The 144,179-nt window shown below is 34.0% G+C and overlaps 7 protein-coding genes and 2 non-coding genes across 10 annotated transcripts; 6 read left to right on the plus strand and 3 right to left on the minus strand.

The window, feature by feature from the left end:
- The first annotated feature begins 15,338 nt into the window (after positions 1 to 15,338).
- On the plus strand, positions 15,339 to 18,467 carry LOC101901772 (protein takeout). The gene is made up of 5 exons (XM_059126718.1): positions 15,339 to 15,563; positions 15,621 to 15,713; positions 17,664 to 17,817; positions 17,886 to 18,019; positions 18,087 to 18,467. Exons 1-5 carry the CDS (start codon positions 15,482 to 15,484, stop codon positions 18,392 to 18,394), a joined length of 771 nt encoding a protein of 256 aa, XP_058982701.1. The 5' UTR covers positions 15,339 to 15,481; the 3' UTR covers positions 18,395 to 18,467.
- Positions 18,468 to 22,963: 4,496 nt separating this feature from the next.
- On the plus strand, positions 22,964 to 26,093 carry LOC131804212 (protein takeout-like). Its single transcript, XM_059126725.1, has 5 exons — positions 22,964 to 23,188; positions 23,246 to 23,338; positions 25,290 to 25,443; positions 25,512 to 25,645; positions 25,713 to 26,093. The coding sequence occupies exons 1-5, from the start codon at positions 23,107 to 23,109 to the stop codon at positions 26,018 to 26,020; spliced, it is 771 nt and encodes a 256-aa protein (XP_058982708.1). The 5' UTR covers positions 22,964 to 23,106; the 3' UTR covers positions 26,021 to 26,093.
- Positions 26,094 to 31,413: 5,320 nt separating this feature from the next.
- LOC101891789 (protein takeout) lies at positions 31,414 to 34,697 on the plus strand. Its single transcript, XM_005176408.3, has 5 exons — positions 31,414 to 31,582; positions 31,641 to 31,733; positions 31,855 to 32,008; positions 34,114 to 34,247; positions 34,316 to 34,697. Exons 1-5 carry the CDS (start codon positions 31,501 to 31,503, stop codon positions 34,621 to 34,623), a joined length of 771 nt encoding a protein of 256 aa, XP_005176465.3. The 5' UTR covers positions 31,414 to 31,500; the 3' UTR covers positions 34,624 to 34,697.
- Positions 34,698 to 40,101: 5,404 nt separating this feature from the next.
- On the plus strand, positions 40,102 to 43,944 carry LOC101890575 (uncharacterized). Its single transcript, XM_005176401.4, has 5 exons — positions 40,102 to 40,259; positions 40,324 to 40,416; positions 40,535 to 40,688; positions 40,752 to 40,885; positions 43,434 to 43,944. Exons 1-5 carry the CDS (start codon positions 40,181 to 40,183, stop codon positions 43,739 to 43,741), a joined length of 768 nt encoding a protein of 255 aa, XP_005176458.2. The 5' UTR covers positions 40,102 to 40,180; the 3' UTR covers positions 43,742 to 43,944.
- A 13,782-nt stretch (positions 43,945 to 57,726) lies between these two features.
- LOC101890405 (protein takeout) lies at positions 57,727 to 82,228 on the plus strand. Its single transcript, XM_005176400.4, has 4 exons — positions 57,727 to 58,084; positions 81,299 to 81,551; positions 81,626 to 81,759; positions 81,819 to 82,228. Exons 1-4 carry the CDS (start codon positions 57,970 to 57,972, stop codon positions 82,154 to 82,156), a joined length of 840 nt encoding a protein of 279 aa, XP_005176457.1. The 5' UTR covers positions 57,727 to 57,969; the 3' UTR covers positions 82,157 to 82,228.
- Positions 82,229 to 93,761: 11,533 nt separating this feature from the next.
- On the minus strand, positions 93,762 to 118,416 carry LOC101890232 (carbonic anhydrase 2). Its single transcript, XM_005176399.4, has 7 exons — positions 118,091 to 118,416; positions 105,972 to 106,084; positions 105,787 to 105,877; positions 102,630 to 102,901; positions 102,118 to 102,268; positions 94,251 to 94,330; positions 93,762 to 94,181 (listed from the first exon to the last, which is right to left on the minus strand). The coding sequence occupies exons 1-7, from the start codon at positions 118,140 to 118,142 to the stop codon at positions 94,005 to 94,007; spliced, it is 936 nt and encodes a 311-aa protein (XP_005176456.1). The 5' UTR covers positions 118,143 to 118,416; the 3' UTR covers positions 93,762 to 94,004.
- TRNAC-GCA (transfer RNA cysteine (anticodon GCA)) lies at positions 107,047 to 107,118 on the plus strand. The gene has a single exon. It is a non-coding gene; the product is annotated as a tRNA-Cys (tRNA).
- Positions 109,410 to 109,481, minus strand: TRNAC-GCA (transfer RNA cysteine (anticodon GCA)). The gene has a single exon. It is a non-coding gene; the product is annotated as a tRNA-Cys (tRNA).
- Positions 118,417 to 134,704: 16,288 nt separating the features above from the next.
- LOC101890074 (Y+L amino acid transporter 2) lies at positions 134,705 to 140,231 on the minus strand. 2 transcript variants are annotated; one of them, XM_011297835.3, is made up of 8 exons: positions 140,142 to 140,231; positions 139,069 to 139,973; positions 136,921 to 137,165; positions 136,589 to 136,857; positions 136,322 to 136,522; positions 136,065 to 136,214; positions 135,821 to 135,998; positions 134,705 to 135,509 (listed from the first exon to the last, which is right to left on the minus strand). In XM_011297835.3, exons 2-8 carry the CDS (start codon positions 139,515 to 139,517, stop codon positions 135,448 to 135,450), a joined length of 1,554 nt encoding a protein of 517 aa, XP_011296137.1. In that variant the 5' UTR covers positions 139,518 to 139,973; positions 140,142 to 140,231; the 3' UTR covers positions 134,705 to 135,447. The 2 variants fall into 2 exon arrangements, with proteins under 2 accessions (XP_011296137.1, XP_019895410.1); XM_020039851.2 differs by having other exon boundaries at positions 139,069 to 139,617; positions 139,804 to 140,214.
- Positions 140,232 to 144,179: the final 3,948 nt, after the last annotated feature.

Below are 144,179 nucleotides of genomic sequence, written 5' to 3' on the forward strand. Positions count from 1 at the left end.
ATACCAGATTGGAAAAATTCCGTTGAATTTAAAGAAATTTATCCAATTTGGGCTGATATTACATATATGGTGAACAATAACTGTTAAATCGGATGTAGATGTATATCGAAGTTATATAAAAATCTGAAGAGATCTCGATAAAATTCGGCATAGCTATTTTCGAGCTGTATCTGTAGCACCAAATCGGATGAAACAAATGTATGGAAGCTATAGCAATATCTGAACTGATTTTCCAAATCTGGTGCACGTTCTTCTAGACCGAATGCGGCCGGATGTGCCAAAGTTCAGGTCATTTGGACTGATGTTGGCCATTTGGTGCAGAATTAAAACGAAATCGGTTGAAGTATATGGTAGCTATATCTATATTTGAACCGATTCTCACCAATTTCAATAGGATTTCTCTTTGGGCCAAACAAATATTGTTTGAAAAATTTCTTCTCAATTGGATAATAAATGCGACCTGCATTTTGTTCACAAAAATGACTATGTGGTGTAGGATATAAAAACAAGAATATATCAAGTAAAAAAGTGTTAAGTTCGGAGGTAGAAACAACATTCAAAAATAAAATTGTTGGGATTGAGTATTTTATATTTTTACCAGTAAAATCGATTGGTAAAAAATCTTTAAAAAACAGTAAACTGGATTGATCCGATTTCTAGCTACAGAGTTGTGGTATCTATTGTGAGTTTAATTGATAAAATATGGAAAAATTATGTTGAAAAATGTGGCTAAAATGCTGAATATTCGGAGGTACCGCTATGAGTCATATAAGAAATCGTCGCTTTCTTACAGCCTTCTGTTGCCACACATTACAAACTCCGGTAAAAATGTGGCTAAAATTATCAGAATACCGAATATCGGGAGGAACCGTTATATTAGGAAAATAAAAAAACGTATATTCACAGAAAAATTAGTAGTCGTATGGGCTTTCTATGTGACCTGTTTATAGGACATGATTGATACACCTATGGTACAATAAAAGGAGGTAGAATAAAGCTGCCTCTAGAATAAAGGATGATTACATTTTACATTACATTTTTGGCAACTCTGTTGTAACCAGCTCACGCACGTTTCGTGTTTTTATACCCTCCACCTTGGAAAGGAGGGTATATTAACTTTGTCATTCCGTTTGTAACATCCCTAAATATTCGTCTTAGACCCCATAAAGTATATATATTCATAATCAGCATAAAATTCTAAGTCGATTTAACGGTGTCCGTCTGTCTGTCCGTCTGTCTGTCTGTCTGTCTGTTGAAATCACGATACAGCCCACATTATTTGACGTAGGGCTCCAAAATTTAGCAGAGCTATTTGCATTGTGTCTAGGATGGTTGGTATTGAAAATGAGATATATCGGTCCACGTTTTGGTATAGTCCCCATATAACGGTACCTCCCGATATTCGGTATTTTGATGATTTATGCCACGTTTTTTCACGGATTTGTCTTAAAATTGGTATTTGTAGGTCATAGCAGGTCCCTGAGCGTGTGGCAAAACATTGCATGTATGGGTCCAAAATTTGGTATAGCCCCCATATAACGGTACCTCCAGATATTCGGTAATTTGATGATTTTTGCAACATTTTTTCACGGATTTGTCTGAAAATCGGTATTTGTTGGTCATAATGGGTTCCAGCTCCGGTGGCGAAACATTGCATGTATGGGTCCATGATTTGGTATAGCCCTCATATAACGGTACCTCCCGATATTCGGTATTTTGATGGTTTTTGCCACGTTTTTTCACTGATTTGCCTAAAAATTGGTATTTGTGGGTCATAATGGGTCCTAGTTCGTGTGGCGAAACATTGTAATTATAGATCCACGTTTTGGTATAGCCCCCATATAACGGGACCTCCCGATATTCGGTAATTTGATGATTTTTGCAACATTTTTTCACGGATTTGTCTGAAAATCGGTATTTGTTGGTCATAATGGGTTCCAGCTTCGGTGGCGAAACATTGCATGCATGGGTCCATTATTTGATATAGCCCCCATATAAAGGTACCTCCCGATATTCGGTATTTTGATGGTTTTTGCCACATTTTTTCACTGATTTGTCTAAAAATTGGTATTTGTGGGCCATAATGGGTCCTAGTTCGTGTGGCGAAACATTGTAATTATAGGTTCACGTTTTGGTGTAGCCCCCATATTACGGTACCTCCCCATAATCGGCATTTTAATGGTTTTTGCCACATTTCTTCTAATGTTTATTTTACCCTAAGGTGGAGGGTATTAAAAGTTTGGCCCGCCCGAACTTAATGTTTTTTTACTTGTTTTAACTGTCGTACATCTTTTGTTTAGCTTATCTTACAAACGAACAACGCTTGCAAGTCAATGAATTGAAAGTTCATCACGCATTTCTTCCATTTGAGGTCAGTTTAATCAACCCACTGAAGCTGCTATTCGGTCTATTGTGACTAAATTTCGCACCAAATTTTTGGACATTAAACCACCAACACGCTTACATGGAGTGCAAACTGAAGAACATAACGCAGTTGCATCGGCCAGTGTTAATGATGACCATCAATTAACGATTCACCGCTGTTTGTAGCTATTGGATCTTTGTTACTCAGCAAAGTGGTAAATCTTGCAGAAGGACTCAGGTTTTAGGCTGGTGTTGGTGCGAAAACTGAATCCGAACGACATACCACAACAAGAATCTTCGGTAAATGGCCGAGGATTCACTTTTTGTGCTCAGCGATGAAATCTCACTATAGTTCCATGATTTGCTACAGCAAACATTCTCTAATGGAATTTTTTGAAGTTTGATAGTTCATTTCCAAACAGAATTGTTTACAATTCGTTATGGGTTATACCTTCTGTGACAGTACATTGCCTATATAAGTTCACGTTTTGTTATAGCCCCAATGTTTCGGTACTTCCCGATACTCGGTATTCTGATGATTTTAGAAAACTGCTGGAATTGGCTTATTGTTATTGAATGTTTAGTATGTAGTATTTTACCCACTTTTTTTGATTTTTTTTATTAATTTGGAATTTGAAACTCACAAAAGTTAATAACCATTTACAAAGAAACAGTTATCATCGACTTTACTGCGTTTTTAAAATTTTTCATAAACCGATTTCAAGGGCAACATGTAAACTAGTATCGGTAGGTTTTGCCGACAGATAAATATCCCATCCATGCATTATGATTATTCAAACTGTTGATTCTTTATGGAGAAAGTCCATTTCGTATCTGACCTAAGTCTAATATAAATACTACAAATATACAGATTTGGCCTCGAATACATTCTACACATTTTATGAGACATGTGATCTCATGCAAATTAATGATAGTCAAAATATTCAACTTTTGTGGGGAAGGTACCACAATGATTGGGCCCATAGTTTCCTTATTCATGTGTGAATTCTTATTTAACATTTTATAAGAGAGACGATTATTCAACATGTTGTGGGTACTTATTGGAGTGGGCCCATATATATTCCATTTTCACACCTGACCTAACATCGATAAAAATATTGCGATCTGTACCCATCTCCGAAGTGGTTCTAAGTTTGATAATAATATTTTGACATACCAGTTTGGATCAAATCGGATACTCCCTTCGAGAGTTATCGTGGGCACCAGCCAGCCAGACGGACATCCTTAGACTACTTCAAATATCCTGAAACGGATTTGGCCCAAAGAGACGTAGGGTAAAAAAACCGTTTTTTCGATGAGGCACGTTTTGGCCGAATATGGCTGAGGGTATGAAAATTGAAGTGGACCCAATATTAAATCCCGATTCTTTTATTTGGGTGTTCTGTACCTCATGTTGGTGTTAATGTATAAAAATTTAACATTAATAGCGAAATAAGAATTGCAGTTTTACTAGGTTAAATAAGAATTTGGAAGTCGGTTAACAATTGGGGAATAAGGTGGAAGGAGTTTAAGTTGAACTCTTTATACCTTATGCCATACTGTTTGCGTATAATTCAGAGATCTGGCGCAATTTTTCATTAGAAATAATGACTCGACTGAATATAAATATTTGTTCACGTATCGGTCGATATTGGGCGAGCTTGAGCCATAGGAGCATTACTCCATTCCATAGGACCTTTATGATTTACTTCCATATGATTAGAAATGCTTTAGGAACTTTAAATACCAATACGTCGTCATTACTCTTATATTGATGTCATTCCACAACTATAATTCATATTGAATATTTTTTACTAAAGAGTTACGAGATATATTAAAATATATTAATTTAACTTCAGACAAGTTTTTAAAATGAGGACTATACAAAATGTGTAAGCTCTTTGTCTCAGTTCAACCGATAGATCGCTACAAACATCCCTAAATCTACATATACTTTGACGTCGAATAATTACAAAGTCATAGAATTCGTACAATCGGTCGGCAGAATCTTTATGGAAAGAGGCGATTAATCGGCGTTCGAGCTGTATAATTTTACTGTGGAATGAACATATTGGGAGCTATCCCCCTTTAACTGCATTTTCTGTTAAAAATGTGTCTAGGGCTGTCAAAACACCTATTATGAAGTGTTCTACGAGTGCTATACGAAAAGAAAAATAATGCATTTTTGAATTTTATTCAAATCAATAATATAAATATTTTTTGGAGTCATAAATATTTACAATAGCCGATAACAAACGGAATACAAAAGGAATAAACCCTCTGTAAACTTGTGAAATGTACTAAAAACTAAACTAAAGTTAAAGTCAATTACGTTTATTTTACTGTATCTCATACTATTAATTGATTAAATTAAATTCTAAAATTGTTATTAGGCAAGCGGAAGACTATTAATTACATGTTGCTGGTGTTGTAGTAAAACTATAATTTGTCAATTTTAAAGGCAATTATTAAGTTTGTATTTTTTTAGCTTGGCAATAGCTACCTTTTCTTGAATTTTCTAAAACTAAATTTAAAATGTTATTTTTATGAGCTTATAAAATTAAAATTTTTGTATGACTGATTCTTAAATATTAGTCCCAGTGACGATAGGCTTTTATGTACAATCGAACATGGATATTTTCGACAGTTTCGAGCAGTAATTTTTAATAGAAACGATCCCAATTACAGGTGCAATTGAAATTACTTTATCTTAATCGATTGATATACAGGTAGTGCACGAAATGTACTAAATGGTACTAGATTTGCACAATTTCGATTTGGGTGAACCGATAGAGCTGGCATTTAGAAAAAATATTATTTAGATTAGATTGCATTGTAGGATTAAGGTATGTAGAAAGTTTTGGAAATTCATACTTATGTGTACTAAATTTAATTCAGTTTAAATTTTCAGAGAACCGCTGGAGTTGGAATTGTGATTACTGTGGAACCATATTATTATTATTTGAATTAGGGTGAGCCGATAGAGCTGTAATCCCGAAATTAAAATTACTGTTGGAGTATAGGATAAGGTTATGTAGGAACTTATGAAATCAGTACTTATGTGTACTAAATTTCATACAAATTGGATTTGGGGGAACCTAGAGCTATTTGGAAATAAGTATTGCAAGAGTACTAAAGGTAATAAATGGTACAAAATATAGTATTAATAGTACGGGTAGAGTTAGATTTGGGACTTGTGTGAGTTGTTTGGTTTTGGTCAAAATTGGTGTGTGGTGGAGGTGGTTTCGGAGGAGGTGGTCTCGTAAATACATACCGTTGATGTACGAAAAGTATTAAATGGTTCTAAAATTTTAATTACGTTCGATATTGGTGTGAAGGGTTGAGACATGAAGTGATTTTGGAAATTAATACTTATGAAAAATACCAAGTGGTAAGAAATTTGGTATTGGGAATAGGAAAAATAAAATTACAAGAAAAAAATTTTCTTTTTTTCTATGGAGACAATTTAATTTGTTTGTTTTAATTTAATTTCACAAAGGAAGTAGCGGACATGTGTAACTGACTGGTTCATCAACGCCCAGGTGAAACGCCTGAAGCTGGAATATTGAAATTTTGCATATAGGTAAATTTTTTTGGGTAGAGGTAATATAAGGTTTTTTTTTTATTCGGACCAGAAGTGTTCCAAACGTACTAAAAGGCACTCAATTTCTAAACTTCGTACAATTTGGTATTTTGTAAACGAATGTCGATAAAATATTGAAATTTGGTAAAGAATTAAGTTTGGGAAGTATATATAAGTAGGTATTTTTGGAAATGTGTGCTAAGCGTAACAACTCTACTAAATGGTATAAAATTTAGTATAACTTGGTTTTGATTGAACGGATTGCTCTGGAAATTTAAAATGTTGGTATTGGTGTCTCTGCTTGTGGGTAGGGTTAAGATAAAGAGTTGAGTTTGAATATATTTTAATCAAACTTGCGAAAAGGACTAAACGGTACTAAATTTGGTATTGCACAAAGCGATACTACTTGAAAACTGAAATTTTTCTTTAGGGATATGAAGAATTAAGATTTGGATATGGTGCTGGAAATACGTACCTAATGATACTAAAATTGGTATATTGAATAAGGGATTGAGTTGGAAGTCCAAAATTTCACATTAAGATCACCTTTTGTGCAGTTTGGTTGTTAGATGGCGGGGGATTGAAAATACGTACTGAAAAGTTCGAAAATTACTAAATAGCAATAACTTTGGTATCTGAGGAAAGAATAGAGCTGGAAATCTGATGTTTGGAGTGCGAGTCTTTTTATACCCTACACCACAAGGTGGTCAGGGTATTATGTCTTTGTGCATTTGTTTGTAACAGGCAAAAGGAAACGAGATAGACACATAGTTCCTTTTGATGATCTGCATAGAATCACATTCTGAGTCGATTTATGCATGTCCGTCGGTCCGTCTGTCCATGTATGCAGATGAAATTTTGCACAAATCATTTGTTTGGCCCAAGGACGAACCCTATTGAAATTGGAGATAATCGGTCAAAATTTAGATGTAGCTCCCATATATATCTTCGTCCGATTTGCCTTTTATTGTGCACCAAACGTGTAATATCAGTCCGAATAGTATGGCACGTACAATCAGTTTGGACCTAAAAATAAGTATGCCAAATTTGATAGAAATCGGTTCAGATATGGCTATAGCTCCCATATATATTGTTCAACCGATTTGTTATTTTTGTCTTCCGCAGCCGTAATATGCACTCTGTAACAACAATATTTGGGGAAATATATCAAATGCAGCTCAGAAATATATTTGCTAAATATTAAAGAGATCGGTGCAGATTTGGATATAGCTCCCATATATATTTTTATCCGATTTCAAATTAATTGTGCATCAAATGGCAATACAAGTCTGAATTTAAAAGATACAAATGCTTCGGCATATTTAGTCCTTTGAACTTTAAATTATAATTATAATCATAGCGTGTATGATTGAATTCTCCCATAAAAACTTTTAATTGTTATGCGCAGCTCTACCAAATTAGCAAAGTGGTGTAGGATATCATAAAGTCGGCCCCGCCCGACTTTAAGACTTTCTTTACTGGTTTATTGTATAGCATAGACACACTAAAGGCTTTTTTAAAATTCTAACAATACGTGTACCAAAAGTGCATTAAATTTTATATAATTTGGAATATTACGAAATTATAAGGGTAAAAGCTTGAAATTTAATGAAAATCAAGTCAGAGAATTAGGGTTGATATAGGAGGTGGTGGAAATGTGTAATACACTTATATAAAACTAGCTGAACCCGGTGCGCTGCGCTACCCCTTTTCATTTTATATGCACTCAAAATTTTATAAACAAATATATGTTGGCCTAAAAAATAAACAAAAGCAAACAAACAAACAATACTTCAATGCGTAAATGAACAAATAGCTCGGTCTACCAACGGGTGAACATGACAGGAACAGCTGACAATGAGAAAAGCAGGAACATGCCAAATGTTGTCCGCATATACGAAGGGTTTGTCCATCGGATTTATTAATTTCATAGCAAATTCCAAGCGCACAGGAAACGGAGTGCCATTTCTGTTGCAATTAGAGAATTAGAGGTAACAACATACTTTCCCGTAATAATAGTATCCTCAATTAAATTGTTCTGTAGTTTTTTACTGTTAGCCTAAAACCATCGCAAAAGGCGTTGTGGGTCAATGCTTCTTAATAAAATCAAATCCCAATCTCAACCGATTTCAATATAATTTGACAAAATTTACTTTTACACCAAATTCCGACACACTTTCCATATTTCATTGGAATTGGTGCGTCAAATTTAGTCACTCATGCCGAATGCCATTAAATTGGACATACGGATCGTGTTTGGTGCATCAAATCTATAAATATATCCAAATCTGAACCGATTTCAATATAATTTGGCAAACTTTCCAAATTTCATTGAAATGTGGCATACACAGTGTGTTTAATGCATCAAATAAACAAAATCGGCTGAAAATATATGTGGGAGCTATATCCAAATCTGAACCGATGTTAATATAATTTTACAAATTTATTTTTGCACCAAATTTAGTTACTCACTCCGAATTTCATTGGAATCGGACATACGTATCGTGTTTGGTGCATCAAATAAACGAAATCGGCCGAAAATACATGTGGGAGCTATATCCAAATCTGAACCGATTTCAATATAATTTGACTAATTTATTTTCTGACCAAAATCCCGTCACACATTCCAAATTTCATTGGAATCGAACATACACATCGTGTTTGGTGCATCAAATAAACGAAATCGGTCGAAAATATATATTGGAGTTATATCCAAATCTGAACCGATTTCAATATAATTTAGCTAACTAATTTTATAGACAAATTCCATCACGCTTTCCAAATTTGATTGAAATGTGGCATATACAGCGTATTTAATGCAACAAATAAACGAAATCGGATAAAAATATATGTGGGAGCTATATCCAAATCTGAGCCGATTTCAATATAATTTGGCAATTTTATTTTTATTTCAAATTCCGTTACGCATTCCAAATTTGGACACTGTATCACTGCATATAAAATCTAAATTTGTGGGAGGTACCTTCGATTCTGATGCTATATCTCCAGTTCCAAGTGGAATTTCAAAAACTTTTATAGCTTATGTTACTTTCAGGCGATGTTGTAGTATACTTGGAAATTTTCAAATTTTCAAAAGCAAAGCAAAAATCTGTTCAGCGGTTTTCGAGTCCATAAATTACAAACAAACAAATATACAAACATTTTCCTCTTTTATGGATAAAGAAGTACTAAATTTCGTATAAGTCGGATAGTCCTTGAAATCTGAACTTTTGTGACATATACTCTTTTATAATTTGATATTAATGTGGTCTTTTATTAAATTCACACTATTTAGGGTACAAAATTATCTCAATATAAATTCCGGATACGAAGAGCGGACATTTGCTATTTACTTATAAGCAACATTTAAAATACATTATTTAAACATCGACAGATCACAGGAAATGTGTACTTATCAAACTACCAAGATCCAATAACATAGATTAAAAATTAGTCGGTCTGTTTTAACACATAAAAATTGAATATGTGTTCAAATTCACCACACTTATTTGTTGGTTTTGTTCATTTGTTTTAATGTTGGTGAACTCGCGATCTTCTGATTATTAATTGAACGCACCATATACTTAGCCACTGTGATGGACATAAATTGTTTTAACGACTTATATGTGATTCGTGGCACTGAGGCTTAAACCAGCGAACTTAGGTATTGTAGTTCGCTCAACCTGTGCCGCCTTAACGCATAATTTGGTATGATAAAAATTAGGTATTTTTCCTTGTACTTATTAAAAAAAGTCATTGTATAGTTTACTGGTAGCAAAGAAAGTATGTAGTTGTCTTTATTTTTGGCCTATTGGTAATGCATGACGTATGTAGTTGCTATTGTCAGTAATGCCTAAAATCATGCATATCACTATAAAAATTTTGAGTGTTCGTGTCCGAATACAAAACAAAAAGTTGCGATGAGTGGTTGTAAATTTCTTTGAAGAATCCCAATTATTTCATGAAATCTAATCTGCAGTCGATCCGAGAATTTCTTAAGTACTCCGTAGACGGTCCAAATGCATGACATGCAGAAATCAAAAGCAAATTGAATGCATGAACCATGTGCTCTGAAAGCTCATGCACATGAACACGATTTTGATGTCATACATTTTGACCGTCTACTATCTGAAAGCATAAATATTTTGTACTTTTTTCCTCAAATTTCCTCCCTTGACGATATGACTTCGATTGCCGTTAAAGTCTAGGGGAAAAGGTGTGGTCTCTTCGGTGGTCTTCATTTGATTGTCCCCATAATCCACCAATATTGCGGTTGACGTGTAGATCAAGCTATACATCGGAATTGTTTCAAATTTCGTATTTGAAGATCGGAATCGGTACTTCAGCCTATGACAAAAAGAATTACTTATGCTGGTCCACGTCTTCATATAGCCACCATAGAACGGGTCTCACTTAAGCGACAGAATTGTTTTGAAAATTTTCAATTTCCTTCCAAATGGTGGAGGGTATTAAAAAGCCCGGCCGAATTTAGCTACTTTTTTACTTGTTGTAATTATTTTTAGTTCATTTACAAGGTTTACATAAGGTCTGCCAAGAAGACAACTTTTGACAACAATTTGACAATAAACTTGTTATTGTGATTTGACTCCCTTTGAATTTCAAATTACAGTATGTCTTTTGACGGCAAACTTGGCTTACTGCCTGACCTTATATATGCCATTGTTTATTTATTGTAGGCAAAATTATCTTTACCATTAACCAGTAAGGTACACGAACTTTTAAAGAATTATTTATAACTTAAATATTATTTAATCCTATTGTTACTGTCCCAATTGTTTCTGTCAAAGGTAGTAAAACTAGGTGCACACATTTATAAAATTACTAGCTGGCCCGGTCCGCGTTGCCGGCCCGTAGTTTTTGTCTATTATGCATATTTTCCCAAGCATAATTATTCACAGATATGACTGATATAAGTGTTCACGCACATGTCGATTTAAAGTGTTTTAAAATACCTGTACCCATTTTTAACCAGTGGGCTTCAATATTTAAACCGTGGGCTTCAACTGTGTGGATGTGCTATACAAATCTATTAAAAAGTATATATCAATCTTATCGCCATATAAGGGATCAAATTAATTTTTAATATGGTAAAAATCGTAGCAAAATCTTCCAGTCAAATGAGCAGTAATTTGGAATTTGCTGTATTTTGTATACTACATAATTGAGGGATGAATGATATAAGAATAGCCAAAGTTAATTACTTTTTTAAACCCATTAGCAACTTAGATTGTGCATTAGAGTCCTCATAAGTCCCCCTAACCATGTCAGTCTGTTTGTCCGCCAAAAGGTGGACTTGAGAGGGTATTATAACATGGATAAAAATTCTAAAATTTGTAGATATGTTGAAATTTTAGTGTAAGATTTTCACCCCCCTAATACGCATTATTAGCCAAATTCTTTGAAATGTTGTTAAATTAGGAGGTACCTTCTTTATATAGGCACTACTCCGAAACATCGACCTACATTGAAAACTTTCTTCTACCCCTTATAATCCAAGATGACAAATAGAGGTCAAATCAAAAATATAGCAGAACAATATAGCATGTCATAGCATTTCGCGTGATTTAAATAAGTAAAAATAGTTTTATCCACCTCATAATTGAGGGCAGAATGATAAGATGGGAATTAATTTTATTTGCCATTAAAATTGTAAGTTGGAGACCCCATAAAGTCCATATTTTTCATCATAGTATAATTCAATGACGATTCAACAAATATTCGGTCCCGTGCTACTTTCTTATAGTTGTAATTTGTTCATGTTTCCACAATTTATTTCATATGGATGCACATCCCAAATCTACGTTCCCAACCAATATTCTCTTGGGGGTTAAAAATTCAATAGAATACAAAATTTTCTTTTCTGACCACACATTAGATGTGAAAGTGGACTTGGGGATACTCCAATGTGGGGACTTTGCTTAAATAAATTGCTATGTGGCAATTATCTGTATGATGGTTCCCTACCCCAGGGTGGCATAAATAAAATTTTTTAGCCAAATCAATTGATGAATGTGATCAATACCAATATGGGCCCTACTCTGAAAATTTCAAATTTTATGCGAAGAGGTTATCTACCCCCTTAGAAACAAAAATGTCAAATAAGGGCCATAAAATGAAAAAAGTGGCCGGCCAAGACCCCAAAAATAACTTAAATCATAGATGGTTATATAAATATGAAATCGGGTTGTTCCCTTATCCGTGAGTTATGATCGATATAAAGACCTGCAAAAGTGATTTTAGGTATTTTGAATGTTTGGGAAGAATTTCTGGAAGGATATAAAACCTTTTCTTACTAAAAGTCCCATTCGCTCTACTATTTTGCACCTTTTATTTCAATATTGGTATATTACTTATTATTCTCCCAAAGAATTTTGCATTTTGAGCTCTCATTGGACGGATCATTGCCACGCTTTGAAATGAGTCCCATTAAGCTTTTTCGGTCATTTTTGTTTGTTTAAATGTGTTCGCATCTTCCAGCTAACCCACGATGTAGGCCCTGGAGTTGAAAGGTAGATGTCAGTTAACATCCTATTTCGCACTTATTTAATTTTTTTAGTGAAAAATTATTCTTTATTTTGTTCACAAAAAATCCACTGAATTCAATATGATAATACAAATTGAAAAAAAAATTGACAAAAAAAAGAATAACAAATTGAAAAAGTCTTCAACTTTTTCGCTGATTTTTTACAGCAAATGTTTTAAGATCCTTCCTTACAAAGTTTGTCAATAGAATGTACTATTACTTTAAAATTCGATTCCATTGAAAATGTTTTTTTGATTTTTGCAATGAGATTTCTTTTTCATGATTTTTCAGCGATTTAGAAAAAGTAATTATCTTTTAACTTTGGTGTGACCGCGTTAAATTATTTCGATATCATCTATTCCGTTTCGCCACCACATAATTCGCTACTACACTTCCATGTAACCCGCCATCAATTTCAGTTCTCAAGAAATCAAGTCAATTAAATAAATTGGTATAAATATTCGAATTCAAAAATAAAATATAAAAAAACACTACAAATGTACATTAGAAAAAAGTAAGTGAAAATGGAAAAAAAATCATGCAAAATAAAACATTACTATTGTACATTTGAAAAGTCAAAATGAAAATGTTAATATATCACATTTGTACGCGATTTTTTTTGGATATTATCCTTTTCGGAGAGTAGACAACTCCGAATTTGTGTGAATCGTTAAAATTAATCCAGCGGTTCTTAAGTTATAAGCGTAGTAACTAACACAACTTACATTTATATATATAGATTTTGTTTTCAGTTTTATACCTATTACTAGGTGAAACCCGTGCGCTTCGCCACCCCTTTTGGTTTTATATGCATTCAAAATGTTATATTTTGTGGTGTAGAAATTCAAAAAACGTAATTATTATAATACTTAAATGCGTAAACAAACAAATAGCTCGGTCTACCAACGCGTGAACATGCCAGGAATAGCTGACCATGAAAAAGCAAAACTGGTATGTTTTTCATACCAAAATCTTTTTAAGTTGAGTGAAATTTCTGTTGTTATTAGTGAATTCGAGCTAGCAACATATTTCCCCGCAATAATCGTAGGGTATGTGTGCCTAAGTTCGGCATGTCCCAGTAGTCGGCACTTTTTATATTTAACCCAGAAAATGAAACTATTATAACTAAATGTATTTTCTTTACTTCAAATATATTGTCAGCTATTTTTGTGCACAATTTTGCTAAGAAAAGATGATTTATTCTAATAAAAATTAAATTTTTGTCTGTGAAGGTCCTCAACAATTCATATTCATAAGAAAAGTACAATAAAGACGTCGAATCAGTTCAACTAAACAAAAATATGATATTTTAATGAATTAATTTATTATTATTAATTATTCTTGCAAAAAAATTGGTATGCCGACTGTTGGAACATGACATACCGACAATTGGGAAGTGGTGCCGACTACTGGTAAAAAAGCATTGTTTTAATAAAACTACAAATTTATGAAATTTAATAAAAAGTTATTAAAACTTTATTTATTATTGCAAAAACTGTACAAAATTTTGAATCTGAATAAATTAACCTTGTAATAATTGAAATGTTCCACTCAGAATGGTGAGCGATTAAAAACGCGAAAATCCTAAAAGTGCCGACTACTGGTACACTTACCCTATCGTCAATTAAATTGTTGTGTAGTTTTTTACTGTTAGCCTAAAACCATTGCAAAAGGCGTTGTGGGTCAACGCTTAATAAAATCATATCCCAATTTGAAACGATTTCAATATAATTTGACAAAATTTACATTTACAGCAAATTCTTGTATTTCTCATATTTCATTGAAATATGGGAGCTATATCCAAATCTTAATTGATTTCTAATTAATTCGTGAAATTATTATTGTAACCAGCGTATTTAATGCATGAAATACGTTAAATAGGCCGAAAATATATCTGGAAGCTGTATCCAAATCTGAACCGATTTCAATATAATTTGGCTAATTTAGTTTTTTCCAAATTCCATTACGCTTCCCAAATTTGGACTCTGTATCGGAATCGATCAATAGATATGTGCATATAAAATGTATATTTTAGGGAGGTACCTCCGATTTGGATGCTTTATCTCCAAATTCAAGCGGAATTTAAACATTTTCCTCTTCTATAGATATAGATTATTGACATATCTTGAAGATTTAAAATCGAAGCCGCCAACTTTATATAATCCGCCAAATAATCGTTTGGCGAAAAGCCCGGTAGAAACATATTAATTTTTTTAAAAACACTGTTAACCCTATCAATCTGTTCTCCAAATCACATGGTTTCTTAATTTGCAGCCCACCATCTCTTTTATCCGCTAAATATAATCGGAAGCCATTAACACATTAACTCGTGGATTTAATAGTAGATCGAATGCAAAATCATGAAATTTAGTTTTGTGTCAATTCTATCTCCCAATTATTTTGCGAACTTCTCGGAAAATAGTGGACTTCTATTTATTCAAATGTCGTGAAGATCGGACAATAATTGTGACCTGCAGAGTGACTTTATATTAACACGGACTGACGAAGGGCACACAAAGTAAGATCGACTCCGCTCAACGAGATTGGAAGATCGATGACATGATAGATCTAGGACCAATATATCGAGGTGTTACAAACTCATTCGCCCAATCAAACTTGTAATACACGCAACACATAGTATTATGGAGCATATAAAGCTTTTTCAGATTTTTCCTTATACATTTTATCAATGTTTTACTGTATCTTTTTATTATTCCAGCATTTTGAACTTTGAACGATCAATTGAAATAAAACAGATAAATATTTTAATCAATGTGATTTCTTTACAGCTATTCGAATTATTAAAAAACAAGTAAATAAAAGCTGGTGAAATCATTTCAAAAATGGTTTTAGAAAACTGACCAGTTTTAAATAACGTTCAATATTAACAAGTACATAAATTGGAAATTTTCTCAGTTCTATTGTAACAGAGTACAAAGTAGTGCGATACAATTTACTTTTGCCGTCGATCATTTGAGCGGTGTAAAAATATGATACGAGTTATATATGTTTGTGTTTTGTTTGTCGCTCTGACAAAATCATTAGTTGCTGAAAAATATCTCACGAAAAAGCGTATGTAAAGTTGAGATTTTACGAAACGTACATTGTTTTCATTTCTTTGTTTTACAGCGGATTTTATCAATCCTTGCAAACAAACGGATCCAAGTTTTAGTCAATGTTTTGCAAAGAGTTTCCAAGCTATTTATTCGGAATATAAAGATGGTAAGTCGTAGAAGAATGTGGGAAAAATATACTCCCAATCAGATGCCTTACTTTGTTTTCCAGCCAAACTAATTCAAATAATTGTCATCCATAGTGGCTAATGTAAAGGGACAGAAACGTCTTATTAATATTATTATTTTTATTTTACAGTCCACTTTGAAAGGGAGGGTATATTTGTCATTCCGTTTGTTACATCCCTAAATATCCGTCGTAGACCGCATAAAGTGTATATATTCATCGATATATCACGATACAGCCCACATTATTTGACGTAGAGCTTCAAAATTTGGCCCAACAATTTGTATTGTGACTAGGATGGTTGGTATTGAAAATGAGATATATCGGTCCACGTTTTGGTATAGCCGCCATGTAACGGTACCTCCCGATATTCAGATTGTTGGCGATTATCGTCACATTGTTTCACGGATTTGTCTAACATTTTGTAGATTATAATTGAATCTAGCTTCGGTGTCGAAACATTGTATGTATAGTTCACGTTTTTTGTATAACCGCCGTTGTTTAACGGATTTGTCTAAAAGTTTGTATTGGTAAATCATAATGGGTTCTAGCTCCGGTGGCTGAACATTGAATATTTAAGTCCAAGTTTTCCTATAGCGCACACATAACGGTACCTCCCAATATTCGGTATTTTGATGATTTTTGCACACTTTTTTCCACGGATTAGTCTAAAAATTTGTATTTGTAAGTCATAATGGGTTCTAGCTCCGGTGGCAGAACATTGAATATTTTTGTCCACGTTTTCCAATAGCGCACACATAACGGCACCTTCCAATATTCGGTATTTTCATAATTTTTGCACACTTTTTCCACGGATTTGTCTAAAAATTGCTATTTTGGTAATCCTAGTCACGTTTACCACGAAATTGTTTCAAATTTTATATTTAAGAAGATTTGGTAGATGACAATCCTTGAATTGTCTATGGACCTTCCCGTTGGCCCCCTATAAAGGCCTCACCCACTTTGCGGTTTTCTGAAATATTAACATCATTAACCATTTAAAGTGGAACACGTTTGAACTTAGATACTTTTATATAAAAATGTTTTCTTTAGCCAGTGGTGGTGGGTATTAAAAGTTCGGCCCGGCCGAATTTAATGATAATCTGCATAGAATCGCATTCTGAGTCGATTTATGCATGTCCGTCTGTCCGTCCTGTCCATGTATTTTTGTAAACAAAGTACAGTTCGCATTTATTGCCCGATCCAGATTAAATTTTGCACAAATCATTTGTTTGGCCCAACAACGAACCATATTGAAATTGGAGACAATCGGTCAAAATTTAGATATAGCTCCCATATATATTGTTCATCTGATTTGTTATGTTTGTCCTCCGCAGCCGTAATATGCTGTAACAACAATATTTGGGAAAATATGTCAAATACAGTCAGAAAAATATATTTGCTAAATTTTAACGATATCGGGTCAGATTTGGATATAGCTCCCATATATAACTTCATCAAATTTGCTTTTATTGTGAACCAACGTGTAGCCCAAATAGGATGGAATTTGGTACTTACGACAGAATTGAGTCTAGAATCTAGTATGTCAAATTTGGTGAAGATCGGTTCAGATATAGCTATAGCTCCCATATATATTGTTCATCCGATTTGTTGTATTTGTTACCCACAGCCGTATTATGCACTCCGTAACAACGATATTCAGGGAAATATATCAAATACAGCTCAGAAATATCTTTGTCAAATTTTATCAAGATCGGTTCAGATTCAAGTTAATTGTGCACAAAATCATAGCTTGTATGATTTAATTCTCACAAAAAAACTATTAATTGTTATGTGAAGCTCTACTAAATATGCAAAGTGGTGTAGGGTATCATAAAGTCGGTCCGCCCGACTTTAAGACTTTCTTTACAGGTTTTTACTTGTTATTCTGTAATTTCTGTAAAAGTTATGTTATTATTCTCCATTGCATAGGTATACCAGGCTTAAAAAATTTTGGATCTATTGATCCCCTAAGTGTGAAGCGTGTCAAAATAGCGGAAGACGGCAATGGTCCAGTGGCAATTAACATTGAATTTAACAATATGGACGTAATTGGATTTAGTAAGACCACCATCAAAGATGCACGGTGGGTAATGGGCTTATTATATCACATTATGACATTAACTTATATCCTCCTACCTTTCCTTCTTTCAGTTTTGACCAATCAAAATTAACAATCAAAATAAAAATTTATGTGCCGAAAATTATTATCAAATCAGATTACAGTATGAACGGGCGTATATTGACCTTGCCATTGAACGGTAATGGAAAATCTCATCTGGAAATGGGTATGCACGACATTTAGAATACCCACCTCGGCCCAGAGTGTAGTTAATGCCTTTGTAACCATTTCAGAGAACATGGAATTGGATACCATATGCAAGCTGAAACGTCGTGAGGAGGATGGTGTGAAATTTGCCGACGTCGATAAAGTACTTATGAATATCAAAGTGAGTGGATTTCATGTTCAATTGGATAATCTTTTCAATGGCCAGGAGGTTTTGGAACAAACAGCCAATAATCTGTTCAACGACAATTGGAGTGAACTTTTCGAAGCATTGCGACCTTCAATAACAGAAACGATAAGATCTGTAACGGAAGATCGTTTCAAAAAAGTTTTCGCCTTTTTGCCGGTTAAGTATTTCATTGAAGACTATGAATAATTATTATCTTTGATTGGCATATTTTTGTTTAAACTATTAAAAAAATTGCAATAAAAAGTATTTCATTCATGAAGGATCACAAACAAAGAGGTCGGAGACCTAAATAGGTATATATTGGTGGATCTAGGACACTATACTCTACAGTATATATACAGTCTGACACTGTAAAGTGTATATACAGTCTGACACGCTTCTGAAAACAAAAACCCAAATTGATCATACCACCATCATACCATACAGTATGTAGAGTATATTAAGTCTGTCATTCGGTTTGTAACACCTGTAACAATTTCAACGCAAATTTGCTGTAAATTGGCAGCATATGCTCCCATTATGTAAGAAATATCCATGCATAGAACTGTCACGTAGGTCAGACATTCCGGAAATGTTTCAATTTTGCAATTTGAAGTCCCTAATGAATACTTTGATGATGATAGAAAATTGCACATACACGGTGAGATAAAAAACACTGCAACAAAGTCAAACGCCATACTTTTTAAATGTTTTTTTTAATTTTATTGAATGAAAGCAAAAAATGTCGGAAATAGTATCAAATTTTAGAATAAGTTTAGATTTGTTCGAATTGGCCACCTTTGGCACGAATTATGGCCTTCAAACGGCCAATGAAACCGTCACACGCTGCCCGAATGTTGCTCTGCGATATTTTGGCCCATTCCATGCGAAGCGCGTCTACGGTCTGCGGCCAAAATGTTTGCCCAAGGCTTTAGAATATTTTCGCAATAATATTCGGTATTTATTCTGATGCCACGGTGGATTAATACGAGAGGAGAGCGGTCATCGGCTGTTATGGCGGCCAACACCATCATCATGGCCGGCGCTTGAGTTCTGGTGGCCAACCGAAGGCTCACATTTTCAGATGTCCTCTTTGGAAAGTAAACACGATCATTGATCATCATTTGTTTACAAACTGCTGTTTTCTCATCGAAGAAAACCAAATTCGGCAGTTCACCACTTTCGGCCAAGCGAAGCAACTCTTTAGCTCTTTTGAGTCTATTTCTTTCTGTTGCGGTGTAAGTTCTGCACTTTTTGGAATTTCAATTTTTCATTTTTCAATATTTTGTCAAATGGAATATTGCGATATCCACTTCCTTGACGTCAGGCTACGCTACCAGTATCACGGTAACGAGCGATGGTACGAGACACAAAAATTTATTCACATTTAAATACTGGAGTGGAGGACGATAGCCACTTGTGGTTTTCCAGACAAATTTAAAGAAATCACACTATCACGCTTGAATTCCATCACGAATAATTTTTTTCCTGGAAAATTCTAACCAAAATGCTGTTGAACGCTTATAAGCAATATAACGAGCTATCACTAGAATAATTGTACCAGCTGTCGGACGAATGGCTTAGAAATGAAGGCATTCTGAAGTTGGTTGCAGTTTTTTCATCTCACCCTGTAAATGTCCACGTCTTCGTATAGCCCCCATATAACGGTAATTCCCTATATTCGGTATTTTGATGATTTCAGCGACTTTATTCACCAGAATTATTTCACATTTCGTAACGGGTGCCACAGCCTGCGACTGGCCCATGTCTTCGTATAGCCCCCATACAACTGTTTTCCCTGATATTGAGTATATTCATGATTTTAGTTACATCATTCAACGGAATTGTATTAAATTCCGTATTTGAAGGAATTTGAATATCGTAATGATCTATGATGAAAATTACATTTTACAGGTCCTCGTCTTCGTATAGGCCCAATATAACGGTAACTCCATATATTCAATATTTTTATGATTTTAGCAGTATTTTTTAAAGGTGTGTAGGGTAGAGATTTAAATCTGGTTTTTCAAATATGTGCAAAAATGTAAGAAAAGTATTAAACGGAAATTTGGTTTATATGGGGGGGACAGAGTTGTATTGGGATAACTGTTCCAAACCAAATACATAAAATTTTATTTTATTTCGAACTACGAAAACTTTATTCAGTTTGGGAAGTTCATATAAAGAGGTGTCCTGGAAATATGTGCTAAGTGTAAGACTTGTACAAAATTGTACTGAATTTAGTACAATTTTAGTTTGGTGAATGGATAAAGATGGAAATTTAAAATATTGAATTGGGGCTTCTGCTGGTTGATGGGCTACTTTTTTACTTGTTGTAATTATTTTTAGTTCATTTACAAGGTTTACATAAGGTCTGCCAAGAAGACAACTTTTGACAACAATTTGACAATAAACTTGTTATTGTGATTTGACTCCCTTTGAATTTCAAATTACAGTATGTCTTTTGACGGCAAACTTGGCTTACTGCCTGACCTTATATATGCCATTGTTTATTTATTGTAGGCAAAATTATCTTTACCATTAACCAGTAAGGTACACGAACTTTTAAAGAATTATTTATAACTTAAATATTATTTAATCCTATTGTTACTGTCCCAATTGTTTCTGTCAAAGGTAGTAAAACTAGGTGCACACATTTATAAAATTATTTTGTTTTCAGTTTTATACCTATTACTAGGTGAAACCCGTGCGCTTCGCCACCCCTTTTGGTTTTATATGCATTCAAAATGTTATATTTTGTGGTGTAGAAATTCAAAAAACGTAATTATTATAATACTTAAATGCGTAAACAAACAAATAGCTCGGTCTACCAACGCGTGAACATGCCAGGAATAGCTGACCATGAAAAAGCAAAACTGGTATGTTTTTCATACCAAAATCTTTTTAAGTTGAGTGAAATTTCTGTTGTTATTAGTGAATTCGAGCTAGCAACATATTTCCCCGCAATAATCGTAGGGTATGTGTGCCTAAGTTCGGCATGTCCCAGTAGTCGGCACTTTTTATATTTAACCCAGAAAATGAAACTATTATAACTAAATGTATTTTCTTTACTTCAAATATATTGTCAGCTATTTTTGTGCACAATTTTGCTAAGAAAAGATGATTTATTCTAATAAAAATTAAATTTTTGTCTGTGAAGGTCCTCAACAATTCATATTCATAAGAAAAGTACAATAAAGACGTCGAATCAGTTCAACTAAACAAAAATATGATATTTTAATGAATTAATTTATTATTATTAATTATTCTTGCAAAAAAAATTGGTATGCCGACTGTTGGAACATGACATACCGACAATTGGGAAGTGGTGCCGACTACTGGTAAAAAAGCATTGTTTTAATAAAACTACAAATTTATGAAATTTAATAAAAAGTTATTAAAACTTTATTTATTATTGCAAAAACTGTACAAAATTTTGAATCTGAATAAATTAACCTTGTAATAATTGAAATGTTCCACTCAGAATGGTGAGCGATTAAAAACGCGAAAATCCTAAAAGTGCCGACTACTGGTACACTTACCCTATCGTCAATTAAATTGTTGTGTAGTTTTTTACTGTTAGCCTAAAACCATTGCAAAAGGCGTTGTGGGTCAACGCTTAATAAAATCATATCCCAATTTGAAACGATTTCAATATAATTTGACAAAATTTACATTTACAGCAAATTCTTGTATTTCTCATATTTCATTGAAATATGGGAGCTATATCCAAATCTTAATTGATTTCTAATTAATTCGTGAAATTTATTATTGTAACCAGCGTATTTAATGCATGAAATACGTTAAATAGGCCGAAAATATATCTGGGAGCTGTATCCAAATCTGAACCGATTTCAATATAATTTGGCTAATTTAGTTTTTTCCAAATTCCATTACGCTTCCCAAATTTGGACTCTGTATCGGAATCGATCAATAGATATGTGCATATAAAATGTATATTTTAGGGAGGTACCTCCGATTTGGATGCTTTATCTCCAAATTCAAGCGGAATTTAAACATTTTCCTCTTCTATAGATAGATTATTGACATATCTTGAAGATTTAAAATCGAAGCCGCCAACTTTTATATAATCCGCCAAATAATCGTTTGGCGAAAAGCCCGGTAGAAACATATTAATTTTTTTAAAAACACTGTTAACCCTATCAATCTGTTCTCCAAATCACATGGTTTCTTAATTTGCAGCCCACCATCTCTTTTATCCGCTAAATATAATCGGAAGCCATTAACACATTAACTCGTGGATTTAATAGTAGATCGAATGCAAAATCATGAAATTTAGTTTTGTGTCAATTCTATCTCCCAATTATTTTGCGAACTTCTCGGAAAATAGTGGACTTCTATTTATTCAAATGTCGTGAAGATCGGACAATAATTGTGACCTGCAGAGTGACTTTATATTAACACGGACTGACGAAGGGCACACAAAGTAAGATCGACTCCGCTCAACGAGATTGGAAGATCGATGACATGATAGATCTAGGACCAATATATCGAGGTGTTACAAACTCATTCGCCCAATCAAACTTGTAATACACGCAACACATAGTATTATGGAGCATATAAAGCTTTTTCAGATTTTTCCTTATACATTTTATCAATGTTTTACTGTATCTTTTTATTATTCCAGCATTTTGAACTTTGAACGATCAATTGAAATAAAACAGATAAATATTTTAATCAATGTGATTTCTTTACAGCTATTCGAATTATTAAAAAACAAGTAAATAAAAGCTGGTGAAATCATTTCAAAAATGGTTTTAGAAAACTGACCAGTTTTAAATAACGTTCAATATTAACAAGTACATAAATTGGAAATTTTCTCAGTTCTATTGTAACAGAGTACAAAGTAGTGCGATACAATTTACTTTTGCCGTCGATCATTTGAGCGGTGTAAAAATATGATACGAGTTATATATGTTTGTGTTTTGTTTGTCGCTCTGACAAAATCATTAGTTGCTGAAAAATATCTCACGAAAAAGCGTATGTAAAGTTGAGATTTTACGAAACGTACATTGTTTTCATTTCTTTGTTTTACAGCGGATTTTATCAATCCTTGCAAACAAACGGATCCAAGTTTTAGTCAATGTTTTGCAAAGAGTTTCCAAGCTATTTATTCGGAATATAAAGATGGTAAGTCGTAGAAGAATGTGGGAAAAATATACTCCCAATCAGATGCCTTACTTTGTTTTCCAGCCAAACTAATTCAAATAATTGTCATCCATAGTGGCTAATGTAAAGGGACAGAAACGTCTTATTAATATTATTATTTTTATTTTACAGTCCACTTTGAAAGGGAGGGTATATTTGTCATTCCGTTTGTTACATCCCTAAATATCCGTCGTAGACCGCATAAAGTGTATATATTCATCGATATATCACGATACAGCCCACATTATTTGACGTAGAGCTTCAAAATTTGGCCCAACAATTTGTATTGTGACTAGGATGGTTGGTATTGAAAATGAGATATATCGGTCCACGTTTTTGGTATAGCCGCCATGTAACGGTACCTCCCGATATTCAGATTGTTGGCGATTATCGTCACATTGTTTCACGGATTTGTCTAACATTTTGTAGATTATAATTGAATCTAGCTTCGGTGTCGAAACATTGTATGTATAGTTCACGTTTTTTGTATAACCGCCGTTGTTTAACGGATTTGTCTAAAAGTTTGTATTGGTAAATCATAATGGGTTCTAGCTCCGGTGGCTGAACATTGAATATTTAAGTCCAAGTTTTCCTATAGCGCACACATAACGGTACCTCCCAATATTCGGTATTTTGATGATTTTTGCACACTTTTTTCCACGGATTAGTCTAAAAATTTGTATTTGTAAGTCATAATGGGTTCTAGCTCCGGTGGCAGAATATTGAATATTTTTGTCCACGTTTTCCAATAGCGCACACATAACGGCACCTTCCAATATTCGGTATTTTCATAATTTTTGCACACTTTTTCCACGGATTTGTCTAAAAATTGCTATTTTGGTAATCCTAGTCACGTTTACCACGAAATTGTTTCAAATTTTATATTTAAGAAGATTTGGTAGATGACAATCCTTGAATTGTCTATGGACCTTCCCGTTGGCCCCCTATAAAGGCCTCACCCACTTTGCGGTTTTCTGAAATATTAACATCATTAACCATTTAAAGTGGAACACGTTTGAACTTAGATACTTTTATATAAAAATGTTTTCTTTAGCCAGTGGTGGTGGGTATTAAAAGTTCGGCCCGGCCGAATTTAATGATAATCTGCATAGAATCACATTCTGAGTCGATTTATGCATGTCCGTCTGTCCGTCCTGTCCATGTATTTTTGTAAACAAAGTACAGTTCGCATTTATTGCCCGATCCAGATTAAATTTTGCACAAATCATTTGTTTGGCCCAACAACGAACCATATTGAAATTGGAGACAATCGGTCAAAATTTAGATATAGCTCCCATATATATTGTTCATCTGATTTGTTATGTTTGTCCTCCGCAGCCGTAATATGCTGTAACAACAATATTTGGGAAAATATGTCAAATACAGTCAGAAAAATATATTTGCTAAATTTTAACGATATCGGGTCAGATTTGGATATAGCTCCCATATATAACTTCATCAAATTTGCTTTTATTGTGAACCAACGTGTAGCCCAAATAGGATGGAATTTGGTACTTACGACAGAATTGAGTCTAGAATCTAGTATGTCAAATTTGGTGAAGATCGGTTCAGATATAGCTATAGCTCCCATATATATTGTTCATCCGATTTGTTGTATTTGTTACCCACAGCCGTATTATGCACTCCGTAACAACGATATTCAGGGAAATATATCAAATACAGCTCAGAAATATCTTTGTCAAATTTTATCAAGATCGGTTCAGATTCAAGTTAATTGTGCACAAAATCATAGCTTGTATGATTTAATTCTCACAAAAAAACTATTAATTGTTATGTGAAGCTCTACTAAATATGCAAAGTGGTGTAGGGTATCATAAAGTCGGTCCGCCCGACTTTAAGACTTTCTTTACAGGTTTTTACTTGTTATTCTGTAATTTCTGTAAAAGTTATGTTATTATTCTCCATTGCATAGGTATACCAGGCTTAAAAAATTTTGGATCTATTGATCCCCTAAGTGTGAAGCGTGTCAAAATAGCGGAAGACGGCAATGGTCCAGTGGCAATTAACATTGAATTTAACAATATGGACGTAATTGGATTTAGTAAGACCACCATCAAAGATGCACGGTGGGTAATGGGCTTATTATATCACATTATGACATTAACTTATATCCTCCTACCTTTCCTTCTTTCAGTTTTGACCAATCAAAATTAACAATCAAAATAAAAATTTATGTGCCGAAAATTATTATCAAATCAGATTACAGTATGAACGGGCGTATATTGACCTTGCCATTGAACGGTAATGGAAAATCTCATCTGGAAATGGGTATGCACGACATTTAGAATACCCACCTCGGCCCAGAGTGTAGTTAATGCCTTTGTAACCATTTCAGAGAACATGGAATTGGATACCATATGCAAGCTGAAACGTCGTGAGGAGGATGGTGTGAAATTTGCCGACGTCGATAAAGTACTTATGAATATCAAAGTGAGTGGATTTCATGTTCAATTGGATAATCTTTTCAATGGCCAGGAGGTTTTGGAACAAACAGCCAATAATCTGTTCAACGACAATTGGAGTGAACTTTTCGAAGCATTGCGACCTTCAATAACAGAAACGATAAGATCTGTAACGGAAGATCGTTTCAAAAAAGTTTTCGCCTTTTTGCCGGTTAAGTATTTCATTGAAGACTATGAATAATTATTATCTTTGATTGGCATATTTTTGTTTAAACTATTAAAAAAATTGCAATAAAAAGTATTTCATTCATGAAGGATCACAAACAAAGAGGTCGGAGACCTAAATAGGTATATATTGGTGGATCTAGGACACTATACTCTACAGTATATATACAGTCTGACACTGTAAAGTGTATATACAGTCTGACACGCTTCTGAAAACAAAAACCCAAATTGATCATACCACCATCATACCATACAGTATGTAGAGTATATTAAGTCTGTCATTCGGTTTGTAACACCTGTAACAATTTCAACGCAAATTTGCTGTAAATTGGCAGCATATGCTCCCATTATGTAAGAAATATCCATGCATAGAACTGTCACGTAGGTCAGACATTCCGGAAATGTTTCAATTTTGCAATTTGAAGTCCCTAATGAATACTTTGATGATGATAGAAAATTGCACATACACGGTGAGATAAAAAACACTGCAACAAAGTCAAACGCCATACTTTTTAAATGTTTTTTTTAATTTTATTGAATGAAAGCAAAAAATGTCGGAAATAGTATCAAATTTTAGAATAAGTTTAGATTTGTTCGAATTGGCCACCTTTGGCACGAATTATGGCCTTCAAACGGCCAATGAAACCGTCACACGCTGCCCGAATGTTGCTCTGCGATATTTTGGCCCATTCCATGCGAAGCGCGTCTACGGTCTGCGGCCAAAATGTTTGCCCAAGGCTTTAGAATATTTTCGCAATAATATTCGGTATTTATTCTGATGCCACGGTGGATTAATACGAGAGGAGAGCGGTCATCGGCTGTTATGGCGGCCAACACCATCATCATGGCCGGCGCTTGAGTTCTGGTGGCCAACCGAAGGCTCACATTTTCAGCTGTCCTCTTTGGAAAGTAAACACGATCATTGATCATCATTTGTTTACAAACTGCTGTTTTCTCATCGAAGAAAACCAAATTCGGCAGTTCACCACTTTCGGCCAAGCGAAGCAACTCTTTAGCTCTTTTGAGTCTATTTCTTTCTGTTGCGGTGTAAGTTCTGCACTTTTTGGAATTTCAATTTTTCATTTTTCAATATTTTGTCAAATGGAATATTGCGATATCCACTTCCTTGACGTCAGGCTACGCTACCAGTATCACGGTAACGAGCGATGGTACGAGACACAAAAATTTATTCACATTTAAATACTGGAGTGGAGGACGATAGCCACTTGTGGTTTTCCAGACAAATTTAAAGAAATCACACTATCACGCTTGAATTCCATCACGAATAATTTTTTTCCTGGAAAATTCTAACCAAAATGCTGTTGAACGCTTATAAGCAATATAACGAGCTATCACTAGAATAATTGTACCAGCTGTCGGACGAATGGCTTAGAAATGAAGGCATTCTGAAGTTGGTTGCAGTTTTTTCATCTCACCCTGTAAATGTCCACGTCTTCGTATAGCCCCCATATAACGGTAATTCCCTATATTCGGTATTTTGATGATTTCAGCGACTTTATTCACCAGAATTATTTCACATTTCGTAACGGGTGCCACAGCCTGCGACTGGCCCATGTCTTCGTATAGCCCCCATACAACTGTTTTCCCTGATATTGAGTATATTCATGATTTTAGTTACATCATTCAACGGAATTGTATTAAATTCCGTATTTGAAGGAATTTGAATATCGTAATGATCTATGATGAAAATTACATTTTACAGGTCCTCGTCTTCGTATAGGCCCAATATAACGGTAACTCCATATATTCAATATTTTTATGATTTTAGCAGTATTTTTTAAAGGTGTGTAGGGTAGAGATTTAAATCTGGTTTTTCAAATATGTGCAAAAATGTAAGAAAAGTATTAAACGGAAATTTGGTTTATATGGGGGGACAGAGTTGTATTGGGATAACTGTTCCAAACCAAAATACATAAAATTTTATTTTATTTCGAACTACGAAAACTTTATTCAGTTTGGGAAGTTCATATAAAGAGGTGTCCTGGAAATATGTGCTAAGTGTAAGACTTGTACAAAATTGTACTGAATTTAGTACAATTTTAGTTTGGTGAATGGATAAAGATGGAAATTTAAAATATTGAATTGGGGCTTCTGCTGGTTGATGGGGTTAAAATAAATAGTTGGTTTCGAAAATGCGTTCAACAATTAAACAATATGTAGTAAATGAAGGCAATTAGGGAGTTACCTATATAGTGAGACCTATACGAAGACGTGGACCAGTATATGCAATTTTCGGTCGCAGGCTATAGCAGCCATTACGAACTAACAATAAGCAACATGCAGGGATGCAGTACCCAGTAGGAAATTCAAATTCAAAATTTTAAAGATTTCACACTATTAATTTACAATAAATTTGTGTTAAAATTTTGACTCAAATACCCAAAACAGCTTAAATCTTCCGGTTCAGTTATATGGGGGCTATATCATAACGTGAATCTAATTGGCCGATTTTCAATACCAAATATTCTACGGACCTAAACCTCATCTTATTAAAATTTTATCAGCCTACGTCATTACGTTCGAAAGCTAGAGTGATTTTCACATGCATGGCTCAAACGATATATAATTTTATTCTAGTCAAGAATATATATGTATTTTGTAGCGTCTATAATGCTTATTTCGAGAAGTTAAAAACGGGATGACAAACTAAATACACCCTCCATACTATGTATAAGAGAAGCTGACCATTTAATAAACTACAACACTGCAATTACTGCAAATCTGAATATCTTTTGACCATCTATATATTATCCAATGACCATCAAAAATGCTAGGCTTCTGCTCTGACCTGAGCTCTAACCTCATAAAAATTCCATTTCTATTGGTCCTTAGTTGAGGGCTGTATGGTGACTACAATATCTAGTAAATTTTTAGGCTTTTCGCCCATTTTAAACTCCAAATCCATCGGATTGTATTCTGATCCTAACCCTAGTCATGTTAAATGTCGTGCAGATTGGACGATAATTGTGATCTAAATACAATACCTCTAACTGAAAGTTTTGCAAGATAAAACAAGTTAAAAAGCTGTAAGTTCGGCTGGCCCGAACTTTGAATACCCTCCACTGTTTGGATCGAATTCGACAATTTTCAAAAAAAATAAAATCCGTTAAAAATTCTGTTAAAATTTTAAAAATACTATTATGTAAACCTGCACAGACAATTTTCTGCCTTAAGCTGCAGTATCAATTACGAACTTCAAATACCAAATTTGAAACAATTCCGGTGAATAATGTCGCTAAAATCCTCAAAATACCAAATATCGGGAGGTACCGTTATATGGGGGCTATACGAGACGTGAACGTGGAGAGGCAATCTCCAGTCATATGCTGTAGTATCCATTTCGAACTTAAAATACCAAATTTGAAACAATTCCGGTGAAAAACATCGCTAAAATCATCAAAAAATACTTCAAGTATTGCCATCTACCAAATCTTCTTGAATACCACATTTTGTGGGTAAATGTGACTAGGATTATCAAAATACCGAATATCGGTGGGTATCGTAATATGTACGCTATAGGAAAATGTGGATCTAAATATTCAATTTTCTGCTACCGGAGCTAGAACCCGTTATGAAATACAAATACCAATTTTTAAATAATCAAAATACCAATAATCATCAAAATACCCAATATCGGGAGGTACAGTTATGTGGGGGCTATACGAAGACGTGACCCATTTTCAATACAAAAAGTCCTGCAGACATAATATACATTTGAGTAAAATTTTATTAATCTACCTCATTTCGTTCGGAAGCTAAAGTGATTTCCCCAGACTGACGGACATCACTAAATCGACATAGAATTTTTGCTGTTCAAGAATATACATACTTTATGGGGTCTAAAATGTATATTTCGAGGTATTACAAACGGAATGACAAACTTAATATACCCTCCATACTATGGTGGAGGGTATACAAATTATATGTAACAATTTCTTCTGAATATTTACAAAGGTCCATTCAAGTAACATGCCTATATTTTTTGTAATATTTCAAACCTGCTAGATGTCGTTGTTGAGACTTTGAATTTTGAGAATTTGGTAATTAAAAATGCGCAATCCTAATTAAGAAAGGAATGTCGTCTACAAAATTTTGGCGACACGTGTTTGCAACGATATTTTTTGAACTACCGGTATTATCTATTGACGTTCATTGCTCATTCTATTTGTCACAATAACAAATATAGCTTGGGACTCCGTAATTTATACATCGAATAAAGCTTACAAAATTAAAGCCTATGTCGGTTCGCAGATAAACAATAGTTTTACAAAATTGTCTCTCAAGAAAAACTCTAAAAATGAAAAATGGAATAATTCGAATTACAAATGACACATTACGAATTAAAACTAAAATGATTAGAACTACAACTAAAACCAATATAGTTTGAATATTATTTTCATAAAATATTTCTAAAATTTAACATGTGTTTTCAAATATTTCAGTCTCAAATATAATTAAGCTATTTGTTATTACAAATGAACTTGTACCAAATTACAAATGAAATTATCGAATTGTCATGAAAGTATTTTTAATTACATCTGAAAATTGTGTAGTGACAATAAACCTGCCTTTGAATTCCGATTGCCTGATGTGTAGTATGCCTAACTGTCTCATTACTTGAACCCAGACAGGCATGTGCAATGAGTTACAAAACCCCCCAAAAATATTCCATTGCTAAATCTTATAAGAAAACAAATAAGCGAAGGCTATAGTCGTGCGGGACCGACCATGTGATACCCTACAACACTACAATATGTTACAAGCTCCCTTATGTCTATATATTAAGGAAGATTTGGCTTTTGAAATTATACTGTAGAGCATTGCCCAGGTATTACCCTTAGATTTCTGACCAGGGACAGTTGCCCAATTTTTACGCACTCCGTCGTGTTGTTAGTTGTTGTGGTCTATTTTACATCTAAGTGTAAGCTAATGGTTATTGAAAATGCTAGACTTCTTCGCTTTTCTTAACTTTCTTCTCAGGTACAATAACGTGTCGATTGTCCGCTATTTTCCTGTTTTGGTTCATTTGAACCCCTAAATATTTTCTGATCATCTAAAAATGCAATAGGCTTCTATTCTGACCGTTACCCCACCTCCAATTTCAATTTCGTGAGGATCGGCCCACAACTGCGACCCGTAGCGTGATTCCAATTAACATGGACAGACGGACATACATATCTAGATCGAATTAGCCCGACGATATAGGAATATCCATATATTATTTTTGGCCCAATCAAACTTATATTATCCCCAACACATAGTGTTGTAGGGTATACAGATCAATACCTTCCAATATTTTTTGTTTCTTTTGTAAAAAGCTATAATACTTGTTCGGATTCTATCAAACTCAATTGCTAATGAGTTAATTTAGAAATTTGATCTGTTTGTAAATATGAGCCAGTATTGCTTTATTTAAGTAACTGCACGCCTCGCTCTTTAATATTAGCTCAGGAGTCTTTTAAATATCATCACAAAATGCTCCACAAAACAACTAAAGGACTCGCGATTCTTGCCTTAACTCTTGTGGTTGCAGGCGACAAGTATCTTGCTCAGAAACGTAAGAGAAACAATCGAACCTTATCGCCTTAAAATAATTGAATTGTTTGTTATTGTAGCTGATTTTCTGAAACCTTGTAAATTAACTGAATCTGGATTTGATCAATGCCTGGCCAAAGGTTATCAGATTATATTTTCGGAATACAAAAATGGTAAAAAATATTTGCTCGACATATGATTATTTAAATGTCATTTGGAGTTTTTCTGTGTTTGTTGATTGAACAATCCTTCACATTTATTTCCAAAAACTCGATTTCTATTTATTTTCTAAAGGTATACCAGGTCTCAAAGGTCTCGGCTCTATTGATCCCCTTCACGTAAAACGTATCACCATAAATGAAAAAGGCAACAATGCGATATCATTGAATATTGTCCTTTCAAACGTCCTTTTGGAAGGTTTGCGAAATACCCAAGTTAACGAGGCAAAGTAAGTAATTATTATCATTTAAATACGAATACTCGATTTGGTAATAGATCAAGTTCGGAGGTGAACAAAATCGTGCCAATCCTTCTAATTCCGCTTCTTCAAAGTTAAATGTTTTAAGAAAAGAAGTAAAAAAAGCTGTAAACATTTTGTTAGAATTCTACAAAATACCGAATTCAGCCGTTATATTAGCATCTATACGACGACATGGACCTGCAAAGGCAACTTTTGTCATAAGCCATTTCAATATTCAAATGCGAAACTTGAAAAAAAAATCGGTGAATAATGTAGCTTAAATCAAAAAAATACCAAATATAGGAAGCCACCGTTATATGCATACCGTTATAATGGGGCTATACGAAGACCTACGAATTCAAAATACGAAACTTCAAACAATTCCGGTGAATAATATCGCTAAAATCATCAAAATACCGAATATTGACAGGTACCGTTATATGGGAGCTATGCGAAGACGTGGACCTGCACAGACAATTTTCTGTCATAGGCTGTAGTATCTATTACGAACTTCAAATACCAAATTTAAATGAATTCCGGTGAATAATATCGCTAAAATTATCAAAATACCGAATATCGACAGGTACCGTTATAGTCCTCGAAGACGTGGACTTGCACAGACAATTTTCTGTCATAGGCTGTAGTATCCATTAAGAACTTCAAATACAAAATTTGAAACAATTCCAGTGAATAATATCGCTAAAATCATCAAAATGCCGTATTTCGGGAGGTACCGTTATATTGGGGCTATACCAAAACGTCCTACGGACCTACATGACCCATTTTCATTACTTAAAGTCCTGCATATATAATATACGTTTACAGACGGACAGAAAGAGAGACATCGCTAAATCGACGTAGAATTTTATGCTGATCAAGAATATATATACCTTTTGGGGTCTAAAATGTATATTTCGGGTATAAAAATACAAGCCTTATATAGAGCGGAGGGAGTACCCGATATAGTTCAAATTTGATAATCCTAATATTTAGATAAGGCTTAGGTCAGGCGCGAAAACGAACAACATTTGCCAACTCATTTTTGCACTTCCCTTTGTAAACGTTATTTTTTTAGAGGCTTCACACTATGGTGTTTGAAATTTCGTTTATATCTCCCCGAAATAAATCTTCAGGACATCACAAAGTATATATACTTCTATGTCGATTTAGTCGTGTCCATTTGTCCGTCTTTGGAAATCACTCTAGCTTCCGAACGAAAAGAAGTTAGTGGACAAAATTTCACTCAAATTCAATTTACCGTGCCAAACAGGGAACAATCAATCAGCACTAACTGACTCTGTCCAATGTGTAAGAGCGTCATATTTATCTCCTTCTAATAGAGGGCTAATGTTTGACCCACCCAAAATATTACTATTTATTGGTGGAATATACGCTTTGAGCTACCCTATACGTCAAAAGAGTCCAGACCAGAGCGTCGAGATAGCATTCCGCATTCGAAGGTTTCGCCTCCATTTTTTCACCAAAATTGGTTAAAAATAGTTTTGAAATGGATTCATACAATTTTTGAGCGTTTTTGTCTCTTAATCGGTAGTATTTAAAGTTGATAATAGAATACTGCAGCTCATTTGTTTGTAACATGCCAAAGGAGATGGCATGTCTCATGTCCAGGACGCCCACCTGCTCATGCATTATTGAAAGCAAATTATATATCGCATTTATTGCCTAATTTATATGAAATTTCGTATTTTTTTTACCAAGAATGAACCCTATTTAAATTCCTTAATATATCATCATTCCTTAATATATCGTCATTCCATCGTTTCAGATGTAAAAATAAAAATTGTTCTAAAATTCCTTATTTGGTGTAATGAACAATTTGTTCAGAAATAAAAATCAGTTGACGGGTAGCGGTAATTAAATAATTTACTTGCACCAAGTTCAATTACATAGCACGTTTATATATAAAATATTTAACCGGGTTAAACAAGATAATTTACTAATCACAATAACAATTTAACGTATGACTTCCATAGTCAAATTTATTGTGATTGGCCTATTATTGACGTTAACGCGAAAAACAAACTTACAAATGCATTTATATGTCTACCTAACAAAAAGCTCTTCCATTAAAGTTTTGATAAATCGAAATATATGACCAAGGCGAAGTACTCACTTCCGGATACAACATTGAAATTTGATTACGAAGTGGAAGGACGCATTCTATCATTACCAATGAATGGAAAAGGCAAAGGAGAAATGAAAATTCGTGTGTCACTTCAACTCAATAGGAAATGTATAGTATAAGTATAAGTTTTTCTTTCACTCAACCTTCAGAAAATCTCAAAATTGATGTTGACCTTAAATTCAAACTTCGAGAGGAAGATGGTTTTAAATTTACTGATGTGGAAAACGCTCGTGTCCTTATTAACGATGTTGGTGGTTTTCACTTTAACTTGGAAAATCTTTTCAATGGACAAAAAGATTTGGAGAACTCAGCCAATGAATTACTAAAAACAAGTTGGATGGAAATATTTCAGACGTTGCGTCCCTCGATCAGAACAACAATTCAGACTATCTTAGAAGATCGTTTCAAGAAAGTATTTGGTCATATACCAGGAACGTATTTCATCGAAGATTTATGAGGAGGTATTTTTTGTAAACAACATTTGATATCATGAAATAAAAACAAATATTTATGTAAAAATGTTTACCCTGATTGCGGGTTTTAATTATTTTCTTCCCAATGAGAAAAACATTATTTTTAAACATAATTCACACCTATTTAAAAAAAGGGCAGTATGAAGATAATTCTCATCCTTATTGAAAAAAATAAACTTTCTTCAGTTCAAGGAAAATCGCTATTGAAATCGGTTCAGATTTGCAAATAGCTCCCATCAACATCTTCACCCGACTACAATTTTTTTGTGCACGAAATACATAATATCTCATCGAATCTATATATGTATAAAAGAAATTTATGCTATATACTACGCTTATCATCCAAGAACGACTAGACTGATTGGAAAATTCGTATTAATTTGGATTGGTCCCTTGGAAGAAAAACATAAAATTAAAAAATCGAATAAAAATACGCCAATAAAAATGTGAATAATTTTGTTACATTTTTGTGATATATTTATACCCTATACAATCCGGTTATTAGGTTTTTGTGCATTTGTTTGTAATATGGAGAAAACCAGTAAAGAAAGTCTTTAAATTGAGCGGGGCCGACTAGGTTAATAAAAGTTCTAATGGGGAATTTGTGAGATAATTAAAAGTCCAAAGGAACTAATATATGGCAGGAATATCCTCCTCTGAATCGATTTCTACTAAATTTTTCGAGGCATTTGTGTCTTTTCAATTCGGGCTTGTATTATACATTCAGTGCACAATTAACTTAAAATCGGATAGATATAATAGATTAGCTATATCTAAATCTGAACCGATCCCGATAAAATTTGGCAAAGGTATTTCTGAGCTGTATTTATACCAGGGTATTATGTCTTTGCGCATTTGTTTGTTACAGGCAAAAGGAAACTAGATAGACCCATAGTTTCCTTTGATGATCTGCAAAGAATCACATTCTGAGTCGATTTATGCATGTCCGTCCGCCTGTCTGTCTGTCTGTCTGTCCGTCTGTCCATGTATTTTTGTAAACAAATTACAGATCGCATTTATTGCCCGATTCAGATTGCACAAATAATTTGTTTGACCCATGGACGAACGCTATTGAAATTGGAGATAATCGGTCAAAATTTGGGTATAGCTTCCATATATATTTTGGTCCAATTTGCTTTATATTGTGCACCAAACTTGTAATATCAACCCAAATAGTATGGAATTTTGCACGTTCGACCAGATTAGACCTGAAAATAAGTATGCCAAATTTGATCGAAATCGGTTCAGATATAGATGTAGCTCCCAAATGTATTATTCATCGGATTTATTATTTTTGACCTCCGCAGCCGTAATATGCACTCTGTAACAACGATATTTGAGGAAATATATCAAATATAACTCAGAAATACCCTTGCTAAATTTTATCGAGATCGGTCAATATTTGGATATAGCTCCCATATATATCTTCGTCCGATTTGCCTTTTATAGTGCTTCAAACGTGTAATATTAGCCCAGACGGACGGATGGACGGACAAACGGACGGACATGCATAAATCGACTCAGAGTGTGATTCTATGCAGATCAATATGGACCTATGCACAAAGATTGCAGATATGGGAGAATTAAATAATACAAGCTATGATTATAATTCTAATTTAAAGTTCAAAGGACTAAATATGCCGAAGCATTTGTATTTTTCAATACGGGCTTGTATTGCCCATTTGTTGCACAATTATCTTAAAATCGGATAAAGATATGTATGGGAGCTATACCCAAATCTGAACCGATCTCAATAAAATTGGCAAAGATATTTCTGAGCTGTATTTTATATATTTCTCTGAATATCTCTGTTACGGTGTGCATATTGCTGCTGTTGGGAAAAAATATAACAAATCGAATGAACAATATATATGGGAGCTATAGCTATATCTGAACCGATTTTCACCAAATTTAACATACTAGCTTCTAGACTCAGTTCGGTCGTATGTGCCAAAATGTGAAAAATGTGAAAAATTCCATACTATTTGGGCTGATGTTACACGTTTGCTGCACGAAAAAGGCAAATCAGACGAAGATATGTGTGGGAGCTATGTCTAAACTTTAATCGATTATCTCCAATTTCAATAGGGTTCGTCCTTGGGACAAACAAATGATTTGTGCAAAATTTCATCTCGATCGGGCAATAAATGTGACCTGTACTTTGTTTACAAAAATACATGGACAGACGGACGGATGGACAGACAGACGGATGGACAGAGAGACGGACGGATGGACATACATAAATCAACTCAGAATATGATTCTATGCAGATCATCAAAAGAAACTATGGGTCTGTCTCGTTTCCTTGTTACAAACAAATGCACAAAGACCAGGGCTGCCATTTTTGCGGATTTATCGGCATTTTGACGATATTTCACTCTAAAATTGAGAAATGCCGATTCTCAGATTTTTGCCTCAAAAATTACGATTTTTTAACAATTGTGTCAAATTGCCTTACATTTTAATTTAAAACGTCATTAAAAGTCGTCAAATTTATTTTAATACATCTAAACGAAACAAAAACATATACCTTTTTGGCGCATATTCTCAATGATATTAATAACACCTACAAATTATTTGAAAAATAATCTACCGGAATTCGTAATTTACTTAACCCAATGGAGTTACTTTTTGGAAGCGTTTTGAGTAATTTCATCAAACAGGTCGTTATAAGAGATAATATTCATTCATTCACTTTATGGACACCAATTTTTATACCCTCAGTCATATGTCTACAGAGGGTATATATCATTTGATACGACTAAAATGTGCCTCATCGAATAACTATGAAAATCATAATATTTGCATCAGTGAGACCCAGGAAATGGAGAATATCAGTATTTTGAATAATTATAACTCTTATGAAATGTGATGTAAGAGTCTGTGTGCCTTCTAATTACACATATCACTATATTTTATTAACCCAAGGTCTGGTGTGAAGATGGAATATAACTGTCCACTCCTTCTGGTACCTCCTGAAGCTCACAAAACGCGAAACTAACATCGGATTCCATTCAGACTTGGTACATCATAATATTTTATCAACACAAATTATATTACAAAGATAATAGCCATCTTCTTCCGGTACCTCCCACACAAAGGGTCAAGATTATTGATCCAGTTCTCTACAAATTTCACACATGCCATTATTTTTACTAACGCAAGATCTGCTGTGAAAATGGGCTATATTGGGGAGCTCTTTCTGGTACCTTCCACAGGCTTCAAGACTTTGAAAAACAAAACGCTCAAAAAAGCGAAATAAGCACCCAACTCTCTTCAAATTTCACATATGCAAACATTTTTGGCAAAGCAAGATCTGTTATGAATGATATATATCTGCGAACCCCTTCTGGTACCGCACCCACAAAGTGTCATAATTTGCAATACTTTTATCTGTCATAGCATGCGAAACAAATTAGTGATTCTTTACAGCTTTAAATATTTCCCAGAGATGAATATGGAATTGATGATTTCGCTTAAAATTGGATACAACATTTCAATTTTCTTATAATTTTGCCCATACCAATATTTCTATCTTATTTGATGAAGTATAAAAGTGTAATACTTCGGTCGACTATATCTTTTACCTCAAGCACATTTGATCTTTTTTCTAAAAATTACCACACATCTCATATAAAATGAGGAAAGAAGTCCAAACCTGGCAGCTCGCAATACTTATATGATATTTATTTAGGCCCAAAACGAAATGGTCAATATTGACCCGTTCCTTTGGAACTTACACCAAAGAGGGCTAACAATTCAAATAATCATAGCTGGAGTCAAAATATATTTAGATAATCGAACATTGGCTGAGGGTATACATCTGTCAGCAAAATCGACTGATACTTTTTAACTTGTTTTCTTATACAAAACTAAATTTATTAATCTATTTTTATTGATATGCATACCTGTGCATATTCATTTTCGGTTTTTTAGATGTAAAAAAAAATATGCTTTAATTTAATAGTCTATACTTTGCCGTATTTCACGAATACAAAAGCCGATTATTCTGATTGTTTTCTGAAAAATTGACGATTTCTCTAGAAATTTTGTTGGCAGCCCTGACAAAGACGTAATACCCTGACCACGTTGTGGTGTTGAGTTTAAAAATTTGGTAGTTTTATAGGGCAGCAACGCGGCCGGGATCAGCTAGTAATAGATATTGGCACAAGTTTGTGCAACTAGTTTCTGATTTGACATTTATGCCGCTCAAAGCTGTAAAATGTAATTATAGTATTCAGTATGAGAAATCAAATACAGTGTAGAAATGCCTTTGGAATTTATTGTCGACATCGGTCAGGTTTAAATATGGCTTCCATATTTAATTTGATGTAAATAATATTGAAATATGTTTAGGAAATCGTCATTCCGTTTGTAACTCCTCGAAATATTCATGTAAGACCCTACAAAGTATATATATTCTGGATCAGCGTAAAAATCTAAGATGATTTAGCGATGTTAGTCTATCTGTGTGTCTGTCTATCTGTTTGTCTGCTGTAATCACATCTTTCGAACGAATTGAGATAGAAGGTTAAAATTTTGCACACATATATTTTTTGCCAGTAGGCAGGTTAGGTTCGTAAATGGATCATGTAGGTCCGCGTTTTCGTATAGACCTTTATTTATCGGTATCTTCCGATATTCAATATTTTGTTGATTTTAGCGACATCATTCACCTGATTTTTTTCAAATTTAGTATTCGAAGTTTGTACAACATATTATGCTTACAAATTTCGTATGCAGGTCCATGTCTTCATATATCCCCCAAATAATGGTACCTCCCTTTATTCAGTATTTTGATGATTTTAGCTACATTATTTCGCATTTAAAGATTTAAATGTCTTATTTGAAGACTTTAATGGGTGCTACAGCCTAATACAAAAAAAACCTTATGCAGGTCCACGTTTTCGTGTAGCCGTCGTATAAAGGTCATCAGCCCCCGTATAAAGGGTATTTAAAGTCCGTGCGGGCCGAACTTAGCTGATTTTTTACTTGTTGTAATACGCTGTAGTACCACAACAATAATGACTCACGGCACATTTCTTCAACGTACAAACATTATTAGTTCTACAAAAAAGTTTCGCTCGGTATGTTTTTATATGTTAATAATTTGAAGTAATATTATGTATGTATGTTTCTCGATGTGGTGCAATGGAACTAATCTATATATATGTATATATATATAATATATATATATATATATATATATATATATATATATATATATATATATATATATATATATATATATATATATATATATATATATATATATATATATATATATATATATATATATATATATGTAAGTACATATAAGCATTCATAGCTCCGAAATTATCATTTGCTTTAAAAAGCAGGAATCTAATTAGAAATTAACAGACCTTGAGAAACAAGTTTAATAAACAACGGTTCAAAGCTTCAATTTATCGTCCATAAAATTGCATTTTATTCGTAATTATTTTCTCACAGTTATTCAGACGGAATCAGAACAGAATCACGTTACAAAGCGCTTAATTCATTAAAAATAGTCTTTAAAAGATGTACAAAATTAAACTAAGCAGCATTCTTGTATTCACATTGATTTGTTTGGTGTCCGCCAAATTTCTTGCTGAAAAACGTAATTGTCGAATCGCCGCCAATTATTGTATTGATTTTTCACAATTGTTTATCTCTAATTCCAGCTGATTTTATAACACCTTGCAAGCAAGCCGATCCCAATTACAAACAATGTGTAGTTACAAATTTCCAGGCATTTTTCGGGGAATTTAAAGATGGTAGTATAAATGTTAGCAATTTTCCCTTTTTTGGAAACTCACTTCAAAATTTGTTAGATACCATTTGCTGTTTCGTGAGGTTTCAAACCACAAATTATTTTTTCCACTTCTGAAATAGGTGTTCCTGGCCTAAAATCTGTCGGTCCAATTGATCCTTTTCGCATTAAGCGTATTTCACTAGCGGAAGATGCCAGTCGTATAGTTTCCATAAATATTGACTTCACCAATGTGGAACTGCACGGTCTTCGAAATACAATTATCAACGATGCTGAGTGAGTATTTTGAAATTATTTTTAAATAGAAAACGGAAATCTAAATTTATAATAACGTTCTAGTTTTGAACTCACAAAGTTGGTGAACAAAATGACCATGACGGTACCCGAATTAATAATGACCTCCGATTATGTAATGAAAGGACGAATTTTGGCCTTGAGTTTGAATGGAAATGGTAAAGCTCAAACTAAATTAGGTGAGCATTATCTACATTTCACTAAGAGTATTTTGTTCCACAGTTTTAATGAAATAGAGAGATAAGGCTTGAATTTGAGGACGAAGAAGAAATGTTAACAGTTGAATCTTCCGCTCCGTGGTAAGCATCCAAGTGAAAAGAAAACAAGAGAAAGTAGAACAAATGATATGCATTATGGTAGTATACAGATATATATCATTCTTTGCGGTTTTTCTCAATTTTTGCCGATTTCAGAATAACACATTTTTATAAGGTTCCTAATGCATTTTTTATGTCATCGGTGGAGGTTATAAAAAGTTTGTTACATATATATATTTCTGATCAGCATACATGACAGTCCGTCTGTCTGTCTGTGGAAATCACTTTAGCTTCCGAACAAAATGAATTTGATTAAAAAACTTTTACTCAAATATATATTATGCCTGCAGGACTTTTGAAATAGCCCCATATAACTGTGCCGCATATTTAAGATGTTTTGGTTGTTTTGGTTTCACAATTTCAACCCTAATTCGAGATAAATTGTCAGTTTGTGTAACTAGCATGTAAGAAACATTCTTGCATAGAACTGTCTGTATATGTCCAAGTTTTGGTAAAGTCCGAATATAACAGTACATCCAAATATTCGGTAGTTTAAGGTTTCAAGCTACATTTTTCAACAGAATTATCTCAAACTTGGTATTTGGAGTTGGAAGAAGTCGCTGCTTTCTCTGGCAGATAATTGGCTGTAGAGGTTTTCACGTTTTTGTATAGCCCCATATAACTGTAACAACTGATATTCAAATTATAGCAAAATTACTAATATATATTCTTTAAATTTCTCAAGTTCCTACCAAATGGTAAAAGAGATTTCTCTGTGTTGTAAATTATGGCTTAACTAATTTCTATAAAACATATTAATCTCCAAGAACTATAATGGAATTATAATCTGCATGTGTCGAGTTTCCTCCGCTGGGAACATTCAAGATTGCCTACTACAATAGTTTTGCACAATAGCGTAAAGAGGTCCAGATCTGTGGAAAAAAAATTAATTAAATCTTTTTGATAATTATGATATCGTAGTAACGTATATATCTCGTTTCTTTCCGGCTATATCGTGACAAGATTGAAAGAATGTGTTCTAACTGTTTAAAATTGTTATACCCTCCACCATAGTATGGAGGGTATATTATATTAAGTTTGTCATTCCGTTTGTAGCACCTCGAAATATTTGAAGTTCGTAATGGATACTACAGCATATGACAGAAACTTGTCTTTGCAGGTTCACGCCTTCGTATAGGCCTCATATAACGGTACCTCCTGATATTCGGTTTTAGCGACATTATTCACCGGAATTGTTTCAAGTTTGGTATTTGAAGTTCGTAATGAATACTTCAGCCTAAGACAGAAAATTGTCTGTGCATGTCCACGTCTTCATATAGCCCCCATAAATTGGTACCTCCCTATATTCGACATTTGGATGATTTTAGCTACATTTTTCACCGATTTTTTTGAATATTGTAATGGCTTATGACAAAAATTGCCTATGCAGGTCTACGCCGTCGTATATACCCTAATATAACGGCTACATTCGGTACTTTTAAGATTTTAACAGAATTTTTAACGGATTTTATTTTTTTGAAAATTGCCAAGTTCGTTCCGAATGGTGGAGTGTATTCAAAGATCGTCCCGGCCGAACTTACAGCTTTTTACTTTTTAAATATAAATTTTATTTTTAAAATACAAGGTGTTGTTATAAAATATCTGCAATATCTTCAAACCTTTTAAAAAATACCGGTACACTTTCTATTTAGAAACTACATCCACTCCTGCTACTGTACCAGAATCAGAAAATATTTCCTATTATTAGCAGAATATCAATTAAAAAATTGACGATAATAAGATATGATGTCGACGAGGAGTAGATGCTCAAAAGGTTTTTTTAGCAAAACTTCCAATGGCCAAAAAATACTTTGGTACCACGACATATTTTTAGCGAAGAGCGCTTAAACGTGGAAATTTTGTTTGGAAATTAAAGTTCGAGAGTATACCTGATAGGTACTTAAGTGTAGCAATATATATTTTCAGCCGATTTAATAAATGTGATGCACCAAACACGCTATATACCTTCAATTTGGAATGTGTAAGGGAATTTTGTTCAAAAATCAATTTGAAAAGGTTTTTTAAATTATTTAATTTGTTTTTAAATTTTTTTTTTTAACAATAAAATATTCGTTTATAAAAGGTTAGCCAAGCGCACTGGTTTCAGCTAGTATATATATGGGAGATATATCTTAGTCTGGACCGATTATCACCAATTTCAAACAAATTATCTGCGCAAAACGTTATCACAAACGAGCAATAAATACAAACAGTATTTTGTTCACAAAAATACATGGACAGCGTAGTGTCGGGTATCAAAATCGAAAAATTAGACATTAAACGAACAATTCAATTTAATTTATAGACCACTTCTCTTTATTTAGAATATACATCAAACGTGACCGGATGAGCTACAGTAGTATTAGTATTGTATTGGTTAACTAATTGAATTTTTCTCTTCTTTTTACAGAAAATCTCAAGTTAAATGTCATATACAAAATGAAACTGCGTGAAGAAAATAGGCATAAATTCACCGACCTAGATAAACTGCGTGTGGAAGTCGTCGATCTTGGTCGGCTGCAAAGTAATTGGGAAAATCTCTTTAACGGACAACGAGATTTAGAAGAGTCCGCAAATGCTCTGTTCAACGATAACTGGAAGGAACTTTTTGAAGCACTTAAACCATCGTTTACATTGACCGTACAAAAAGTCCTGGAGGATCGTTTTCGAAAATTATTCGCCTACATACCAGCAGACTATTACTTTGAAGATTTGTAAACAAGCTTCTGCATATAAAAATCGATTTTTATTTTCCTTGCCAAATCGTTTTTAATGATAAAATACAAAACAAAATTAATATTTGTATTATTATTACTAAGCTCTTCAAGTTGTCACGTTTGTAAAAAAAAAAACATATTATTTTTCTATTAACAATTTTATTAAATAATTCGCTGCAATAAAAATGTTGTTTAACATCTGAAGGGCGTATTGATTGGTCTTGAAAAGAAGTGTTAGTTTGCTGAATCAGGTTCGCTAAACTTTTCAATGATAGCTGCAACCACAGAAAGGTCACCAGCAATAGAAATAAAGCTTTTTTGTTGAACAAACAAAAAAAAGCGTGACTTCTACTGAGGCAGCAGCAAAGCCCATCATTACAATGACCGTGAAAATTCTGCAGCTTAGACTCGAGCTTCAAGTAACTGAATTTACAACATAACTCAATATCAATTTAACGAGTTTTCTTCAGTTGCCAAGCGAACTGTATGCAACGCATGTTCAGCATACAAAATGATTATTTTCAAATTCAATGTTATTTGAAATTTAAAGTCATAATTTACTTAAGTGAATTGAAGAAATAATATCATGCAGTAGTGTGTCATCATAGTGAAGGTTTATTATACTTTCCAAGCAAAGTTCCAATTTAGGATTTCGAAAGATTCTTTAGTTTATAAAATAAGTATATTTGATTAAATTTATTTTTATTACGATGCATTTGTATTTCCAATTGTTATTAAATATGTTTTTTAGAACTCATTTCAATCTAGATAATAAGATAATTTAAGATAATCAAAATAGTTGTTAGATTTAAAACTTTAATTTAAACCGATACGAACTTACTTATCTCCTCGTAAAAATTCACTAGTATTCTAACTTTTGACTACTTGTGGTGGTTGTAACACAAATTAGTTGTTATCTGAAGTTTCAAAACGTCTATACATATAACAAGTAAGTGTAGGCTACAGTCGGGTGGGGCCGACCATGTTATACCCGAAAAACTATAATTTATGGTAAAGTTTCTGCAGAAATAATACCCTTGGAATAGAATGAACTAGCTCCTCAAGTTTTTGAATACAAAACTGGCTTACTTAAATCGTTCGTTATATCGAAATATAACGATTTGGTATAGCCCCATATATCGGTACCTCCCGGTATTCGGTATTTTGATGATTTTAGCGACATTAATCAGCGGGATTGTTTCAAATTTGGTATTAGAAGTTTGTAATGGATACTACAGCCCAAAACCGAAAATTGTCTGTGCAGGTCCACGTCTTCGTATAGTCCCCATATAATGGTACATCCCGATATTCGGTACTTTGTTGATTTTAACGACATTATTCACCGGAATTGTTTCAAATTTGGTATTTGAATTTCATAATAGATACTACAGCCTATGACAAGAGATTGTCTGTGTAGGTCCACGTCTTCGTATAGCCCCCATATAATGGTACCTCCCGATATTCGGTATTTTTATGATTTTAGCGACATTGTTCACCGGAATTGTTTCAAATTTGGTATTTGAAGTTCGTAATGAATTGTACAGCCTATGAAAGAAAAAATATACCGAATGTAGCCGTTATATTAGGGTCTATACTTTTGTCATAATCCATTAAAATATTCAAATACGAAACTTGAAACAAAAAATCCGGTGAATAATGTATCTAAAATCATCAAAATATACAGTTTTCTGTTACTGTCTGTAGTACCTATTAGGAACTTCAAATACGAAATTTCAAACAATTTCGGTTGATATTGAACCTAAAATAATCAAAATATCGAATATCGGGAGGTACTGTTATATGGGGACTATACGAAGACGTGGATCTGCACAGACATTTTTCTGCCATAGGCTGTAGTATCCATTACTAACTTCAAATACCAAATTTAAAACAATTCCGAAAAATAATGTCTCTAAATCATCAAAATACCGAATATCGGGAGGTACCGTTATATGAGGGCTATACGAAGACGTGAATCTGCACAGACAGTTTTCTGTCTTAGGCTGTAGTATCCATTACGAACTTAAAATACCAATTCCTGTGAATAATGTCGCTTAAATCACCAAAATACCGAAAATAGGGAGGTACCATTATATGGAAGCTATACCAAAACGTGGACCCATATGACCCATTTTCAATACCAAAAGTCCTAAAGACATGTACATCAGTAAAGTTTTATTAACCGACTAAATTTCCTTCGGAAGTTAGAGTGATTTCCACAGACGAACGGACATCGCTAAATCAACATAAAATTTTATGCTGATCAAGATTATATACCTTTTGGGGTCTAAAATGTATATTTCGAGGTATTGAAGACGAAATGACAAACTTAATATACCCTCCATACTATGGTGGATGGTATAATAATGTCGCATAGTAATGCAGAAGAGTTATCTAAGTTTTTGACCGGAGAAAAGAGACCATCCAGCCATGTGTAAAATCGTCGTGAAATAACTGACTAGCTGACTGATCGAGAAACAACGCCCAGACGATACAGCTGAATCTTGAAATTTTGGAAAACTCGCACGAAAAGGGTAAGAAAAGTACAAACGGAAATTCGATATGAAAGTCACTGACACTGACAGGATAGGTGAACTAAAGGAAATTCGAACAATTGGGTACCATTTAGAATTATGTGAACGGAGCTTGAAATTTAATATGAGAATCAAGGTTGAAATATAAATTTGATATATGAATGAGGTTTTAGAAATGTGTGCTAAATGTGCAAACTGTACTAAATTTGGAACATTTTGCTTTAGGGTGAACGAATGAAGCTAGAATTTTAAAATTTTGGGATCCCAGTCGCTAATAAGTTTCTGTTAAAGGAGTGGTTTTTGAAAAGTGTGCAATGTGCATAAAAAGTTCTAAATAGTACTATATTAGGTATTAGAATTGCTGTTCATGTGTAGCCTGGTCATATGGAGGTAGTTCCCAAAAAATCTACTATAATTGAACAAGAAGTGAAACGACCTAGTTGTTTATGTGCACACTGGCATTATTGTACGAGATTTGTACGAAAAGTACTAATTTTTGGATTTGGTATTGGTTGAAGAAATAGAGATAAAATTTGAAAATTTGATATTTATATTATAGATGGTAGCTGTGTTTGAGATTTAGCGGTGGTTTGAAAATTTGTCCTATATTTGTTCGAAAAGTACTAAATGGTACTAAATTTAGTATTGGGTGAAGGGATAGGGCTGGTTCATTATTTATATTTCGGGTAGCTCCCGTATAATGTTACTTCCCAATAGTCGCTATCTTGATGATTTAAGACATATTTCCCGAAGGAATTGTTTACAATTTAATATTTGGAGTTCGTAAATAACACTTCTTCCTCTAAAAAACGGTTTTATATAGTTCCATGTTTTGCTATAGCCCCATGTAACGGTAACTTCTGATATCCGGTATTGTGTTATTTTTAACCATTCCAATGAAATTGTTTTAAATTTGGTAAAAAAAATTCTTGGTGGGCACTAAATATGTTTTTTTATTGGTCAATGGTTTCGTATAGTACTCATACAACGGTACCTACCGATATTCGGTATTTTGTAGAACTAATTCACATTTTACCAGAATTGTTTAAAATTCTTTATTTATTTTTGGTAATGACAGAATAAGAGATTAGACAATGATCACGTTTTTCATATGCCCCCATATTACAGTACCTCCCAAAATTCGGTATTTTTTCGATTTTAGACACATTTTGCAACGAGAATTACCAGAGAATTGTCAATACATGCATTCCACTTTTCTGCATCCTACGTATAAAACCCACCCACGTATAAACCCACCTACGTATAAAACCCACTTTCCTGACCTATCATACATACGCCAAAAAAGTCTCAAACCTTTGCAAAAATATGATAGAATATTGTCAGGCATATAATAATTGTCAGTGATCGCATGTCCATCATCTGAAAAATCGGTCCACACATTTCAAAAAGAGCAGTATACTGACCCTGAAACGATTAAGCCAGAGTAGTTTGTCTTTTCTTGGATTTATCCTTTTCTGGATCTTACTTATCTCTGTCTTCAATATAACTAGAAACCACTTTTTTATAATTCAATTTATTTAAATTTATTAACACTTTTATTAATATTTGTGCTTAAACATCTACCTCAATTTAGTTGAGGGCTACTAATTGCTAATCAAACGTCCATTGTGAACAAAATCAGGCATTACATGTTGATAATAACAATACAAGGAGGCGAGAATTTAAAAAACGATTACTTTAATCATCTCACTTTTTAATTTAAGCTATTACCTAGACCCTTCGATTAAACAACAATACTTGTCAACAAAAACTATTACGCCATGGGCAATTTAACCGCTACTCGGTGCCATAATTGAACTGGAACTAAATATGTAAATGTGCTATTAATTAAGTTTTAATCTATAGAAATAAATTACAAAGATGACAGCTTGACGCTCAATGGCTATTTTGCATTCTTCATGACAATGCGAAAACAAGGATTCTCTCCAAAAACTTAGAAAAATACACTGTGCAACAATTTTCGGGTCGGTTATCTCCACCTTATATTTCTCCACCCCCAGGCAATATTGGTTGGGAACGTGGATATGGGAGGTACCGTTATATGGGAACTATACCAAAGTATATACCTATGAGGAAATTTTTCTGTAGGATGGTTATCTACCTCCAAAGTAGCGTAAATACAGATCGATTGGAACATGTTGTCAAGTACCTCGAAATAGGTATAATCAGGATGTACATATATATGGGCGCTACTCCGCAACATTGAGCTACATTAGCCAAGATTAACCGCATACTATCACCTCCACTTAGAACCTCACTTATTTTACCAGGGGGTAAGGCAGGGATTACCTAGGTTTCGGAAAGAGCCACCAATCCTCATCAGTTCCCTTGTTTTTTATCTGGGATATTCTCCACAGACGTTATTTTAAAAATAACTTGTATGACAAAAAACATTTTTTACCCAAGTGACGAGATCATAAGCTCAATAGAAGAGTAACCAAAGAATTAAATAAAACTAAAATTCTTTCGGAAAATTTTCTAAATCTTACAACCGCACTTATAAACATTTACATCTTTCTCCACTTGTTATGCTTTCGTTCTACCTGAACGAAGTAGCATAACCATGAAAGTTGGTTTTGTCTATTACAACAAAAACCCCTTCGTCGACCGAGCCTTGTCTATTAATAGAACATTGTTGGCTTGTTTGTTCGGGTATACTATGGTAATTTTGTTGTTGCAAAATGGTCAGGCTTAATCCCTTCATTGTTGTTTTTATAAAAATAACGTTTGTTTATTAGTGGAGAACGATGGTAATGTTTACCAGTTCCCTTGTTATACCCTCCACCATAGTATGGAGGGTATATTAAGTTTGTCATTCCGTTTGTAACACCTCGAAATATACATTTTAGACCCCACAAAGTATATATATTCTTGATCAGCATAAAATTCTATGTCGATTTATCAATGTCCGTCCGTCTGCCGTCTATCCGTCTGTGGAAATCACTCTAGCTTCCGAACGAAATGAAGTAGGTTGATAAAATTTTACTCAAATGTGTACTATGTCTGCAGGACTTTTGGTATTGAAAATGTGCCATATAGGTCCACGTCTTCGGATAGCCCCATATAACTGTACCTCCCGATATTCGGTATTTTGATGATTTTAGCTACATTATTTACCGGAATTGTTTCAAATTTGGTACTTAAAGTTTTTAATAGATACTACAGCATAAAACAGAAAATGGGCAATGTAGGTCCACGTCTTCGTATAGCCCCCATGTAACGGTACCCCCCGATATTCGGTATTTTGATCATTTTAGCCACATTATTTACCGGAATTGCTTCAATTTTGGTATTTGAAGTTCGTAATGGATACTACATCCTAAGACAGAAAATAAGCCATGTAGGTCTACGTCTTCGTATAGCCCCCATATAACGGTACCCCCCAATATTCTGTATTTTGATGATTTTAGCGACATTATTTTCCGTAACTATTTCAAATTTAGTATTTGAAATTCGTAATGGATGCTACAGCCTATGACATAAAATTGTCTGTGCAGGTCCACGTCTTCGTATAGCCCCCATATAACGGTACCTCCCGACATTCGGTATTTTGATGATTTTAGCGACATTAATTACCAGAAATGTTTCACATTTTGTATTTGAAGTTCGTAATGGATGCTACAGCCTATCACAGAAAATTGTCTGTGCAGGACCACGCCTTCTTTTAAATATTTAAATCATCAGAAGTAAGTGTTAAAAATTACTAATTTAATATACCCTCCTTTGCATGGTGGAGTGTATAACTAGAAGTAACACAATGTACGTCTTTGTATTAGAGCTGTTCAAGAACAAAAGATCTTTCTCCAGTCTGATTGTTATACCCTACAACACTATGTGTTGGGGGTATTATAAGTTTGATTGGGCCAAAAATTATGTAACACCTCGAAATATTGATTTCCCATATAGGAAAGTATATATGGATCTTCCTAGCTCGCCGAGCTGAGTCGATCTAGCTATGTATGTCCGTCCGTCCGTCTTTCCATGTTAATTTGTAATCACTCTACAGGTCGCAATTATGGCCCGATCTTCACGAAATTTAGAATGTAGGTGGGGCTTGGACCAGAATAGAACCCTATTGCTTTTGGAGATGATCACCAAATGTTTAGGGGTTGAAATGGACCAATTACTGAAAAAATGTCGGATTTTGCAGTAGCTATACAGGTCGCAATTATGGACCAATCGACGCGAAATTTCGCATGTAGCTAGAGTTTAGGGCGGGGAAGAAGCCTACTAATTTGGGTGGTTATCGGATAATATTTAGCGGGTAAAATAGGCCATATCTTTTGTGTTGAAAAAAATCTAAATTTTTCATTAAACCGTGAATATTTTAAATCCCGGCGAAATCACAAAGCCATCACAAGGTTACTTCTGACTTTACATTGATGTTATTATCCAACAAATCGGATATATAGCAAAGTATGTGCGATATATATGTCTATCAAAGAAGATATGCTTGAAACATCTCTTATATGTCGAGAACGGCTGAACTGATTTCGACAGTTCTCATTAATTCAGAATGGCCTCTTGGCAGGAAAGAAAAAACGTCTAAAAAAATCGCATAAAAATATCTCTCTAAAGATGAAAATATTGATTTTGTAACATTTTCTCATATTTTTTCAATTTTGTCATATTTTTGGCATATTTTCATTTTGAATTAAACATTTGGTAATATTTCTACAGCTAACAAAGCTAAGTAGTTAGGTTACCAGGATATCATATACAGATCTCATTTATGGCCCGATCCTTACGAAATTTTGCATGGGGATAAGATGAGGGTCAGAATAGAAGCCTACTTTTTTTGGAGATGATCGCCAAGCAATTTCGGATGGCCATCGAAAAATATTCAATGTGTGAAGGAGTTTGCCAACTTTTATAGACAAAATACGAAAATGTCCATTCCAGTGACTTTTTGGAGAATTCACAAATACAGGAAAGACACACTTCTGACTATTTCGTTAACGCTGATTTGTTGAAGAATATAGTCAAATGTCTGTATCTCATATAGATGCGTTTCAGTCAAAAACCAATAATAAATGTTAATTTTTTGCCACTTCTGAGAGATTATAGGTCTTTGGGAAATATTGGTTCCAGATCTATTAAGACCATTTACGTGCAACATCTACCATTAAATTGGAAATGAGCAAATTAGTTTAAGTTGCTATTATTCGAAAATTAGAGAACGAAACCTGATGGTTTTCTTTTATTATTTGTCACAATATTTTGTGAAATTCTGTCGAGTATTTCGCCTATATAAACTGTATGGTTTATTATAGTGTTGTAGGGTATTCAACGGTCGGCCCCGCTCGACTGTAGCCTTTGCTTACTTGTTTTTAGTTATTTTAAATCAACTGAAGTAAGTGAAGAACATTATTTGAAGTCAAGTGTATATTATGTCTGCAGGACTTTTGGTATTGAAAATGGACCATGTAGGGCCACGTTTTGGTATAGCCTCCATATAACGGTACCTTTCGATATTCGGTATTTTGATGATTTTAGCGATTTTATTCACCGGAGTTGTTTCAAATTTGGTATTTGAAGTTCGAAATGAATACTACGGCCTAAGACAGAAAATCCACGTCTTCGTATAGCACCCATATAACGGTATCTCCTGATATTGGGTATTTTGATGGTTTTACCGACATTATTCACCGGAATTGTTTCAAATTTGGTATTTGCAGTTCGTAATGGATACTACAGCCTATAACAGAAAATTGTCTGTGCAGGTCCACGGTATCCACGGTACCTTCCAATATTCGGCGTTTTGATGATTTTAGCTACATTTTCACCAAATTTTTCGCATTGATGGCTTATAACAAAAGTTTTTAACCGATTTTAATTTTGGAAAATTGCCAAATTCGTTGATGCAACACCGAAGGGAAAAATCCGTGGTTCGAGTCCAGTGAGTAGCCAAAAGCCACTGGATATTGGAACTTGCAGTTCATATGCCGCAGTGGTTTGTGAAGGGTCTCCCCATCGTTCCTCCTGAGAACTACGTCAATGCCTGGGTTAATCCCAAATAAACAACAACCACATTTCCTTATTTTAGTCGCTGACAGAAATACATTTCTATAAGTCGCTACAATACCAATCATCGTACACTTAATACGAAATTTACTAATTTACATAAAATTATATCTTGATTTCAACTGACAAATTTAAATTTTATTCAAATGGCTGTCTCGGCTGGCCAGGCAGTAGCCTACTCCATTGATCCAATTTTTAAGCTCGTTAAGTATGCAGCTGTGTACCAATGGCTTCAGGAATATTGTTCTTTAAAGTGTCAAATGTATCTATTTTGTCGGCTTAACACTTATCTTAACCGGCACACCACAAATATTAATCCAACGGTTGATAGGACGATCTTCAAAAACAGGGCGAAAACATTGAGTGTAGCTTCGGTTGTGTGGCACGTAGCGCCATCCTGTTGAAACCCAATGATGCCAATATCCTCCTCTTTAATTTTTGTTAACCACTATTCGTTCAACATGGCCACTTTTTGCTGATTTTAAAGAAAAATGATCTAATAATCTCTCTGGACCAAAATCCACAACAAACAAAATCTGAACGCATTTTTCGTACACATTCTGCCGTATTACCATGAGTTTCAAAGTAATGTCCCAATATTTCCCAGCGTATACAAAAAAATATTCGTTCTACAAAACTATTTATATTTCAAAAGAGACATGAGCTAAGTGTTTCCATTTGCGAAATGAGCACTAGTTAAACAAGAAAATGTTAAATGGCGGACCCTGTATTAGGATTTAATATTCGAACGAATTCCATTTTAAACTAAAGAATTTATTGAAATTGGTTGGAGAAAGTAGTAGACGGCACCATTATGTGGGGCCTACAGACAATTCCATTGAAAAATGTAGCTAAAATCATCAAAATACCAAATATCTTAATCTTATCGTTAAATGGGGGATATACGGACCTATATAGACAATTCTCCTTCAGAGGATAAAGTACTTACAAAGAACTCCTTGTGTAGAATTTCAGACAATACCAATCTGGCTAAAATCATCAAAATATCGAATATTGGGGTGTACCATTATATGGGGGCCATAAGCACTGATATAGCCCATCTTCTAACTCGACCTGCCTGCAGACAAAAGACTGATTTGTGCAAAATTTATACTTCCTATTTTAATTCGTTTTGACTCTAACGTGGTTACAACAGACGGACGGGGAAAATCGTCTTAGAATTTTTACTGATCAAGAATACATATACTTTGTTAGGTCTAAAATTATTTTTCGATGGGTTACAAATGAAATGACAAACTTAATATACCTTTCAAATTATGTATGCCATTTAAAAAAGGGATTTAGTTATTGTTATTAAACTTTACTTAATTAATTACTTTAATCTCATTTTTATTTGTAGTCATTAAATCTCAATGTTTTGACACTTATCTAGAGAAAGCGGCATTTAATCTAAAAACGCATACTTAAGATATGTATTTGTATTTCTATGTATGTGTTTGTAATAAAAACACAAATAATAGCATCTTTTTATAAAAGCAAATTATTGTTATTACATTTCGCTCTATCTGAATTATGAATAAATTAAAAACAATACTGGTAAAGCGATCTAAAAGCAACAATGTTTATTTGCCCAACAATTAACTGAGTTGAAATATGAGAAATTTGCATGATAAATCATAAACTTCCTTTAGTATCTACACGTCATAATTGTTCTTCTACTGATCTTGATTAAAATGATATAATAAATTTAATGCAATCCTATTATTAATAATTAGTTTTCTGTGTCTTTAGTAAACAAAGATTGCAGTCTATTCGGTAATTGGGGTACTTCAAACAACCTTATGTAAATATCGTAATTATGCATACGTATGAAATTGTGAATGAGAAGGAGAAGAATTTCCGAAGAGGAAAGAAAGAAATGTTATCTTATATACATTATGGAAGGCTGGAACGCACTCAAACTGATCCGTACCACATTGCGATTTAGTGTTTAAAACTGATTTTTAATTTTTTTGTGCTCTACCCTACTAGAGGATATACTAACTTCTTAATTTTTGTTACTCCTCGATTCAAAGTAATATTCTGAGTCGAATAAAAAGGCCACATTTCTGTCTGCCCGTCTATCTTTTGTAATCACGCTATATTTCGAAAAAATTAAGATGAATGGCCAACATTTTGTAAAATATATCTATTTAGTCAGTAGATAGATCAAGTCTAATAATGGATCATATCAAATGTATTCCGCGTATTCGTATAACCTTCATATAATAGTGTCTGCCAATAATCCATATTTTGATTATTTTAGCCACGCCAGTGTTTTATATTTGCTTCTAACGAAAGTGTTTCAAATTTGGAGTCTGATGTTCGCAATAGATGCCAACCACTGCAACATCAAACTATCCATATAGGCCCTCGTTTTTCTGTAGCTCCCATATATCGGTACATCCTGTACATAATAACAATGACATCATTTTTTTGGGTTTGTTTACAATTCGGTATATTTAGTTCATAATGGATTATACCTTCGGAGGCAAAACAATATGTATATATGTGTATGTCATCTTATAGAACCCACATAAATTCGCCTACCTGTATTCCGTATTTTTATTATTTTAGACACACTTTTCAGTAGGATTGTTTCAAAATTGATATTTGAAATTCGCAATAGGGTATAGCTACCACTAATGGTACCCCCACTTTTTTAAGACTGCATTTTCCAATCGATTTCACTGGCATTTGCAGTTTAATATGGATCTCCATGTTCCTCACAAGCTTTTTTTACTTGTTTTTTGTTTTAAGTTTTAATCTTGTACATGTAGGAGCAATTTTAATTCTAAGCTCTTCAATGTAAAAATGTCTATATAGTTCCATGTTTTGGCATTGATCCAATATATTAATAAGTACCGATTTTAGTCATTATGCAGTTCCTAGATAGTAATAAAATAATTCAACTCAAATATTAGTCAATATAGATCTCTCTTTGACAGTGGTTTAATTTTTCGACACGATTCGATTGTCAGTATTTTGAACCAAAGTGACATTTACACCTTAGAGTCTAAATGGCAAATTGACGTCTTGACAAAAACAATTATAATGGTTCACATTTTAACAAAGTAGTTGTACAGACCAGTTTTATGTATTTTCACAGTTGAACCGAAAGATAGGAATTTTAATGTATCAATGGGTAGATGGTAGGTCAAATTTTTGCTAACGCTTCCATAATTGATACCATCCAATCTCAAGTTTGTTTTTGGACTCTATTTTCAATATCAAAATATGAACCAGGGACATCATTGTTATGGAGTGTATATTATGGCTAAATACCAAGACGGATGAAATATATATACATATGGGAGCTATATCTGATCGAATTTTCGAATTGGTGCATAATAAACGTAAAATCGGGCGAAGATACTTCTCCATTGGGTTGCACTAGTGCTCACAGACCGACGTCTACTTTTGTAAGAGATCTCCCTAACCACGCCCCAATATAATACAATGTTTCTACTTTTCAATCTATCACAGATACCTGTGACTACCCCAAGATTGGACTTTGCCTTTGCATATATGAACCTTGCCTTTTCCATGCATTGCCCAGACACAATATTAGAAGAATATTGTACCAAACAACCTATTGTTTTTACTCATATTTGGGAAAAGAAAAAGAATTGCTACAAAGACCCAAAATTAATTTTCATTCGTGGCATAAAAAAACTAATGGAAAAACAAGTAAAAAAACATTAACACCTTAGGCTAAAGGAAACATTTTTATATAAAAGTATCTGAATTCAAGCTTGTTTCACTTTAAACTTCATATACCAGTAAGAACATTTGGATAATGTAGTTATACTTATCAAAAAAAAAAAAAAAAAACATAAAGTGAATGAGGCCGTTATGTAGCCATACCAAAACGGGGACCTCTATGGACAATTTTATACTTGAAGGATTGTCAACAATCAAATCTTCTACAATACCAAATTTGAAACATTTATGTGGGTAAATGTGACTAGGATAATTAAAATACCGAATATCTGTGGGTATCATTATATGTGCGCTATATGAAAACGTGGAACTAAATATTCACTTTTCCGCCACCGGAGTATAACCTATTATGAACTACAACTACCAATTTTTAGACAAATCCGTGGAAAAATGTGGCAAAAATCATCAAAATATCGAACATCGGGAGGTGCCGTAATATGGGGCTATACCAAAACGTGGATATATACATACAATTTTTCGCTACACGAGCTAGAAATTATTATGACATACAAATACCAATTTTTAGATAAATCCGTTAACACCTTAGGGTAAAGGAAACATTTTTATATAAAAGTATTTGAATTCAAGCGTGTTTCACTTTAAACTTCATATACCAGTAAGACCGTTTGGATAATGTAGTTAAACTTAGTTAAACTTTTGGCAAAAATCAGCAAAATACCGAATATCGCCGTTATTTGGGGGCTATACCAAAAGGTGGAACTACACATACGATTTTTCGCCACCGGAACTAGAACCCATTATGACCCAAATACCAAGTTTTAGACAAATCCATGAAAAAAGCGGCAAAAATCATCGAGAGGTACCGTTATATGGGGATTATACCAAAACGTGGACTGATATATGTCTTAGTTTCAATATCAACCATCCTAGACACAATACAAATTGTCCTGCCAGATTTTGACGATCTACGTCAAATAATGTGGGCTGTATCGTGATTTTAACAGACAGACGGAGATCGTTAAATCGACTTAGAATTTTATGCTGATTTTAAATATATATATATATATATATATATATATATATATATATATATATATATATATATATATATATATATATATATATATATATATATAAATACTTTATGGGGTCTTTTTCCACTTTTCAACAAAAAGTAGAATGAGCTTTTTCTATGTAATATAAATATAGATATGTCGACCTTTTATTCCACTATAATTATTCTGCCATTGATTTTCCTCGTTTCGTTTGAACTTTCTGTTAATATGCAAGATCTCTTTCTTTAGAACTGTTGTCAAAGTATTCCTATGCCAATTATATTTTTATCATAATCATCAGTTGTGTATTTTTTATGACGACGACGAGGAATATTATGTAATTATATTATTGAATTGTTTAAAAACGATTTACACTCATAACGCCAATTATTTTAGGTCATAATAATAAATTCTACAATTGCCAATAAAGACGAATGAATTTGTAATGAACTTACAGCTTGTTTGTCTGTCGGCCTGCGTTTGTTAACATTTTAGTTAGTCACTCAGTCAATAATTTTCAAGTATGTTTAACTAGTTAGTTAATATATTGGCAGCAGAGACTGACTATGTAAACGGGTGTTCGTTCTCAGTCTCGTCACTGGCCCCAATCAACTCCCTACTGCGCCTCCCTGTCGATAGGGACGATGGATAGATCGTATATCTAATATCATGAGCCATTTCATTGTTCGTTAGTAGATTTTATAAAAATGCTATTCGCCGTGCAACAGCGCAACAGTTGAATTTACGCGCTCGTACTCTCTTAACATACTCACCTTGCCGGCAAGTCGCACTAATTAGTCAGTCATCGCGACCCTGCACTTCAAAAAGTATAGCAAAGCGAAGCAAGTAAGACGCGCACGCGTTTAAACACTATTTCAAAAAAGGATCGTTTTGATTTATCCGAAATAAATATGGAGCTAGTTATCCTTGTTAGCAGGAAATTGTGGCCATCAATGTTATTGCTTTTATTCTTAACTGTGGGCTTCATAAATGGTTCACTCGCCTTTGACTATTTCAAAGAAAAACGTAAGTTGCAACTAAAATAAGTTACAAAATTAATTTCTGTCGGAATCTTCATAAATGTTGAGAAGTAAAAAACAAAATTAAGTTCGGCCGGTTTGATCTAAACACCAAAAAAAGATTTGCTTCGCAAGGTACATTTCGGTAATCCCAAAATGTGTTGGAAAGATGTTCGTCGAAACAAACATGAACCGAAATAAAGAAAAGTAAAAAAGCAGCTAAGTTCGGCCGGGCCGAACTTTTAATACCCTCCACCATTTGGAATGAACTTGAAGTTTAAAAAAAAAAACATCCGGAAACTACAACTTAAATGAAAACCGTTATGTGAGACTATACGAAGTCGTGGACCGGCTTACGAAATTTTTTGACATAGGCTGTAGAATCTATTACGAACCTCAAATACCAAATTTGAAACAATTTCGGTGAATAATATTGCACAAATCATAAAAATACCGAGTATCGGGAGGTACCATCATATGGGAGCTATTCGAAGACGTGGACCTGAACAGACAATCTGCTGTCATAGGCTGTAGCATCCATTACGAACATCAAATACCAAATTTGAAACGATTCCGGTGAATTATGTCGCTAAAATTATCAAAATACCGAAAAGGCGGAAGGGGCTACACGAAGACGTGTTTTAACCATTAAAACACTCCCTGTGAATAATGTTGATGAAATCTTCAAAATGCCGAATATCGGGAGCTACCGTTATATGGGGGCTATACGAAGACAAAATTTTACCCTTCTATCTCAATTCGTTCGAAAGATAGCGTGGTTACGACATATATTTATTATTATACTAGCTGGCCCGGACCGCGTTGCCGGCCCGTAATTTTATTCTTTAATGCTTTCATATCATCCACCTTGGAAATGAGGGTATATTAACTTTTCATTCCATTTGTAACATCACAAAATGTTCGTCATAGACCCCATTAAATATGCATATATATTCATAATCAGCATAAAACTCTAAGTCGATTTGTCCGTCTGTATGTCTGTTTGTTTAAATTACGATACAGCCCACATTATTTGACGTATAGCGTCAAAATTTAGCCGAAAAATTTGTATTGTGTATAGGATGGTTGGTATTGAAAATAATCTATCGGTTCACGTTTTGGTATAGTCCCCATATAACGGTATCTCTCGAAATTCGGTATTTTGATGATTTTTGCCACATTTCTCTTCGGATTTGTCTAACACATATAACGATACCTACCTATATTGGGTATGTTGATAATCCACACATTTACGCGTATTATTGTTTCAAATTTGGTATTTTAGAAGGTTTGATAGATGACAATCCTTGAAGTATAAAATTGCCCACAGAGGTTCCCGTTTTGGTATGGCCCCATATAACGGCCTCATTCACTTTATGGTTTTTTGATAAGTTAACTGCATTATCCAAACAGTCTTACTGGTATATGAAGTTTAAAATGAAACACGCTTGAATTTAGATACTTTTATGTAAAAATGTTTCCTTTACCCTCAGATGGATAATAGGAATAATTCTGCCCGGCCGAACTTAATTTTTTTTACTTGTTTTTAAAGTGATATGAATTACTTGTCATTGAAATTGCGCGTTGGAAACCCCATAATTTCCATATCTTTTGTCATAGTATAATTCAAAGACGATTAAACAAATGTCCGGCTCCTTAAATCATATGATGGTTATACAAAACGTGATCGGTTTTTGCATAGATGGTTTCTTCCCAAATTACCAACATTTGCCGAAATTAGTATGAAAATATGGTTAAAATGTAAGATATACTTGAAATCGGGTTGTATCCTTATCCCGGGGTTATGGTCCATATCATGAACTGCAAAAGTGATTTAAGGTATCGTGAAAGTTTAGGAAGAATTTCTGAAAGAATAGAAATCCTTTTCCCTTTATATTCGGTATTTCACTGATTGCAGTCCCAAGGATTTTTGCATACTGAGTTCTCATTGGACGGATTATTGTCATGTGATAGAAGTAGGTAGGTCCACGTGTTGAAATGAGCCCCATAACGTTTTGTCGGTTATTTTTGTTTATTTAAATGTGTTCGCATCTTCCAGCTGAAGCACGATGTAGATCCTGGAGTTGAACGCTAAATGCCAATTTCAGACATGAAAGATCGCCATTTAACATCTTATTGCGTACTATTTCATTTTTTTCGCTGGATTTTTACAGCCAATATTTAAAGGTCCTTATGAAGTTTGGTCCTTACTATTATTTTGAAATTTGATTCCATTGAAAAAATGTTCTCAGTTTTTCCCTATTTTAGAGTTTTTGCAGTGCAATATGCTCTTTTTTGATTTTTTAGCAATTTTGGTTTGACCACGTTAAATTATTTTATTTTTCAGTTCCGCCACTCCATTATTTTCGTCGCTTTCTACTACCCAAAAAGATTACACATCATATTAGAATTCCAAAAAAAAAAAACACTACAAATGTACATTCCGAAATAGTAAGTCAAAATGGAAAAAAATCATGCAAAATAAAACATAACTATTGTACACCTCAAAAGTCAAAATGAAAATTTTAAAATTTCACATTTTTACGCGGTTTTTTTTGGATTTTATCCTTTTCTGCCAAGAGACAATTCCGAATTTGTGTAAATCGTTAAAATCAGATCAGCGGTTCTTGAGTTATAAGCGTAGTAACTAACACAACTTCCTTATATATAGACAGATTAGAAGTATGCGTGGTCAGTTCCCTGGCGCCCAAATAAATTCCTAAGTTTGGAGGGAAAGTCAACAGTATCTCGTGTAATAATTTTCAAAGCGATATCTTCATTATCTGGCATATATAAAGATTTTAGATAAATCAAGATAGTGGGCGTAAAAGTAGGCGTGATCAATATTTTTTTCTTTGAAAACCTAACTCGGGGTATGACGAACCTTTGTACAAAAAATTATGCGAATCGGTCCAACCGTTTTCAACTGATTCCGTTACCAACAAACAACAATTGATTTTTATATATATAGATACTAGCTGGCCCGGTCCGCGTTGCCGGCCCGTAGTTTTTGTCTATTATGCATATATTCCCAAGCATAATTATTCACAGATATGACTGATATAAGTGTTCACGTACATGTCGATTTAAAGTGTTTTAAAATACCTGTACCCATTTTTAACCAGTGGGCTTCAATATTTAAAAATTATTCTTTATTTTGTTCACAAAAAATCCACTGAATTCAATATGATAATACAAATTGAAAAAAAAAATTGACAAAAAAAAGAATAACAAATTGAAAAAGTCTTCAACTTTTTCGCTGATTTTTTACAGCAAATGTTTTAAGATCCTTCCTTACAAAGTTTGTCAATAGAATGTACTATTACTTTAAAATTCGATTCCATTGAAAATGTTTTTTTGATTTTTGCAATGAGATCTCTTTTTCATGATTTTTCGGCGATTTAGAAAAAGTAATTATCTTTTAACTTTGGTGTAACCGCGTTAAATTATTTCGATATCATCTATTCCGTTTCGCCACCACATAATTCGCTACTACACTTCCATGTAACCCGCCATCAATTTCAGTTCTCAAGAAATCAAGTCAATTAAATAAATTGGTATAAATATTCGAATTCAAAAATAAAATATAAAAAAACACTACAAATGTACATTAGAAAAAAGTAAGTCAAAATGGAAAAAAATCATGCAAAATAAAACATTACTATTGTACATTTGAAAAGTCAAAATGAAAATGTTAATATATCACATTTTTACGCGATTTTTTTGGATATTATCCTTTTCGGAGAGTAGACAACTCCGAATTTGTGTGAATTGTTAAAATTAATCCAGCGGTTCTTAAGTTATAAGCGTAGTAACTAACACAACTTACATTTATATATATATATATATATATATATATATATATATATATATATATATATATATATATATATATATATATATAGAATAGATTATATTTTAGAATTTTACCCTGATCCAGAATATATATGTATACTTTGTAGGGTCTATTATGAATATTTCGAGGAATTACAAACGGAATGACAAAGCTAATATACCCTCCAGAGAATAATGGTGGGTATAAAAATAAATAGATGTTCGTGGGAAAATGTTGGTACAAAGAAGAAAATATATATATTCGTTAAATGGCGCTGTATCAATCAGTTATCAATGACAAGCGCCGTGGTTGTAAGATAAATCATCGAACAATGATGAACCTGGACATACAATTTTCTTTCCTGGGCTGTAATATCCATTACAAGCTTCAAATACCAAATTTTAAACAATTCCGGTGACTAATGTCGCTAAAATCATCAAAATACCGAATATCGGGAGGTGTCGTTGTAAGGGGGCTACACGAAGACGTGGACCTGCACCGCAATTCTCGATCATAGGCTGTAGTATCCATTACGAACATCAAATATCAAATTTGAAACATTTCCGGTGAATAGTGTCGCCTAAATCACCAAAATACCGAAAATAGGTCGGTACCATTATATGGGGACTATACCAAAACATGGACCTATATGGTCCATTTTTAATACCAAAGTTCTGCAGACATAATATATATTTGAGTAAAATTTTATCAACCTGCTTCATTTCGTCAGGAAGCTAGAGTCATTTCCACAGACGGACATCGCTAAATCGACATAGAATTTTATGATGATCAAGAATATATACTTTGTGGGGTCTACTTAATATACCCATACTAAGCCCATACTTAATATACCATATACCCATACTAAGGGTATAAAAACGCCAATTCAAGTGTCTTCCTTCCATTTTAGATATTCTTTTAAAATCACTTGGGTTTCCCCGTAAATATTTTTTCTGTAGCACAGTTTAATTTACCACTCGTTGCACTCCTCTGCTGTGAATATTGGGTACATTGCACAGTGGTCGCTGCCATTGGCCAAAATTCAAAAAATGAAAATCAGATATTTATTATCAAATGTGTACATATGAACTCTTAAGAGGTTAAACTTTTTAGAAAACATAATAATCTTGGCTTCATTGCAACGGGACACTTCGAAAATAGCATCAAAAAAGAGAGAATGTAGTTAGGTGCTTTTTTCAGTGGGATCAGTGAAAAAGTGGAGTAAAAATAGATCTGTATTACAATATTAAATACATTTTAAAATGACAAATCTTAGTATAATTATTGAAAAGCAAGGTATTGACTTATTTTTAGTGCAGTAATTTGTGTGTTTAGTAGTTGTGTATAATATAGACGATGTGAGTGTTCTGAGTTGCCTTTGAGATTAATTTTGAAAATAAAATTGGATTTCAGTTAAAGTTTTAATTGTTTTCCCCCCTGAATCCTCCAATGTGATTTTTTTCACGCCATTAGTAATGGTCCTAAGATTTAAGAAGTGCTAATTTAACTTTCAGATTTTGTCAGATTTGTATGTTATGCCCAATATACTGAAGTGACTTCGCTCCAATTTTGTCAGTTCTATGGTGCTAGTGACATAGAATATGTTTTTGTTGTTTGGGATTGATAAGGATATAATTGAGGGGTGTTCAATAATGTTGCCTGCATTGTCTTCTGGGTATAATATTAATGTCCAAAAATTTAAGGCCTTTGCACTGAAAACGGCTAAAGAGTTAACAAATAGATATCCATGGCACTATCTTTCACCCACAGCTAATAAAATTTTAATACAGGGTTGTCCATATTCGACGGACCCATCTGGCAACGCCATAACTTTTGACAGAGATGTCACATCGCTTAATGACATACCCCGTTTGAAGCGTCAGTCCAAGCAGATTTTTACCATGAACCAATACACGCTCTGAAATAGTTGAAATTTACATTCAACAGAAGAAGTCAATTGTGAAAACTCAACGTGCTTTTAAAACATTAAAAAATGTGAGAAGTGAGCCTTCTAAGAACACCATTAAGCGTTTATACGAAAAATTTTCGACTGGTAAGGCTCTTTCTAATCCGAAGAGGCAATATAAAAGTCGACCAAGGCGATCGGCCGAGAATATCGCTGCCGTACGAGCCAGTGTTGAGAGGTCCCAAGGAACATCCCAAAAACGCCGTTCTCAGCAGTTGGGCATGGCTCGGTCCACTTTACAACGGATTATTCGCATTGATTTGCATTTGTTCCCGTACAAAATTCAATTGACGCAAAGAACCTTGCCTGCGGACAAGCCTCGTCGATTGGAATGGGCCCAAAGGTCCGTTGAATATGGGCAACCCGGGATTTGTTTAAAAAATACTTCTATTCTTGAAGGTACCTTTACAGAGGGACTCTACCTGAAGGCGGACCGTTCCAAATAATTTTCAAAAAGACTATTTTTTAGCTCTTTAGAACGTAAAATGTCAAATAACAGAACAATCTAGTGTAAAATGTGACAAAAATTGGGCAAATAACCCTTATTCGGGAGGTACGTTATAAGGGGACCATGCCAAAACATGCATCGACCATATCCATTTTGTCACATTTTTAATTTTTATCCCATCAATGTACCATAACCAAAGAATCATATTGATATCTGCACTGAAAGTATTTTTGGCCGCTGTTCCCATACGACCTCGACCACTGTGCATTGGTTTATTCCTTCTGGTACCGCCGCAATGGGTTCTACATTATTTGTTCAAACATTGGATGTACAGTTTTTTTTTCCGTAACCGCCATATAACGATATCTTCCAATATTTGGTATTTTGTCACATTTTCAAACGGGTGTGTTTCCAATTATGTTTTTTTGCAGCGCCCATATAACGATTCCTCCCGATATTCAGTATTCTAATGATTTTAGCCAAATTTTTTAATTATAAAAAAATGATATAAAAATTCTTTTTTTTTTTAATTTTGAAAGATATTATCAATGTAATGTTATGAGAACATTGTCAAATCGTACTTATAACATCGTTACCTAAAATTCGACGTACCGTATACAAATATTCAACTTCGCCACTATGGTAAATTTTTTTTTACGTCCGTATCACCCAAATACGCCAGTCCATATCTTATAATATATATAATAGACTGTACATAATACTTAAATAAGATATGATATTCAATATAAAAATATTTTACTTCATTCACTTATTTTAATTTAATTTATTTACAAGCTGACCCGGTCCGCGTTGCCGGCCCGTACTTTAACTCGTTAATGCATATTTTGTAAAGCATAATAAATCACAGATCTGCCTTATGTAAGCGACACAATCTTTATCATAAATAATGACTCCATAGTAATTCCTAAATAGAAATAAATAGAACAGTGCTGGCTTGTTTGTTCGGGATGCCATAGTATTTTGTTGTTGCAAAATGGTCAGGCTTAATCCCATTGTTGTTATTTTTATAAGTGTGGTTGTAAGATTTAGAAGTTTTTCCAAAAGAATTTTAGTTTTATTAAATTCTTTTGTTCCTCTCTATTGAGCTTACGATCTCGTAACTTGGGTAAAAAAGTTTTTTTTCATAGAAGTTATTTTTAAGATAGTGGTTAGAATATTCCAGAAAAAACAAGGGAACTGATGAGGATTGGTGGCTCTTTCCGAAATCTAGTTATTCCCTGCCTTACCCCCTGGTAAATATTGCCATCCTTCTCCTCTAATAAACAAACGTTGTTTTTATAAAAAAAACAATAATGGGATTTTCCAACAACAAAATAGAAATAAATATTCATGGCAAAAATTATAATAGATGTTCACCCACCGTCGGTTATAGATATTTTGAATAGCCTGATTTTAATTTTCAGCCATAGGACTTAATTTGAGTGTGAATGTGAAAACTCAGCTCAATTTTTGGTATTGTAAAGAGCTTAGCAACGTTCATTTTTCAAATGCGCTGGAATTTGCAATTTTTGTCCACCTCATAATTGAGAGCAGAATGATTTCTGATTAGTAAAAGATAATTACTTTTTTACATCCATTACCGTATGATGGGAATTAATTTTGTATACCCTCCACCATACTATGGAGGGTATATTAATTTTGTCATTCCGTTTGTAACTCCTCGAAATACTCATGTCAGACCCAACAAAGTATATATATTCTTGATCAGCGTAAAATTCTAAGACGATTTAGCCATGTCTGTCTGTATGTCTGTCTGTATGTCTGTCGGTATGTCTGTCTGTCTGTCCGTCTGTCTGTCTGTCTGTCTGTTGTAATCACGCTATCTTTCGAACAAATTGAGATAGAAGGCTAAATTTTTGCAGACATGTATATTTTGCCAGTAGGCAGGTTAAGTTCGTAAATGGGCTATGTAGGTCCAAGTTATCATATAGCCCCCATATAACGGTACCTCCTGATATTCGGTATTTTGATGATTTTAACGACATTATTTACCGGAATTTTTTCAAATTTGGCATTTGAAGTTCGTAATGGATACTACCGCCTAAGACAGAAAATTGTCTGTGCAGGTCCACGTATTTGTATAGCCCCCATATAACGGTACCTCCCGATATTAGGTATTTCGATGATTTAAGCGACATTTTTCACCGGATTCGTTTCAAATTTGGGATTTGAAGTTCGTAATGGATACTACATCCTAAGTCAGAAAATGAGCCATTTAGGTCCACGTTTTCATATAGCCCCCATATAACGTTACCCCCCGATATTCGGTAGTTTGATGATTTTAGCGACATTATTTAACGGAATCATTCCAAATTTGGTATTTGAAGTTCGTAATAGATACTGCAGCATAAACCAGAAAATGGGCCATGTAGGTCTACGTCTTCGTATAGCCCCCATATACCGTACCCCCGATATTCGGTATTTTGATGATTTTAGCGACATTATTTACCGGGATTATTTCAAATTTCGCATGTGAAGTTCGTAATGGATACTTCAGCCCAAGCTAGAAAATTGTCTGTGCTGGTCCATGTCTTCATATAGCCCCCATATAACGGTACCCCCTATATTCGGTGTTTTGATGATTTTAGCTACACTATAAACAGATTTTTCTTCAAGTTTCGCATTAAAATATTGTAATAACTTATGACAAAAGTTGCCTATGCAGGTCCACGTCGTCGTATAGGCATTTGGTATTTTTAAGATTTTAACAGAATTTTTAACGGATTTTATTTTGTTTTTTTTTTTTTTTTTTTTTGGAAATTGTCAAATTTGTACCAAATGGTGGAGGGTATTAAAAGTTCGACCCTTAAAAGTTCGAACTTACAGCTTTTTTACTTGTTCATTATAGTATAATTCAATGACGATCAAACAAATGTTCGGTCCCGTGCTACTTTCTAATATTCGTATTTTTTTCATGTTACTGCCACAATTTCCGACTGAATGACTGAATTTATTTCCTAAATCTACGTTCCCCACCAATATTCTCTTGGGTTAACAAATTCAATAGAATTCCTGATCACACATTGGTTTGGACAGTGGACTTGGGGGTAAACCAATGTAGGGACTATACTTAAATGATTATTTCGACATCATCTTTTCAGTTTCGCCACCACATAATTCGGTACTACACTTCAATGTAACACGCTTGCAATTCCACTTCTCAAGAAATCGAATCAATTAAATAAAGTTCAATAAATTGAAAAAATCCTTTCGTATACGGTAAAATATTAATTTTTATGTTCGTAGCTTATCCTTTTCTGAAATGAAATTATTCGTATAGTTCCACTTACTCAATAAACACACAAAATCTATAAAAAAAGCAACACTAAAAAAGTACATTCGAAAACAAGTAAGCAAAGGCTACAATCGAGCGGGGACGACCGTTGAATACCCTACAACACTATAATAAACGATACAGTTTATATAGGCGAGATACTCGAAAGAATTCCACAAGATATTGTGACAAATAATAAAAGAAAACCATCAGGTTTCGTTCTCTAGTTTTCGAATAATAGCAACTTTAACTGATTTGATCATTTCCAATTTATTTGTAGATGTTGCACTTAAATGGTCTTCCTAGATCTGGAACCAATATTTCCCAAAGATCTATAATCTCTCAGAAGTGGCAAAAGATTAACATTTATTATTGGTTTTTGACTGAAACGCATCTATATGAGATACAGCCATTTAACTATATTCTTCAACGAAATCAGCGTTAACGAAATAGTCGGAAGCGCGTCTTCCCTGTATTTGTGAATTCTCCAAAAGTTCACTGGAATGGACATTTTCATATTTTGTCTACAAAAGTTGGCAAACTCCTTCACACATTGAATATTTTTGGATGGCCATCCAAAACAGCTTGGCTTTTGCAATGTGCGGTAACCCCCATTCAAATGTGCGTGAGGATCGGGCGATAATTACGACCTGCCGACAATTTTGCAGTTTTTGGTCCATTTCAACCCCTAAATATATGGCGATCATCTCCAAAAAGAATAGACTTCTATTCTGACCGTCATCTTATCCCCATGCAAAATTTCGTAAGGATCAGGCCATAAATGAGATCGGTATATGATATCCTGATATCATAACTACTTAGTTTTGTTAGCTGTAGAAATATTAAAAAATGTTTAATTCAAAATGAAAATATGCCAAAAATATGACAAAATTGAAAAAAATATGAGAAAATGTTACAAAATCAATATTTTCATCTTTAGAGAGATATTTTTTTGCGATTTTTTTAGACGTTTTTTCTTTCCTGCCAAGAGGCCATTCTGAATTAATGAGAACTGTCAAAATCAGTTCAGCCGTTCTCGACATATAAGAGATTTTTCAAGCATATCTCCTTTGATAGACATATATATCGCACATATTATGCTATATATCCGATTTGTTGGATAATAACATCAATGTAAAGGTCAGAAGTAACCTTTTGATAGCTTTGTGATTTCGCCGGGATTTAAAATATTCACGGTTTAATGAAAAATTTTGTTTTTTTTTTTCAACACAAAAGATGTGGTATATTTTACCCGCTAAATATTATCCGATGACCACCCAAATTAGTAAGCTTCTTCCCCGCCCTAAACTCTATCTACATGCGAAATTTCCTTTTCTGCCAATAGATAATTCCGAATTTGTCTGAATCGCTAAAATCAGACCAGCGGTTCTTGAGTTATAAGCGTAGTAACTTACACAACTTTCTTTCATATATATACTAGCTGGGCCGATCCGCGTTGCCGGCCCGTAGTTTTAGTCTTTAATGATTACTTTTTAAGTATAATTATTCACAGATCTGGCGCATATTAGTGGACCTGGGAGGTAAAGTTATATGGGAACTATACCAAAATTTATACTATTTTGAAATTATTCTGTATTTTTTAAATTATTCAATGTTTCAAATTTTTAGCCAAATCGATTTAAATTTGGAAGCTCTATTTAAATGGAGCGAAATATAGAAAAACATATTTGAGGCCCGTTTTGGTATGAATAAGGCTATATAATGGGCCATAAAAAATTTGGGCTGGGAAAGACAAACCCGTTTTAGGGATTTTGATCTACTAACCGAATACTATTCATTTAGAATTTACCAACCGCTATATTGGATCTTGCACAGTGTAATTACTCCCTATTGCGCATAGTCCCCCGTATATTGGTACCAGCGATTTAAAGTATATTGAAGGTTGTGGAAGAATTTTCAGGAGGATATAATTACTTTTCCTACTAAAGTTCCAATTTTATCTACTATTTTCCTTAGTCCGCATATTGCAGTGACCCTTTATATTCGGAAATTCATTGACATCCGTCCCAAAAAAATTAGCATTTTTAGTCCTCATTAGACGGATTATTACCATATGAGAGAAGGTTTAGGAGTTCGCATCTTACAGCAGAAGCGCGATTTAGGTCCTGAGATGTTAATTCTTGTCAGGAAAGATCAGTACTTAACATCGTATTGTGCTTTAATTTATTTTCCAATATCTTTCATTCAGAATTAAAAAAAAATAAAAATTTTTACGTGATTTTTTTGGATTTAATACTTTTCTGCCAAGGGATCATTCCGAACTGACTATAATTTTAAAATTCGATTCCATTCAAAAATATATTGTATAGTCCGCATAATGAATTCCTCTTTTTATTTGGCATTTTACTGATTGCAGTTCCAATGAATTTAAATTTCGAGTTTTCATTGGCAGTATTACCGCCAAATGAAAGGATTAGGTTCATGTTTTGATATGACCCCTATACATTTTCGTTTTTTTTTTTTCGTTTTGCCTCAAGGCCATATTTATTGATAAAAATTTCTTAAAAAATAAACAGAATGGCTTACTGTTAAAACTAATTTTATAATTAAAAATATGACAAGCGCCATCTACTTAAATATACTAGCATAAGTTTAGCCGTGGATTAACCAGCAGCAATCTTCTAAAAATTAGATGAAAGTATTCATGAAATCAAATTGAAAAGCCCCAAAAATAATTCAATTAAAAAAACGGGCTAATAATTGTTAAATAAACTTAAAACTAGAACAAAAAACTTAACTGCTTAAAACTACTATTTACAAATATATACAAATTAGCTTATTGACTAGTAATATATACAGTGTCAGAAACATTCATTTGGTTATATCTTCTACGGTAGAAAAGAAGTTTATTATCATTATTATATAGGAGGCCCTCGTCGTTTAATTTGGGCAACACAGCAGGGGGCAAGTGTCTGTGAGTGCGAATATCAATGGAGTTTAGGGGACATTCGAGGGACTCCTTTCTATGCCTGCTTGGTCATAAGTTACCCTACAAGACGGATTTTTAAATGTTCCATCCATTCTGATGGTTGGTCTCAAACCTAGGCAGTAGTTGAGTATGGACCGCTCCCAACGCCTAAGTCGCTCCATTTGGGCGGATGAGATTGTGAACCATACCGAGAATGCATATGATACGACTGGTCTAATTATTTGTTTATATAATAGCAATTTTCCGCTATGCTTTATGATATTTTGATACCCAAAGTAGATTTTTTTGGCCCTAAGAATAAAATCCAGTTGTCTGATAAATTCAAGTTTTTCACAGAAAATCACCCCAAGGTACCTAATTTTGTCAGTGACATTAATTATTTCATCTCCGATTTTCAATACCGGTGTATAGGATCTGAAATTCGGGTACACAACTTTAGATTTGTCTTTAAAAACAATGCCTGCGCACTTATCGACATTAAGTTTAAGTCCCCACAATGTAAAGAACTTATGAATTTCTTCGAGATAGATATTAAGACGAGCACCCAATGTGTTAGCTCTGGGGCCAGACATTGCCAAAATGACGTCATCAGCATAATACAGTACCAAGCCACCTCGGGGAGGCTCTGGCAGATCACTAACAAATATATTGTACAGCATGGGGCCTAAGAGAGAACCTTGTGACCCTTATACAGATTTTTCGGCCATTTTTTGTTTGTTTGGAAAGATTACCATTTAACATCGTATTGTCCACTAATCTCATTTTTTTACCATACATTCAAAATTCAAACAAAAAATGTAAACTTCAACAAAGCATGTCAAATTGAAAAAAAATCATGCAATTTAAATATTGCAAAATAAAAAAAAATACATAACAAAACAATTTTAACTCACATTTTTATTGGCGTATTTTTACTCGATATTTTGGATTTTATCCTTTTCAGAACAAGATACCATTCCGAAATAGTGTGAATTGTCAAAATCAGGCCGGCCGGTCTTTTAGTAAAAGGCGTAGTAACCATCATTTAATTTGTTCACATAAAAAACACGATTGAATTCAATAAGATAAGTCAAATTGGAAAAAAGCACATTACGCGGATTTGTTACAACAAATATTTAAGTTAGCTAATAGTCTGGGCCATGGTAGAAATACCAGGTAGCAGCATAGGCGAAAATTACAACAAAGAAACTTTTGTTCGAACTTGATATGTCAAAATTGTAAGCTAGGCTAATTTACTTGACATATAAAATTTGAGGTAAATTGTTCTGCACAAATCAGAACATTTAAATTTGAAACATTGAAAAATTTGGTTTATTTTTCAATTTCTATTAAATTTTGCAGGGAAATATTGCGTTGCTGTAACTCGTACAGTTAAGGCCGGTCCTCGATATAAGAGAACTCGATAAAAGCAAATGGTATATAAATATTGGGGTGAATACCGCGTGAATTGTAGTAATTTACAAAAGTTTCAGCCCCAGATAGCGGATTTTTTCAAGACCCAACTCGTGAAATTTGAAAGAATCTAGAGTTCTTCACAACATCAAATCCTGTATTTTTAAATATTTGCAGTTCCCAAATTGTGGATTTTGAAATAGTTTCAGGGATTTAAAGAAAATGTCCCAAATCATGAATTAAAAAAAAATTCTTCCGTCGTTAAATCGTAGATTCTAAAGAATATTTCCGAGGCCGATATTATTGAATTTTAAAGAACTATTACATGAAAGTAATCATTAATTTCTCAAAATTATTGTTTTTCAAATGAATCGAATTGTTTATTTAATGTCTTTAAGAATTCAAGTTCGAGGAATTTAAGATATAAGTTAATGTTAGAAGTTAAAGTTTATTTCACACTGCTATGGTGTTTCTTTATTTTGTTACTAACATTTATGTTGCGGTGCTATGCACCTCTCTTGTTGGATTTACAATTATGAATTACTTCAACTTAAAACTAATATTATACTGCAGCCTGGTCGTGCTCGTTATTACGCTGAGTCATCACTTGCGGTGCGCTGGTATTAGTGCGCGTGTTTGTGGCGGATGACTGCCCTGGTGTCATATTCCTGTTGATTTGTCGGACTGCTTGCGCAGCATAATGATGGGAATGTTTACTAGTTGGTTTGCATATTTAGTTTGATGTTTATTAGGGTGAGCCGTTAACTCCTCCCTCTCGAATTATCAAGCGTCTCGATTGATGTGTTTAGAAATATGGCAGATTATAAAGACTGCCGCGTTGATTCAAGTTAATATTGTGGTTTGCTAGTTGTTTTGTTTTGATAACAGATTCTGTTGTGCCGGCTGCCAATTGGCTTTCTGACACAGTCATTTCTATTTGAGGTCTAGACATTCCTTCATGTGGGGTCATTTTTATAATTTTCATACTAGTTTTGCGCCTTTGCCTCATTTTTACTGCCATCAGGAGGATGACCAATGCTAATATGAGACTGATGTTAAAACATAAACTGGTCTTGAATTCAGTATTTAGACGCTCGATTCTTTTATTACTTTTCACGTGCAACGTTTTTAGTAGTTGTAGAGATAGTATTTCTTCGGTGTAGTTGTTTCTAGCTGAGTGTTTTAGTAGCGCAGGCAACGGTTTGGAGTAAGCAGCTTCTTCGACGGTGAAATTTTTGTTGCCTATCCTAATTGTAGAATTACTAAATCTTATTAAATAAGTTCCTGTTACATTTTTTTCGTTTCCATTTATGACAATATTTTCTTTTATGTTATTTATCAAAATTAATCCAGGTTCTATTTCCTCTAAATTATTAATGTGATCTGCATTTACTATTGAACAATTATGTGGGCTATTAGTTATTAATTTAGGAATACATGTATTGTTTGTTATATTGGCTACATTAGATTCTAGACATAATTCAATACCATTTATTTTTTGACAAGGACTTTTAATTCCAAATGTTGCTCTTTCACATTTTACAATTTTCTTATAATCAAGATTTAAAACAGTATTTTGATTTTTTACAGGTCTTATGGTTATGACATTACAAATTTCTTTTACAGTTTTGGGAATGCTTATAATGTAAATTATATTAGTACTATTGTTTACAATTTTTATTCGTGCGAAATTTAAAGCTTGTTCAATGTTTTGAAACGGGATTTCATCTTGATTAAATATTTCTTCTATTTTTCTAATTTCTATTTCCGATAAAATAAATGTGTTTACAATGTTGGATTTTGTTAAATGAATGGCCGAATTAATATTCGTTATTTCCTCCTTTAAAATTTCAACTTTGTACTTTGCCTGCAATATGAGGGTATTACGGAAGTCCTCACTAGTCTTTAAAATTTTTGAAATACTATTTGTCGCATTCGTTATCTCCTGCATTCTTTCTATTAGATCTCTGTTGATTATTAACTGGTTATTGCTGTTGTCTGTTAACTCATTGATTTTGTTTTTCAAAAGCATAAGGTCATCATGGTCTGGACTACCTGCCAGCCATTTCCACGCCGTTCCAATCTCATCAAGAGATCTTTTAGATCTCTCTTCAGGCATTAGCCGATTTATAAGGTGAGATAGGGTAGTGATGTCATTATGTAGGAAGGGGAGTAGTGGGTGGTTGTCTGGAATTCCTTTGGCCAAGTCGTCCTTGATCCTCTCTAGAGTGTCATGATATTCCTTGATGTTAATAACATGCAAAATTTTGAATGTCCCTGTTTGTATTTTTCCTATTCCACTCTCTATAAGAACCACTTCTGATTGAGAGTAGTCCAATATTTCTGTGACCCCTAGGCAACCTGTAATTAAGAACTGGAAACCCGGTAAATAAGTAAGTCAGTTTCTGATATGACTCTTATGGACTATTCTCCCTGATTGAGTCAGGACAGTTGAGTGCCTATTCTCCTTTACAACTTCTTCTTTGAAACGTTTAGATAATTTGGTTCCTAATCTCTTGTTCTGTTTGACAAATATTTTCTGACCTTCTTGATATCCTTTTGGTTCTTCCCTAACACGATTATGATTTGCCAAATCATTTTCCTGTTTCCTCAAGAGTCTTTCGTAGTTGTTAAGGCGAGTCCTTTCGTAGTCCTCTGGTCCAAAGGTCGTCGGTCGTCCAAAAAATAGATCTACGGGTTTCTTTCCAATTGACGAATGTATTGTGTGATTGTACTTGTTAACGCTATCTTGCAATAGCTCCTCAAAAGAGTAATCGGGTCGCTCACACTTACTGCAACGCATAATTTCCGATAAGGTCGAATGGAATCTCTCTATTTGCCCATTAACCTCGCTCTTATAAGGCGGTGCCGTAAAAATTTCCATGCCAAGTTCGTCTTCCAACATAAACCGAATGGTCTGAGAATTGAAAGATCGCTCGTTATCAAATACAATTGACTTCGGGACCCCAAAGTAGAAAATTATTTCTCTCAATGGTTTCCTAATGTCTTCAATGCCTTTGCCATTTATCATTCTGGTTACTGCGAATTTTGTAAATTTGTCTATTGCGGTTAAAACTCGAAACTTGTCTGTAGAGAAGATATCTATGTGGATTGTATGCCCAGGATAAGTTGGCATAGGTGTCTTATTAAGTTTGGGAGCGTTCGGATGTCGCTCATACTTATTTTCTTTACATACTTTACAGATATTGATCACATTCTTTATTTTCCTAGTCATGGAAGGGAAGTAATAGCTCTCTAAAATTTGTCTCCTATTCTCGGCATTATTCCTATGTGCTCTGTTGTGAGTCTCAATAATGATTTGTTTTTGTCTCTCCTCATCAGTAACATCTTCAACCATTGTTCGAGCGAATCGTACTTTAATGTTTCTGAAGTGATGAGGGTACAGTGCTTGAATCATAAGCATAACTGGCTCTGAGGTCTTGATGCCGTTGACTACTGTAGGATTTAAGTATCTCTTTAATATGACTTTCAGATCTGATTCCGCTAGACTGGTTTCTTTAATGATATGTCTATGGTAGGAGGGAAATACAATGTTAAATTCATATGAGGAAGCTGATGATTCCTCAATAATGATCTGATTTTTGAAGGTATTTATTGGCACCTCAGCGGAAGGAATTAGGTCTTCCGATGAGTCCTCGGCACTGTGAACCGTGGGCGTTAGGGAGTTAACATCTGTCACCGGTGGTCTCGATAGCGTGTCCGCGACTACATTCGTGCTACCTGGTTTATAAATTAACTCGTAATTATATTCTTCTAACTGTGCCTTCCACTTCTTCATCTTCACATTTGTGTTCTTGTTGCTTAGCGCAAATGTCAAAGGTTGATGGTCGGTAAATATCTTTATGCTTCTTGCTCCATACAAGTAACAATTCAATTCCTTTAAAGCCCAAATTATCGCCAGCATTTCTTTCTCATTTGTCGCATATTCCTCTTCTGCCCTACTGAGAGTTCTAGAAAGGTATGTGATAGGTCTATTGCCTTGAGATAAAACTGCTCCTAAAGCGTATTTCGAGGCGTCAGTAGTGAGTTCAAAGGGCTTATCAAAGTCGGGATAGTTCAAAACGACTTCCTCCGATACCAAACAGTTCTTGAGCTGTTTGAAACTTTCAATCTGTTCGGAATTCAAATTGACACTGATTTTTTTTGACTGGTTTCTCGGGGTTTTCCCTATATCGCCTCTCATCATGGAAGTTAATGGTTTGGCTATTTGAGCATAGCCCCTTATGAATCTCCGATAATGTCCGGTCAAACCCAGGAACGATCGCAAGTCATGAACTGTTCTAGGTTGAGGGAAATTAACTATGGCCTTAAGTCTGTCTGGGTTTGCAGAAAAACCTCCTTCCTTTACATTGAACCCTAAGAAGTCAATTTCTTCCTTTAAGAATTCACTCTTGTCCAAATGAACTTTCAGATTAGAGTCTTCCAAAGTGCGGAATATTATCCTCAAATTTTCAATGTGTTCCTTTTTAGTCCTACCAAATATCAAAATGTCATCAATGTAGACGTAGCACCGTTTCCCTATATGCTCTCTAAGAATATCATCTAGAGCTCTTTGGAATATTGCAGACGCGTTACGTAGTCCAAATGGTAGTCTTGTGAACTCGAACTTTCCATTCTTGACGGAAAAAGCTGTTTTCTCTATATCGGATTCCCTAAGTGGAATCTGATGGAATCCGCTCTTTAAATCTACGGTGGAAAAGTATTTCTGTTCGCCTAAGTTAGCCAAGATTTCTGTAATTTCAGGTATGGGGTATCTGTCAGGTCTAGTTATCTCATTAAGTTTCCTATAGTCAATAACCATGCGGTATTTTTTCACACCTGAAGCATCTGGTTTTTTTGGTACTATCCAAACTGGAGCATTATATGCGGACCTGGAAGGGCGAATTATCCCGTCCCTTAATAGTTCTTCTATCTGTTTGTCAATTTCGGATTTCAATGCCATTGGATACGGATAGGATTTTGAATAAACTGGACTATCACTACTCGTATTAATTTCAGCTTGTACGATTGTTGAATAAGTGAGTTTTTTATTGGGATCTGCAAAAAGGTTTGGATGGTCATCCAAAATATTCCTGACTTCTTTTTCATCTTCGGGATTTAGATGATTTAAACGTAGATTCATGTTATTAATCTCATCAATTTGCAGCTCTTTCAAAGGAAATTTCTTTCCATCCAGAATTGTGAGATAGGATCTCCAAGTGTAAATCACTGCATTCAAAGATTTCAGGGTATCATTCCCTATTATCCCATCAAAGGTCTCTAGACCAGGAAGGATGTAAAATTCTAACTTTCCGATCCCGCAATTAAAAATGTCAATAAAACTATGGGTCTCTATACTAACTATGCCGCCTACGGACTTAACATGAAAAGGTTTCTGGTTCTTTAGAGGGTTTCTAATAAATTTGCCATTAATATAATTTTTGTTCGAACCGGTGTCTATAAGAAATTTAAGTTCGTTGCCATTTTTCATTCTGAAAGGGAGGTATGGCAACGTTGAAGCTAGTCTAAAAAATTAACGTCATCTACAATTGCCAACTGATCGTCTAGATCCTCCTCGTACGCTTCGTCATAGGAAACCTCATATTCCTGTTCATCAGAACCATTCATTTCATCCGGCTCTGCATCCTCACGTATTTGGGCCTCAACATTAAACATTCTCTGCTGCTTTTGCGGCTGATGAATATTTCCTGAATTATTTCTCTTAAAGTTAGGCTGAACATTGTTAAAAGCATTACTCAACTGTGGCCTATTCTGATAGTTTACCTGCCTAGTCTGTATTGATTGATCCACGTCCATTGGTACAGCAGGTTTAGGAGGAAGTGGGGGTCTGTATCCTCCGTGTTGGGGGTGTCCAAAATTATTCACTACTGGAGGTCGATTCGAAAAGTTCGCCGGCCCTCCGTATTGTTGTTCTCCACTTCGGAAATTCCGATAACGATATTGAGTAGGGCCTCTGTACCTTTGGTCACCTTGAAAATTCCTATCACCAATCGTCAGCTGTGGGTAAAAATGTCTAGGAGGGTTAGTTTGGGGGATCCTGTTTGGTCTAGATCCTTTCTCGGTAGCGTGTTGAATACGCACACCTAGATTACCTAATTTTAAACAGGCATTTAGAGCCTGAGGCAAACTTGTCGGGTTTGTAACACTCATTAAGCTTGGAAGATTACCATTAAGTCCTCGAATAAAGGTGTCCAAAGCCTTGTCCCTATATGTTTGGGTCAATACATCCAAAGCCTCGTTCCCTATATCCAGACAATCAATCTTGTCCAGAATCAAAGACAAATGGTGGTAAACCTTCTGGTAAAAATCTGTTATGGTTTGCCCACCCTGAGATAGGACGGTCATTTGATACTCTAAGGTCGAAATATCTCTCTTATCTGAAAAATGAAGCACTAAACACTTTCTTATCGCTTTCCAATTTAATGGGGTCCGATAAGACTCCAAAGCCGTGTCGGCCTCACCAACAATTTTATGCCTAACAGTGTGTAGAATTGTGAAGTATTTGGTTGTTCCCCTTTGTGACTCATAAATGTTCATGATCCTATCAACAGCTTTCCTCCACGAACTAAATTCTCCTGGCTTGCCCGAGAATTCCCTTAACGTCTTCACTATGTCTGGTATTCTCTCTCCTTCTGAGATATCCCCAGATCCTTCTATGTCGACATCTTTAGTGGCGGTAACATCCTCCCCCTGTTTGAGAAGGTTTGCCACCGTCTCACTTATTATTCGTTTCACCTCATTAGTCTGACTTTCCGTAAAGGGATTAAACCTTACGGGAGCTGCCCCAGAAGGCGAAGATGTCTGTCCTGAAACACTCATAGCTTCGACCCTTGTTATTAAGTTGTTTAAATCTTCCGGCATTGGCCGCTCGAAAAAAAGGAGAAAAAGAAACACCAAATCCTAGTTCTCGTCACAAATCTATTATCAAAATTTCTTTAAACTTATTTCAGCACGGATATGACTCTTTAAATTTGGATGCCACACTCTATTTTTTTGTTTAACTTAATCTAACATTTCATATTTCTTACATTTGTTAATTTCGCACAAATATGATTTTTTTGTAAATTTAGATGTCACACTTTATTTTTTTGTTTTACCTTACTCTAACATTTCTTTCTTCTTACTTTGTTATTTTTGTTAAACGTATTCTAGCACAAATATGATTTTTGTAAATTAGATTTCACACTTTCACTTTCTGTGTTATTCCTTATTTTGTTTAATTTTATTTTAACATTTCTTCTTTTTTACTTTTGTTAAATTTATAATAACTTACTAATAATAATTTGATCATTTTCCTTATATCCCGGTAGTCCGCTAGTTCTTACGTAACATCCTTTTCGTACTCCTACTCAGGAACGGTTCTCGTACCGGCTGTTGGGATGTTTTAATCCTTGTGGTTGTTGGGTTCTAGGATGTGTTGATCCTTGTAGTTGTTGGGCGCCAGTTAATGTTAGAAGTTAAAGTTTATTTCACACTGCTATGGTGTTTCTTTATTTTGTTACTAACATTTATGTTGCGGTGCTATGCACCTCTCTTGTTGGATTTACAATTATGAATTACTTCAACTTAAAACTAATATTATACTGCAGCCTGGTCGTGCTCGTTATTACGCTGAGTCATCACTTGCGGTGCGCTGGTATTAGTGCGCGTGTTTGTGGCGGATGACTGCCCTGGTGTCATATTCCTGTTGATTTGTCGGACTGCTTGCGCAGCATAATGATGGGAATGTTTACTAGTTGGTTTGCATATTTAGTTTGATGTTTATTAGGGTGAGCCGTTAACTTATATAAAATCACTGACCGTCCATATGTCTTTAATTTAAGATTAGATTATAATAATAAACAATTTTAACATTGACATCATAAAAATGCAGAATATTGCACTATTTGTTTCTATCTCAAATTTGTTTTTAAAAAAAATGATACGTTCACCTTTAAAATATGCAGAATTATTTGCGCTAAATTAATTCAGGGGAATTTTTAAAATTATGCTTCCCGTTTTAAAGCAATTACCACGTGAAAGCTCTGAAACTTCTATGTCTTAAATTGTGGCCTTAAATAATGAAAACACAAATAGACGGTCGGACGGACATCGCCCAATCGACTCCAAATGTCTAATATGGATTTCATCCAAAAGATCTAGAGTCCAAAACCATTATTTCGATGAGGCACATTTTGACCGTATCAAAAGGTATATAGCCGATGTAGTCATTTGGCTGAGAGTATTCTAACTTTATTTATTGTTACTGTTTGAAGTGTGAATTTTGGTAATGTTTCTCAATGGCGAATTCAAATTACAACAATTTTTTTGACATATCAAAGTGATACCAGCTGGGCTATAATTCGATTCCATTCACAATTTTGTCTTGTTATTTTCGTTATTTCTTACCAACTTTAAAATAGTAATTATTAATTAATTAATTAAATCGGACAAAGTTATATATGGGAGCTATAACCAAATCTGAACCGATCTCGATAAAATTTAGCAAAAGTATTTCTGAGCTGCATTTGATATATTTCCCCAAATATTGTTGTTACAGAATGCACATTACAAATCGGATGAACAATATATATGGGAGCTGTAGCTATATCTGAACCGATTTCGATCAAATTTGGCATACTTATTTTAAGGCCTTATTTTGGTTGTATGTGCAAAATTTCATACTATTCTGGCTGGCACAATAAAAGGCAAATCGGACGAAGATATATATGGGAGCTATATCTAAATTTTACCGATTATCTCCAATTTCAATAGAGTTCGTCCTTGGGTCAAACAAATATTGTTTGGAAAATTTCATCTCAATTGGATAATAAATGCGACCTGCATTTTGTTCACAAGAATACATGGACAAACGGACAACAGACGGAGTGACATGCACAAATCACCTTAGAAAGTGATTCTAAGGAGATCCTCAAAAATAACTATGGGCCTATCTCCATGTTACAAACAAATGCACAATAAGGACATAATACCCTTACCACTATGTGGAGTAGGGTATAAACACTACATATGTACATTCGAAAATAGTAAGTCAAAACGAAAAAATCATGCAAAATAAATTGTATATTCCACAAAAAAATTCCAAATTCCAAAAATGAAACATTTCAAATCTATCATTTTTGCGCCATTTTTTATGATTTTATCCTTTTCCAGCAAGAGACAATTCCGAATTTTCTGAATCGTTAAATCAGACCTGCGGTTCTTGAGTTATAGGAGTAGGAACTAACACAACTTTCCTTTATATATATAGATAGATTTTTTTTCTTTTTTTTACAAATTTAAACACACTAACAAATCGGTTTATTTTTCTATAGCTTCCTATATAAAATCTTGCAAAATCTACGAGCCCGAATTCACAAAATGCTCAACACAATCGATTCAACGATTTCTACAGGAAGTATTTTCGGGCAAGGTTACGGAAGTTACAGACGCTGTAGGCAAACTGGATCCATTGCATTTGGATGAAATAAATTTCAAACAGGACAACAATGATGCGGCCACATTGAGAGCACATTTAACGAACTTGATGATATCGGGACTTTCTAATATTCAAGTAACGGAGAGTAGGTGAGTAGCGGAGCAACTTCTGCATAAATATGTAATTATAATTTACTTGCATGCCCTTTATTTTCTTTGCACAGAGTGAGTAAAAAAGACTTTAGCTGGTTGACAAAGTTATTCTGTCCAAAATTCAAAATTGAGGGACACTATAAAATGGATGGTCGTGTTCTTCTTTTGCCACTTAGGGGAGAAGGTCAAATGCTCATTGATATTGGTAAATAAATTATTTTTTTTTTTATAATTTCTTTTTTAAAACAATTCCCTTCATGGTAGATGCAATGAACATTACAATGCGTACAAAAACACGCCTTATTGAAAAGGGCGGCTTCACCTTCTACAATGTCACTGATGTAAAAGTGGATCTCGATGCCATGAAGATGAATTCTCAATTCGACAACCTGTTCGGTGGCAATAACGAAGAAATCAATCGCAGCACCAATGAGTCCTTCAACAAAAATTGGAGAGATTTCTTTGAGGCCTTGCGACCATTGATTACAGATACGGTCGATAAGATTATGTTCAGACTACTAGCAAAATTGTTCCTCATGTATCCGGCAAGTTTCTTCGTTGAGGATATACCCACACCACAGAAGTTGTACGGCAAAGTTTAAGTTAGTTTTTCTTTTTAATACTGAAAGCTTTATAAAATTTAAAAATAAAAATGACTTATTTTCTTTAAACAACCTAATAATAACCAGTAAAGAAAGTCCTCAAATCGGGTGGGCCGATTTTATGATACCCTACACCACTAATTTAGTTGCGCTCCACATAACAATTAAAAGTTTTTATGGAAGAATTCAATCATACACCCTATTATTTGGTGCAAAATTAATTTGAAATCAGATAAAGATATATATGGGAGCTATATCCAAATCTGAACCGATCTCGATAAAATTTAGCAAAGGTATTTCTGAGCTGCATTTGATATATTTCCTCAAATGTTGTTGTTGTAGAGTGCATATTACGGCTGCGGAGGACAAAAATAACAAATCGGATGAACAATATATATGGGAGCTATAGCTATATCTGAACTGATTTCGATCAAATTTGGGCATACTTATTTTCAGTCCTAATTTGGTTGTATGTGCAAAATTCCATACTATTCGGGCTGATATTACACATTTTGGTGCACAATAAAAGGCAAATCGGACGAAGATATATATGGGAGCTATATCTAAATTTTGGCCGATTATCTCCAATTTCAATAGGGTTCGTCCTTGGGCCAAACAAATGTAGTTTGGAAAATTTCATCTCAATCGACTAATAAATGCGACCTGTATTTTGTTCACAAGAATACATGGTCAGACGGTCGTACAGGCGGACTGACATGCATAAATCTACTCAGAAAGTGATTCTATGCAGATCATCAAAGAACTATGGGTCTATCTCGTTTCCTTTTGCCTGTTACAAACAAATGCACAAAGACATAATACCCTGACCACCTTGTGGTGCAGGGTATAAAACAGGTAAAAAAGCTGTAAGTTCGGCCGGGCCGAACTTTGAATACCCTCCACCATATGGAACGAATTTGGCAATTTTCAAAAAATAAAATCCGTTAAAAAATCTTTTAAAATCTTAAAAATACTGAATACGTGGACTTACATAGGCATTGTTTGTCAAAAGCCATTACCATATTCAAATTCGAAACTTGAAATAAACGGTAAATAATGTAGCTAAAATCATCAAAATACCGTATATAGGAAGGTACCGTTACATGGGAGCTATACGAAAACCTGGACCTGCATAGACAATTTTCTGTCACAGGCTGTAGCATTCATTACGATTTCGGTGAGTATTGTACCTAAAATCGTGAAAATACGGAATATAGGGAGGTACTAATATATGGGGCCTATACGAAGACCTGGACCTGCATAGACAATTTTCTGTCACAGATTGTAGTTCCCATTACAAACTCTAAATACGTAATCAGAAAGTACTCCGGTGACTGATGACGCTAAAATCATCAAAATACCGAATATCCAGAGGTACCGTTACATGGGGGCTATATGAAAACGTGGACCGACATGGCCCATTCACGAACTTAACCTGCCGACTGGAAAAATAAATATGTATGCAAAATTTTAGCCTTCTTTATCAATTCGTTCGAAAGATAGCGTGATTACAACAGACAGACGGACATCGCTAAATCAACTTAGAATTTTACGCTGATCAAGAATATATATACTTTGTTGGGTTTGGCATGAGTATTTCGAGGAGGTACAAACGGAATGACAAAGTTAATATACCCTCCATACTATGGTGGAAAAATATTATGTTCGGACGGGCCGAACTTTTAATACCCTACACCATTACCTAAAGATAACATTTATTTTATAAAAGTATTTAATTTCAAACGTGTTCCACTTTAAACTACAAATACCAGTTAGACCGTTATATGAAGCCGTTATATGTATGGTACAATAAGAAGGTAGAACAGCTTCGTAAAACTACAGAAATACAGTCCTGAGGCTATGCCCGCTTCTTGTCAAATTTACATGCAACAAGTTGTTTTCATACATTCAATCAATTTTTCCTCATTTTTAAAATCAGTCAAAATAAGTTAAATGCGTGGATTTACTTTCAAAAATATGATCTAAACAGTTCTATCTTTCAATTCCATGGCAAAACTGGCGAATAGCTTTCATGCGCGTCTCGCAATTTACGCGTCTTCCTATAGGTGATTTTGAAAATATTCTGTTTTTATTTGTAACACAATTAATACATACACAAAATTGGCAGAAGTCAGGCACACTTAGAACAAAATTGTAATCAGCTGGTAGCTCCAACTTACCTTTTTATTGTACCATGATTATATGGGGGCCATACCAAAACGGGAATCTATATAGACAATTTTGTACTACAAATGACAAATTTAATATACTCTCCTTTCCAAGGTGGAGGATATAACAAGTATAAAAGAAGTTAGGGAAAGAAAACCATTTTGTCCAATCTTTGTATTCAAACGTTATATATTGTGTATGAGGAGTAACAACCTAGAACCTCAAAATGAGAAAAAAAATATTTTCCACAATGGAATCCGTTATTGTATAATGATTATTTGATTGCTATTTTTCTGTAAAAAGTCTGTTGAAATCCATAAAGTGGAAAGTAGAGGTATACAATCTTATAGGGAAATCAGAAATAAAATAAAACTCGAATATCGCGAGGTATATGAGGGATATACAAAAACATTATTTAATATACCTAACAAAGAGAGAAAGAATCATATGATTTTGTTCCAACTTTGCAAACCCTAAATTAACAATATCAAACGACTCCTTTCCCGACACAGAATCAACATTTTTTAATGTGAAAAAAGCAATTCTACAAATATATTTAACTAATATATATATATATATATATATATATATATATATATATATATATATTATATATATATATATATATATATATATATATATATATATATATATATATATATATATATATATATAGGCTGCAGTACCATTTCAAATACCAAATTTGAAAAAAAAAATTCTGGTGAACCTTTATATGGGGGCTATACGAAGGCTTGGATAGCATGTAGTATCCATTACAAACTTAAAATACCACAATTTGAAACAATTCCGTTAAATAACGTCGTTAAAATCATCAAAATCATTAAAACAATTCCGGTAAATCATGTAGCTAAAATCATCAAAATACCGAATATGGGGAGGTACCGTTATATAGGGGCTATACGAAGACATGGACCTACATTGTCTATTTTCTGTCTTAGGCTGTAGTATCTATTACAGACTTCAAATACCAAATTTGAAACATTTCCGGTAAATAATGTCGCTAAAATAATCAAAATATCGAATATCGGGAGGTACTGTTATATGAGTCTAAGATTATTATTTCAATAAGTTATAAATAGAATTACGATTTAATATACCATCCTTAGCCCGCGAAATCAGCTGCATGTTTGACGATTCCGTTCACAAATCCAGAACAGTGCCAAAAGGAAAGAGGCTCTGGGCTGGAGAGCCTCCGATGCTAATGGTACTTTTAGAAAACTTCAAAAAGACACCTAAAATATCATCGAGGGACTTGCCAACAATAAAATATGGGATCGCTATTGTTGGTTGTGATCCACTGGTGAAAAACGGTTAATATGTGGGAGGTATATCATACTCGGGATCGATTTCGACTAAATATGGCGGAGGCATTTGTATATATATATATATATATATATATTTATATATATATATATATATATATATATATATATATATATATATATATATATATATAGGCTGCAGTACCATTTCAAATACCAAATTTGAAAAAAAAAATTCTGGTGAACCTTTATATGGGGGCTATACGAAGGCTTGGATAGCATGTAGTATCCATTACAAACTTAAAATACCACAATTTGAAACAATTCCGTTAAATAACGTCGTTAAAATCATCAAAATCATTAAAACAATTCCGGTAAATCATGTAGCTAAAATCATCAAAATACCGAATATGGGGAGGTACCGTTATATAGGGGCTATACGAAGACATGGACCTACATTGTCTATTTTCTGTCTTAGGCTGTAGTATCTATTACAGACTTCAAATACCAAATTTGAAACATTTCCGGTAAATAATGTCGCTAAAATAATCAAAATATCGAATATCGGGAGGTACTGTTATATGAGTCTAAGATTATTATTTCAATAAGTTATAAATAGAATTACGATTTAATATACCATCCTTAGCCCGCGAAATCAGCTGCATGTTTGACGATTCCGTTCACAAATCCAGAACAGTGCCAAAAGGAAAGAGGCTCTGGGCTGGAGAGCCTCCGATGCTAATGGTACTTTTAGAAAACTTCAAAAAGACACCTAAAATATCATCGAGGGACTTGCCAACAATAAAATATGGGATCGCTATTGTTGGTTGTGATCCACTGGTGAAAAACGGTTAATATGTGGGAGGTATATCATACTCGGGATCGATTTCGACTAAATATGGCGGAGGCATTTGTACCTCTTGTTCCAAATACCATTGCTACAAAGTTCATGATATGACCTTGAAATGACTTAAATTAAAGAAAAAAATATATATACCTGTACCGATTTTCATAAAATTTAAGAAATTTGCTTCAAAGCTGCATTTGGTAATATGTGTCAAACTCCATCTAATTTGGGTCTATCTCGTTTCTTCCACATGTTGCAAACAAATGCATGTGATATACTATACAAGTAAGCAAAGGCTACAGTCGAGCGGGGACGACCGTTGAATACCCTACAACACTATAATAAACGATACAGTTTATATAGGCGAGATACTCGAAAGAATTCCACAAGATATTGTGACAAATAATAAAAGAAAACCATCAGGTTTCGTTCTCTAGTTTTCGAATAATAGCAACTTTAACTGATTTGATCATTTCCAATTTATTTGTAGATGTTGCACTTAAATGGTCTTCCTAGATCTGGAACCAATATTTCCCAAAGATCTATAATCTCTCAGAAGTGGCAAAATATTAACATTTATTATTGGTTTTTGACTGAAACGCATCTATATGAGATACAGCCATTTAACTATATTCTTCAACGAAATCAGCGTTAACGAAATAGTCGGAAGCGCGTCTTTCCTGTATTTGTGAATTCTCCAAAAAATCACTGGAATGGACATTTTCATATTTTGTCTACAAAAGTTGGCAAACTCCTTCACACGTTGAATATTTTTGGATGGCCATCCAAAACAGCTTGGCTTTTGCAATGTGCGGTAACCCCTATTCAAATGTGCGTGAGGATCGGGCGATAATTACGACCTGCCGACAATTTTGCAGTTTTTGGTCCATTTCAACCCCTAAATATATGGCGATCATCTCCAAAAAGAGTAGACTTCTATTCTGACCCTCATCTTATCCCCATGCAAAATTTCGTAAGGATCGGGCCATAAATGAGATCGGTATATGATATCCTGATATCCTAACTACTTAGTTTTGTTAGCTGTAGAAATATTAAAAAATGTTTAATTCAAAATGAAAATATGCCAAAAATATGACAAAATTGAAAAAAATATGAGAAAATGTTACAAAATCAATATTTTCATCTTTAGACGTTTTTTCTTTCCTGCCAAGAGGCCATTCTGAATTAATAAGAACTGTCAAAATCAGTTCAGCCGTTCTCGACATATAAGAGATTTTTCAAGCATATCTCCTTTGATAGACATATATATCGCACATATTTTGCTATATATCCGATTTGTTGGATAATAACATCAATGTAAAGGTCAGAAGTAACCTTTTGATGGCTTTGTGATTTCGCCGGGATTTAAAATATTCACGGTTTAATGAAAAATTTTGATTTTTTTCAACACAAAAGATATGGTATATTTTACCCGCTAAATATTATCCGATGACCACCCAAATTGGTAGGCTTTTTCCCCGTCCTAACTCTATCTACATGCGAAATTTCGCGTCGATTGGTCCATAATTGCGACCTGTATAGCTACTGCAAAATCCGACATTTTTTCAGTAATTGGTCCATTTCAACCCCTAAACATTTGGCGATCATCTCCAAAAGCAATAGGGTTCTATTCTGGTCCAAGCCCCACCTACGTTCTAAATTTCGTGAAGATCGGGCCATAATTGCGACCTGTAGAGTGATTACAAATTAACATGGACAGACGGACGGACGGACATACATAGCTAGATCGACTCAGCTCGGCGAGCTAGGAAGATCCATATATACTTTCCTATGTGGGAAACCAATATTTCGAGGTGTTACATAATTTTTGGCCCAATCAAACTTATAATACCCCCAACACATAGTGTTGTAGGGTATAATAAAAAGGATATAAACGCAAACGGTAAGACTTTCCTTTGAGTTTCCCTGTAATTGATAGTTAGGAATAAAGAATTGATTCCAGTCGCTTAATATAGTTTTCAAATCCCACTTATATGCCTATTCAATTCCTTCCATTCTTTTTTGTATACCTGCGTTTTCTCTGCCGTTTCAAGTTGTATATTTATTTTAAAGCAAGAAGAGTGGTACATTGGTTTATATCAAATTAGAGTATTGCTTAAAACCTCACTATGATTTATGCAATAATTGACATCTTCACTGCTATTGTCCTGCATTTTAAAAATTAGTGACAATGATAAGCTTTGTTCCTTTACATTTTATATGACAGGGAAAGATATGTAAAATTAGCTCTGAAAGATGGGTTTTTACCAAAAAGTACGGAAACAATAATATCGAAGCAAAATGTCAATCGAATAAAATCAACAAAGCGTTCAATCACAAGCTGGTAATCACATCTATATGAAAAATTAGTAAAAGATGGGTTCTTATTTATTTGTATTATTTTCTAATAAACAGTTACAATAACAAATAGTGAAATTTGAAATTTTTTGAGTGCAAAAAAACAATACTATGGGTTTCTACCAGTGTTGCCGTTTGAAATTTTTATTTCAGCCCAAATTTTTTCTAAAAACCGCCCAAAATCAACCATATCCGCCCAAACTGTAAAAAGTTGAATAATTTATATGTAGTTTGTGTTTTATTACATTCAATGTATTTAATACATTAGAGAAAATAAAAATTTTATGTTATTTTACTTCAAGTTTATATATATATATATATATATATATATATATATATATATATATATATATATATATTATATATATTTGAAAAAGTAACATAATACAAGAATCCAATGTATTAAATACATTAAAGTCATTATTATTATTCAGGTTTTTATACCCTACAACACTATGTGTTGGGGGTATTATAACTTTGATTGGGCCAAAAATTATGTAACACCACGAAATATTGGTTTCCCACCGAGCTGAGTCGATCTAGCTATGTATTTCCGTCTGTCCGTCTGTCCATGTTAATTTGTAATCACTCTACAGGTCGCAATTATGGCCCGATCTTCAAGAAATTTAAAATGTAGGTGGGTTAAGGTCAGAATAGAACCCTATTTCTTTTGGAGATGATCGGATAATATTTAGGGGTTCGAAATGGACCAAAAACTGAAAAATTTCCTGATTTTGCAGTTGCTCTACAGGTCACAATTATAGACCAATCGAAATTTAGCATGGGGCTAGATTTTGGACTGGGCAGAGGCCTTCCAATTTTGATGGTCATCGGGTAATATTTAGTGGTTTAGTAGACCATAGCATTTGCGATAAATAAAAGTCAAATTTTCCATTAATCCGCTGATATTTTTACTGCCGGCGAAGTCACAAATAGACGAACAGGTCAATTCTGACCGTTACGTAGATGCCGATAGTAAAAATATCGGATATATATAGAGAAATATATACAATGTATATATACAAAGGAAGGGGATGTTAGGTAGAATGCTTCTTGCTTTTGGAGATGATTGCAAAATATTTAGGGGTTTAAATGAACCAAAAACAGAAAAAAATTTCCTGATCACACAATTGAAGCCCGTCGACACGCCTGAGAAGATAGGTAAGCACAGGGAAGAATTCTGGCATTTTGGATGACCATTGGAATATATTTAGCCGTAAAATGGACCACAAAAACTAACAGCACGACGGACTGCATAAATATTGGGAAAATGTCCTTGGTCAAAATGCTAAGAGTAATATCTGGGCAGTGCTCCGTGACATAATTTCAAAAGCGAAATCTTTCAAAATGTATTTGGACATGAGGGGCCTTCTAACATATTGTAGTGTTGTAGGGTATCATATGGTCGGCCCCGCACGACTATAGCCTAATGTATTATATATATTATTAAAAAACTTAACAAAAATCTATAAAATAAATAACGATTCATCTCAATAAAAAAAAATATAAAATTCAGTTAGTAATAAAAAAATTAAATTACGTAAAAATAAACAATGAAAAATAAATTTGTACCCAATATGGAAAAAATCCGCCCAAACCACAAAATTTATTTTTTTTTCGCCCAAATTTGGACGGAAACGCCCAAAACGGCAACACTGGTTTCTACGCATTTTTACAAACATTTTGAAACATACGATAAATTAATATTTCACCACACTCAATGAATATTCACCACCGTATAACAGATATAGTCTTAAACAATATATTGACAATCCTAAAAGTATGCAATAATAAAATAGGTTTATTTTTCAATTGATTTAAAAGCAACGTCGAAAGACAACACACTGTGGTACAAGCGTTATGCTTTTATACCCTCCACCATACTATGGAGGGTATATTAACTTCGTCATTCCGTTTGTAACTCCTCGAAATACTCATGTCAGACCCAACAAAGTATATATATTCTTGATCAGCGTAAAATTCTAAGTCGATTTAGCAATGTCCGTCTGTCTGTCCGTCTGTCTGTTGCAATCACGCCATCTTTCGAACGAATTGAGATAGAAGGCTAAAAATTTGCACACATGTTTATTTTTCCAGTAGGCAGGTTAAGTTCGTAAATGGGCCATGTAGGTCCACGTTTTCATATAGCCCCCATATAACGGTACCTCCCGATATTCGGTATTTTGTTGATTTTAGCGACATTATTCACCGGAATTGTTTCTACTTTGGTATTTGAAGTTCGAAATGGATACTAAAGCCTATGACAGAAAATTATCTGTGCAGGCCCACGTCTTCGTATAGCCCCCATATAACGGTACCTTCCGATATTCGGTATTTTGATGATTTTAGCGACATTATTAACCGGATTTGTTTCAAATTTGGTATTTGAATTTCGAAATGGATACTACAGCCGAAAACATAAAACTGTCTGTGCAGATCCACGTCTTCGTATAGCCCCCATATAACGGTACCTCCCTATATTCGATATTTTGATGATTTTAGCGTCATTATTCACCGGAATTATTTCAAATTACGTATTTAGAGTTCATAATGGGAACTACAGTCCGTAAAAATTGTGTATGCAGGTCCAGGTCTTCGTGCCCCACATATATATCTTATATATGGTATCAAATATCATTGCTGTGGAGAGTATTTACGAATGTGGGGGATTTAAAGACCAAATCGGATGAAGCATATATGGGAGATATATCTATAGAGATATCTTAACCGATTTTCACTAAATTTAACATACTCACTATATTTGGCCGATTTCATGTATTTGAAGCACCAAACACGCTATGTATCTCTAATTTCAATTAAATTTGGAATGTGTAACGGACTTTAAAACGAATATACATTTGTCAAATTATATTGAAATTTGGATATAGCTTCCATATATTTTCGACCGACTTTGTTTATTTGATGCACCAAATACGATATATATGTTCTATTTTAATGAAATTTGGAATGAGTGACGTGATTTGATTAGAAAATACATTTGCCAAATTATATTAAAATTGTTTCAGATATGGATATAGCTCCTACATTTATTTTCGGCCAATTTTACATATTTGATGCACCCAACGCGATATGTAAGTCCGATTCCAATGAAAACGAAAGAGAGACAAAATTTAGTACCAACATTTTTTGCCAAATTAAATTGAAATCGGCTGAGGTTTAGGTATTACTCCCATATATATATATTTCGGCCGATTTCATGTTTGTTATGCACCAAACACGATATGTATGTTCGATTACAATGAAATTCAGAATGTGTGGCGGAATTTGGTTACAATAATAAATTTGACAGATTAATTAGAAATTGATTAAGATTTGTATTTAGCTCCCATATATATTCTCGACCGACTTCAAATATTTGATGCACCAAACACGGTATGTACCTCTAATTTCAATGAAATATAGAAGGTATGACGGAATATGGTGTAAAAGTAAATTTTGGTAAATTATATTGAAATCGATTCAGATTGGGATATGATTTCAATAAGAAGCATTGACCCACAACGCCTTTGTAATGGCAACTGAAATGCCACTCAACTTCAAAAGATTGCAGTTTCCTGCACGCTTGACACTTGCTTTGAAATTAATAAATCCGAAGGACAAACCCTACGTGTATGCGAACTAAATTTGGCATGTTCCTACTTTTCCCATAGTCAGTTGTTACTGGCATATTTACGCGTGTGTAGGCCGAGCTATTTCTTTGTTTACGCATAAAAGTATTACAACAATTAAGTTTTTTTTTTTTAATTTTTGAACTTGTCTTTTTTTAACCAACAAATTTTCGTATATAAAATTTTGAATGCATATCAAATCAAAAGTGGTAGCGAAGCGCACCGGGTTCAGCTAGTAGCTATATATATTTATATATTCGAAAGTAATAACCTCTTTTAAAGAAAGCTATATAAAAAAGTGAACCCAAGTATTTTTTTGCGAGGTGAAATTTGGGCGCCTATATAACGATATCTCCGGATATTCGGTATTTTGAACTTTTTATTCACATTATTTTCAAGAAATTTTGTAGAACTTGGAATTAACAGTTTGCATAATGGGTTCTACAATCGTACAATTAGTCCGACATTTCCATATAACTGTACCCACCGACATTTAGACAAGCAATAGATAACAATACTAGTTGCCGTTTGGTATGGTCCCATTTAATTGTTCCACCCACTTTATTATATTTCAAAACTTTAACTGCCTCTTCAACCATTAAATTGCATTAAAGTGTATCACGTTTAAACCCAGATAATTTTATTTAAAAATGTTTTTACCTAATGGTGGAGGGTATTGTTGGTTATATCCTGCCGAACCAAACTTTTTTCATTTTTCAGTTATAATTCGACTCATTTTAGATTTTATTCGGAACATCTCATTTGTAATTCGAGAATTTCATTCAGTTGTAAGTGGGTAATATCGTTTGTAATTTCAATTATTCCTTTTGTAATTAGAAGTCTTCTATTTGTAACTCTAGTCCCCATACAAATACACCTTCTGATTTTCTGTATCTTGAAGGTTTCGGCCCCAATTTCCAACCAAATAGTGGTTTTTTGACATATCGGGTTATGTGGGTAGATTTGGTTATCGCGAAAATATTTAAAGTTGGTCGGTATCCTGGAGGTTTTGGACCCAATTTTCAACCAATAATAAAATAATCTTACACCTTCTGATTTTCTGTATCTTGAAGGTTTCGGCCCCAATTTCCAACCAAGTAGCGGTTTTTTGACATATCGGGTTATGTGGGTAGATTTGGTTATCGCGAAAATATTTAAAGTTGGTCGGTATCTTGGAGGTTTTGGGCCCAATTTTCAACCAATAATAAAATAATCTTTATTTTAAAGTTTCATTAAGAAGATGCCATTTTACCCGTAGTTCTTTAATGCGTATCATTCCAGAGATCATATCACACCAAAGTTATAAAAACAATTTAAGGTTTATTCTTTCAAAAATTAGTAAGACATCAATCTTGGCTTACTTCGATTTATTCAGTTATGTGTTTCAAATAAAAATTGAAATTATTGCATTATTAGTCACATAGTAATTAAATAATGGAATGGACAGTCAGACAGAAGGTTGCACCTAATTATAAATAAATGCATTATACTTTCTTAGACAGATGTTAATACTTAAAGATACAATTAAGAGTAAATATAGAGAGAGAAAATGTCAAATATCCTCAATTAAACCATTCCCATTTTCTGTAATCTACTTCGGATGTCAGAGCATGTACTGGAGTGTGATGTGTGTTACCAACACGCATAAATACGCGACGGCTACCCAACGGCTGCAACTGACGATAATTGTCAACTAAGGCACCATCCTGAACATCGGCCAACTGACGGAAGCGAGAAATCTAAAACAAAATATGACAATTTTATTTTAGTGTCGTGATGAAGAAGTCATTGCACAGTTAATACATTACCTGTTTGGGTGAGATGGGAATGGGATCGGGGTACAAAACCCATGTGATAGCCTCGGAACAGGGTGGTGTTGTTAGAGAACCTGTAAAAAAAGTTATCTGTAATTAGTCTTGGCTATTAATTTATTTATTTATTTATTATTTTTTTTTTTTTTGCTAAACGATTTTTAAATAAAGAAAACTACAACAAATTTAGATAAAAACCTTGGAAAATATGTTTTTTTTTTTTAAATATCGCTGTTTATGTAATAATGTTTTGTCTGCACATAGGGTAAGTGTGCCTAAGTTCGGCATATCCCAGTAGTCGGCACTTTTTATTTTTAAGCCCAAATAAATGAAACTATTATAACTAAATGTATTTTGTTTACTTCAAATATATTGTCAGCTATCTTTGTGCACAATTTCGCTAAGAAAAGATGATTTATTCTAATAAAAATTAAATTTTTGTCTGTGAAGGTCCTCAACAATCCATATTCTTAAGAAAAGTACAATAAAGACGTCGAATCAGTTTAACTTAACAAAAATATTATATTTTAATGAATTAATTTATTATTATTATTAATTATTCTTACAAAAAAAATGGTATGCCGACTGTTGGAACATGTCATACCGACAATTGGCAAGTGGTGCCGACTACTGGCAAAATAGCATTGTTTTAATAAATCTACAAATTTATGAAATTTATTAAGAAGTTATTAAAACTTTATTTTGTAATTGCAAAAACTATACAACATTTCGAATCTGAATAAATTAACTTTGTAATAATTGAAATGTTCCACTCAGAATGGTGGGCGATTAAAAACGCGAAAATCCTAAAAGTGCCGACTACTGGTACACTTACCCTATCAATCAATTTTTGAAAATGCCAAGCAAAACAATATCAATCAACAAAATTAGAATTGTCATGGTCTTTTGCACAATCAAGTAGATTTTGAAGCTGACCGTCGACGTAACTACACCATTGACGTAAATAACACGTCCCCTCGGTAAGCTCATATTTTGTTTTTGAAAGCATACATATTATAAGGAAATAGTACATTTTTTGATAGTTGTACCCCATCTTTCTTATTCTCTATCAGGATTTAGACAAGACTGCTCAACAACACGAGCTCGCTAACCAGTACAATTTGCCTTAGATTTTGTATGTAATCAATGAATTTGTTTTGCAACATCTATATCTATAAAATAAGAAAATGTTTGTTTGTTTGTAATTTATGGACTCGAAAACCGATTTCATGTATTTGATGTGCCAAACACGCTATGTATCTCTAATTTCAATGAAATTTGGAATGTGTAGCGGAAATTAAAACGAATATACGTTTGTCAAACTATATTGAAATCGGTTCAGATTTGAATATAGCTCCCATATATATCTTCAACCGATTTCGTTTATTTGATGCATCAATGTATGTTCGATTCCAATGAAATTAAGAATGTGTGACGGGATTGTGATTAGAAAATAAATTAGTCAAATTATATTAAAATCGGTTCAGATTTGGATATAGCTCTCATATATATTTTCGACCGATTTCATGTATTTTATGCCCCATACTCGATATGTATGTTCGATTCCAAAGAAATTTGGAATATGTGACTGGATTTTGATTAGAAAATAAATTAGTCAAATTATATTAAAATCGGTTCAGATTTGGATATAGCTCCCATATATATTTTCCGCCGATTTCACATATTTGATGCACAAAACACGATATGTATTTCCGATTCCAATGAAATTCGCCATGAGTGACTAAATTTGGTACAAAAATAAATTTGACGAATTATATTCATATTCGCTCAGATTTGATTATAGCTCCCATATATATTCTCGGCCGATTTCACATATTTGATGCACCCAAAGCGAGAGAGACGAAATCTGGCACCAGAAAAAAATTGCCAAATTATATTGAAATCGGTTGCGGTTTGGGTATAGCTAACACATATATTTCGGCCGACTTCATACATGTTATGTACAAACACAATATATATGACCGATTCAAATGAAATTCAGAATGTGTGCCGGAATTTGGTTACAATAATAAATGTGATAAATTGATTGGAAATAAGTTAAGATTTGGATATAGCTCCCATATATATATATATATATATATATATTCTCGGCCGATTTCATATATTTGACGCACCAATTTCAATGAAATATGAAAGTTGTAACGGAATTTGGTGTAAAAGTAATTTTTTAAAATTATATTTAAATCGGATCAGATTGGGATATGGTTTTAATAAGAACCATTGCCCAATCTTTTCCAACATATATTTGTAAATAAAATTTTGAATGCATATAAAATCAAAAGGGGTAGCGAAGCGCACCGGGTTCAGCTAGCTATTTATATAATGTTGTGTTAGTTACTACGCTTATAACTCAAGAACCGCTGGTCTGATTTTAACGATTCAGACAAATTCGGAATTGTCTTTTGGCAGAAAAGGATATAATCCAAAAAAATCGTAAAAAAACGTAAAATTGATAACATTGAAGCTTTTCATTTTGACTTTTGGAATGTACAATAGTAATGTTTTACTTTGTATGATTTTTTTTCATTTTAACTTACTATTTACACCCTACAACACTATGTGTTGGGGGTATTATAAGTTTGATTGGGCCAAAAATTATGTAACAATTATGAAATTGAAAATGTAGATGGGGTTAGGATTGGAAAAGCCTATTGTTTTTCGAGATGATCGGATAATATATAGGGGCTCAAATGGACCAAAAACTGAAAAATTTCTTGATTTTGGAGTTGCTCTACAGGTCGCAATTATAGACCAATTGCATGGGGCTAGAGCTTAGGGCTGGGCAAAAGCCTTCCAATTTGGATGGTCATCGGGTAATATTAAGTGGGTGAAATAGACCATAACATTTGTATTAAATAAAAGTCAAATTTTCCATTAAAGCGCGAATATTTTTAGTTTCGGCGTAATCACAAATAGACAAAAAGGTCAATTCTGACCGTTGCGTTGATGCCAATAGTAAATATATCGGACATATATATAGCGAAATATATACAATGTTTATATACAAAGGAAAGGGATGTTAGCTAGAATGCTTATATCTCAAGAATGACTGGACCGATTTTGACAAATTTTGTCAATTCAGAATGCCCTCTTGGCATAAAAGAATAAAACCTAAAAAAATCGCATAAAAAGATGCCAATAATGATGCTAATATAGATTTTGTAGTATTTTGTGAAATTTTTTGTTTTTTCATATTTTTTATCGCATGCGATTTTTTCAATTTGACTTAATATTGAAGTGTATATTTTGTAATATTTTTTCACCTTACAACACAGGTTGGGGTTATTATAAACAGATTGCAATTATCGTCCGATTCTTCACAAAGGTAGGGTTAGGCTCAGAAGGGCTAGGCCTATTGTTTTCAAAAATGTCCCCAATATATTTAGGGGTTGAAATGGAACAAAAACAGAAAAAAATTCCTGATCACACAATTGAAGCCAATCGACACGCCTGAGAAGAGAGTTAAGGACAAGACAGAATTCTAGCATTTTGGATGATCATTGGATTATATTTAGCTGTAAAATGGACCACAACAACTAACACCACGATGGAGTGCGTAAGTATTGGGCAAATGTCCCTGTTCAAAATGCTAAGATTAATATCTGGGCAGTGCCCCTTGATATAATCTCTAATGCGAAATCTTCCAAAATAGATTTGGACATAAAGGGGCTTCTAACATATTGTAGTGTTGTAGGGTATCAAATGGTCGGTCCAGCACGACTATAGCCTTTGCTTTCTTGTTTGGAATGTACATTTGCACATGGACAAAACTGTTATTTATAGATTTTATGTATTTATTGAGTAAGTGGAATTATGCGAATTATATCATTTCCGAAGAGGAGAACGGAAATTGCAGGCGGGTTACATTGAATTGTAATATCGAAATTAGAAATAATTTCGTCGAAATTAAAGTGGTCACTCCTAAGTTAAAGAATAATTACTATTTTAAAATCTTTAAGAAATAGACAGGCTATTTCATTGGAAAACATTCTAAAATCGAGAAAAAAATTTCAATGGAATCTAATTTCAAAATCATAGCACATAGAGTTCCTTTTTTGTCAATTTTATACAACGTGCGATTTTTTCAATTCGACTTATCATATTGAATTTAATCTTTTTTTGTGAACAACATAATATCTTATTTTTACAAAAAATATGAGTTAAAATTTGTATTTGTTTTTTTTTTAATTGTCATAATTTTAAATATCTCATTAATTTTATTCAATTTGACAGCTCTATTTAAGTTGACATATTTTTTTTTTTTTTGTTTGTTTGAATTCTGAAAGCAAGCTAAAGAAAATGAGATTAGCGTATTGACGGCTGTTAAATTGTGATCTTTTGAAATTTATTTAGAAAAGCATTAATATAATTTCATATATTTTTTTGAAACCTTCAAGATATTTAAATGGCAGGTTACGTAATAATGGCATTGTGCCTCACCCAATCTGGGGGTTGGAAAATGCTAAGTGAATAGCGTTCGGTTAGTAGATCAAAATACCGAAAGGGTTTTGGGTTCCCAGGCCGTACTTTTTTAGGGCCCATAGTCCTAACCATACACAAAGTGCCTCAAATATTTTGCTCTAATCTTCGAAAAGTTGGCGATAGAGTTTTAAATTTGATACAGTCCTAGGGGTTACATGTAGAATCATTTGTACAAAATATGGGTCATGTCAGTCTACGATTTGGTATAGCCCCATAGAAAAAGAAAACGTAATTTCGAAAAATTATAAGTATGGGTCAACGTTTTGGCTATTTCCAGGGTCTTGATCACAGTTTTCAAATGAATTAGTCCTTATTTGACATCAATTTTTCCAAAATTTTTGGAATATCACCCAGGGTCTTGACGACATTTTCCAATCGATTTGGCTAAAAACGTATAGTTAGGCTACTCTAGGAGTAGAGAACAATCTTAAAGGAAAATGTCAATACATGTACATATTTTGGTATAGTCCCCATGTAACAATACCTCCCAGGTTCACCGATAGTGATGTCTACCGATTGGCGGACAAACACAAAACATAGACGTTATGTGGACTCTAACGCACAATTCGAGGTGTTATGGTAATGCGTGTAAACGAGTAATTAACTTTGACTATTCTCAAGTCATTCTGCCCTTAATTATGAGGTGGACAAAACTAAATGACACTTATCAAATGGCACGATTTTCTAAATAATGTAAATTCCAAACTACAGCTCATTTGAATGGAAAATTTAGGTTTATAACTCTCAAATTAAAGCCTATGGCTGAAAAATAGGATTAGGATTTTTAAAATACTTTAAATCGACCGGTACGTAAACCTGTATTGAGATTTTTGCCATGGGAATTTAGTTCTATTTATTCATGACCTTATTTATAATGGCTTATATAAGCCACATCTGTGAATTATTATATGCATAAAAGGCCATAACAATATAAAGCTTCAATGTTAATTGTAAGCAACTTAAAATTCCACGTAGCGCATACAAATAATCGATATGACAATTTTAATACCAATCCAGTGGGATAACCTATTTATATGTAAATGTACTCTTATCTTTTTTTGCGGTCCACAACGTTACCTAGATTTCGACGTACTCTGTCGACGTTTTTCACCACAAAAGTAAAATTTATTTATTATTTTGTATAAATTTTTTATTTTTGGTCCCGCAAGTCTTTAAAGTCTACGTGACCGTTATGTATTTAAACAATCCGTCGTACAGTCTGACGAAATTACTCTATCCTCGACCCACGTTTTTATATTAATCAGCATTGAGGTATAGAATGACAGCCGTCATATCGTCATAGGCGAAATAGAGGTGTACTTATCCAAGATAATATAAGTAGTCTTCTATTTGGTGATATGACTGAAGAGAATTTAATAACAAATACCTACTTGAAAAAGTTGCGGCATTTTAAAAGAGTTATCGCTTAGTTGACACCCAAAATTGTTTTCACCTATCGATAATAGTAATTCACTGGTATTAAGTGTCACGTTGATCAGTTTGTCCAAAAAGACCAGTTAATGTGAAGTTGATAAACATAAAAACAAAACCAATGATAACAATATATTGTTTTTCAATATTAAGATTAAATAATATTATTTAACAATATATAATTCAGCTACAATTTTCAATTTCTTAATAATACCGTATTGGAAGGACAAAAAAGTTGACCTTTGATGACGAATTAATGGCATTATTTATGCCAAATAGGACAATATTTTGGAGGTACGATCAAACTTCTTTGGAAATCAGAAATAATCAGACAACATAAAAGCTTTTTTTCAGTTTAAGAATGTACTTGTTAAAATTTGGGGCTATATAAAATTTTATAAATAATGCGTTAACAGTTTATATTGGGAACTTATGTAAAGTAGATCATAACAGCATAACAATGAACCTCATTTGAATGTGTATCATGGCTTAGAGTAGTCACATCTTTGGAACTATATCCAACTCTGAATTGATTTTCAACAAATTTGGCGGAGGCTTTTGCACTCTAGAATAAAAAATATTTATTGGAGCAATAGATATACCTGACCGAATTTGACCAAATGGAAATTTACGGTTGAATATGAAAATATCGGTTGAATTTGAGCTGATATTACACATATGGTGGACAATAACCGGATGAAGATATCTAGCGAAGGTATATAAAAATCCGAACCGATCTCGATAAGATTTGGCAGAGGTATTCTCGATCTGTATCTGAGGGACTTTAAAACCAAATCGTATGAAACATATATATATGGAGCTATAACAATATCTGAACCGATTTTCAACAAAATCGGGGTGAATTCCATCGGGAGTGACAAAATTGACATTCGGTGCATAATTAACCTGAAATCGGAAAAAGATATATATGGGAGCTATATCCAAATATGAACCGGTCTTGAAATTTTAGACACCAAATTTTAGTACCGAAGATCATTGTTGAAGAGTGCATACTACGCATGTGAGAGACCTAAACTCCCAAATCGGATGAAACATAAGTATGGGAGCTATAGCTATATCTGAACCGATTTTCACCAAATTTGAAGCACATATTTCTAGGATGAATTCAGTCGGAATTTGGGCTTATATTAGCCAATTGGTGCACAATAAAACGGATATCGTGTAAAGATATATATGGGAGCTACATCCAATTCAGATCCGATCTCGATAAAATTTTACAGAGGTACTTCTAAGGTGTTTTTGGTACCATATATCATTCTTGTGGAGTGCATATTACGAATGTGAGGGATTTAAACACCAAGTCAGGTGAAACATTTATATGGGAGCTATAGCTATATCTGAACCGATTTTTACCAAATATGATGTACTTGCTTCTAGACTGAATTCGGTCGGATGTGCCAAAATTCAGGTCATTTGGACAGATATTGTCCATTTAGTGCACAATTAACCCGAAATCGGTTGAAGATATACATGGATGCTTTATATAAATTCGAACCGATTCTCTCCTTACCACTATATGGTATAGGGTATACACACTCGATGGTCGAAAAATTCTCTTGGGATATCGATTTACATTTTAGTATATTCCACTTTTTTACCACTGACTATTTCGACTTTTCAATAGACATTTGTTGGTAAAACTATAAAAAACTACGGTTTTTGCTATCTTTGATCGAATTGATTACTAACTGATTTATGAAAATGGATACACGAAACAGTCACCTTTTTATTAAAGTCAAAAAGTCTCTAAAAATTGTAACTTTATAGAATTGTATGTGCGTTCTAAAATGTTCCTTAGATTTCTTTCTAAACTTAATAATATTAAATTATTGCTTATCATTTTTTATTGCTACCTTTCATAGCAACATCTTCTTTCCATTCAATGCCATTTCCGGTTTGTTTTACTCACCTTTGTATGTGTAGAATTTGTCGATATCAACACCATTGATGATAGATGCCAATGAAAATGTCACATTCAAGGTCACCTCATTATTGGCATCCGGAATCAAGTGCAAATGACGATTTATTGCCTGCAATCCATTGTTGTCATCCTCATCCAACTGTTGATGAAAGAACATATGATAAAAGTGGTAGAATGACAGAAAATTCAATATTTTTTCCAAACTAATAATACAATTGGAAATCAGCTATGCAGATAAAACCTAATTCAATAAATGAATGAACAACAGGTATAAAACATATATCGCACCATATGTATATATCTCAAAATATGAATATGGCATTGAATGTGGAATCCTCCTCAACATTCCAATATTGTATTTTGTTCTGTCTTTAAAATTTTGTTGAAATAAACATTCACATTAAACCTGAGTGTTCCTTAAATTCAATTTTGATTTTTTAGTTTCATCTGCATTTCACCTATTTTCTTTGCTTCGTTCTATCTTTTCTTTTCTTACTTACATTGAAAAAGAAACCCAATACAGCCCCTCCATCAGCATAGTCCAAGGCCTCCGACATAGTTTTGTATTTCTTGTTGCGATGCACAATGTGCATTTCCATGGTGTAGCGAATGTCATTGACAACATGTTCGGCTCCGCGATTGTTCTTATCGCCCCAATGGAAATGAACGCTTTCCACCTCGAATTCACCTGGCAACTTGGCACCGCGTACGTACGGCATAAATTCGCCGTTGTCTTTGGCCGCATCATCCAATTTGGGAATGGTAATTGATACTGTGGAGATTTAGACGTGAAATGTGAAAGATGTATGTGGGACATAAATTCAAAGGTGGATGGTTGGGTTGGATTAGGAATAGTGAGAAAAACATGGTAAATTTTATTATAATGGTGGAGAGAGGAAGACTAGTTGAAAAATATGCTAAAAACCTTAAATTAAAAGCTAATTAAAGCTGCCACACAAATCAAATTTATACCCAGAACACGAAGTGAGAAACGTATAAGATCTGTATATTGTCTCAAAATTTTATAATAATATTTATAATATGTCTACCCCGGCCAATACCTATGAACAACATCGCTGAGTATCATGAAACGGTTTCCATCCAAGAACGAAATGCTCAATATAAAATCGCTCTATGTTACTATACTGCCGAATTGTTGATATTTTAAATGTTCTAGCAGCATTTTTCAACCAAATAAATTGATTGGAATCACTATTTCAAATTCGTTACCACGTAATGTGTTATTCGGTTCACGTAGATTCCAAATGATTGCTGGGTTGTAACGTTTATACTTTTTACTACAAGGAAGATTAGATATAAGCAAGTAAAAAAGCTGTAATACCCCCCACAATTTGGAACGAATTAGTCAATTTTTACAAAAATAAAAAAAAAGACGAGTAAAAAAACATTAAGTTCGGCCGGACCAAATTTTTAATACCCTCCACCTTAGGGTGAAGGAAACATTTTTATAAAAAATATCTGAATTCAATACAAATTGTTCTGCTAAATTTTGACGTTCTACGTCAAACAATGTGGGCTGTATCGTGATTTTAAGAGCCAAACGGACATCTTTAAATCGACTTAGAATTTTATGCTTTATTTGAACAATTGCGGTGAATAATGTCGTTAAAATCATCAAAATACCGAATATCGGGAGGTACCGTTATATGGGGGCTATACGAAGACGTGGACCTGCACAGACAATTTTCTGTCATATCTGTAGTATCCATTACGAACTTCAAATACCAAATTTGAAACAATTCCGGTGAATAATGTCCTTAAAATCAACAAAGTACCGAATATCGGGATGTACCGTTATATGGGAGCTATACGAAGCCCTGCAGACATGATATATATTTGAGTAAACTTTTATCCAGCTCCTTCATTTCGTTCGGAAGCTAGTGATTTCCACAGACGGACGGACATCGCTAAATCGACATAGAATTTTATGCTGATCAAATATATAAAGGGTGTTTTTAAGCTAGATAGAACTTTAAATTGTAAAAAGTTACATAAAAAGTTAAATCTTGATGAAACTTTTTTTATTTGTTTCAGTATACTCTGACAAATCATCACGAATAGACTCACGCTTGAACAACGCTACGAAATTATCCAAATTTAATTTGAAAATCAAGCTCTGGAGCAGTTGGCAAATGGTCCGTTGTTTTATCCCAAAATTGTGTTCACCAATGAGGCGCATTTTTGGCTTAACGGGTTTGTTAATAAGCAAAATGAAGTAAGACCAATCCACTAGAGAGCCTACAGACTCCATTACATCCAAAAAAATGCACCGTATGGTGCGGATTTCACGCTGGTGGCATCATCGGACTTTATTTCTTCAAAAATGAGCTCGCGTTACGGTCAATGGAGATCGTTACCGCACCATAATCAATGATTTTTTGTTTAAAAATATGGATGAAATTGATCCGGAGTCTCTGGTTTCAACAGGATGGCGCTACGTGACATACGGCGAACGCAACCTTCGACTTATTGAAACCAAAATTTGTCGATAAGTTAATTTCGAGAAGTGGACCTGTCAATTGGCCTCCAAAGTCGTGCTATTTGACACCTCTCGATTATTTCCTGTGGGGCTACATGAAGTCACTGGTTTATGCTGATAAAACAGCAACAATTGACGCCTTGGAGGCCAGCATTGTTCGTGTTATTCGTGACATACGGCCAGCAGTTCTCGAAAAAGTCGCCAAAAATTGGACGTCCAGAATTCATTTCGTCAAGAACAGCCGCGGTGCCCATATGCCGGAAATCATTTTCAAATGTTAATGTCACGTACAGGGTTGCCCATATTCGACGGACCCATCTGGCAACGCCATAACTTTTGACAGAGATGTCACATCGCTTAATGGCATACCGCGTTTGACGCGTCAGTCCAAGCAGATTTTTACCATGAACCAATACACGCCACGCGAGCGCTCTGAAATAGTTGAAATTTACATTCAACAGAAGAAATTAATTGTGAAAACTCAACGTGCTTTTAAAACATTAAAAAATGTTAGAAGTGCGCCTTCTAAGAACACCATTAAGCGTTTATACGAAAAATTTTCCACTGGTAAGGCTCTTTCTAATCCGAAGAAGCCATATAAAAGTCAACCAAGGCGATCGGCCGAGAATATCGCTGACGTACGAGCCAGTGTTGAGGGTCCCCAAGAACATCCCAAAAACGCCGTTCTCAGCAGTTGGGCATGGCTCGGTCCACTTTACAACGGATTATTCGCAATGATTTGCATTTGTTCCCGTACAAAATTCAATTGACGCAAAGAATGTTGCCTGCGGACAAGCTTCGTCGATTGGAATGGGCCCACAGGCCCGTCATGGGCAACCCTGTATTGATCTTTCGAACAAAAAAATAAAAATAAAAAAAAAAATATATATATATATATATATATATATATATATATATATATATATATATATATATATATATATATGTATATATACTTTGTGAAGTCTAAAATGTGTGTTTCGAGGTATTACAAACGGAATGATAAACTTAATATACTCTACATACTATGGTGGAGGGTATAAAAATAGAGGAAATATACTTTGTGTTTGTGTGTTTCCAGGTTTACTATACGGATGACATGGAGTATACATATATGATTGTAAACAAATTGTTAATATGCATATGTGCGAACGTACCTGTATGGCCATTATTAACTAATTTCAAAGGATGTGGCAACAAATTATGATATCCAATCATATCAACAGCTGGCATATGAAGAGGTATCGACTGTCAAAGAAACAGACAAAACGACATTAAATATTAAAAAAAAAACATATTTAACAAGTTATTCGCTTTGATCTTATTCCCAATTCCCACTTACCTTTGAGACATGTAGGGCAATTGGTGATTGAGTTTTGCCAGCACAGTGGCCATGACGACGCGACCAACGCCTTTGGTTTGGTTCTGAATAACCAAACATGTTGGCAAATGTAACTGAAATTAAAACAAAATAAAAAAACTATGAATAAATTTGCAACAATATTTTTGTTATTAACTGCATTGTTCCAGAACCTGCCAAAATCTACTATTTTAACAATTTTTTTCGATATTAGTTCTGAAACGTACCATATCTTATTTCTTATTTTATTATTGTTATTAACATTATTATTGTAATTTTTATTATTTATTACATGGAGATACACTTATTTTAATTCATGTCCAGTAAAAAGTACAAAGTACCAGTATCGTCGCTGTTATTATGGGTATTTTCCAATCAATGTGAACCAAATCAAAAATCATAGATAAAGATAGACAATCATTACTTTCTAATCGAAACTAGAAATAAAAATCTTATCGAAAACAAATACCTATGAAATGGAAAAAACACACCAAAATTAAAATAAACAATTCGTCAGAAAATCACTAAAAAATTGGAGGCTAACAGAAATGACTACTCTTCATACGATGACGACTGAATTTCTTATCGCTGTTAATTTAAAGTTATTGAAAGTTATACTTTTGGTTTTATGTGAACATCTAACAATATAAATTTATTTTATAAACGAAATGTGAAATGATGTCATAATTTTTTTATTTGGCAAACAGTTTTTTTCTGGAATGAAAACAAGTCAAACTATATTTTCCAAGCTTCATTAAAAGGGAATATGAACGTTTTTTTAAAGAAAGCTTTTTGAAGGAATCACTCATCAAACATTCCAACCTTTCTCACATCAAAGCTCCATAAACTGGCTTTATGTCATCGTTTCCTTTTCATAAACCTTAAAAAGCTCAAACGTATGTATTTTTTTTTTTGCTTATTGTAGGCTGCACATTGACCACTACCATCTGTTGCATTTCGAGTGGGGGAGTATATATCAATATCCTTCACAGCGCATGTGCCTTTTGAAATAGCACATCTTAGCCTGTTATTTGGCTATTGTAAGCGGCATAGTCGTGGGGATATAGCTCAGTGGTAGAGCATTCGACTGCAGATCGAGAGGTCCCCGGTTCAAACCCGGGTGTCCCCTGTGCGGATTTTTTGTCATTCTAACATTTTTAACAAACAAATTATTTGTACCCATGATATTTGATATATTTGTTTGGTATTAAAACATGTTCATATCGGTTTAATCTTAAAATTTCCTCTCCAACAAATTGCTTCGTAACGAATATAACTTTCCCAATTGAGTTTTGCCATTTTTATACCCTTCACCATAATGTGGAGGTCATTAGGTACATAGATTCCTGATCTCTCCGCTGATGAAGTTACGATAGAGTACTCCAAATTTTAAACCAGTAAGGAAAAGTCAAAAATCGGGCAGTGTAGAGTAGATCATACCACATTCCAACATTTGGCTTTAGAGCAGTTATAGTTTACTATAGAGTGCATGATATTACTTGGAGAAGGATTTTATAAATATATATATATATATATATCGGAGCCGAGTTGCACAAAATGGAAACGAACGTCCCGAACTTCACTCCATTTGGGTTGATATTAGCCATTATTAGCACAATAAACTTGAAATCGGATTAAGGTTATATATGTGAGGGACTTAAACACCAAATCGGATGAAACATATATATGGGAGCTATAGCTATATCTGAACCAATTTTCTCCTAATTTAATGTACTTGCTTCTAGACTGAATGCGTTCAAACGTACCAAAATTCAGGACTTTTTGACAGATATTGGCCATTTGGTGCACAATTAACCCGAAACCGGTTAAAGATATATATTTGGGACCTGTATTCAAATCTGAACCGATCTTGACAAAATTTTATACACTTATTTTAGAGCTATATTTCATATGTGGTACATAATACGCTTGTAAGGGACTTAAAACCCCAAATCGGATAAAACATACATATGTGAGATCTATAGCTTCATCTTAACCGATTTACACCATATTTGAAGTACTGGTTTATATTATGAATTCAGTCGTAAATACCAAAATTCAGTCCATTTGGGCTGATATTAGCCATTTGGTGCACAATAAACCTAATATCGGATAAAGGTTAATATGGGAGCTATATCCTAATCTGAACCGATCTCGATAAAATTTGACAGAGGTATTTTCGAGCAGTATCTGATGTCCGGTATCAAATACCATTCTTCTGGAGTGCATATTACGCATGTGAGGGACTTAAAACCCCAAATCGGGGCTAAAGCTACATCTGAACCGATTTTCTCCAAATTTGATTAACTTGCTGCTAGACTGAATTCGGTGGAATGTACCGAAATAGAGGTCATTTGGACTTATATTGTCCATTTGGTGCACACTTAACCCGAAATCGATTGAAAATATGTTGGAGCTATATCTAAATCTGATTCGATAATCACCAAATTCAGTAGTGTTCGTCCTTGTTCGCACACATAATCTGGCAATAAGTGTTCTTATTTTATTAGAGTCATACGCAGGAGTGGTCGTGCAAAGCAGCACGTAAATCTTTTGTATACCCTAGAATTTGAAAAGGAGGGTATATTAACTTTGTCATTCCGTTTGTAATTCGTCGTAGAACCCATAAAGCATATGCATTCATAATCAGCGTAAAATTCTGAGTGGATTTTGAGGATTTTTGCCACGTTTCCCCACGGATTTATCGAAAAATTGGTATTTGTAGTTAATAATGGATTATAGCTCCGGTGGCGATACATTGTATGTTTAGGTCTACGTTTTTGTATAGCTCCCATACAACGGTAGATCCCGATATTGGGTGTTTTTATGATTGTTGCCATATTTTTCCCCGGATTGATTATTTTGATTATTTTTGTCACATTTTTGCACGGATTTGTCTAAAAAATTTTGTTTGTAGTTGATAATTGGCTTTAGCTGAACATTGAAAATTTAGGTCCCTTGAATTTTAAATTTTTGAAAAGTTTAAAAGCATTATCCAAACGGTCTTACTGGCATTTGTAGTTTCGCGTGATTTTAGATACTTTCATATAAAAATGATTTCTAATATGTTTGATGATGGTTCGGCTGAAGGTAAATAAAACTATTTTATTTAGTTACTTCCTTTATTTTCTTTATTATATTTAATATTTCGATTGACATCGATAATCATCATCAGGGATATTAGCTTTATTTTGGAGGAAAATATCTACTCTAATTCAACGTCAAATTCTTTACGCAAAGGTTAAGAGTTTTAAAAGTTCGACCTGGCCGAACTTAATGTTTTTTTACTTGTTAATATAATCACAATATAAATAATATACTTTTTTTCATTGAACGTTCTCCACATGAGTATCTTGTCAATAACATTGTACATTTCTGTTGTATTTTTTTCAAATTAAAAAAAAAATAAAAAAATCGCATAGGGGACACCCGGGTTTGAACCGGGGACCTCTCGATCTGCAGTCGAATGCTCTACCACTGAGCTATATCCCCACGCCGAACGTTGTGGCAAATGTGGTATACAAACTTTGTGTCAACAGTTCTAGGCAAGCACTTGTCGATGCTAAAAATAAACTCACAACAGCAGCGATAACGACAACACATTAACCCGCTTATTGTTGAACGACGAAAGCAGCGGAACACACCCACAACAAAAAAAACATGACAAAATGATACCAAAGAAATAACAAAGAATGCTTTTTCATAGCTACACATTATTTAAAGATGTTGTATTTTGTAGAGGAATATATTGTTTTATTAAAAAACCAGTAAGGAAAGGTCAAAAGTCGGGCGTGACCGCTTATGATACTTTACACCACTATGCGTATTTAGTAGATATTATGTGAAGTAGAACATAACTATGAACCAGATAAGGATAATATTACAAAATATTTATTTGAACAATATATGTATATACCGAACCGAGTTTTACAAAACGGTAAAATTCGGTTGAACATGAAAACTCTGTTCAATTTGGACTGATATTTATAACCGTCAAATCGGTTAAAGATATATATCGAAGCTGTATTAAAATCTGAACCGATCCCGATTTTCGAACAGTATTTCATGCCCGGTATCTTATATCATTGTTATGGAGTGCATATTACGCATGTGAGGACTTTAATACAAAATCGAATAAAACATACACAGGGTGAGATGAAAAAACTGCAACCAACTTCAGACTGCTGTCATTTCTAAGCCACTCTTCCGACAGCTGTTAAAATTATTCCAGTTGGCTATCCAACATTTAACTGTGAATAAATGTTTGTGTCTCGTACCATCTATCGTTACCGTGATACTGGTAGCGTAGCCCGACGTCTAGGAAGTGGATGGAAGTTGATCTAAACTCGCGTCGCAGTGTTTGCCGATGAGAAAACATTCGTTATCCAGCAGTTTGTAAACAAATAAAAGAATCGTGTTTACTTGCCAAAGAGGTCAGCTGAAAATGTGCACCTTCGGTTGGCCACCAGAACTCAAGCGCCGTCCATGGTGATGGTGCCGATGGGCACTCTCCGCTCGTATTGATCGACCGGGAATTCAGAATAAATGCCGAATATTATCGCGAAAATATTCTGGAAGGAGTATTAAAGCCTTGGGCACGCAAACATTTTGGACGCAGACCTTGGACATTCCAACAGGACTCAGCACCATAGCACTCACCACGCGCCACCCAAGAATGGTTACCAAATGGGTTTCCTCGCTTCATTTCCATCGCACAATGTCCACCAAAATCTCCGGATACCAATACCAATATTTTGGAAAGCAAGGTTGGCACTAAAAAATACCAAAGTATCGATCATTTCAAGCAAGCGCTTCACCGGGAATGGGCCAAAATACCGCAAAGCAACATTCGGGCAGCGTGTGACGGTTTCATTGGCCATTTGAAGGCCATAATTCGTGCCAAAGGTAACCAATTCGAACAAATCTAAACTTATTCTATTATTTGATGTTACTTCCGACATTTTTTGCTTTCATTCAATGAAGTTTAAAAAAATGTAAAAATTGTGGCGTTTGACTTTGTTGCAGTTTTTTCTCACTCGTATAGGGGAGCTATAGATATATCTGAATCGATTTTCACAAACTTTGAATCACTTGGGTTTTAGGATGAATTCAGTCGAAATTGCTGATGTTAGCCATTTAGTGCTCAATAAACCTGATATCGGATAAAGACATATATGGTAGCAATATCCAAATCTTAACCGATCTTTACCAATTTTTAAAGACTTATTTCTGAGCTGTATCTGATATCTAAAACAAAAGATTATTAATGTGTGGTAACACCAAATCGGACAAAACATTTTCAATTTTGATATACTTGAATTCTGTCGTATGTGCCAAAATTCAATTCATTTGAACTGATACTGATCATTTGGTTCACAATGAACCCGAAATCGGTTGAAGATATATATGGGAGCTAAATAAATCGACTCAGAAAGTGATTCTCTGGAGATCCTCAAAAATATCTACGGGTCTATCTCGCTTCCTTCTCCATGTTACAAGCAAATGCACAAAGATATAATACCCTTATCAGTGGTAAGATACCACTATGTGGTGTAGGGTATAAAAACAATTAAAAGGCCGTAAATTTTACTGGGGATGTAAAAAGACATATTTGATAAATGCTTTTGTAAACTGTGTAGCTTCATTAACAGTCGCCTATGTCGAGTAACGTCTACCGCACATGCACATACATACATGTATTATGTTCAGAAAACTGTTAAAACTGATTTTCAACACTTCAAGCGGTTGAAAATGATAAGAAACAGTACGACAAACGGGTAAATTAAAATTTTGCCTTTTTTATGACCAAAGTAACGAATCAGAAAAGTACATTCGGCAACCTGCCAACTACACGTGACATAATGTGCCATCTTAACGTGTTAATTCATTTGTTTTTAGCCTTCATTTTATTGTTTCTTTTTTTTTCATAATTTTTTATAATTTGTTGTTGGCACAAAATGGTCAAGTTCAATTAAGCGCTGCGAGTAAAAGTGGTGCTCGACATTAAAAATAGCACATAGTACAAAGTTAATAATCAACATTTTGAAGGAAATCAGATTTTTTATTAAATATTGGTTATAACTTGTCGCCTGACAAGTGGCGTTTATATCAATTGTTATATCAATTCGAATTGGATAAAGATTGGTTCGTCAATGTCTTTGATTAGCCGGTTTTGAACGACGATTTCTTGAAAGCCCATGCGAAACAGCAGTAGCCCCAATTCAAATTATAGACAAGGTAGGCTTACTTGGAAAAACTTGCACGTAACGAGGTCCTCCTGTAAGGATTGTAATGTCAGAATTACTATCAAAGCAAATGCAACTTGTTGCGTTGATTTTGAATAAATAAAAACGTATCGGTCGGCTTTGCCGACAGATGTATACCCTCAGCAAATGCTTCGTTATTTAAAAATATTTTGACTTCCGTTATGAAGTCAAATCTTTGGAGTGGGTTTTGAAAGAATTGGCCAATATTGCCCATTTCGTATCGGATCTAAATAAATGTGATATAAATATTACGACGTGCCAGGTTTTGACTATATCGACTGCTTCCTTCACTTTATATGAGATATGTGATAATTTTCAGAAAATGTTAAAATGTGCGTGAAGTACCATATACAAGGTGAGATGAAAAAACTGCAACCAATTTCAGACTGCTGTCCATTACAAGCCATTCGTCCGACAGCTCTTAAAATTATTCCAGTGACAGCTCATTACATTGTTCACAAGTGTACAAAAGCATTTTGTTTAGAATTTTTCAGAAAAAAGTTATTTTTGGTGGAATTGAAGCGAGATAGTGTGATTTCTTTATATTTGGCTGGAAAACCACAAGTGGCTATCATTAGAGCACTCCAACATTTAAATGTGAATAAATCTTTTGTGTCTCGTACCATCTGCAGGGTGTATTAAAGCCTTGGACACGTAAACATTTTGGCCGCAAACCTTGGACATTCCAACAGAACTCAGCACCATCGCACTCAGCACACGCCACCCAAGAATGATTAAAAAATGAGGTTCCCCGCTTCATTCCAAGCGCACAATGGCCTCCGGATACCAATCCGTTGGACTATTGTGTCTGGAGTATTTTGGAAAGCAAGGTTGGCACTAAAAATACCAATGTTTCGATACCTCAAGCAAGCGCGTAGCCGGAAATGGGCTGAAATACCGCAGAGCAACATTCGGGCGGCGTGTGACAGTTTCATTGGCGGTTTGAAGACCATAATTCGTAGCAAAGGTGACCAATTCGAACAAATCTAAACTTATTCTAAAATTTGATGCTATTTCCGACATTTTATGCTTTCATTCAATAAAATATAAAAAAAAATGTAAAAGTTATGGCGTTTGACTTTATTGCAGTTTTTTATCTCACCCTGTATGTCCTCAAGCATATGTGACTCCTCTTTTCAATCTATATAACAGATTGTACTGTGCCAATTTGAATTACAAATATTATTTACAATATATATGTCTTGAGAATACGTATTTTCTTAATCAGTTGTGTTCCCTTTTTACTGTGCTTTTGGTATGATTTATTGCAAATGAATTTGGTAGAACGTGCAAAATGCTTTATGTATATATATTTGTTCATTTTAAGATTTTAAAAATGTCATTGATTAACTGACACTGTCATAATAAATTGCATTTGAATAAATATGTACTATGAACATTTTTCCATCAAATTTCAAAAGTGTAAAAATAGATATTTTTGGACTCAATATTATATGTCTGCATATTTACGGCAATCAATTAAGACTACCCATGACATGCTTAAAACGATATTGCGGTTTTATATGTTCATTTCTCTAGAAATTTTATACAAGGAATTGTTTTTGTTTTTAAATTGAAAGAGAGAGTTTCTTTATTGTTCCATTTTTTTTTTTTTGTAAATAAAATGCAATATTTATTCTTAATATTTCATATCACTTTACCTGTTGATATGCAAAACAAAGGTGAATATCCAATATATTATTATTGTGTTAATTTGTAAGTATTCCACCACTCCTCCCTCTCTCAACTCTTTGTGTGTGTTATGTTAACACTTTTTTTGTCATTCACCATTGAATGCCCCTGAAGTTGTCAAAGTGTAGGTACTCGTTCATTCGTGTCTAAACATTTTACAAATGTTTCTATTAATTTATAATCCATTAAAAGCCTTAAATAAATAATCAAACTTCGCACATATGAACAGCAGATACGACAACGACACATGTTTGTACAATATACATACACATGTTCATACGAATGTATGAAAGTATGTAGCGATATGTCATAAATAAGTCAGGTGTCTTAATATTGCCGTAAAATATGAAAATGTTAATAAATTTAATTCGATACAGAAGAAATTGTCACAATGTCTAATCCGCTAAATTTGTTAGGTACATAAATAGAATTCCCAAACAGCGAAGCGGTCGAAAATTTGCATCACATGACGGAGGCGGTAATTTGTTTTTATCGCAAATTTTCCAGCAACATGTGAGTTTGTTTTTATTAGTGTTTTGATTAGGATTCATCACATTTGTTTATTTTAAGATTTGAACTACTATATAATTAAAAAAGGCAGGTCTTTACATATTAGAATGTTTTAAATATAATGGAAATAATCTCATTTATATTTATGACTTTATGATACCCTACACCACTTTGCTAATTTAGTAGAGCTCCACATAACAATAAAAAGCTTTTATGGGAGAATTCAATCATACACGCTATGATTATAATTATAATTTAAAGTTCAAAGGGCTAAATATGCCGAAGCATTTGTATCTTATAAATTCGGACTTGTATTGCCCATTTGATATATATGGGAGCTATAACCAAATCTGAACCGATCTTGATAAAATTTGGTAAAGATATTTCTGAGCTGTATTTCATATATTTCTCTGAATATCGTTGTTACGGACTGCATATTACGGCTGTGGGTAACAAATATAACAAATCGGATGAACAATACATATGGGAGCTATAGCTACATCTGAACCGATCTTCACCAAATTTGACATACCAACTTCTAGACTCGTAAGGTCGTAAGTGCCAAATTTCATCCCGTTTGGGCAAATATTAGACGTTTGGTGCACAATAAAAGGTAAATCGGACGAAGTTATATATGGGAGATATATCCAAATCCGAACCGATCTCGATGAAATTTGGCAAAGGTATTTCTGAGATGTGATTGATATATTTCCCAAATATTGTTGTTACAGAGAGCATATTACGGCTGCTGAACAATATATATTGGAGCTATAGCTATATCTGAACCGATTTTGATCAAATTTGGCATACTTATTTTCAGGCCTAATTTGGTTGTATGTGCAAAATTCCATACTATTCGGGCTGATATTACACGTTTGGGACACAATAAAAGGCTAATCGGATGAACATATATATGGGAGCTATATCTAAATTTTTACCGATTATCTCCAATTTCAATAGGTTTAGTCCTTGCGCCAAACAAATGATTTGTACAAAATTTCATCTGGATCGGATAAATGCGAACTGTACTTTGTTCACAAAAATACATGGACAGACGGACGGACATGCATAAATCGACTCAGAATGTGATTCTATGCAGATCATCCAAAAGGAACTATGGGTCTATCTCGTTTTCTTTTGCCTGTTACAAACAAATGCACAAAGACATAATACCCTGACCACCTTGTTGTGTAGGGTATAATGACTGATTGCCCCATCAGGAGAAACGGATAGTGCAAAATTTTAGCTTATGGTTAGATTTTGGTGGATAGGTAATTGGTAAGTGCGTGCTTTCCCGGACACAATTCTACACATTTAGTCACGCATGTAGGTCACTATTGATACGAGACATCAGCTAAGGTAATATTTTTGAATATTCGCAATAAAACTGTGTTTTTTTTTTTTGGACTAATATCTATATTGCTCACTATAAATTGATTAAGATATGTGATAAAATGTACTTTTGGAACTAGAATTCTGAAACTTAGAATTCTGTATCTGGCAATGCAAAAATTTTCTGCCAAAATCTTTTCTAAAAATCGTACATTCTTGATACTAAAAGCCACCAAAAAGTACTTAATTTGAAGAAAATGTTCTAGAAATCTTAAAAATATTATGGGATCTCTTCTGGTGTGAAACTGCATTATGTCTGAAAATTTAAACAAAACAGCACTAAAACAAATAAAAGTACTAAATACATAAATGTACTAAAATCAACATAAATTCTATGTCGATTTAGCGATGTCCGTCCGTCTGCGGAAACCGCTCTAGCCATCTAACGAAATGAAATAGTTTGATCAAATTTTACTCAATTTTGAAATGGGTCAAGTAGCATCACGTTTTGGTATAATTGTACCGCCAGATTTAAGGTGTTTTGATTGTTTAAGACACAATTCCTTGTACCAATTTTTAGATAAATTCGTGGGAAAATGTTGCAAATCATCAAAATACCGAATATCGAAAGGTACCGTTGTATTGTATATACATACAATGTTTCGCCACCGGAGCCAGAACCCATTATGAACCACAAATACCAATTTATAGGCAAATCCATGAAAAAATGTGACCGTTGCATGGGTCTATACAAAAACGTGGACCTTTACATACAATTTTTCACCAGAGGAGCTAGAACCCATTATGACTTACAAATACCAATTGTTAGACAAATCCGTGGAAAAATGTGGCAAAAATCAACAAAATACCGAATATCGAAAGGAACCGTAATATGAGGACTATACCAAAACATGGACCGATATATCTCATTTTCAATACCAACCATCCCCGGCACAATACAAATTGTTCAGCTAAATGTTGACGCTCTACGTCAAAAAATGGCTGTATCGTAATTTCATCGACTTAGAATTTTATGCTGTTTATGAATATATGGGATGAATATTTAGTGATGTTACAAACGGAATGACAAAGTTAATATACCCTATTTTCCAAGTTGGAGGGAATAGAGAAGAAGCTAAGTTCGGCCTGGACGAACTTTTAATACCCTTCACCATTTGGAATGAACTTGAAAATTTTCAAAAAAGAAAAAAACTTCCGAAAACTATCACTAAAATACGAAGACGTGGACCTGCACACGAAATTTTTTGATATAGGCTGTAGTACCCATTACGAACTTCAAATACCTAATTTGAAACAATTCCGGTGAAAAATGTCGCACAAATCATAAAAATACCGAGTATCGGTGGACCTGTATAAAAATATTTTTTTGTTATAGGCTGTATCACCCATTAGAAAATACCAAATATCGGGATGTACCGTAATATGGGGGCTATATGAAAACGTTTACCTACATGGCCCATTTACGAACATAACCTGCCTATTGGCAAAAAAAAACATGTGTGCAAAATTTTAGCCTTCTTTCTCAATTTGTTCGAAAAATAGCGTGATTTAAACACACAGACAGACGGCCATAGCTAGACTTACAATTTTACGCTGATCAAGAATATATATACTTTTTTGGGTCTGACATGAGTATTTCGAGGATTTACAAATGGAAGGACAAAGTGAATATACACTCCATATTATGGTGGAGGGTATAAAAAGAATTCGCAAAAACTGAAATCATTTTCTATCTCGAATGGCTCCATTTGCAGAACTTGAGTGCTAACAAACAACCAGTTACAAATATTGGCTGTTTACGAATATATTTCATTTATTTCATGTTCTCCACGAACTCCATGTTTATTTCAATGCACTTCTCCTTTGGAACATTTTTTTCATTCAAATTTACACGTTTACACATGTTTACACACTAACGCACTGTGTTTAAAGTCCCCATTGACCCGCTTTTAAAAGGTTGGCCCAGTTCGTAATTATATAACACAACAAAATTAAAAATATTTAATATTTTTTAATAATTTACTAGAATTTTGTTCATACGTTCAATCAATAGAATATAAATTTTCTCATTAAAATATGGTTTGCGAAGAACACTAAATTTTAGTTTACTTTACGAACCCATTAAATGTCACGTATCGTCAAGTGTTTTATAGTTTTCAGTATTGTTGTCAAATATAAATTAACCACTTGTTATTTCAATGTAAATTCAAATTTATCACTTTATGTGCAACGTTTTGTTTTTTAACGAAAATTGGAACTTTTCTATGGTCATTAATTTACCTTGGCAGCCTAATAAAACCGCTGCTAAAATGACAAAAACTTTTGGCAACATTTTGACGATGTTTTGTTTTCTCAAATATCTTAATTTTTGCTAAATTTAAAATTGGTTGTTATTTTTCTTGCTCTTAATTGTCGCGTCTAAACACTTTAAGGATATTCCATTAAAGGACGAACTCGTTATCTTTCGATCACTTTCTCATTAGAATTTTGAATTTAAACCGACCGCCATTTGTTTTCGTGCAAATCGAGATACCAATTTCGCCGTTTTACGCTTCTGTCGCTTGTCGCAGTGTCTAACGTACTGAACGGGAATGATCGTACAACGGTAGCATGAAAACGCTTTGCTTTATAGATTACCCCTCTTCTAGGTCTTCTTCTTCTTGTTCGTCTGATTCACAGGTACACATGTAGCGGTAATACGGTATCGCAAAATCGATAACAAATCACCAATTCGGTGAAAATTTACTTCAAATTCGCTGAATTGTGTTCATTAGCAAATATCGATTTTTCATAGGGGAGTTTTGTAGACGGGAGTTTTGTTTATTTTTCGCATTCGCTTTAACTTTAAATGAACGAAATCAAAAGTCAAAAGGTTGGCAATAAAGATGTGGCCGAGTAAAATGCGTTAACTCGTATTTAACAAGTCATTAGGCGCGGTAATAAAAAAGAATCGTCAAAACAAACGGGAAAGTTGAGAAAAGTACATATAAACATACTTAGTACATAGCTTTCCATGTGACAGATATATTTATTAACAGGTGCAAGGGCCAATTAAGATGTGGAAGTCCCAAGTCCCGTTTTTTGATAGACTTTTAATAAGGACTGATATAGTCATCACTGAGGAGTGGTTTTATAACCAAACAAGTTAAAAAGTATGATTCTTTGTTCCCGCCAGATGCATACATTAAGTTTAGTTTACATATACAGGGTGAGATGAAAAAACTGCAACCAATGTCAGACTGCTTTCATTTCTAAGACAATCGTCCGACAGTTTTTAAAATTATTCCAGTGACAGCTCATTATATTGTTTACAAGCGTACAAAAGCATTTTGGTGAGAATTTTCCAGAAAAAAAAAATTATTCGTGATGGAATTCAAGCGTGATAGTGTGATTTCTTAAAGCACAAGTGGCTATCGTTAGAGTACTCCAGCATTTAAATGTGAATAAATCTTTTATGTCTCGTACCATCGCTTGTTACTGTGATACTGGTAGCATAGCCCGACGTCAAGGAAGTGGACGGAAGAAAACAGCAACATCAGCAGAAATGGTTCGAAAAGTAAAGAAGCGACTTGATCGAAACCCGCGTCGGCTTGATCGAAAAATGGTTCATGAGCTAAACACATCGCAATATTCCATTCGGCAAATATTGAAAAATGAGCTCGGGGTAAAGCCATTGAAATTCCAAAACGTGCAAGAACTTACACCGCAACACAAAGAAAATAGACTCAAAAGAGCTAAAGAGTTGCTTCGCTTGGCCAAAAGTGGTGAACTGTCGAATTTGGGTTTCTCCGATGAGAAAACATTCGTTGTCCAGCAGTTTGTAAACAAACAAAATGATGGTGTTTACTTGCTAAGGAGGTCAGCTTAAAATGTGCACCTTCGGTTGACCACTAGAACTGAAGCGCCGCCCATGGTGATGGTGTGGGCCGCCATAACAGCCGATGGTCGCTCTCCGCTTGTATTAATCGACCGTGGCATCAGAATAAATGCCAAATATTATCGCGAAAATATTCAGGTGGATGTATTAAAACCTTGGGCACGCAAACATTTTGGCTGCAGACCTTGGACATTCCAACAGGACCAAGCACGTGCCACCCAAGAATGGTTACAAAATGAGGTTCCTCGCTTCATTTCCAGCGCACAAAGGCCACCAAAATCTCCGGATACGAATCCGTTGGACTATTGTGTCTGGAGTATTTTGGAAAGCAAGGTTGGCACTAAAAATGCTAAAGTGTAGATCACTTCAAGCAAGCACTTCGCAGGGAATTGGCCAAAATACCACAGAGCAACATTCGGGTAGCGTGTGATGGTTTCATTGGCCGTTTGAAGGCCATTGGAACAAATCTTAACTTATTCTAAAATTTGATGGTATTTCCGACTTCTTTTTACTTTCATTCAATAAAATTACCGACCAGGTGATACCCTACAACACTACAATATGTTGGAAGCCCCCTAATGCCCAAATGAATTTTGGAAGATTTCGATATTGAAATAATTTCATAGAGGCCTGCCCAGATTTTACCCTTACTTACGCACACCGCCGTGTTGTTATGTATTCGAAAAAAATCACAAAAGCCATGGTCCATTTTACAGCTAAGTATAATCCAATAGTCATACAATATGCTCGACTTCTTACCTCTTTCAGGAAAATGTTTTTTTTTTTGTTTTGGTACTCTGTGAGGATCGGATGATAATTGCAACCTGTATATAATACCTTCAGAAAAACTTTAAAAATTTACAATTCAAAATTGTAAGTCAAATTGAAAAAATCGCATGCGATAAAAAAATGTGACAAAAATTTAAAAAATGTAACAAAAAATATTCACTTTTTTATTGGCATATTTTTACGCCATTTTCTTTTATGTTATCCTTTTCTGGAAAGAGACCATTCCGAATTGATGAGAATTGTGAAAAGCAGTCCAGCGGTTCTTGACTTATAAGCGATCTAACTAACATTCCCTTCTTTGATATATGAGATTGTATATATTTTGCTATATATGCGAGATTTTGGATATGAACATCAATGTAACGGTCAGAAGTGACATTTTCGTGTGTTTGTGATTTCGCCAGGATAAAAAATATTCGCGGTTTAGTGGAAAACTTCATATTTTTTACAAAAAAGCTATGGTCTATTTTACACGCTAAATGTGGTCCTATGACCATCCAAACGCTTCTGCCCAGTCCTAAACTCTAATTCCATGCTAAATTCCGTGCCGATTGGTCTATAATTGTGGCTTGTAGAGCAACTGCAAAATCAATTATTTTTTCTGTTTTTGGTACATTTCAACCGCTAAATATTTTGTATTATTTTTTCCTTTGTTCTACCATTACGGGTGCATTGTTACCTACTTACGCCAAGTGCTATCTAAGATGTAGGCAACTCTCTAGTCTCACTTGTATTCCGAAATTTTCTCGACCTGCTTAAATTCTCACATTCTAACTGCATATCTCGATGGTCTCATGACGTTGTTGTTTCTTTGAACAAGTATTTAGTTCAATTTAACACTTAAATAAATGATATATCTTAATTAGGTCTACGTTTTCGTTGCTTCCAGAGTTCTGAGCTCTGTGCAAATAGAAAGAAGCGGAACACATGATGGAATGATAATTTAGCAACACCGTCGCAACGCTTGTTGGTCGTGGTGTATATTTTTGTTGAATCCCATTAAACAAACCTAAGCTCTGCTAATAAATAAATAAATATTTTGATTGTACATACAAACAAATACTTGTATATACATACATAGTATTGTTGCTGATGATGATGTCTTTGCACTTATTTAGCATTCGCAATCACAACTCCAACAAATGTTGCTGCTCATAATGAAGTGCTAATGAGAATCTAGGAATTTGTCGAAGAATAAATTGTTTCGGTTGCGGTCTGATGGTAAATTTTTTGCTAGTTCTTATATGATGTATATAAATACGATACGAAAGAGAGTGCGAAAGAAAAACACCGTCCTAAATGGGGTTTTCAATTTTTAATTTTTGGAGTTCAATCAAACGGCCATTGCGACACAAGAGTGCACTCAATTTTCGAAATTAAAAGTTGACATAGACATAGATTTGCTCTCACAATCTAAAATTGTATAATAATTGCTTTTGTTTCAACTAAATTATAAATGTTAATTGTATATGAGATGATATGTTTATATTATACATATTTGTCACACCTACATACCTACAATTGGAGGGAGCCTAAGTAATATCGCATTTTATCACTGCGGCAATAAACTGACACTTGATAACCCCACACGAGATAAAATTTATAATGTGTAAATCGCGAGACCATAGCTGTTATTGTTTTCAATTATAGGTGGTATTTTTATACACTACAGGGTGAGATAAAAAAACTGAAACCAACTTCAGACTGCTGTATTTTCTAAGCCACTCGTCCGACAGATGTTAAAAGAATAAATGCCGAATATTATCGCGAAATACACTCGTGTATTTTGACAGCAGTCAGATTAAATGGACCATGCCGGTACACATTTTCGTATAGCCTCCATATAACGGTTCCTCCCAATATTCCGTATTTTGATCATTTTAGTGACATTAATCACCGGAATGGTTTCAAATTTCGTTTTTGAAGTTCGGAATCGGTACTACAGCCTATGGCAGAAAATTAGTATTCGTATAGCTCCCAAATAACGGTTTTAATTTAAGCTGTATTTTGCGATGGATATTTTCTTCAAAATTTTTAGTTCCTTTCAAAAGGTGGAGGGTTTTTAAAGTTCGGCGCAGCCGACCTTACCTGCATTTTTATACCCTCCACCACACTACAAAGTATATATTCTGGATCAGCGTAAAATTCTAAGATGATCTAGCGATGTCCGTCTGACTGTCTGTCTGTTAGTCGATGAGCGAGTGAAAAAATGTTCAGTTTAATTGATTTTTTTATAGAAGGAACTAGCTGGTATTAGTGTTTCATGCATATTTTTAGGAGCCTAACATAAGTTGTAAGCGTTTAGCATTTCTTTTTAAAGAAACCTAAATTTTGATAAAGTTTTTGGCTTACATTCAATCTACAAATTTGACGGGGTTTTATTGATGCTTTCCTTGTATTGTATGTTATTGTTGTATTCCTTGCAACACACTTAATTAAGGACCACAATACACTTATATATACCTAGCTGATCCCGGTGCGTTCCGCTACTCCCTTCGCTTTTATATGCATTCAAAATTTTGTATATGAATATTTGTTGTTTAAAGAAAATAAATAAAACAAATTCAAAAATAAAAAACCAGTAAAGAAAGTCCTAAAGTCGGGCGGGGCCGACTTTATGATACCCTACACCACTTTGCTAATTAAGTAGAGCTCCACGTAACAATTAAAAGTTTTTAGTGGAGAATTCAATCATACACGCTATGATTATAATTATAATTTAAAGTTCAAAGAACTAAATATGACGAAGCATTTGTATGTTTTAAATTCGGACTTGTATTGCCCATTTGGTGCAAAATTAATTTAAAATCAGATAAAGATATATATGGGAGCTATATCCAAATCTGAACCGATCTCGAAAAAAATTTTCAAATATATTTCTGAGCTGTATATGATATATTTCCTGAAATATCGTTGTTACGGAGTGCATATTACGGCTGTGGGTAACAAATACTAGAAATCGGATGAACAATATATATGGGGGCTATAGCTATATCTGAACCGATTTCGATCAAATTTGGCATACATATTTTCAGGCCTAATTTGGGTGTATATGCAAAATTCCATACAATTCGGGCTGATATTACACGTTTGGTGCACAATAAAAGGCAAATCGGACGAAGATATATATGGGAGCTATATCTAAATTTTGACCGATTATCTCCAATTTCAATAGGGTTCGTCCTTGGGCCAAACAAAAGATCTCTGCAAAATTTCATCTGGATCGGGCAATAAATGCGACCTGTACTTTGTTTACAAAAATACATGGACAGATGGACGGACGGACAGACGGACGGACGGACATGCATAAATCGACTCAGAATGTGATTCTATGCAGATCATCAAAAGGAACTATGGGTCTATCTCGTTTCCTTCTGCCTGTTACAAACAAATGCACAAAGACATAATACCCTGACCACCTTGTGGTGTAGGGTATAAAAATTATTGTAATGCTTTAATGCGTAGACTCGGTCTACCAACGCATGAATATGCCAGGAACAGCTGACCATGAGAAAAGAATGATCATGACAAATTTATTCCGCATACACGAAGTTTTTGTCCCTCCGAATTATTAATTTCATAGCAAATGCCAAGCGTGAAGGAATCTACAATATTTTGAAGTTGAGCGGCATTTCATGCTTCCCCCTAATAATCGTATCCTCAATTAAATTGTTGTGTAGTTGTTTACTGTTAGCCTAATACTATTGGAAAGGTGTTGTGATCAATGATTTAATAATATCATCTCCCAATCTGAAACGATTCCCATATAATTTGACAAAATTTACTTTTACACCAAAGTCACACCTTCCAAATTTCCTTGAAATTGGTGCATCAAATATGTAAAATCGGCCAAGAATATATATGGGAGCTACATCCAAATCCTAATCGATTTCTAATTGATTTGTCAAATTTATTGTTGTAACTAAATTCAGCCCACATTCTGAATTTAACTGGTATCGGACATACATATCGTGTTTGGTGCATAACACACATAAGATCGGGGCAAAAATGTATATGGCAGATATACCCAAACCTCAACCGATTTAAATATAAATAGGCAAATTTATTTTTGAACCAAATTTAGTCACTCATGCCATATTTCTTTGGAATCGGACATACGTATAGTGTTTGGTGCATCAAATATATGAAATCCGCCGAAAATGTATATGGGAGCTACATCCAAATCTGAACCGGTTTCAATATAATTTGGCAAAAATATGTTCTGTTCAAATCCGGTCATTCATTCCAAATTTGGAGACTGTATCTTTAATCGATCAATAGATATATGTACATATAAAATCTAAATTTTTGGGAGGTACCTCCGATTCTGATGCTATACCTCCAGTTCTAAGTGGAATTTCAAAAATGTTGTAGTATAATTGGAAATTTTCAGCGAAATCTGTGCAGCGGTTTTCGAGTCCATAAATTGCAAACAAACATACAAACATTTTCCTCTTTTATTGATATAGAAGATTAGCTGAGCCCGGTGCTCTTCGCTACCCCCTTTGACTTTATATGCATTCAAAATTTCATATACGAATATTTGTTGGATTAAAAAAAATAAAACAAATTCAAAACCTGTAAAGAAAGTCCTAAAGTCGGGCGGGGCCGATTTTATGATACCCTACACCACTTTGCAAATTTAGTTGAGCTCCACATAACAATTAACAGTTTTTATGGGAGAATTCAATCATACACCCTATGATTATAATTATAATTTAAAATTCAAAGGACAAAATATGCCGAAGCATTTGTATTAATTTGAAGTCAGATAAAGATATATATGGGATCTATATCCAAATCTGAAGCCATTTGAATAAAATTAGACAAACTTGTTTTTGTACCAAATTTAGTCACTCATGCCAAATTTCATTGGAATCGGACATTCGTATAGTGCAAATATATTTGGGAGCTATATCTAAATCTGAACCGATTTCAATATAATATGACAAAACTTATTTTCTGATTTAATGCGGTCACTAATTTCAAATTACATTGGAATCGAACAAACATATAGTGTTTGGTGTATCAAATTAACGAAATCGGCCGAAAATATGTATGGGAGCTCTTTCCAAATCTAAACCGATTTCAAAATAATTTGGCAAAAATATGTTCTGATTAAATACCGTCACTCATTCCAAATTTGGAGACTGTATCTGTAATCGATCAATAGATATGTGCATATAAAATCTAAATTTTTGGAAGGTACCTTCGATTCTGATGCCATATCTCCAGTAACAAGTGTAATTTCAAAAATTTATATAGTCTATGTTACTTTCAGACAATGTTCTAGTATACATGAAAATATATTAAGGAAAATCTGTTCAGCGGTTTTCGTGTCCAGAAATTACAAACAAACAAACATACAAAGTTTTTTTCTTTTTTAAAGATATAGATAATCTTCCAGGGGATGAAGTACTTACTTATGTGGATTTTCAGACAATTTTATTGAAAATTTGGCTACAATTACAAAATACCGAATACTCGATTGTGTTTCCGTACTTTTAAGATAAATTAAAATAACCAATCCTATTCGAAATTATCAAATAAGATCCTCTAACAATAAGAACCTGACTTTCAATACATTCTGCCATTAACAACTAAAACAAGTAAAAAGCTGTAAGTTCGGCCACGCCGAATTTTGAATACTTTGGACGAACGAATTCTCAAAAACAATAAAATCCGTTAAAAATTCTTTTAAAATCTTAAAAATACCGAATGTAACTTTTTTCATAAGCCATTACAATATTAAACTTAAAAAAATGAACATATAACTAAAATCGTCAAAATACCGAATATCGGGAGGTACCGTTATATGGGGACTATACGAAGACGTGGACCTGCACAGACACTTTTCTGTCTTAGGCTATAGTATCCATTACGAACTTCAAATAGCAAATTTGAAAGAATTCCGTTGAATAATGTAGCTAAAATCAACAAAGAACCTAATATCCGGAGATACTGTTATATGGGGGCTATACGAAGACGTGGATCTGCACAGACAATTTTCTGTCTTAGGCTGTAGCATCCATTTCAAACATCAAATACCAAATTCGAAACAATTCCGATGAATATTGTCACAAAAATCATCAAAATACCGAATATGGGGAGGTACAGTTATATGGGGGGCTATTACTAAACGTAAACCTATATAGCCCATTTTCAATACCAAATGTCCTGCAGACGAAACACAAATTCGAGTAAAATTTTATCAATCTACTTCAATTCGTTCGGAAGCTAGAGTGATTTCCACAGACGAACGGATATCGATAAATCGACAAAGAATTTTATGCTGATCAAGAATATATATACCTTGTGGGTCTAAAATGTATATTTCGAGGTGGTACAAACGGAATGACAAACTTAGTATACCCTCCATACTATGGTGGAAGGTATAAAAACAGCTAAGTTTGGCCCGGTCGGTGCCGTTTACATCACTAAGCATATTTAGTGGAACTATCCGTAACAAAAAAAGATTAATATTCGAAATTTATGTGAAGTAGATCATAGCAATTATGAACCTTTTTGGAATGCGTATTATAGCTTTGAAGGCATTTTTACCTCTCGTACCAACAAACATTGCTATGATGTGAATAATATAACTACGAGAGGGATAATATTAAACAATTTGTGGGCTAAAATTCCTGGCCGAATTCAACAAAAATTAAAATTCACTTCGTTTTAAAAAAATTGACGGTATTGTCATCTCACTCGGGTATAGGCAAAAAAGCTCCATAACTAAAATTGAGTGTTCCTCATGTTAGCCAATCATAATTGGCTAACGTGAACTGAATTAAATTAATTTGATATATTATTAATCCCTGACATCATTTAAATTTGATTTGGCTTGGCGTTCGTAAAATAAGGCAACACCTCGTTTTCTATGATGAAAATGTATTTATTAGAAATAAATATTTTTATTACTTTTTAATGACCACCCCAAAAGCCAAAAATAATTTAATGTGACCATATTTTAGAATTTAAAATTTATGTCAAGTGGCGCTGAGGATGCCAAATCAAGAATTCGAATTGAAAATGTTATTACTTCGAAATATGATGGCAATAATTGTTAAAATTTCCACGGATATTTGAGCACATTTTTGGCTCTAAATGTGATGAAACTCTTAATAGTCATCTAATTACATTTTTGTTCGAGAGAACGTTGTCTAACTTTGGTCGTTTTGTTGAAAGCCATGTATATGGGAATAAAACATCATGTGGTATTAGTATTTCAGAAAATAATGTGGTACCAAATACTCGGAGGTGAAATAAGTAATAATGAGCCTATTCCAGCAGTCTTCTGTCACAGAAGAGAGAACCCATTCCCAACTTTACAAACAAAATTTTAAGCGATTCCCTATAAAAGTGTGGCTAAAATCACTATAATATTGAATATCGGAAAGTACCGAAACATGGGTGCCTATTACAAAACATAAACCTGTAAAGGCTTACGTGAACTTGTAAAGAAAATGATCTGCCACCACAGGTACGAACTCTAAGTACCAAGTTTTAAACTTTAAAGTTTAAAAATGTGGCTTAAATAATCAAAATACCGAATATCAGGGGTACCGTAAGAAAACATGGATTAATGACAACAATGTTTTGATACAGGAGGTTGCACCTTAAGTACCAAGTTTTAAACAAATCCATTTGAAAATATCGTCCAAATATCGATTATCGGTTTTTAGGTGTCAGGGTACAAGAATTATAGATCCCATTTAATGGTAAAATGGTGAGAATTTTTCAGAAAAAAGTTATCCTTAGAGCACTCCAGCATTTAAATGTGAATAAATCTTTTATGTCTCGTACCATCGCTCGTTACCGTGATACTGGTAGCTTAACCCGACGTCAAGGAAGTGGACGGAAGAAAACAGCAACATCAGCAGAAATGATTTGAAAAGTGAAGAAGCGACTTGATCCAAACCCGTGTCGCAGTGGCCGAAGAATGGCTCTTGAGCTGAACACATCGCAATATTCCATTCGGCAAATATTGAAAAATGAGCTCGGGGTTAAGCCATTAAAATTCCAAAAAGTGCAAGAACTTACACCGCACCAGAAAGAAAATAGACTCAAAAGAGTTGCTTCGCTTGACCGAATTTGGCTTTCTCCGATGCGAAAACATTTCTTGTCCAGCAGTTTGTAAACAAACAAAATAATCGTATTTACTTGCCAAAGAGGTCAGCTGAAAATATGCCCTTTCGGTTGGCCACTAGAACTCAAACGCCGGCAATGGCGATGGTGTGGGCCGCCATAACAGTCGATGGTCGCTCTCCGCTCGCATTAATCGACCGTGGCATCCGAATAAATGCCGTATATTGTAGCGAAAATATTCTGGAGAGTGAATTAAAGCCTTGTGCACGCAAACATTTTGGCCGCAGACCTTAGACATTAGAACTCAGCACCATCGCAATAAACTAGCGTCAATGGTCACAAAATGAGGCTCTTCGTTACATTTCCATCGCACAATGGCTACCAAAATCTCCGGATACCAATCCGTTGGACTATTGTGTCTGGAGTATTTTGGAGAAAGCAAGGTTGACACCAAAAAGTACCAAAGTGTCGATCACCTCAAGCAAGAGCTTCGCCGATAATGGGCCAAAATACCGCAGAGCAACATGACGGTTTCATTAGCCGTTTGAAGGCCATAATTCGTGCCAAAGGTTACCAATTCGAACAAATCTAAACTTATTCTAAAATTTTATGCTATTTCCGACATTTTTTGCTTTCTTTAAATAAAATTTTAAAAAAATGTAAAAAATATGGCGTTTGAATTTGTTTCAGTTTTTATCTCACCCTTTATATATGCTCCAGTTTGTTCCAGTACCTGCAAGAATCTACTATTTTTTAAATTTTTTTCGATGTCATAAAGGGAAAATCGATTATCGGTGGAAAAACTTTTACATTCTTGCAGTTCTGGGACAGACCAATATATTGCTTTTTTCTCAAAATCTCTCCTAACATTAACAGGAAAATATTATTTTTTTTTAATTCTTAAACAAATTCATATAATAAGTCTTGAAGGAGTGTAAAAATGTTCCGTTATTACAACACTAACCTACAAGAGTCGCTTGACCGATTTTAAGCAATAACATAATAATTGACACTCGTAGTGTTTTAAAATCAATTAAATAACTGCGGCAAATATAATGATTCTTGGAGTCCAAAACAAAAAACCTAATTAGTTTGTATATACGGCATAGTGGTGAAAAGTAATAAATAAATACTGTGTCCAAAAAGAATCCGATAATCTTATGTACATATCTACAAATGTATAATGACACCTAAGCTACTTAAAATTCGGCTGGCGCAATTGACAAACCATAAAATTTAAGCTAATAAATGTAACTATTCATGTCTGAACGTACATATGTATGTATACACATAGATACATACAGTAGTCATTTAGAATGTTGCTTGCAGCCAAACCAAATCAAAGCGAAGGAAACACCTTAAGAATAAGCAAGTGGCCAAATTTTTGAATTATGAAACCAACTCTAATGAGCGCTTAATATTCGGAAACATTCTTTCCTAGCGAAAGAAGCTAGAAATACATGAAATCCATTTAAATGAAAACCACAACAGGGTTGCTATTTTTACTTTGGATCCATCAACAAATGTCAATGCAGATAAATAATGAAAGTTGAAAACGAACTTTTATTATGTTTGCAACTAAACACTCATTCAATAACGCTGTGCAACAGGGAATATAATAACAGCAGGCTATGAAAGTGGACCTAAAAATAGAAGACACGTGTATCAGCATTAGAGGAGGCAAGTTTCCCTCTTCCGCATATTTTGAAATTTTCGGATTTTTTTTTTTTGTGAAAATATGGTTAAAAACTCCCTTGAAACAGGATCGTAACATGTCAAAATATTCTACAAAATCGTTCGTCATAAAATTCTACTATAGATGGAATTCTATATATAGAAAAACGAGTACTTTATGAAAGTTTATGCAAAAATTCAAATATCATTTTGAAAGGATGTCGTCAAAGACAAAAATATTCCTCATTAAATTTCACTATTAGTCACCGAAGAAAGGATAATTCCATAGTATTGCATTAATGAAAATCCAAAAAAATTTTCTATATATATTCTATATTCTATACGAAGAAGTGGACCTACATGGCCTATTTTCTGTTTTATGCTTTTATGTATGTGTAAATACCAAATTTGAAACAATTCCGGTAAATAATGTCGCTAAAATCATCAGAATACCGAATATCGGGGGGTACCGTTATATGGGGGCTATACCAAAAATGGACCTGCATGGCCCGTTTTCAATACCAAAAGTCCTGCAGACATAATACACATTTGAGTAAAAATTTATCAACCTACTTCATTTCGTTCGGAAGCTAGAGTGATTTCCACTGACGGATAGACGGACGGACATTGATAAATCGACATAGAATTTTATGCTGATCAAGAATATATATACTTTATGGGGTCTAAAGTGTATATTTCGAGGTGTTACAAACGGAATGACAAACTTAATATGCCCTCCATACTTTGGTGGAGGGTATAAAAATGTATGTACTACATTACATTATTACAAGCAATGTGTTTGCTTTATATACCCTACACCTCATATTATTATGTCTTTGTGCATTTGTTTGTAACATGGAGAAGGAAGCGAGATAGACCCGTAGTTACTTTTGAGGATCTACATAGACGGACAGTACGTCTGTTCATGTATTTTTGTGAACAAAATGCAGGTCGCATTTATTATCCGATTGAGATAAAATTTTCCAAACAATATTTGTTTGGCCCAAGAACGAACCCTATCGAAGTTGTTAAAAATCGGTTCAAATTTAGATATAGCTTCCATATATATCTTCAACCGATTTCGGGTTAATTGTGCACCAAAGGGCCAATATTAGTCCAAATTACCTGAATTCTGGCACATCCGAGTTCAGTTCAGACATAGCTATAGCTCCCATATTTATGTTTATCAGATTTAGTGTTTAAATCCCTCCCAAGCGTAATATGCACTCCACAACAATGATATTTGGTACTAGATATCAGATATAGCTCTGAAATAAGTGGTTAAAATTTTGTCAAGACTAGTTCAGATTTGGATATAGCTCCCATATATCTTTATACGATTTCTGGGCAATTGTGCACCAAATGGCTAATATTAGTCTACATGGACTGAATTTTGGCAATTCCGACTGAATTTATCCTAGAAACAAGTACTAAAAATTTGATAAAAATAGGTTCAGATATATTTATAGCTCTCATATAAATGTTTTATACGATTTGGGACTTTAAGTCCCTCACATGCCTAATATGCACACCACATCAATGGTATATTATACGAGACATCAGATACTGCTCGAAAATACCTCTGCAAAAAATTATAGAGATCGGTTCAGATTTTTATATAGCTTCGATATACATCTTCATCCGAATTTAGGTTATTGTACACCATGTATGTTACATCAGCCCAAATTGAATAAATTTATTCATATTCAACCAAATTTAACTATTTGGTGTAACCAGGTCCAGTATATATATTGCTACAATAATTTTTGTTATATAATCCTTATCAAAGTCATATCATTTACTATACACCAATGTTATATATAGTTGGTATGATCTACTTCACATCAAAGAGTCAAGTCAAAATCTTTTATAATTAATTATTTGGGGAAAGTGTCAAAGGGAGAATAAATCTGGATGAAATTTCTCTAAGCAAATGTGAAATGTGTATACATTAAGGCCTGCTCTAATCTTTAACTCCATGCTAAATTTCGCGTCTATTGGTATATAATTGTGGCCTCTAGAGCAACTGCAAAATCAGTTTTTGGCCCATTAAATTATATAATAAATATTTTGTAATCATCTCCAAAAACAATAAGCTCCTATTCTGAACCTAAACCCACCTCCTTTTTCTATTTCCTGAAGATAGGTCCATTATTGCGACCAGTAGAGCGATTACAAATTAACATGGACAGACGGGCCAACGGACATACATAGCTAGATCGCCTCAGCTAGGCGAGATAGGAAGATACATATAAGGTTTCCTATGTCGGGGAACAATATTTGGAGGTGTTACATAATTTGTGGACCAATCTAGCAACACATAGTATTGTAGGGTATAAATATGTTTGTGCATTTGATTATTTGTTTGTAATTTATGGACTCAAAAACCGTTAAACAGATTTTTTCGACGTATTTAATACATTTGATGCACCAAACACGCTATCTATAACCTATTCCAATGAAATTTGGAATAAGTGACAAATTATATTGAAATCGGTTGATGTTTGGACATAGCTCCCATATATATTTTCGGTCGATTTTATGTATTTTATGGTCCGAACACGTTAAACAGGGTGATATGAAAAAACTACAACCATCTTCAGACTGCTGTCATTTCTAATCACTCGTCTGACAGTTGTTAATATTATTCCAGTGACAGCTCATTATATTGTTTACAAGCGTACAAAAATGTTTTGGTGAGAATTTTCCAGAAAAAAGTTATTCGTGACGGAATTCAAGCATGATAGTGTGATTGGAAAACGACAAGTGGCTAACGTTAGAGCACTCCAGTATTTAAATGTGAATAAATCGATTTCAATATAATGTAGAATCGATTTCAATATAATGTAGAAAATTAATTCTCAGATTAAATTCTGTTACTAATTCCAAATTTTATTGCAATCTGACATAACAGCGTGTTTGGTGCATTGAATACATCAATTCTAAAAAAAATATATATGAGAGCCATATTCAAATCTTGAATAAATTCATTATGATTTGGCAAATTCATTTTTGTACTAAATTCCGTCGCACATTCTATATTTCATTAAAATTTCGGATACATACCAATCAAATACACGAAATCGGCCGAAAATGTATGTGGGAGCTATGTCCCAATCTGAACCGATTTCAATATAATTTGCCAAAATTTATTTTTGTACCGAATTATGTTATACATTCCAAATTTTAAGACTATAACTATAACCGGTCAATAGATATGTGCATACCAAAACTACAATATTTTTGATGCTGAAATTGAAAATGAATGAATGAAAAATGAAATTTATGTAGCCTTTCAGGCGATTTTGTAGCATATGTGGAAAATTTCAGGAAAATCTGTTCAGTAGCTTTTCAGCCCATAAGCTACAAAAAAAAAAAACAATCAAACGTACAGACATTTTCCTCTTTTATAGATATAGAAGAAGATAGCTGTTGCTTTCGCGAATTACTTAAAAATGCTACCGAATGTGACCAATTTATAGACGTTATTAAAATCTACTAGCCCTTATACATTGAGATCGTTGACTTTCAAATTCCTCGCGTGGGACAAGGCGAGGCAAGCACCGCCAGATAGGTGTTCAGCTTTAAATGTATATTATCAACAATGATACCCGACAGCATGATGAACCAAGCAATCTTCCACATACGTCACGATCTGATGCCGTTCCGGAGATATCACTCAACTTTGGGGAACTCTCCTGCTCGCTTAGCTGGCATATCATATTCGTTTACAACTTTTCCTATATGCGGTGACTGACAAAGTTGAAAATTTCCCTTACGATCTTTGATATTTAAATTCCGATATAATGTTGATTTTTTTTTCAAAATAACAACCTCAAATTTCACTGACAAGATATTGTGAATACAGTGCATTTATATCGATGTAGCGCATGCCACAATGATATCATCAACATAAATAAGAATAAAGCTTAATGTTCCAAAAATGTTTCCATGTAAAAGCATATTTCAAGAGCTGGCAACCCGCATGAGTCCGTAAATGATTTTCTTCAACTGACAATTATCACAATAATTTTTATCATTATACTGAAAATACTGTCTTCACAATCATCACATTAAAATAATTCACAATAGTGGAATTAATGAATTGGAGGAATATTTTGATCGCATCGGTGCAGGAAAATTACAGCCTACAAAGTCAAATAGTCGTTAGTCACCCACATCGGAATGGATGCCAGCAAAGACGAGTCATGCACGCCGATGTGGTATTTGTCGCCAATAGAGAAGACTCTTGGTTCCTTACTCTTTCACTTTATTTTCCTACCATCCACATGAATTCCGTCCACAGCAGGGTACCACAACATCATTGCATGCCATACCACAAGTGACAATCAAATATTTTGGAGAATGTATTTGTGCATACCTTGGAGTTCGCCAAATCGGTCGCTTATCTCAACGACTACTAAAATCCGTTCCCTTTGTTTTTATTACAATAAACAAGAGTATTTTGCAATTGTATTCTTTATTGTAGATTTTCGAATGAAAAAATAAATAAAACATGTATAAAAAATGATGTATGTATTAAAAAAATTACAAAATGAAAACACCAGACTTAAAACAAATTCTATTAAAAAGCACACTGCGAGCACTCTAAGCTGCGCAACATTGTCATTTATCATATAAACTTTGGTTCCTTGTCATAATAAATAATTTAAAAAGGACGAGATATTACACAAATGTTATTCTGATAGCAAAATAAATTAAAAAATAATGAGTGTTTATAAAACAAATTGTTTTGTGCTTAATGAGTTTTCATTGAAGGGTTATTTAGAAACCTGAATAAATATTTAATTAAACGACAAGCATCTGTAAATACATACAAATTACATACGTATTTGTCTTCAATTACAATTTGTTTACTACCTATATAACTAGAAAATCTACAAAAACAAACAAAAAATATTACACTGGGCATAATTTGTTTTCATATAAAAAATTACATACATAGTTTAGTTAATTTAGTTCAGTCAAAGATTTGTGATGCATGTTTATGGCAAGAAAGGATAACAAAACATAAACAAATATTTTTTGAAATTTGTTTTTCAAAATATTTTTTGGGTCAAAGTTTATAAATATAGCAACCTTTTTACCCTATTGTTATCCGACCATACATTTGAGTCGAAGACCTGTTTTAAGGATAAAAACAGGATGTTAGTTTTTTATAATAATTTGAAGGTCCTTGTGAGATTTAGTCTTCTTTTTCTTCCTTGGCTGATTCGAAAAGTTTTTGGCACATATGTGTTAAAGATTCTGAAAAAGGTAAATTACATATAAATTAGATTAAGAAAAGCAATGTCAACAATAGTATCTTTTTAGATGAGAAGGACAAGCTAGGTCGTTGAATTTAAATATACAGGTAAATAATTTAAATGAGAATCATATATAGAGCATATGCAAGAAGCATATCATCAAGGGCACTTAATTTGCGCGTAGAGCATAATGAAAAATACATTCTGTTTGTGTTATTTTTTAAATAAATTCGGCATTCTGTAGAAAAACAAGTATTTCAACTCTTTGTCCACGCCGTTTTCTATTAAGTGTTAATTTTTTATATTTCTTACCAGTCATATTGAGTAGCCACTGTGGCTTAGATTTCCAAACAACACCAACATAGTAGAATGGTATACCGACAACTGTTATTAAAACACCCATTCCAACTTCGTAAGGTGCGACATATATTGGTACTACTACCAAAAATGCACAAATCAATACGAACACTATTGGGATCCATAACGCAACCTATAGAAATAAATAAGACAATTAAACAAACAAAAAGAAAACAGCAAACAAAAAGAAAATACACACCTTAATTGGTCTCTCCTGATTAGGCCTAGTATAACGGAAGTATAAGACCGCCGACACTGACAACATAATAAAGAAAGATTCAACAATACTACAGTATGTGATTAGCACATATACATCACTACACAGCAACATAATAATTGATAATATACACTGAAAATAAATTGGATTACAAAAGATATCATGATAAGTTCATTGATATATATCATTCGCGACGGAATATATGTTTACACGTAGAATAGAAATGTTAATAAACTTACCAGAAATACTAACGATGGCACAGGAGTAAACTTTTTAACACTTATGTGAGACAAAACTGCGGGCATATGACCGTTGCGAGCCCCAACAAAACACATGCGAGATGAAGTCATTATGTGAACCGAAAGGCCTCCAAAAGCTGAAATTGCCACCATCAAAGGAATTATAATTGACCAACCACCTAAGATCTTGTCTCCAAAAGTCTGAAACGAGGTAACGATTTTAAATCAACAGAACTTGTAGAGCATCCTTTAAATTATATAACATACCACAGCAATAGCATCGGAAGCTATCATTTCAGATGCACTGAGTACAGCCAAATATGCCATGTTAGCCAAGACATAAATTATTGTCACCAGAGGCAAGGATATATAAATGGCACGTGGTAAATTCTTGTAAGGATCACGCAACTCTTCAGTCATAAAATTCAAATAATTCCAACCAGCATATGAGAAAATACCCGAATAGAATGCCACAGATAATTTGCCTGGATCGGTTTCAGTATTAGCGAAGGCATCAGTAAAATTTTCCACGTGACCTAAATGAAGCATAAAATAATTATTTTATAACTGTATTTAGGTTGATAATAACTAGTACTCACCCATAAACATCCAAGCCAAACCGATAACAATGATCAAAACCAGAGCCGCAATTTTTGTAAACATAATGATATTTTGCATTTTTGTTGTAACCTTCATGTAGCATGAATTCAAATAGGTTAGGAAACAAATTGTTGCTGCTGCTAACAATTGTTTAGCGGCTGTGGGAATCTCACAATCAGCATCGAAGAATGGTTGAAGAACGTAAGAGGCAAAGGTGAGACCCATAATTGCATTTGTTGTTGGACTGCAAATAGAAAGACATTTAATAAATAATTGTATATCATTAATAATTTGTATGCATCTTAAACTTTGCTAAAACTATCGATTTTTTATCTATCCATAGAGATTATGACACATTGCAAGATATATGCTCCAATTATTATTTTATTTTGTAACGCCTCAAACACTTGTTTGAAACCTAATAAGTAACAAGTAAAAAAGCAGCTAAGTACGGTCGGGCCGAACTTTTAATACCCTCCACCAATTCGAAGGAACTTATTTAAACATAAAAAATATATGGGGACTATACGAAGACGTGGACCTGCATACGAAAATTTTTGTCATAGGCTGTAGTGCCCAGTACGAACTTCAAATAATTTGTTACAATTACGGTGAATAATGTCGCTAAAATCATCAAAATACCGAATATCGGGAGATACCGTCATATGGGGGCTATACGGTGGAGGGTATAAAAATAATCTTGATGAGCGTTCAACTTAGAAATCGTCACCCTTAATGTCACAATATTTACGATTTGAAATGTGATATTTTGCATAAGAGTGGGATAGATCGAGTCCCGTTTAGGCATAATGTATTAATCTTGGTGATATTTCTTTTCATATACAGAAAGCAATTCAATTCACGCAAGTCTAGCAGAAAGAAAATATTGGCATTGCACGTTAAATGTTTAAAAACCTGCAAAAACATCAAAATATCATTTTTTTCCCTTACGGAAATTGAAATACCTCTATACAAAGCTCTGACTGACGTACGTTAACGTGAATGAACCTTAAATGAATGCAAATATCGCAACAGACCGATATTCAAAATATTAAAAGTTCAACTACACACATCAAAAGAATGTTGTTGGTCGATAATGCCTACAACGTTTTAATGACTATAATTTGTCAAAGAATGTAAACCAAGTTGTACATGGCTTTTAAAAATTATAACGAAAAAAATAGTTTTTGAAAACATACATAACCTCTAATCGATATCAAGTTTATGGTAGTGATCGACTAAATAAAGCCCCAGATATAAGGCGGTAAAATAAGATTACATTGAGATTGCCGCAGTCCCATTGTCGCTGTGGGAAAGGCTAAGGGGCATGCAACCTTGATAGAATTCTGTACCAAATGCCAACTTTATGGTCAAAATCACATGTTTATTATCAATTTTCTGACTTAAAAGCGTAAGTAAAAACAAAAGCTTTCGTCACTGAAGGAAAAAACCAGTTACTACAAAAACCAAAAGTACAATGTATGCACCATGCAAAAATTAAAGAACAAAAGTGGCATTGATTAATTTAAAATGTTTATACCGTCACTATCACCTATCTCTATTTCTGGAAAATTTTAAGTACTGATAATACTACTTCATATGACAAAAGCATAAACCTTTTCGAGAGCGTAAAGCCTATATACAATGAACGTATTATTTGCCAATTTACAACAACAAATTGAAGATCCTTAAATATGAATAAAGCCTTAAAACCTAACATGGATTTTATTCATTGTATTTAAATGGTTTTGAAAAGTTTACTACAGGGGATAGTGGTAATTCAAATTACAATGATAAAAAACAGCATATAGTCTATTAACTTTTGGAATACAAATGTAGCTTACTTAAAACAATTGCCAATTAAAACTATCTCAAAAAAGAAATTCAATTGTCGACGATCAATTGTAAAGTAACGATAAATGAAAACTAGAGAGGAGTAGTCATAACGCCAATTGCAATTAAATAGAAATGCAGCAAACCAATTGCGTAGACTGGAATTGAGGCTTGTTTAACAGAGGTCACTTTAAATAAATAAGCAAGGCATACCATGTCTGAGATAAAATGTAATGCCATTGTAACAATTGACTTTTATACATATGCACATACAATATGCAAATAAAGAAAATATTAAATGGAAAATAACTTACACAAATATCATCATTGCATCCCAAAGATAAAGAAATGCGGGTAATGAACCATAGGCTTCCAAAATGTATGCATAATCACCGCCAGATTGGGGAATTGATGTACCCAACTCAGCATAGCAAAGGGCGCCAATCATCGATAGCAGACCACACAAAATCCATATAATTAAGGAGGTACCAACGGTTTCCACCTGCTGTATGACACCTTTGGGGGATATAAATATACCAGAACCAAAAATGATGCCCAATATAATGGCCACTCCCTCCAAAAGACCCAGCCGCTTTTTCATTTGAACTCTGCTGTCATTACTTTCCACTGATTCGCCTCTTTTGTCATGGTCTTCAACACCATTTCCTTGTGTTTTCGATGACGATCCAATTGGGGGAGCGGTTTCTTGATTTGGCGTCAATAACACCATCTCACTGGTGGGCGATTGTAGTTCCACTGGCATGTCGAGCCGTTTCGTAAAAAGGCGGGTGCGTGTACGTTCTCTTTAACGTATGACGTTCAACTAAGTCAGGTATAAAATATAACTTTGTTGCCTCCACAATCTACATACAATATGCTCATATATCAAGATGTATGTACTACACATACATATATACTATGCCAATATTGGTAAACAATAGCAGAGCAATTGATTGATGCTTTGATAGCTTGATATATCTTTTATGCACAAGTTACCTTTTGCCGGTATCAGAGCGAGACTGACTTAATTCATTCGACTCTATATTTACGTGTTTGTTTTGCTATGCTCTTTCGTATTTTCTAGGCCAAATTAACTACTCTCACAAAAATAGGCGACCTTCTTCTTGTTCGTCGCTCTGCTCTTCAACCCCTCCTTGTGTTGGTGGGTGGATGGTGTGCGTTTTTAAATGCCAAACTATGCAAGTGGTCCACAAATTTCCTTGATTTTAGGTTAGAATTAAAATTTTAACGTAAAAGTACCAATAACCACAAGCTTATTATAAAAATGCAATTCGTTAAACATTTATTAGCAGATTTTCTCAAATCAAAAACTTGTTTTCATTTATTTTATTTCACATTTGCTTTGCCGAATGAATTACAAATTTACTTTATGACTTTCCGAAAACGTAAACACAAATACACGCGTCTAAAGTCTGAAGCGCTCTCAAAATACAAAATGACGGCGTTGGAAGAAAATGCCTTATCGCCTGTGAAATAAATATGGGGAAATTGATTTGACATTTCAGACCGTTATTTAGGACTTTATTTTCAAAACAATAATGTTGCAGAATATGTGTGAAAATTTCTTACGGAGAAAAACTAAAAAACCTAACGTATACATTGAAAAGCCCCGATGCACCCAAAACGAGTCACCATTTGTTTGAAAAAGGAGAACCGTTACGTCGTCGAATGTTTGTTAACAAAAATTAAAGAGGAAGATACTAGCAGCATTTAATTTCAACAGGGCGTTATTACATGCAACAAAGCTACACACGATTTAAAAAAAAATTGGCGGACCCGTTACGTTTACATTCAAAACGAAAAGAGAATACAAAATTTAACAAATTGAAAAAAAGCGTTTACCTTTGCGGAAACATTTTCGACTTTGAAGTGTACCGCAGCAACAATGTGAAACACCAGTGATGCTTTACGTTAGTATAAATCCAATCGAAAGAAAATTTTTAGAGTTGCCGACAAATATCGGTAAAATTAAAACGCTAAGTTTGAATGACAAGTCTTAATTAACGGGTATCCGTAGGACTTAACGACTACTTTATTTTGGTTACTTACTTGTCGAAAAATTTGTTTAATTACTGAAATTATTATTATTAGCATCTTATTTAAAATTTTTTTCCGGGACTTCAAAAAGGGGGATAAAAAATAAATAAATCTATACAGAAAGAGAAAAAAATATTAACAAATAAAATACAAAATTTGTAAAAAAAAAAAATTACAGGGAAATTGAATAATAACTCTACAAAAGTCTTAAAATTATTTAAAAATGCAACTTAATAGTATTTACTTAACTTACAAAAAAAAACCACTAAACATGAATGGAATCATGGTACATTGAATTCAAGGTAGGGCAGAACTACCATATGATTTCAATTTTTTTATTATTCTGTCTTAATATGTCAACTTCATTTGTTTACGTGTGTGTTCTTTTCAATAATAAAAAAATTGTCGCGAAATAAACCATAAGAGATATATAGAACATGATTTTGAAAATAAATTTTGAACTATCATTCAGTTTCCGCGGTTTTAAATTATTTATTCAAAATCAATGCAACAAGTTGTTTGCTTTTTTATTGTTTTGATAGTAATTCTGACATTACAAGCCAAACAGATAGACCTCTATACTTGCAATTTTTTCAATGTTAGCCTACCTTGTCTTCATTGTTCCATGGTACAATGAATTCAAGGTAGGGCAGAACTACCATATGATTTTATTTTTTTTATTTTTCTGGCTTAATATGTCAACATCATTTGTTTATGTGTGTGTATTCTTTTCAATAATAAATAAATTGTTCAGAAAATATTTAAATTCGGGTGTTTTCAAAATGCTTTTTTCGACTTATGCATCGAAAAAATCTACAGTTTTTGTCGCGAAATAAACCATAACTGATATGTAAAACATGATTTTGAAAAGAAATTTTGACCTTCCATTCAGTTTTCCCGATTTTCAATTATTTATTCAAAATAAATGCAACAAGTTGTTTCATTTTTTATTGTTTTGATACTAATTCTGACATTACAAGCCAAACAGGTAGACCTCTATACTTGCAATTTTTTCAAAGTTGGCCTACCTTGTATTCATTGTACCATGCATTGTACCATGAATGGAATATTGGGGTTTTTTCATAAAATTGAAGCATAGTAGAAGTTCTGACATTACAATCCATACAAGTAGGCCTCTTTACTTGCAAAATTTCCAACTTAGCCTACCGTCTCCTCAATGTATCGCCCATATTCGACGGACCCATCTGGCAACGCCATAACTTTTGACAGAGATGTCACATCGCTTAATGTCATACCGCGTTTGAAGCGTCAATCCCAGCAGATTTTTACCATGAACCAATACGCGCCACGTGAGCTCTCTGAAATAGTTGAAATTTATATTCAACAGAAGAAGTCAATTGTGAAAACTCAACGTGCTTTTAAAACATTAAAAAATGTGAGAAGTGCGCCTTCTAAGAACACCATTAAACGTTTATACGACAAATTTTAGACTGGTAAGGCTCTTTCTAATCCGAAGAGGCCATATAGAAGTCGACCAAGGCGATCGGCCGAGAATATCGCTGCCGTACGAGCCAGTGTTGAGAGGTCCCCAAGAACATCCCAAAAACGCCGTTCTCAGCAGTTGGGCATGGCTCGGTCCACTTTACAACGGATTATTCGCATTGATTTGCATTTGTTCCCGTACAAAATTCAATTGACGCAAAGAATGTTGCCTGCGGACAAGCCTCGTCGATTGGAATGGGCCCAAAAATCATCGAAATGGCCGAAGATGACGAGCAATTTTGGAACAAAATTATCATGTCCGGTGAAGCCCATTTCACATTGAATGGGACCGTAAATAAGCAAAATTGCCGTTTTTACGCCACTGAAAATCCTCAGGAGATGCAAGAAGTGCCACTTCATGACGAAAAAGTCACAGTTTGGTGCGGCGTTAGTGCGAAAACGGTCATTGGACCGTTTTTCTTCCTAAATGAAAATGGCCATGCTGATGCCATCAATCAGGAGCGTTATCGCGACATGATGGCCAATTTTGTGATGCCAATTATTCGCCGAAAGCGTATGAGGTAGTTCTGGTTTCAACAAGACGGCGCTCCACCGCACACAAGTCGCATAACAATCGATTTTCTGAAGAATTTGTTTCCGGGCCGTTTGATGTCGGAAAGTGGTGATTTGGACTGGCCACCGCGTTCGCCCGATTTGACGCCGCCTGACTTCTTCTTGTGGGGATATTTGAAGTCAAAGGTTTACGTTAACAAGCCAAGGACCGTAGAAGAGCTCGAGGGCAACATTCGTGAAGAAATAGCCGCTATTCCGGCCGAAATGCTGGAAAAACGATGGAAAATGCAGCAAAAAGGGCACAATACGTCATCAACGCCAGAGACTGCCATTTGAGTGATATCATATTCAAAAATTGATGTTAACAAATCTAGGCTTAACTCTAGTTTAGTAAAAACTCTTAGATTTTTCCGAAATTTTTTTTTCGGTGGTAGGTATTTTTACCCTGATCCCGGGAAACTATTTTTTCTTGGGGGACGGACCTGGGTCCCAAGATTTTTGACCCGAAAGTCCGGGTTCAAGACCCCGACTAGACCCGAATCCAATTACCCGATATGGACAATATAGATATCGTTGGAAAGCTTATGAAAATACCTATCCTACAAAATAACAACAACAAGGTCACATGATGGGGTAAGATGTTTCGATGTTTTGGACCCGGGTTTTTTATAAAACCCTCAAAAAGTCAAAAAAGGGTCCATTTTGGGGGACAACAAAATTGATGCCAAATTATAGCTTACCTTTCCAAAATGCTACAATTTGTGATAATACCTTTACCGAGTCCAGAGACATGGGTCTTTCCATCCGCATAACCCGATTTTAACCAGTTCATTAAAACTATGTTTTCAATAAAAAAAGGTATATTTCGCGTAAGCAAGAAATTCAGAAATCTTTGGTTCGCGTTAGCCGGTGTAGGACATACCCAGAGGAGAAAATCTGAAGCCCCGGCCGAAGGCCGGCTACTTACAAAAGGTATCCAATTTAGAAAACTTTGGTTTGCGTTAGCCGGTGTGGGACATACCCAGAGGAGAAAATCCCAAGCCCCGGCCGGAGGCCGCCTATTTAGAAAAAGTGCCGAAATTAGGAACCTTTTGTTCGCGTTAGCCTGTGTCGGACATACCCATAGGCGAAAATCTCAAGTCCCGGCCGAAGGCCGACTATTTACAAAAAGTGCCAAATTTAGAAAACTTTTGTTATTCCGACGACTGCTACGCGAAATAAACCCTTTTTTATTGAAAACATCATTTTAATGAACTGGTTAGAATCGGATTATGCGGATGGAAATCTCAAGCCCCGGCGAAGGCCGGCTATTTACAAAAAGTGTCAAATTTAGAAAACTTTGGTTCGCGTT

The sequence above is a fragment of the Musca domestica genome, unplaced genomic scaffold (assembly GCF_030504385.1).
Source record: "Musca domestica strain aabys unplaced genomic scaffold, Musca_domestica.polishedcontigs.V.1.1 4, whole genome shotgun sequence".
Taxonomy (NCBI): domain Eukaryota; kingdom Metazoa; phylum Arthropoda; class Insecta; order Diptera; family Muscidae; genus Musca; species Musca domestica.

Bases quoted from the DNA above. Each gene is read 5' to 3' on its own strand.
- LOC101901772 (XM_059126718.1), top strand. From the start codon at position 15,482: ATGATACGAGTTATATATGTTTGTGTTTTGTTTGTCGCTCTGACAAAA. The intron at 17,818-17,885 runs GTGGGTAATGGG...TCCTTCTTTCAG, and splicing joins ACCACCATCAAAGATGCACG to TTTTGACCAATCAAAATTAA. The intron at 18,020-18,086 runs GTATGCACGACA...TAACCATTTCAG, and splicing joins AAAATCTCATCTGGAAATGG to AGAACATGGAATTGGATACC.
- LOC131804212 (XM_059126725.1), top strand. From the start codon at position 23,107: ATGATACGAGTTATATATGTTTGTGTTTTGTTTGTCGCTCTGACAAAA. The intron at 23,189-23,245 runs GTATGTAAAGTT...TTTGTTTTACAG, and splicing joins AAAATATCTCACGAAAAAGC to CGGATTTTATCAATCCTTGC. The intron at 23,339-25,289 runs GTAAGTCGTAGA...TCCATTGCATAG, and splicing joins TTATTCGGAATATAAAGATG to GTATACCAGGCTTAAAAAAT.
- LOC101891789 (XM_005176408.3), top strand. From the start codon at position 31,501: ATGCTCCACAAAACAACTAAAGGACTCGCGATTCTTGCCTTAACTCTT. The intron at 31,734-31,854 runs GTAAAAAATATT...TATTTTCTAAAG, and splicing joins ATTTTCGGAATACAAAAATG to GTATACCAGGTCTCAAAGGT. The intron at 34,248-34,315 runs GTGTGTCACTTC...CTCAACCTTCAG, and splicing joins CAAAGGAGAAATGAAAATTC to AAAATCTCAAAATTGATGTT.
- LOC101890575 (XM_005176401.4), top strand. From the start codon at position 40,181: ATGTACAAAATTAAACTAAGCAGCATTCTTGTATTCACATTGATTTGT. The intron at 40,417-40,534 runs GTAGTATAAATG...CTTCTGAAATAG, and splicing joins TTTCGGGGAATTTAAAGATG to GTGTTCCTGGCCTAAAATCT. The intron at 40,689-40,751 runs GTGAGTATTTTG...ATAACGTTCTAG, and splicing joins ACAATTATCAACGATGCTGA to TTTTGAACTCACAAAGTTGG.
- LOC101890405 (XM_005176400.4), top strand. From the start codon at position 57,970: ATGGAGCTAGTTATCCTTGTTAGCAGGAAATTGTGGCCATCAATGTTA. The intron at 58,085-81,298 runs GTAAGTTGCAAC...ATTTTTCTATAG, and splicing joins TGACTATTTCAAAGAAAAAC to CTTCCTATATAAAATCTTGC. The intron at 81,760-81,818 runs GTAAATAAATTA...CCTTCATGGTAG, and splicing joins TCAAATGCTCATTGATATTG to ATGCAATGAACATTACAATG.
- LOC101890232 (XM_005176399.4), bottom strand. From the start codon at position 118,142: ATGTTGCCAAAAGTTTTTGTCATTTTAGCAGCGGTTTTATTAGGCTGC. The intron at 102,902-105,786 runs GTACGTTCGCAC...AAATCTCCACAG, and splicing joins AGTTAATAATGGCCATACAG to TATCAATTACCATTCCCAAA. The intron at 102,269-102,629 runs GTAAGTAAGAAA...TTTCATCAACAG, and splicing joins TATTGGGTTTCTTTTTCAAT to TTGGATGAGGATGACAACAA.
- LOC101890074 (XM_011297835.3), bottom strand. From the start codon at position 139,517: ATGCCAGTGGAACTACAATCGCCCACCAGTGAGATGGTGTTATTGACG. The intron at 137,166-139,068 runs GTAAGTTATTTT...TTCTATTTGCAG, and splicing joins GATGCAATGATGATATTTGT to TCCAACAACAAATGCAATTA. The intron at 135,510-135,820 runs GTAAGAAATATA...TACCTTTTTCAG, and splicing joins GTGGCTACTCAATATGACTG to AATCTTTAACACATATGTGC.